The sequence below is a fragment of the Scyliorhinus torazame genome, chromosome 8 (assembly GCF_047496885.1).
Source record: "Scyliorhinus torazame isolate Kashiwa2021f chromosome 8, sScyTor2.1, whole genome shotgun sequence".
Lineage (NCBI taxonomy): Eukaryota > Metazoa > Chordata > Chondrichthyes > Carcharhiniformes > Scyliorhinidae > Scyliorhinus > Scyliorhinus torazame.
This window is the reverse complement of record NC_092714.1, coordinates 94,297,325-94,441,503: the sequence shown is the minus strand read 5'-3', so window position 1 is coordinate 94,441,503 and position 144,179 is coordinate 94,297,325.

The window sequence follows — 144,179 nt, the reverse complement described above, 5'->3', positions numbered from 1 at the left end:
AGCATCCCCACCTCCAGCTCCACCGCAGTCTGATGTTCCTCCTGCTCAGCCAGCGCTTTCTCCACCTCCTGGATCGCCCGATCCTGGGCATCCAATCTATGCTCCAACCACTCAATCGACTCTTTTATCGCGTCCAGGCAGTCCCGTTTCTGCGTAGCAAAGCCTTCCTGAATGACTTGCATCAGCTGCTCCATAGACTGCTGGGTCGACAAGCCAGAGGTCCGAACATCCGCCATGCTGTCTTTTGCTGCAGTACAGCCCAAGCATTCTCTATCTTTTTGTTTCTGCCCTTACGAACAGTTCTCGTCCTTCTCTCAATGCACCAAAGTGGGAATTCAGTCAACAATTGCCACTAACATCCGTTTTACAATTCAAGTCCGGTATAAAAACGGGAGAAAGGTCCAAAAGTCCGACCAGAGCGGGAGCCACCAAATGTGCGACTTACTCCTTCATAGACGCCACCAGAAGTCCCCAGCAGTTGACAACTTGCCTGCACCACATTGTCAATCCTGATCTGTGTCTCTGTATGTTGGGGGTTATCCAATTTAGCCTCCAATATATCGGATGAAAGATGCCATTCAGGAGGTGGTGAGCTTGAGCAGTTCCAGAAGTTATTTCACTTATTTTGGCAGCTTTTTCAAAGAAGACAATAGCCCTGGGGAAATCAGCAGATGGATCAATGCAGCTGTTGGAGTTTTACAGACCTCTGGCATGATATGCTCGGCGAGGTTCTTAACAAGCTGATAAAACAAGGTTCTGCAACGCTCCTAATATTTCTGCAAAATTGAGACAATGCTGCAGATTTTCCTGGAGACATACACCATTTCAAAGACAAATCCACAATCGTAGGGACTTTTAAATGCTGCAAAAGACCCAGGAAATATAGTGCAGGCATTTTATGAGGTTACATGAGACAACGCATAACTTACAGGGAGCTTTACACAACTCTGCTGTTATCTTCACTGAAGAGGCATTTAAGGGACTTATCATCGCAATTACCCCCATTAAAACCAATGGTGATACAGTATCAGCTATAGTGGACACAATTGTGGGAACATAATTTTCCTGTCCTGTGCAGTGGCCTGCACAACAGGGTAGTGCTAATATGCTCAATCCCTTACACAGAAACTTAAACTCTCTTCCCCAGATGCCAACCAGCAGACTGTTCACAGCCTGCAGTTGAAGGACTGTAAATATATGACTTATTTGTGATACTACATTACTGGAATCTATACTAAGAGAACTGTGTGTGTATATTATCACAAAGTGTGTAAATCCAGATAAGAGAAAAAAAACCTGAAATTATGAAGGTTTTCTTGAAAATTGTGCTTTCCGCTGATTGTAGTATTCAGAGATGTATTTTCAAAGTGCAGGCCACTTACTGAAACAAACACACATCTGTTTTAATGTTTTGAGCTGGGAAAAGTTTCCTTTAACATTGTACTAACAAGGAAAAAAGACTGCCCAAGCAGGACATTGGAGCGTTGTACTTGTATCCAATGAGGTGTGTTTTGATTGCTAAATTCACTGACACCTGCAGCCAAAAGGGTTGTGTCTTTTGGGATGTGGTTGATGCATATCAATGGTCTTTCCCGGGCATGTGCAATCTGTTTTCCCGAGTACATTGAAGCATATGGGATTCGGACTATTTAGTGTGCTCAATGATTCCAAAGCTGTAATACGATTGTAAGTTGTTCTTCTTGTCTAATAATCTTCTGTACTTTACTTGGGTCCCTTAGAATATGAAATTATCAGAGATATATTGAAATTAGCCATTTTTTTCCAACTCCCTCTCCATCTTACCTTCCCATAAAATCAGACTGAGCTCCTTATTGCAGCTGTTGCAATCTGAGAGCAATGGGGCATTTAAAACATTTTTGCCAGCAACTTTGAAATTGACGTCAATGCAAATACATCATGGTTATCACTTCTGAATGCTACAAGCAGCTTCCTATTGTACACAAAGATGTTTTAAGTGGTGCTACCAGTGCCTAGTTTCCTGAGTGAATGTGAATTTTCACATTGCTTCCACTTAGAGAAGAGAACAATGGCACAGCTGACATGGCAGAGGAGAGATTCTTTTGGTTTAAAGAACCCTGTAGTGAAATGAGCGAAAGTATTGAATCTTCACAGAGGATGCTAGTCCTTAAGATATTGAAAACCGGAGAACATTGTTGTCACTTAATACAATGTAGAAAGTACCTGCTGAACAGCATTGTATCTGTTGGCATTGAGGGCGGGAGGGTGGGGAGGAGTTTTCACATTTTCTGAATGAGAAAAACAATTGAGTCTGTAAACACTTTGGAATATTAGGTACAAAAGTAGGCCATTCAGCCCCTCGAGCGTGTTCCATCATGTTGAGTAAATATTTGATTGGGCAGGCAATTCCACTTTCTATTCTGTACAAATCTGAAATCAGGAAATCAATTGTGAAGCGTATCCATGCACTATATTCATCCTCTTCCCCAATCACAAATATAAACCAACAGACTAACTAACCATTCAATGCAAAATAGGTGTATTCTTCTGCAAAGATAGTCACTTTCCCCTTCTGATTTGAGATCTTCACAATTCACACTTCACACTATTTATTGATGGAATACATTAACCATTTATTGGTTCACTGTATATCGTTTGTTTAGAATCCTTTTCTCCCTTCCCACTTTTGATTTAATTTGATTTATTGTCACATGTACTGAAGTACAGTGAAAAGTATTTGTCTACGGCCAAGAGAATGTACACAGTACGTACATAGTAGACAAAAAAGAATAATCAACAGAGCACATTGAAAAATGGTACATCGACAAACAGTGATTGGTTACAGTACGGAACAAAGAGCCAAACAAAGCAAATCCATGAGCAAGATCAGCATAGGGCGTCGTGAATAGTGTTCTTACAGGGAACAGATCAGTCCAAGGGAGAGTCGTTGAGTCTAGTAGCTGTGGGGAAGAAGCTGTTCCTATGTCTGGATGTGCATGTTTTCAGACTTCTGTACCCTCTGCCTGATGGAATGGTCTGGAAGAAGGCAAAGCCTGGGTGGGAAGGATCTCTGATAATGCTGTCTGCCTTCCTGAGGCAGTGAGAGGTGTGGACAGAATCAATGTGCGGGTGGCAAGCTTGTGTGATGCGTTGGGCTGAGTTCACCACACTCTGCAGTTTCTTGCGATCTTGGGCCGAGCAGTTGCCATACCAAGCTGTGATGCAGCCGGATAGGATGCTCTCTATGGCACATCTGTAGAGGTTTGTGAGAGTCGATGAAGACGTGCCGAATTTCTTTAGCTTCCATAGGAAGTAGAGATGTTGTTGGGTTTTCCTGACTGTTGCATCAACGTGAGTGGACCAGGACAAACTGTTGGTGATGCTGACCACCAGGAACTTAAAGCTGTCGCCCATCAGTACTTTGGAGCCATTGACACAGATGGAAGGGGGGTGGGGGGGGGGTGTGTGGGGGGGGGGGGGGGGGTCGTGCTATGCTTCCTGAAGTTGATGATCAGTTCTGACATTTAGAAAGAGGTTGTTTTCGGTGCACCATGCAACCAGGTAATATATCTCCCTTTTGCAGTCTGATTCGTCGTTGTTTGAGATACAACCCACCACAGTCATTTCATCTGCCAACTTATTACAAGTAGACTCTCTTACTAATCACAACATCAATTTTAAACTGAGACAGTGCTGATATTATAGGAACAACATTTTTACATTGGTACAGTCATATATGAGTTAGTTTTCGCTGCAATTTAGTAAATTGTCAAAAAACCTGGGAGCATTGACATTCTGATTATGAAGAATTGACAACAGCAATCATATAATTAGAGAATAAAAGCAGAAAAGATGCTTACCAGATCTTGGAGAAACCATGGAACGGTTGGCAGTCCAGGACATTGGCCCTTCTCCAAGCCAGGCAATATAATAGAAGAGGAGTTTTAAAAATATAGTTCATCCATAATATGTCCTAGTCTTGAGGAAGGGCCATGAATTGAAAGTGTGACTTATTTTTCGCAAATGCTGCCTGACCCGTTATGTAGTCCCAATCTTGTTTTTTTTTTAAACTTTCATACTTCGACCAGTTGCAATGTGCAATTTTTTATATAAATTTTTTAATATTATTAGGGATTCTGCTTTTGATTTAAACTAAAAAGCACTTGTAAAACAACATTAGCACAATAATAACCACCAGCATAAGCATCCCAGAAAAGAATAATTTTTGCTGATTAAAGATGTCTTTCCAAGTGAAGTTCTATGCTCCTTTGAGGGATGGTCGACTTCCTACATGTTTGAATGCTCATTTGGTGGGCTACCTACACAATTAATCTTGAACCAAAAACTCTTGATCTCAGTTTTGTAATGAGTAATAAACTTTGAGGTAGAGGTGCAACTAATTGCAAAGATATAATTGAAGATGGAGAATTTGATATTCCTATTTTCTGGTGATTTCATTGTGGTAGACCAACTCTTGCTAGCTGTTTGGTTGTGTTATCAGGCCTTCTTTACTGGGAGGATTGTGTATTGACTTTATGCCACTTAAATACACAGGCTAACCACAAATGGGAGAGTACCACAAAATTGATGCTACAGAATCTATCAATTGTTTTAATCTTTCAAAAAGAATCAATCACCTTAAGAGAAGTGAAAAACAGAAACTGATGTTGCATATTGAAACATATTTTGAAACTGATATGCTCTGTCGGGGGTATGATTGCCAGGAAGACTGCGCCATAATTCACCCCATTCAGTGGCACCATGATTCATCCTCTACTCTTGATTGGGCCAACAAGGTGACCAGCCCCGCCTGGGAGACTGTAGCCGCGACAGCAAGTGCCAGCTCACTCTATAGCAGGATGGGGCTACAGTGCTGAAAGAAGATGAATAACCTTCTTGGTGTAGACGGGGTAAATCTGCCTCCATTTATGTTTCCCAATGCACCCCATAACAGATCCTTCATAACTGTTGGTGATCTCCCTTCCAGTCACCTCATGGGGTCCCAATACGTGCCTTGTACACTCCTAACCCCCCTTCCCATTGTCCCCCCAGTAGCTCCTCTGCTCTTCACATCCCCATTCCCACTCACCTCCCACGTATGCCAGACTTCATCACTATCTGGCCTGGTCGGATTCCTGCCAACACATTTCCCATCTGCCTCATTGCAGGACAAACTCTAACACAACCGGCATGAGTGGTCACACCCGGCCAGAGTCATGCCCGAGCTGAAGACCCTAATACCCTTTGAGGAAAAAGCCCTGAACTGGCCGTTGAGGAGCAGGAACGCACCTGTGCAGAGGGCAACATGGTGGCAAGAGAGAAAGGTGAGAACCCTCTACCCATCCAACCATGTGCAAGCCTCACGTGAGTTAACTTTCTCTCATCAGTCTGTCCCTGTGATGCATTGATGCCATCTCACTTCCCTTGCAGGCCAATCAGTCGACCACGCTGGAACATCCTCGCATCCTCTGGAGACCACAGACCTGAGCATCTCAAGAGAAATATCTCGGCGATCAGCTTCGAAGTGGCATCACAGCTGTCACCCACACCCTCCACCAGCACAGGTACTCACACCTCGTTGGGATTACTGGTCAAAGATACTTTTTACAATGAAAGTGAAAAGAGTTACTTTACAATAAAGTCATAAAAACTTAATAACTGTTAGAGAGTATAAACATAGAGACCAGAGCAGGAACTACCAGAGCCAGAACCAGAACTCAGAGAGAGGCGGAGAAGCAGAGAAGGAACAAGCAGCTCAGAGTCAGATTACAGTCAGCTCGGCCATGGGAAAGGGAAAGGGCATAGCAGCCGAGCTAAAACAACTAATACATCTAAGGAAGACTAGAATTTAAAGAGGAGGCAGAGTCAGCTCAGAGTCAGCTCAGAGACAGCCAGCAGAGCCAGCTCTCACAGCTCGGTGCATGAAAAAGATAGGACACAGCAACCGAGCTCATCAGCGAATACATCTAAACAAGACCAGATTTTAAAAAGAAGATTGATTGTCAAGTTGGGCCTGAAGGTCCCTTCAACCAACCAGAAGGATCCAGAAGCAAGAACATTTTCCTTTCTGTAAAGACAGTAATTGCAGCTTTTAAAAGAAAAAATATAATAATAAAATAACTTAATTTAACCTGGAATAGTGGTTATTCCAAAGTCTACTTTACTTACTTAGCAATGCGGGACCCAGGAGCGATGCTACTAAGTGGTAAGTAGATTAAATCTTCGGTGAAGGTCTGGGTTATACCGGGGGACAACTTGAAAACATAGTTTGACCTGTATAGCACCCACTGAAGCCTGCATCGGAGTCGGGGAGTGAGAATTCCTCTTCACCATTTAGAATGTCGGCCCTTTTTGGTATAGGGGGACTTCTAAGAATAGTGGTGAGTTTTCAACAACAGGGGGCATAACTATAAGGTTCATGGTGGAAGATATAGGAGGGATTTCAGAGGTATGTTCTTTACTCAGAGAGGGGTTGGGGCATGGAACGCACTCCCAGCTGTGATAGTGGAGTTGGACACTTTAGGAACTTTCAAGCGGTTATTGGATAGGCATGTGAAGTGCACTAGAATGGTTGGGAGTAGGTTGATTTGATCTTAGTTTCAGACTAGTTCGGCATAACATCGTGGGCCAAAAGGCCTGCACTGTGCTGTACAGTTCTATGTTCTATGCCACACTGTCACCTGTGCAGCCCTTAAATGAGCCGCTGGCATTGAAGTTCAGAGTGGTAGTGACTTTAGGACAACAGGCAATGGGTGACTGCCCAGTCCATGTAATGTGATCAGGGGAATTACCATTGTAAGTTGAAACTTCCCAGGACATTCCCACAGAGTTCTTGTATTCGGAATTTTGAGGGGGTAATGTTCGTTCTCCAGAGTACTCCGGCCTCCAACCATCTGGAGCCTGGAAGAACTGGGCCATTAATATAGTGCACAGTTATGGTCAATCTAATTATTCAACAGATATTATTATTCTTAAGTAATGGAAGTGGAGGGTAGCACGAGTGCCCATGACACTCGCAACATCATCCAGTGTGGCAAGCAGATAAAAGATCTCATCTGCACCACCAGAGTAAGTCACCTTCAACTCCCTCCGAGATCTAACTCTCACCATGGCATCGTGTACTCAAACATCCACTCTCTTCAGGGATCTCTCACACCATTAGCATGGAGCACATATCAATAATTTTTCGCTCATGGAGGCTTTCACATTACCCCCATTCTATCTATCATGTTGCTCACATTTCATTTTCGGGTCCTTCTGGGGAGGGCTCACCGGTTACAAGGAACATGCATCTTACCCAATCTCTGCTCCATCCCTTCTCAACACATAAATAAATAAATAATCACTTATTGTCACAAGTAGGCTTCAATGAAGTGACTGTGAAAAGCCCCTAGTCGCCACATTCCGGTGCCTGTTCGGGGAGGCCAGTACGGAAATTGAACCCGCGCTGCTTGTCTTGTTCTACATTACAAGCCAGCTGTTTAGCCCACTGCAAACCACACATGCCTTTCTTTCATCTTCACACAGGCCAAGCTGGCACATGAGGGAAAGACTGCCGACTACAGGAGGGATGGCCGACATCCTTGCTCTCACTGAGTTTAAGAAGGCTGCCGCCAAGCTGGCTGGGGGGGAACAGGGATTGCTCATGTTGGGGAGGGGAGATTGGTTTGTTTCACCAACTGAGTACGGATCCCAGCACCATCACTTTACCATGTCCTGACAATCACAGTGAGTCACATGCAGGATTACATTGCTCATGTTCATTTACTGAAACTGTATTCAACAGTAGATTGAGGCCCACAAGGCAATTACGCACCAGTCTGCGCTCCGAGACCACATCTGAAGAGGAAGCTCCAGGAGAACCATCACTGTGCCCAACTGCACTCTCCACCAGGCCTAAACCTCAGTGGGGCACAGATCTTGATTCTACTCGGGCTCACTTTCTGGACAACACCTCACTGACATGTCCTGTAGGAGTTGGAGGCAGGGACAACCTGGCTTTCCGGCACTCCGAGGGCTGCTGGAGAATAGCCATCCACTCAGTCCGAGTCAGATGATAGCCTCAGAATATGCAACAATCGGTGGCGGCTCATCAGGGAGAGATTCAGCAGTTACTCAGCAGACTAAAGCTAAGGATGGGGGCGTCTGTTTGCGTTATGTCTGATGTCATTGCTCTGACATGCAAGCGTCGAGGTCACCATGGGAAGGTTGGGGACAACCATGGAGATCTTGGTCTAGCAGGCCTTGCTGAATTTGCACTCGGCCCTGCACTCCATGGCCACACACCCTGGTGGCAATCATCAGGATGTAGGCGCCATGGGGATGCGATACCCTGACATCCCTCAAAGTGAACCATCTCCTGTAGGAGTCAGGCTGGGTCCCTTGTGGAGGATGAGTGTCAACTGGATAACCAGAGGATCTTCTCTCAGGACACTCATGGGTGTGCATAAACACACAGTCCCCTCTGCCTGTGGCCACGCTCACTCCAGCGGCTCAGACTGCTGAGATTGCATCTGCTCCTGAACAAGAGACCCTTATCAAGCCGGAGCTCTCCAAGCTTTGGCTCATCAGAGGACATCTGCCAAGTCCATCATAGATATCAAGATGTATCAGTCAGTAGGTTGCCTCCCCTCTGCTGCGGATGTTGAGGCTGCATCGAGGGAAAATTAAGAAATTTTTATGTCAATTTTGGGTCATGGGTGTGCTGTCACTTTAAAGAAATTGCATTTTTATGAATACATTTGATGGTTATGTAAATATTTTTGGTTGATGAAGGCATTGTGAATTTGTACATCTTATTTCGAAGTTTAGCCATCTCTCACTCAGTGATAATGTCCCACTGTGAGATTAACATTCATGTGATGTCTATCTCATTTGAACTAGCCTCTGTACCCTTGAGCTATGTCAGGGACATCTGTTTGAGTACTGCGCACAGCTTTGGTCCTCTTACTCGAAGAAGGATGTAAATGCATGAGAAGCCGTTCAGAGGATGTTTTATGAGATTGTTTCCAATGATGAAGGACTTGACTTGTGAATAAAGATTCAACAGTTTAGGCTGATACTCTCTGGAGTTCAGCAGAATGAGAGGAGATCTAATTGAACTATATAAGATGCTAAAGGGGATTGACAGGGTAGATGAAGAGCATATGTTTCCCCTTGATGGATATTCTCGAATGAGAGGCCATGGGCTGGATTCTCCGATTCTGAGACAAAGTGCTGACGGTGGCATGGGACGGTGGCCTTTTACGACCGAAAAAATGGTGCAAAATGGCCACCGATCCCTCGTCTGGTGGGGGGCTAGCAGGCAAGCAGCTTAGAGCACCTGGCTCCAGCTGCCGGTACGACCAGAGAATTGCCGCTCGCAGACCTGGCCTGACAAATAGTGCCCCCCTTTGGCCAGGCTCGCCACCCCCGGACCACCCCCCCACCAGTGCCCTGAGCTCTACCCTGCCCGTGGATCGGCTCTCCCCTGACTGTGGCAGCGCTGGACTCAATCCGCAGCCGTCACACTGTGTTCCCGACAAAAAATAGCAAGAGAGATCCACGCCGTCGGGAACTCGGCTCATCGGGGGCGGAGCATCAGGAGAGGGCCTCAGCTAATGTCCTGAGGCCGTCCACGTGGTGTGCGGCATACTCCTAGAGTATGCTGTTTTGGAGGGGGCGGAGCATTGCAAAAGCGGCGCCGCCCCCGATTTCGGTGCCCGTGTGCATTCTCTGGCCGATCGTCGAATGCAATTTCGGCGTCGGAGACCGGAGAATCCTGCCCATGGTTTTAGGCTAAAGGGTGGCGGATTTAAAACAGAAATGAGGTGGAATTACTTCACTCATAAGCTCGTGAATCTGGAATTCTCTACCCCAGAGTGCAGTGGATGCCAGAACACTAAAAAATGTAAGGACGAGATAGATAGATTTTTAATTAGTAGCGGGTTAAAGGGTCATGGGGAATGGGCAGGAAGGTGGAGATGAGCCTGAGTTGAGATCGGCCATGATCATATTGAATGGCAGAGCAGGCCTGAGGGGCTACACGCCTACTCCTGCTCCTCGATCTTATGTTCTTATTTGAAGTGTGGGATGTAAGTGTTTTGAGCCCTTCTTCTTCAAGGACCACCATTGAGTGAAGTCAGTTCATCATCATTGATATTCTAGCAGCATATGTGTCTCCTCAGTGTTGGCGGCAGGAAACAAGACATGCACAGGAGGAGGATGTCCCTAGCCATGCACGCATCGCAATGGCAGCAGGGTTTTTATCATTAGCTGGCGGTGAAAGCATTTAGATCTTCTCTCGTATTACTATTGTTCCTCAGTGGGCTCTCAGTTCTCAGAGTGAGCAACAGTCACAGGGCACTGCAGACCAAAAGCAGAGATCATGGCCTGGCAATTCATGAGGCCAGAATATGCAAGTGTGAATGGAAAACTCATTCTCGGTGTGGGTGGTTGGACATCCCTTCAGAAGAAAGGGAATGACATTGAGGGCTAGGAACTTAACCTTACTCTTCCTGGAACATGTCAGTAATGAAAGCATCACCGTCACGACTCCCAAGCCTTGCTTCCTCCATGATGTTTTCATACTCATGTTGACCCTCAGTAGCCTCCTGAAATTCCTTGGTTTTCGGAACTTTATCCTCCGATGAATCCTCATCCTCCTCCAGTTCACTCTCCGACAAGGGACAACTCTTTGCATAGCCAGATGGTGAAGAATTACAGAATTTACAGTGCAGAAGGAGGCCATTCGGCCCATCGAGTCTGCACCGGCTCTTTGAAAGAGCACCCCACCCAAGCCCACACTCCACCCCGTCCCCATAACCCAGTAACCCCACCCAACACTAAGGGCAATTTTGGACACTAAGGGCAATTTTAGCATGGCCAATCCACCTAACGTGCACATCTTTGGACTGTGGGAGGAAACCGGAGCACCCGGAGGAAACCCACGCACACACGGGGAGAACGTGCAGACTCCGCACAGACAGTGACCCAGTGGGGAATCGAACCTGGGACCCTGGAGCTGTGAAGCAATTGTGCTAACCACTATGCTACTGTGCTACCAGTGAAACACACTGTGATGATGCATGAAAAAACAGTTGAGTAGTCCCAGCATCTAAAACACATCTTCAGAAGCTCTATGGTCTGCTCTATAAGGGAGTGTGTGGAGCTGTGACCAGCATTGTTGCTCTTTTGTGCCACGTTGGACACCTTTCTTTGCTGTATCTCCTGCCGTGGAACCTCCAAAACACTTTGTCAGTTGAGGTAAGGGATTCTGCAGAAATCTCCTTCCATCGATGTCCGGATTTGAATGTGTTAGGCAATTAAGAACTGCAATGTTTATTTACACATAAATACAATATTGTAGCTTACAGTCTTGTGTCTGCGAGTCGGCTTCTGGGATCGAACTGAGACAGAAACCCACTCTGGTCCCTGATTGGATAAGTAGGCTATGTGACCCTCTCGCCAGATTGCCCCAGAATGGGGACAAACACCACGTCATGTTTTTTAATGTCTTGATCAAATTATCCCACAGTTAAATGATGAACAGAAAAACTTGAAGAGCTGCTGCTTAATTAGATGCCTCTCCACTCAAGAAAAAGACAATGCTTTCCATGGTCATTCAAAGGACAGAGAGTGCCTATTACTAGTCTTTCATAGAATTTACAGTGCAGAAGGAGGCCTTTGGCCCATCGAGTCTGCACCGGCTCTTGGAAAGAGCACCCTACCGAGGCCCACACCTCCACCCTATCCCCATAACCCAGTAACCCAGTAACCACACCCAACACTAAGGGCAATTTTGGACATGAAGGGTAATTTAGCATGACCAATCCACCTAACCTGCACATCTTTGGACTGTGGGAGGAAACCGGAGCATCCGGAGGAAACCCACGCACACACGGGGAGGACGTGCAGACTCCGCACAGACAGTGACCCAAGCCAGGAATCGAACCTGGGACCTTGGAGCTGTGAAGCAATTGTGCTATCCACTATGCTACCGTGCTCTTCCTTGCTTTCATACAGCCAGATTATAAAATTCATCCTAAAACATACAAGATGTAGAGGGACAGGCTGAAAGGGCAAATTGGTCTTTCCCGATCCAACATTGACCCTCTGACGTCTATTTCAGATAACATCTGTCTAACACAAAGTTGCAGTATTCATGAGTCTACAAGACAGAGTATTATGTGGCCTACGCAGGGTTTGAAGTGAGTATTTATGTTTATTCATCTGGTACGTTTATGTTGGTTGAATCCTTGTTGTAAATTTGTTTTTGCACAGGCCATGTGTGAAAAGAATTCTAAATAACAATGATTGTTTGAAATTGTAATAAAAAACCTAGTTAAGCATGCAGTTCAAGACCAAACTATGTTAAATGGACCAAGTGTGCATACAAACCCTCTTATATTACAGGAAGTGGTGACTAATCAACAAGCTTTGCAATTTTTCCTCTGCTTTTTTTAAACATATTCCACAGTAACGTTTCTGGCATGTTGCACTCACTTCCTGTCTGACTTCACTTTTAATCATGTTCCCACCCAAAAATGAAATTTGAAGCTGCTCATGTTGTATTTGCACTGCAGTGTAATGCCAAGGGAGTGCTATACTGTCAGCAGTACTGTCTTTCAGATAAGGGGCGAGATTCTACGACCCCCCCGCTGGGTCGGAGAATCGCCGGGGGCAGGCGTGAATCCCGCCCCCGCCAGTTGCCGAAGTCTCCGGCACCGAATATTCGGCGGGGGCGGGAATCGCGCCGCGCCGGTTGGCGGGCCCCCCCCCGCGATTCTCCGGCCCGGATGGGCCGAAGTCCCGCTGCTAAAATGCCTGTCCCGCCGGCGTAGATGAAACCACCTACCTTACCGTTGGGACAAGGCGGCGCGGGCGGGCTCCGGGATCCTGGGGGGGGGCGCGGGACGATCTGGCCCCGGGGGGGTGCCCCCACGGTGGCCTGGCCTGCGATCGGAGCCCACTGATCCACGGGCGGGCCTGTGCCGTGGGGGCACTCTTTTCCTTCCGCCTTCGCCATGGTCTCCACCATGGCGGAGGCGGAAGAGACTCCCTCCACTGCGCATGCGCGGGAATGCCGTCAGCGGCCGCTAATGCTCCCGCGCATGCGCCGCCCAGAGATGTCATTTCCGCGTCAGCTGGCGGGGCACCAAAGGCCTTTTCCGCCAGCTGGCGGGGCGGAAATTCGTCTGGCGCGGGCCTAGCCCCTTAAGGTTGGGGCTCGGCCCCCCAAGATGCGGAGCATTCCGCACCTTGGGGGCGGCGTGATGCCCGACTGATTTGCGCCGTTTTGGGTGCCAGTCGGCGGACATCGCGCCGATACCGGAGAATTTTGCCCAAGATGTCAAACCAAGGCTCCGTCAACCCTTGTGGGTAGACAGAAGAGATCTCATGGCACTATTTCATAGACGAGCAGGGAAATGCTCCCAGTGTCCTGGTCAATATTTTTCCTTCAACATTAAATTATGGTCATTATCCTCTTGTTGTTTGTGAACTCTTGCTGTGCTCAAATTGGCTGCCGTGATTCCTACCTTACAAGAGTGACTCCATTTCTTATGTATTTAACTGGCACCAAGCACTTTGGAACATCCTGAGGTTGTGACAGTCTAAATAAATGTCTTTCTTTCTTGTGTAACAAAAACAACAATGTGAAAAACACATTGCAAATCATTTATAATTTTTTGTAGCATAAAATGTGAAAGGGATGCAAGTAACTGAAATCTTTAGACAATAGTTCATTGGATTTCCTGAATAGATCTAAAATAGATCTAAAATTTCACAACCATCTATTTTTCATATTTACATTCCACAGTAACTATTATTGAGAAGTACCTTCATCAGCATTTACTGAATTAAAGTCTTAGGTTTTCAACATGAAAGGTACAAACGACAATGCTATTTAGTCCGTGGAAAGTTTATATACTGTTCACTCTCTGAGACAGAGAAAACTGGAAAACAAAGATAGTGTTGAATTATGCATGAGGTATTGACTTGTGTGTAGTTTTACTAAAGCAAGTCTCCTCATAGATCAAACTACCACTTAGAGGACTGGCTGCATTTGCTTGACAATGGAAGTGCTCATTAGAGGTGCAGTAACTATTGACTTCTGTAACTGATAATAGCAACAAATACTCAGCTATTGGTTAATTAAATTATTTTGTTTTATGGTTCTACGCATCATTCTGCACTTTTTACTGCTCTTTAGAACTGTTTAAGGCACTAGCATAACAAACATTCAGCGGTGCTAAAAATTGACATAGAAAGTAAATGATTTCATGCCAGATCATACTCAGCAAAAAATGTAGGCAAACAGAAACATTAAAGCTTGAGCACTGGGTGATGGAAATTATCTTTTCACTTGAAGAGAATTCGAGATAATCGAGGGGGCAATTCTCCGGGGCCGTAAACCCTAGCCGGGATTGCCGCTGGCCCATTGAATCAGGCGTGAGGCCAAAAATGGTATTCACGTCGGGCATCAAACCAGTTGTGAGTCTCCTGGCCCACTCCCCCTGGTGGGATCAGGTTCTCAACCAGAAACAGATCAGAACCTGATCAGAACTCATCAGCATCCACTTCAATATCATTAGCGAGAGTGAAATGAAATGCTACAGCCTCCCAGGATGCTCCCGCATCCCCCCACCCTGGACGTCCCATAGGCGCAGATCATTACTGGTCCTTAAATGCGTGGACCAGCCACCAGGGTTATCGAGGGTGAGCAAGGGGGTGAGTACTCTCTCTAACCTTACCTCCAGGGTGCTGAGGGCGGTCCTTGATGGGAGGTGGGGTCAGGGCAGCTTGGGCTGGGTTCAAGGGTGCTTATGCCGGTGGCCTTTCCTGGGATGGGGGCCGTGTGGCAAGTCTCTCTTCTGTAGCTTTGGAAACTTTTGAACACTCTTCCAGCATATCAATTGATCTATCAGATGAAGGTAAAAATCTTTCCTCTATAGCCTTCAAACATTTGATGTCTCTCCCTGCATGTCAATATCAATGATCTGTCAGATGTAGATAAAAGTCTTCCCTCTGTAGCCTGCACACCTTTGATGTTAGGTTCAAAGATCTGTCAGATGAAGGTAAGTGTCTTCCATCTGTACCTTTGAAAAACCTTGATGCCTCTCCCAGCCTGATAAGTTCAAATATCTGTCAGATGAAAGTAATAGACCACCCTTTTATATGTTGGAAACCTTTGAAGTTTTTTTCCCCAAATTCCACTTTCACATTTTCTAGTCTCTGGGTTTGCTGAGAATTCCAGGCTATATCAAAGGAGAGTTGCCATTGCCAGAGTGCCTGAGGACAATGCACTGTCGGGGTGCCACAGGCAGTAGCAGATTAGGACTACCAGGAGTGGGACCTGAAGGGGGAAACTAAGGGGGGGGGTGAAGGGGGAGGGGCATGAAGAGGCACCCTGAAGGTGGGTGGCCTTTGATGAAGTCATAGCGGGGTGTTGTTCATTTGGGGAAGGCTGGTCAGCGATTGGGGTGGGCCTTGCCAGCAATTTGGATGGGGGGGGGGGGAACTTTACCAGTGACTGCAGGGTGGGGGGGGGGGAGGGGTGCCTTGCCAGGATTGTGAAGCTATAGTGGGGTGTTGTTCATTTTGGGGAGCCTTGCCAGCGATTGGTATGAACCTTGCCAGCAATTTGGAAGGGGGCATTGCCAACAATTTTTTTTTGGGGGGACGGGACTTTGCCAGTGACTGGGGGGCAGTGGGGAGGGGTGCTGTAGTGTTTTTCTGAGATTGGGGCGTCTTTCAAAAAAATGCCCAAATTCTTGCTGACATCTTTGGGTCGCATGGTGCAAAATACCCTGGCTCCAAAAAAATATCCAAGTGTGGGTGGAGTGCGATCTGGATCGTGCTGATCCACCTGGCAGGAATTGCACCTTGTTTCCCACCAGAGACCGCACTTAGAAATCATTTGGGAGAATTACACCCTTAGTTTGATAGGCTGAAGGGTTTCCTCCTTTGCTGATTTTGAAGGCATTCTGTAAAATGGATCTACACTTATGTTGTATTTTTAAAAAAATATTTTTATTGGCATTTCCCATATTTCTAAACAGTTGTATATAAACACATCACATTTTTCTCACCCGCACTAATTTCCTTTATTGTACAGAGAGGTTTAGTTTGTCCTTCGTTTAACTGAACCTACATGCATTTTGTTGCTCTCTGGATCGGCCTACGGTTCCTCCCCCTTCCCCGTTGTCTCCTATTCCCCCCCCCCCCCCCCGGCTTCGGCTTTTGTTTTATTTTACGGACAGAATGGAAAAAAAAGGGGGGCTCATCTCTTTTGATTTCCCCACCTTCCTTCCGCCTCCCCCTGGGTTGCGCAGCCTTTTGGTCTTATGTTGTATTTTATATGCACTGAAACTCGCAAAAGTTCAAAGTTAAACAGGTAACTGACAGTGATCAAATGGCTTCATTATATCCCCCACACTATCCGAGGAACTTGTGCTGAGGGTGCACAGTTGTCTCAGCGATTTGACAGGGCAAGAGTTGAGAGCATTTAACACCACAAGGTGATCCATTAGTGAATTCCGGCATTAGTTCAGGAATCAATCTACCATTTATACCATTGCCCCTATGGGAAAATCAGTTCCAGCTTACAACAATTCAACTTACACCGTGGTTTTCAGGAACAAATTGTATTGTAAGTCTGAGGGCTGCCTATATAGTCATTACTTCTCTTGTTCCTGCTATGGCATACCTAGAGGGGGTGATTCTCCCAAATGGAGCACAAGTGTTCGCGCCGTCATGAACGCCGCTCCAGCCTCCCTTCCCAGCGCCAAATGGGCACCACGCCAACCTGCGCATGTGCAGTTGGGCTGCGCCAACCTGCGCATGCGCGGGGGACTTCTTTAGTGCGCTGGCCCCGACTCAACATGGCGTCGGTGTTCAGGGGCCGGCGCGCAGGGAAGTAGGCCCGGGGGGGGGGGGGGAGAGGCCGGCCCGCCAATGGGTGGGCCTCGATCGCGGGCCAGACCCCATCGGAGGCCACCCCCGGTGAAGGAGGCCCCCTCCCCCTCCCACAGGCCGCCCCCGACCGTTCGCGCAGAGTTCCCGCCGGCAGCGACCAGGGGTGAACGGTGCCGGCGGGACTCTGTCGTATCCGCGCGGCCACTCGGCCCATCCGGGCTGGAGAATTGGCGGCCCCCCCCCTATTCCAGTGGCCCGCGGCCGGCGCCGCGCCAAACACGCCGGCGCAAATGGCGTCGATTCTCCGCACCTCGGAGAATCGCGCACCGGTGTCGGGGCGCCGTGGCACGGTTGCGCCGATTCTCCGGCCAGGCGCGGGGCTCGGGGAATCGCCCCCATAGTTCTTGTATCTCGCTACATCAAGTATCAAGATTCATCACATTAGGGGGAAAATTCAGTCTGCATGTATCTGTTTTCTGGGTGCAAAATCAAGTTTTGTGGAGAAAATCTTGGATCATTATCCCCAGCGCAGCAACCAAGACCCAATATCTCACTGACATTTTACCTAGGCTGCTTAAATTGCAAAAGTTTATTGGCTTGTTCGTCCAGACCTATTAGGGTCAGGGCTGGAAAGGCGAGGATTGGCAATTTGCTGGGAAGAGCATCAGAACAGGAGCTATAGGATACAGACAGTGGCGGGAAACTTGGCAGAGCTGCCGCCCGCCAAGAGAATTAAGCTGCTTATGTGGTCAATTTTTAAAAATAAATTTAGAGTACTGTAGCCATCTCAGATGGCCACCTGCAAAGGACCATGGGAATTATGGCCAACCATGACTCAGACGCACTCAGAGCTTGTGTGTGTATTTGCAATCCAGAAAGCTAGACACGATCGAATCCCCCACTCGTTTGCATTCTAATGGCCCATTTCCCCAGAACAGATCCAGACTAACCGGCGCCATTCCCTTTGACCAAACAGCCAAGGTCAATGACTGCTCAGGACACGCCCAGCCATCAAGGCACCCGCCCCTTTATTGGCCAAAATCGAAGGCAGTGATCGAAGCCTGTCGAATTATTGGGTCCAAGTTAAGGACCGCCACAAAGAGCGCGAAATCCAGAGGGATAAAAAGAGACACAGCCATGTGCTCGGTCTCTCTTGGCCCCGGCCTATGCCAACCCAAGTGCAGCATAATGACCAGAAGACAAGTTCAAGACCAATGATCGCCACCAGACGGATGAGCCCAGCAGAAACAAAGCCACTTCTCCTACCCAGCCACGCAAGATCCGAACAAAGGCCTTGTTCATCTGCATAGAGCTGGTTGCCCTGAAGTTAAGTATAGGTTATTGTAGTTGTTAGGTGTAGTTTAACTTGTAGTGATTTATGTTACATGTCGAAGTAATCCTTTTGTGTAAATAAACTATCTTTGAACTTGAACTGACTAACTGGTTGTTTGGTCTATGATCGATATCCGGTAAAGCCTTGTGGTGGTATCATTTGATACCTGGCGACTCTGAAAATATTATCATTAATAACTGCCATATCTAGTTAATTTGGCAACATTATTGGCGACTCCAGTGAGATAGTATTTCACTCATTAAAAAGAGTAAAGAGCAACAGTACCCAATTCATTTTTTTCCAACTAAGGGGCAATTTAGTACGGCCAATCCACCTAGCATGCACATCTTTGGGTTGTGAGTCAAAACCCATGCTAACACGGGGAGAATGTGCAAACTCCACATGGACAGTGACCCAGAGCCAGGATCGAACCTGGGACCTCCGTGCCTTGAGACAGCAGTGCTAACCACTGCGCCACCGTGCTACCTCTTAAGGGGTCAATTAACAGAAATTTTCCAGCTGCCCTCCACCCAGGCATTTGCCTGTGTTGGGAGGACCCACTGTCATTTGGGATATTACCAGGTAATTCCTGGTGGTTATCCAATGGGTTTTGGGGAGTGTCTTCCTCATGTACAGTCCGTGCCTCATGATGTGCCCTCCCAAATAGCCACCCCCATGCATGAGACTCCACAAGGTACACCACGACACCCCCCCCCCCCCCCCCCCCCCCCCAATCTCCTGATCAGATTGCTGGGGCTTGCTGTCAGGCCCAACCTTCCCCACATAATTCTATCAGCTCTGCTGGCACTAAGCTCTCCCAGGGGCTGCAGATTCAGCACTGGCCATCGCTGGTGGTGGCACTGCTGAGGCTGTTGAACTCCTGGTTCCTCTGATAGGGCTGCAGTTCTTGGAGGCAGGCCATGAAGCTCAATTAATTGGCCACTGATGGAAAAAACCTGACTTCAGTGACAGGAATTTGATGGTCTCCATAGAATTTCACTCCTTCCTTCAGTCGACTTTTCAGGCCAATGCTCTTTGAAAGGTCGCAGACTTGAAACTATGGCCGAGATTTTACCTTTGAGAGACAGATAGTGATTGGGGGGAAAGTGGGGAGGAGGTGAGGATGGTTGGGAAAATTGCAGGAGATGAGAATATCATCAGGCCTGTTAGAGTGCCGAATGGGAACTCCTTTGGCAATTTCTGAACAAGTAATTAAAAGCCAGTTGAGATAATGGAGGAGACATTTGAAAGTGATTCTACATGTGTCTTATAATTTTGTGAGCAGCACACGATGACACAGAATGGTTGGGACCCCAGCAACATTTAAAGGTTAGCAACATGACAGCAGTTGTTGGTGTTGCTGTGCCAGCAGTTGTACACTTGGGCATTTTCTTTTAATTGAAAGGAGGGAGTAGGGCCACCACTTGTTTTAGTTGGAGGTCTGTTTGAGCAGGTAGTCCCGCTGGCAGGGGAATCATTGAAGAGGGGCCTAGCACTGTTGCTTCACAGCGCAGGGACCCGGGTTTGATTCCTGCCTTGGGTCACTGTCTGTGCGGAATCTGCCCGTTCTCCCCGTGTCTGCTTGGGTTTCCTCCGGGTGATCCGGTTTCCTCGCATAAGTCCCGAAAGACGTGCTTGTTAGGTGAATTGGACATTCTGAATTGTCCCTCAGTGTACTGGAACAGGCGCCGTAGTGTGGCAACTATGGGATTTTCACTGTAACTTCATTGCAGTGTTAATGATGCCCATCTGTGACATTAATAAAGATTATTATTACTAAAAGGGCAGTGGGCTGGATAACAGGCTCAGAGACCGCTGTTCTGTATCTGCAGTGGCCTGCAGGTATAGGCAATGGATGAGCTATCTCCAGATGTCAGAATGACAGTGTTGTCGAAGTTTGTAACTATTACGAGATCTGCGTCCATGATTGGGGAGGAGATGAGCTCGATTGCATTGGTGGGCATCTGATGGCAGTGGCTGCCATGGTCACTGTGGCCGTATCTCAGCTTCAACTGGAGCTATATGTAGCATCTCCCAATCAGCTGCAGATGTCTTCTTCAGGAAGGCTAACCAATACATCAAATTCAGGACTGATGCAAAAAGTTAGGCCGAGAGAACCAGAGGGTTTCTTGAGCTCAGTGACAAAATGATTATGTGCAGTTCTGTGCACATCCCTAGCTTCCATTAACTGGTTTGTTGGGTGTGGCTTTTTATGGGAGTCAACAATATCTTGATGGAGGAGGGAAATTATAACACGCATGGCCTGGATGGAATCTTCCACTGTCTGAGTTAGGACATGGATACCCTCTGGAAATAGAAACGCAGGAGAATAATATTAGTGGCCACACTAGAGTAAACACAACACCTAATCACTGTGTATGATTGCTGCAGTGTCCCCTCAAAGAGGTCAGAGGTTTGCCATTTACCCTGGCAGAACAGAGGAGGTAGTTGATGTGCTTGTGGCTTCACAGCCAGGTTCTCCAGGTAACCCCATGGCTACTGGTCTTCACTGCCACATTCCACCAAGCTTGCTTTGTTAGGCGAGGCGGTCTCCTCCCTCCCTCCCTCCCTGGGTAAGAGGGCCGCCAGTCTCACCTTAGTAGCCTGAAGGAGAACATGCAGGGAGTTGTTATTGTATATTTGAGGTTGTTGTGTTGGTGCGTGGTCACTTTAAGAGTCTAGTCACGTGTATGGTTTGTGATGTCATCAGCTGCTTTGCTTCAGTCTACTTCAAGCCTTTGTAGTATTAACAGCTATTCAATAAACCTGCGTTGTTATTTGCATTCCACCCTACGTGCTTCAACTTTGAGTTCTTAAGTCCTGAGAGCTCTGAACATAATAGGATAAAAAGAATGTTGATGACGAGGAACGGATTTTAAAAAAATATTTAAGAAGGAAAAAAAATCAAAGCTTTCGACACTGAAGCAGAATTGACAGCAGGTCAGCTGATTGCTCCTGGTATCTGACTGATAAGTTTGCAGGGCTGAATTTAAAAAGAGGCCCATACCTAAAATTAAAACCAGCACCCCGAGGAGTGCAGGCTGTAGAGATCGCCACATGAGCAGTTAGATTAAAACACGGAGATAGACTGAGACAGAGAGATTTCTTGCATGGCATTAAATCCAAGACAATCTGCTACAATAGGCTTATACAGGTTGAGTATCCAAAATTCTGAAAACCACAAAATTCAGAAATCCGCACTTTTCTCAAGCACGGGCGTGATGTGACAAGTGATAAATCCCACAAGGTTCCCGGGCGATGCACAAGTCCCAAAGCGCCACACATGCGCAGGTCACATTGTGCCACACATGCCAGGTCCCATTGTGCCACACATGTGCAGGTCCCAATGTGCCGCACATGTGCAGGTCCCAATGTGCCGCACATGCACAAGTCCCAAAGTGCCACACATGCGCAGGTCCCATTGTGCCACACATGCACAGGTCCCATTGTGCCGCACATGCACAGATCCCATTGTGCCACACATGCACAGGTCCCATTGTGCCACACATGCACAGGTCCCATTGTGCCACACATGTGCAGGTCCCATTGTGCCACACATGCGCAGGTCCCATTGTGCCACACATGCACAGGTCCCATTGTGCCACACATGCGCATGTCCCATTGTGCCACACATGCACAGGTCCCATTGTGTCACACATGCACAGGTCCCAAAGCGCCACACATGCGCAGGTCCCAAAGCGCCACACATGCGCAGGTCCCATGAACAGGCCATTTTGCCTGCTTGAAAATTATATTCGGCAATCTGAAATATTCTGAAATCTGATACACATTTGGCCCCAAGCATTTCGGGGTAAGTCATGGTCAACCTGTATTACAACATAAACTAGATCACCCTTGTTTGTGTGTTAAGACACCCTGGGCGAGTGTGCTGTCAAATCCAACCCCACAGACCATGGAGTCCCAACAGAAGTGAATTAACCAATAATTCTTGTGTTCCGACGATCTTTAACCCTTGACTGCTCCAATGACTTTCAGCCATCAGGGGCTGAATTCTCCAATAATGGGGCTATCTCCCCACGCCAACGTCAAAATGCAGGCATTTCATTCTGGACTTTCCTTAAGAAGTTCTGGCTGTGGATACAGGGCCCTGCACTTCCAGTTGGGAGTCCGTGCCTGCGGCGGCCACCCCGTGGGACATGTCGGACTCACCGCGGAGCAGCACAAGTAGCGTAGGTCCCCCCGAGATCGCGCATGCCCGCGGATCAATGCCGCCCGATCGCTGCCCCGGCCGTCCATGAGGCCCCCCCACCTCCGATGAAGGATCCCCCTCATAGGATCTTTGTTGCTTAGGAATAGATCCAATCAAGAGAGTTTCAGGTTGACGCAGTTCCGTCTTTCTACCACCATAAGATGCTGTACACAGCAATTCCGCTCCTCAGCAGCCACAGCACCTGTGTTCCCATTTTTAAAATCACAAGTGAACTCGCCTGTTTCCTGACTTTTAAAACAGTAAGTGACTCTTGCCATCGATAATTCCTCCTGGCGGAGGTGGAGCATCGCGGGAGCCCCATAGAATACTAGGACGGTCACTTTAATGGCATGTTTACTGCATGTACGGTGTAGAACGCATTCATGCCGCTGTCGAGGCACTGGAGCATGGCATTCCATTTTGCACTCCAAGTATTGTGTTTCAAAGTATTTCACAGAATGCCAAACAGTTTGAGATGTATTTAAAATACATGATAAGGCCCTGTATAAATCCTTTCCTTTCTGATTTCATATTCTTCCACCTTGTCCGACATTATGGGCTTTAGTCTTTTAACTAGGTTTCTCAGTGAAGAAGAAACACTGTTCATTGAAATAGATGTATTGAATATGACTTTATTTTAAATGGAAGATTTAGCATAGCCATTACTTTGAGGATGTCTGCATGGCAGTGAAACATGAAGATATCAAATCAATATGCATATTCACTTTGTATTATATTGCTGGGACAATTTTAGGTATATGTCTTCATTTTGCCTTTGTAATCGCAATTACCCTTATCTTATAAGTTTGCAGTGTAACAAATTGGTGCACTATTGAACTATGAGTGTGTCTTACTTATTTGATAATTTAAAACAAATTTATCTTTATTAGTTTCATATAAATCTGAATATTTTAGCATAATTAGGACTTTCATTTCCACCTAGGCCGGATTTAATTTCCTTTCTACAAATCAATAATGGTTTGAAAAATTGTTGTGTGAATTTACATTTGTTTCTAATTAAGTTTTCCGCACACGTTTCATTGTCCAATTTGTAGCAGGTATCTTAAATTGCCATGAATTAATGAACAACAATCAGTAAGAATGAATACTGTAATTAACTGTTTATATGAACAATGCAAATGTGAGCAAATGCATTGGAATTTGGTAGGATAATGCCAGCAGCAAATCATGGCCCAAACCATTGGTATTTTAACTCAGAGCCACGCTTTGCACACTCACAAGTGTATCATTGTTTTATTTTCAATTCTGTAAGTAATATCCTGATGAGTCTGATTTGCTCTGGATGATATGAACTGCTGCAATGTCCTTGAAAAGGATGTTGCGGTTGTGTCATAAGGTTTAGGCTGACAATGGAAAAGGGCAAAGAACAATCCAGAGTAAAATTAATTAATTAATTAACTGGGGGAATAGACAACTTCAATGGGGTAAAATGAGTCTAGGCCGAATAAATTGGAAGGAGGAAGGAGCAGTGCTCCGAAAGCTAGTGTTTGAAACAAACCTGTTGGACTTTAACCTGGTGTTGTAAGACTTCTTACTGTTCTCACCCCAGTCCAACGACGGCATCTCCACATCATGAATAAATTGGAGTCAAAGGTTGACAGAAAAAACAGTAGCTGTACAATGCGCTACCTTCAAAGCAGAGATAGTTTGGGCAGAGTCAAGGTATATTGCCACAAAAGTGAAAGGTAGAGCAAACAAAACCAGAGCTCCCTGGATGACAATTATGACAGATATCAGGAAGAAAATAGAATCAAGCTGAATATAAAAGGTGTAGATGGGAGGTGAAAAAGCAAACAAAAGAAGCAAAGAGGAAGTTTGAAAATAGACTTGCAATCAATATAAAAGGCAATCCCAAAGTCATCTTCAGGCATAAATATCTGTAAAAGGAGAAATAGGGCTAATTAGGGATAAAAAGGGAGATTGACCCATGGAGATGGAGAGCATTGCTGAGGTATTAATTAAATACTTTTCATCTGTCTTTCCCAAGGAAGAAGGTGCTACTCAGGCCAGGAAAGAGGAGATAATTAAGAAACTGGAAGGGTTTACAATTGATATTGGATAGGAGATATTGGATAGGCTGTCTGCACTTATTGATAAGGCATCAGGAGTGAATGAAATGCATGCAAGGATACTGAGGAAAGTGTTGGGCAGCACGGTGGCACAGTTGTTAGCACTGCTATCCCATGGCACCGAGATCCCAGGTTCGATCCTGACCCTGGGTCACTGTCTGTGCGGAGTTTGCACATTCTCCCCGTGTTTGCGTGGGTTTCTCCCCCACAACCCAAAGATGTGCAGGGTAGGTGGATTGGCCACATTAAATTGCCCCTTAATTGGAAAAAATTAATTGGGTACTCTAAATTTATTTTTAAAAAGGATACTGAGGAAAGTGAGTGGAACTTACACAACCACTGGCCATAATTGTTCTGTCTTCCTTTGACTCAGAAGTGGTGTCAGAGGCCTCGAGAATTGCAAATGTCACACCCTTGTTCAGAAAATGGTGTAATAATAAGCCCAGCACTAAGCCCAGCATTTTAGCTTTGGTGGTGGGGAAATTTCTAGAAACAATAATTCTGGACAGAATTAATAGTCGCATGGACAAATGCGGGTTAACAAAGGAAAGCCAGCATGGATATTGCAGGGGAAAATTGTGTTTAACTAGCTTGCTGGAGTTCCTTGAAGAGTTCACAGAGATACTGATGGAGGGAATGCTTTTAATGTGGTGAACATTAGACTTCCAAAAACTGTATGATACTGTTGCAATACAAGACTTGTGAGCAAAGATAGAGCTCATGGCATAAAAGGGACAGTAGGAACATAGGTATGAAATTGGCTGAGTGGTAGAAAACAAAGCGTATTGGTTTTGTGGACATTTTCTGGTTTGAAAAAAGGTTGGCAGTGGAGTTCCCCAGGTGTCAGTATTGCAACCCTTGCTTTTCCTGATATGTCCATAGAAGAACCCCTCCAGTGCAAAAGGAGGTCATTAAGTCCATCGCGCCTGTGCCAACTATCCAAAAGAGCACTCTACCTGGGCCCATACGCCGCCCTATCCCCGTAATCCCACACATTGATCATGGCCAATCCACATTACTTGCACATCTTTGAATACTAAGGGGCAACTTGCATGGCCAATCCGCCTAACCTGCATATCTTTGGACTGTAGGAGGAAACCAGAGAACTTGGAGGAAACCCACGCAGACAAGGGAGGACATGCAAACCCCAGGCAGACAGTCACCCAAGATCAATCAAACTCGGGTCCCTGGCACTGTGAGGCTGCAGTGCTAACCATTGTACCACCGCTGTCCCTAAATATATCAATGATCTAGACCTTGGTGCACAGGGCACAATTTCAGAGTTTGGAAATTATACAAAACTTGGCGTGGAATGCCCTGCCTGCAACAGTAGTGGACTCGCCAACACTAAGGGCATTCAAATGGTCATTGGATAGACATATGGACGATAAGGGAATAGTGTAGAAGGGCTTTAGAGTGGTTTCACAGGTCGGCGCAACATCGAGGGCCGAAGGGCCTGTACTGCGCTGTAATGTTCTATGTTCATTGTGAACTTTGAGGGGGACAGTGTAGAACCTCAAAATGACATTGACAAGTTGATGGAATGGCCAGACACTTGGCAGATGAAGATCAATGTGGAGAAATGTGAAGTGATTCATTTTAGGAAGAACATGGAAAGACAAAATAAGATAAAGGTACAATTCTAAAGGGGATGCAGGCGTAGAGGTAGGGGGTGTATATGTGTATATATCATTGAAGGTGGCAGGATGGGATGAGAGAGCAGTTAATAAAGTATACAGTATCAGAGGCTTTGTTCATTGGGGTTTATACAGTAACAGACCAAGGAGCTTATGTTGAACTTGTCTAAGACACTGCTCCGTAACTTCTATGGCAATCAGAGTCTGATCCACACTGCTTCTACTTAGCCATCTGGAAATGAAGCCACTCTTTTCTTGTCCGGCCTTCTGCCTCAGGCTAGGCAAGAACAGTATAGTGTAGTGGCTTTCTGAGGCTTTATATTAAGGGCAGGAAGGTCGGAGATAAAGAAGCCACGCTCACCTTTTTATAGCAGGTGGTCAGTGAGAGGGGGTGGGGGAATGGAGAGGTCGAGGAGATGGGGTTTTGATGGTAAGAAGGAGCTTCGATGGTCAGTGTGGAAGCACAGGTGACTGGGGTGGTGGTCGGGAGGTCAATGGCGGGGGAGGGTTCCCAGTGGTCAGTGGGCGGGAGTGGAATCAGGTGCTCAATGCATGAATGGGACCAAATTGTAACTGGGGGAGTTGAGAGGTCAGGGGGTTGATCAGAGCAGGGTGGGGTGGGGGGGGGGGGGGAGTGCAGAGTGGGTGGTCAATGTAGGAGGGGGTGGGTAGTCACTGGAATGGGAGAGGCTCAGGGGAGGGGTTAAGGTTGTTGAGGAAGGGTCAGTGGGGAAGGTTGGATGGTCAGGGTGGTGGGCAATGGGGGTGGGTAATCAGGGTAGTGGTCAGTGGGGGTGGTCAGGTTGAAGAGACGGCAGTCGGGCCATCCTGTGGGGATGCTGGGGGGGTGTAGTTTGGGGGTCCAATGGGGGGTAGGGGAGGGTATTGTTACGATAGACGTTCGGAATGGTTGTAATTCTTCTAACTTTGGAATTGTTCCCAATGCGGGACAATGGTCTAACAGAAGTTTAAAATTCATAGGCAATTGAAAAGAGAATTAAACTGCTTTCTGAAAAAAAAAAGGGTGTGTAGGGTCATGAATGGAAGACAGAAGACTAAATGAGTTGGTTATTCAGAGAGCTAGTGTGGACACGATGGCCTGAATGGGCCTCTCCTGCACTGTGACAATTCTGCGATTCTGTGGTTTAATTTTGACTGCTTACTGTAATCTTTACTGTTACTCTATTGTTTGAAGTGTAATATTCACCTGCTTAGTAACTAGAAAAACATATTTAATTGTGAACTTTGCACAGCAAAAATTATTTTTTTTCCCATCCAAATATTTATAATTATAAATGGTAAAAATGTCTTGCCTGTTGGGCATTAAAATTATTTCACTCTGTATGGGAAAGGAGAAGACTACAAATCCAAAACAGTCAGGTAAAACACCATATAATTTGGCCCTGTGCTTTGAGTTAACTTTTAGTACTTGGAGTTAAATTTCCAAAACTCTTAAAAAGGAACAGTGTGAAAAATCAGTTTATTTCAAGTGTTTAACTAAATTAGTATTTATATACCGTCTACGTTAAACACCAGACATTGTGTTCATGATCCAGAGACTTTACGCAAATAAGCCAGACTTTTGGCTCACACTCGAGAATGGTACACCCATGGTATTAGATTATAAGAAGAGACATGGGGTGTTGCATAGAATAATGGAATAGGACTGTTTTAAAAACCAGCAACAGATAACAGCACCATTGAACAACTATTTTACATATAATGGTGTGCCACGGTGACACAGTGGTTAGCATTGTTGCCTCACAGTGCCAGGGCTCAATTCCGACCTTGGGTGACTGTGTGGAGTTTGCACATTCTCCCGTGTCTGCGTGGGTTTACTCTGGGTGCTCCGGTTTCCTCCCACAGTCCAAAGATGTGCAGGTTAGGTAGATTGGCTATGCTAAATGGCCCCTGAGTGTCCAGGGATGTGCATGTCGGGTTTGTGCAGACTCAATGAGCCAAATGACACTATAAGGATGCAATGATTCTATGATAATATTTAATATTTCACAGTAAGAGACACAAATTACACACCAGGAATAAAAAATAACCAAGGGGCTAATAAGAATAAGGGGCTGGATTCTCCGCCGGCGGGATGCTCTGTTTTGCCTGCGGCCCGTGGGTTTCCCGATGGCGTGGAGCTGTCCCACAATGGGAAACCGCCATTGACCAGCTGGCGTAATGGCGCATCCCGCCGGCGGAGTGAACCTGAAATGTGGTGAGGTGGAGAATACAGTCCGAGAAATTTAAAGCAATTGGCATCAACAGAGAAAAAGTATTAGAGAATTTTAAGTGACCAAAAACCGACAAATTCCCAAGGCATACATCCTAGGATTCATCCCATCTAGCCTCCAGAACGCAAAGCCCTCCATGCCCTTCCTGGGCTTCCCTATCCCTCTGGATATAGCCCTGTCCTACCACCCTCCGCGGATTCATCCACTTTTCAAGTATGGGCCTCCTAACAGTCCCAGCAACACCTGCTACAGGGTTCTGACATTTCTGGGACTGCTAGAATTGTTGTCTAATCATATCGGCATCTCTAAATAATAATAATAATCTTTATTATTGACACAAGTAGGATTACATTTGTCATGATATTCAAACACACACATCATGATGGACACACTAACAGGCAAATCAGAGTACACAACACCACAACCAATCACAGACAAGAACACCAACCAGATAAAAAGCACGAGCACGACACCTGGTGGTCAGTAGGTCTGGGGAGAAGGGAACAAGAAAGAGCTGTTAAAACATCACAAGCAGGGAACCCCCACCATTAACACTGCAATGACGTTTACTGTGAAAATCCCCTCGTCGTCACACTCCGGCGCCTATTTGGGTATACTGAGGGAGAATTCAGAACGTCCAATTCACCTAACAAGCACGTCTTTCGGGACTTTGTGGGAGGAAACCGGAGGAAACGGAGGAAACCCGCGCAGACACAGGGAGAATGTGCAGACTCCGCACAGACAGTGATCCAAGCCGGCAATCGAACCCGGGACCCTGGCGCTGTAAAGCAACAGTGCTAACCATTGTGCTACCGTGCTGCCCGTTTTGAGGTCAAAACCTCCTCCCATTGAGGGGAGGAAGTGCCACTCTTTGCTTTTCCAACCCATCAGCAATGCGTTGCAGGTGCTTTGGCTGCCAGCTAACTCTTGCAATGGTGGGATGGTGGGGTGGGAAGAGGGGGGGGAGTGTGGCAGTCGCCATCCCCCCCACCATGTGAAATCCAGCCCCATGTCTAGGGAGCGACATTCTTGCCTTGGGGGAGTAGTGTGAAGATTCGCCAGATTGGTTTCTTATTTGAAAGGTTAGGCCGATGATGAGAGTCTGTTTAATTTGGACCGATATTCTCTGGAGTTTTGAAAATTGAGAGGTGATCTCATTGAAATTTATAAGATTCGTAAGCGGCTTCACAAGGTAGACACTGGAAAGTTAGTTTCCTCTGGTTAGGGAATATTGAACATAGGTAGATATAGCCCTGGATAAATAAAAGAGTCAATCACTTAGGACTGCGATGAGGAGAAATACACTACTCAATGAGTTGTGGATCTTTTTAATGAACTACAGCAGGGATATGTAGATGCTTAACAATTGAGTACATTCAAGACTTGAGACAATAGTCTCTCAGGGAGTCAAAGGATTTTGAGATCAGGCAGGAAATTGGAATTGAGATAGAATTAAGGAACAAACCGTAAAACAGGAAAATGAGAAGAATGGTCTGAACTTTTCTTGTATACTTTAAAATGGGTCACCAGTAAAATGCTGTGGAAATAAGAATACTGGGCCGAACTGTTTTTGCCTTCTGGGATTAAGATCAGCCATGGTCATATTGAATGGTGGCCTGGGCTTGGGTGGTCTAAATATCTACTCCTGCCCTTGATTCTTCTGCTGATATTTTCTTAAAAGAGAATTGAATAAATATTTGCCGGGAAGAATTGCAGGGACGTTGGGAAGGAAGAGGATTGTGGGTTTACTGAGTTAGTACAGGCACAATGTGCTGAATAGCCTTATCTGTGCAGTATAATTACACAATTGTGTGATTTACCATCCAATAGGAAGGTAAGTAAAGGCACCGTTAGGTGTTTCAAATCGTATAAATAATCTAAAATCAATATATTAAAGAAAGCCAAGAGAGTTGTACTGGGAAACAGAATATTAAATACTGAAAATTACATCTTAAACGGATATTGGAAGTAACTATTTTGCTGAAAAGGCGATAAATGTTTAGAACAATGAGTCAGATGGGATAATAAAGACAAATATTTCAAAATGCAGGTGGATGCTACAATCGGAGCAGTAAAGTAGTAAAACGATGAGCTTTGATGGTTGAATGGCCTTTTGTCACCCTTTATTTTTCTTCCGTTCCACTGAGTGCACATCCACAATTGGAGCAGTGGATGATAAGAAAAATCTATTTCAAAACAGATGGAGAAATGCTGAAGCAGGATTTGGCTCTCCTTCAAAGACTAATGTGACACATTTACTTCCCCATCCCAGCACGCCTTCTAAAATCAAACAAATTGTTGAAGGTGTTACCAAAATGTTGGAAGAGAATAAAAGGAGATAAGCACATTTTACAGCAAAGGTCAGGACAACTACTAGAGTTAAAGGAAGGTGATGCTCTAAGGATGTGACCATAAACCTAAGGTGACAACAACTGCTACATTTCAGGAAATACATTCCCTGATCTCAGAATTAGAAACATGAAGAACATGAAGGAGGCAATCCCTTACTGAAAAAGTAAACTATTTATGATCTGCAAGATATATTAAGGTGGATCTAAATTCAAAAATGTGAATTTTGCATTATTGGAATTTAACTAAGAAAATGTCAATATTAAGAGTAAATACTCATTGGAATCAGAATTTGGAGCACAGAAGGAATTGCATTTCCCAAGTCCTTTTAGTTATATTCTGAACCACAGGGCCTGAAGTATAATAAAGCAATGAGCTAAGTAAACATTATTGAAGTCAAATCACTATATTTAGATCGACACATATAGGGCGGGATGTTCAAGCCCTTCCCGCTGCAGGATCTTCCTGTCCTGCTGAAGATCACCACCCCGCAGCGGGTCCCACTCAGCGGGACAGGTGACCCACACACAACGCCGTGGACATTGGTGGGACCGGAAGATCCTGCCGCTGGACGACGGCAAGCCTCTGCCACCAGAAAGTATGCTGTGGTGGGGGGAGGGGAGTATACAATTCTGTCCCTCGTTTAATTCACATAAGCAAAGGTCCAGATTTTGGGATCACCTGTGGAGCAATGTCTCGCAAGGGAAACTGCCCACAAAGATTTAATAATCTCTATGGTATGGATTTCCCTCTTCTTGACAGTCATTGAACAATAATAATCATTTAAATAACGTGTATTTTTTTTATCGTGGAGAACTTTGACATTCCATCGACAAAAAATTAGTTTTCAGCATCGGAGCTATTTTTCAGATGTAGTTATGAACTTTGTATGTCATTAAAACCCCATTCATGCCTTATTCAACAAGGTGTAACTTTTTCCAGGCTTTTTTTTACAGGACGACTAATAGCTTCAATAAAGTAAGATTTCATCAATTCAGTGATTTTTAATTGATTACTACAGCTGTGCACCCTATCGAAAAACATTGCAGCACTGACTGCAACTTCTGAATTTAATGTTTAATGGTGCATGTATGGATTGCACAAGTTGCTGTCAGTTTCAGAAGAGCTAACCCTGCCAGTTTTACCATCATTATTACTGCAAAATTTGGGTCATTTTAAAATATGATTTACAAAATGTATATACTTGCTGTCATCTCCAGGGTTTATGATTTAATGTTCCATAAAGAGAGTTTTGAATGGTAGGAATTCAGGCACTCTTATCCCCTTGTCAGAATATCCAAAATACCTTTCTATTGCACCAAGGGCACTAACTCGTAAAAATTGCCTTGGATGGACTATTTTAAGCAACGTTTGTAATGTTGGAGAAAAATTATTTTAGGCAGGATGTCAACTTTTCAAATCTTACTATGTTATATTGAAAGGGATCTCTAACAACAAATGTATAATCAGTAGCAGATAGACATGCACTTGAGGAAAATTATGCAGTGTTGTAGCTGTTACATGAGCCAGCTGGATGCCTTGTTAGATAGAGAACAAATGGAACCACCTCTGAACAATACCATGCTGAACATGTGTAACTGTAAGATGCAGTCATAAATAAGAGGATACTGAGTGCTGTACCAAATTTACTTTGAATAAGCAACAGCAGTACATGTAACATCATTATCAATGTTCATGTCCGACATAGTCATCAGGAGAGATATACACGGAGAAATTCCCTTTTAACAGGCATCTAAGAATAACACACTGGAGACACAAATATACATCATGCTTTAAACTTTCTTCTCGTCAAAATACTCTTGAAAAATACATGTTTACACCTAGTTAAACAGTTCATTCATAATCTACAACACATATTCGTGAGAAAGAGTGTCATCATAAGTTAATTTTTAAGTGCTTCCTGCAGCACTTAAGAATTTATTTTAAGTTTAGAGGTAAAAGATTTGAATCAAGCAAAAAAACTGCAAAGTAGAATCTAGAGAGTAGTAACAATACTAGCCAATTTTCCACAATTAGTTTTATCCTATAAATTAGTTTGACGTCCAGGAAGGTGGTATCTGGATGTTATGAGGGGAATTCAGGTGACAGAATACCAGAGTATAAACTTCTGATTTTGAATTTCTAACAATGGTGCGGTGGTGAAGGCTAGACAAATTAGTCCCCATCACTCCTTTGCTGAAGGAGTGTTGATTTTTCATTCTCTTCTCTATTGGACTTGGCTGGAGTTACCATTTTAATTGGGAGAGCAGGAAGATTGATTTCTGAAATTCTTGATATTTTAAAAATTCTAATCAGCACTTTATAACTCTTCTAATGTTGGTTCATACACCAGTAGTATCAGAGATTGGAGGTAATGGCTCGGTACCACTTGTAGATGATTAAATTATGTAAATCATCCATTACTGCCAGAAGAGGAAAATAACTGCAGTTTATAATGACTGTAGTTAATTTGCTCTGGTGATAAATTCTGTTGTCCACACACAGGAAATTTATGTCACTGAATTTGTAAAATCTTATGTATGGATTTTAATTTTGGAATAGGATATGTTCTATACTTTCTATAGAATTATTACTTATTTAATGCAATTGAGTTAATCTCCATAATTTTAATTACACTAATCAATCTTTTTGCATTGAACATGGGGATTGAAGACTAAGGGCAACTTTTAAGTCAACTGGCGTAAGAACGTGAGGAGATACTTGAGCTAAGATAGAAGAGAGGAGAATAGAAATATTTGGAAGAAGGAGGGAGGTGGGGGACAGAAAGAGGAGGGGAGGAGGGTGAGGTTGAGGCAATGGAAAGGACAAGTAAGACAGTGAGGAGAGGGAATGAGACTAGGGAAAGGATGAGCAAGAAATTAGAGGAGAAGCAAGTAAAGAGTGGGAAGAAGGAGAGAAAAGGAAGATAAATTAGACAATTAGGTGCTGCAAAGGAAATAACAACTGGGAGGAGTGGATACGGGAAAATAGGGAAAGATAAAGGGCGCAATTCAGAGGAAAAATTGAAAGTCCGCTTTTGGTTGCATTTGGCAGGGTGTTTCTCGGCGGCTGCACCGTCAAGATTGACCCCACTATTCAACGGCACTTTGTTGTTTCTTTGGGCCTCGGGGAATTTCTCCCTGTCAAGGCCACAGTTAATCGATTTACCTGCACTGAGCTCGCCAGTGGAACTGGCTGCTTGCAGATTGGGGTACCATTTTGAACAGCTGCCCTGATCGCTACACCTTTTAGGCTCCCCCCTCTTTCAGGAAGCCGCTTCACCCCCCCCCCCAACCTTTTATTGTCTCCTTGAACGCTCCCTCACTCTCCCTCTCATGGGCAAGGCCCCCAGATCTGACCCCTGGCAATGTCAACTTGCCCTTGGGCACCATGGCACTGCTATGCTAGCACTGCAAAGGTCCCAGGCTGGCATTGCCAAGGTGCCCGCATGTCAGGGGGAGTGTCAGGGTGCTACTCTGCCCTGTCCCCGACTACCCATGGGGGCTCTAATAACCTGCAAGATCCAGCAACGTGCCTCCACGCCCGGCACACATTTGGTGGAAACCAGTGCTAAAGAGCGCCCAGTTAAGGTCTCACTGGCACGGCCATTAACTCCCAGGCGCTGGATTCATGCAGCTTCCTGGTATTCAAATGAGCCTAATGGTTCAGTTAGATCACATTATGTGTGTGATCCAGATCACGCGGGGTGGAGCAAGTTAGGTGACTTGCGTTAAGCCCGGTGCCTCGCACAAAGCCAGTTTTAGGGCTTTCGCAGGATTCACCCATTGCATGCGGCTCCACACCAGGTACAACTCATGGCTGAATTGCACCAAAAGAAACAAAATGAAGGTCAATATTTGTCTCGGTGGTAGAGGTGAAGAGTTGCAAATGTTGCCACAGTTGGAATCTGAGGCAGGTCGGGAGATATCAACAGGGAATAGTTGACATGATTTTTATTGAAGTAGGATGGAGAATCCAGATAGTAATTCTTCTGGCTAGGTTGGGGGTTCATTTGGAAAGGTTTGTCCTGTTATTTGGCCTCTCACAGTTTGCTCCTTCAGCCTTTGCGTACATCACCTTTTGCATTTTCAGCTTTGGTGATGATCAGATGAAATATTTGTTTCCCCTCTCACCCTTCTCTTCATTGAACAGTTGTCCAATTTTACAACAAAGAACCAATTAGGAGATGCAGATTAAACATTTGACTATAGATGAGGAGGGAGAATTTGCATAACACAGAAATTATAATAGTGTTATGACACCCTCGGCAGGTGGGCGATCAATTCCAGCCCCACAGACCCCAGAGCCTCAACATAAGTGAATTAACCAGAAATTTGTGTATTATCCTGAGATTTTTAACCCTTGACTGCTCCAATGAGTTACAGGCACCAAATTTGTAAGTAAAATATTAACAGAACTGTTTATTTATAACAAGAGTAAAAGATGAACATATAATGATAAGAATGGAACAATGGTTTGCTCATCTAGTTATTACCCAAACCCTGTCCCACCATCCACCCAGACACACACAAGACATACACATAATGAGGTGAACAAAATGTTTCAAAATAACAGGGATTAAAAGGGCATGAGTTTGTCTTTTGCTGCTGTAGCCTATGGTCTTCCAAGGTCATGAAGTGCTGAAATCATCGGTTGGTTTGGATCTGTTAATAGTTGTCTTCAATTAGAGCATGCAAGCTGTAGAATTCTTTCTGGGCAGTCACTTTCAGTTGAATGACCACCACCAGACAGGCTATCTGACTCACTGAGACAATATTAAAATCTTTCACCTGAGGATTTCAATAAAGGTTTTAAACAGCCCATTCTTCCTGCAGTGGCGCTGGACTTGAACCTGCCATAGGCTGAACTGACTGCAGAGAGAAGGTCTGTAAACACAGGTCATCAGTTGAGGAAAATCAGTTTCAGCTCTCCCTCCTTTTAATCAGAAGTTAATCTTTCACAGACCTGGCTGCATATAAAGAGTGTTTTAAACCTGTCCCTTCAGACAGAGACCCATGAGATCAGAGAGATCAGGGCTTGTACTTTCCTCTTCTTGATCAAACCAAAAACCGACTTGGAGAAACAGAGAATGCCTACCAGCTCAGCTGAGGAGAAAGCAGAGCCTCCAACTGAGGTCTTTGCGAGAGACCCAACCCCCTCAGGGAGAAATAACTTAAAGCCTTCTTCAGCTCTACCCCAAAAAAAACCCTGAAACCTGAGAGCCAGCCTGCTTTTTTTCGTGAGACTTTGGAAGGGTTCCACCAATCGCTATCGACAACAGGGCTTTGTCCCGGAATTCTAGGAGAGCTGATTGGTTGCTGGCCAAGCCTGTCAAAATGGGTCATCGCTGATATCAGAGCACATCCTGCAGCTGTTATTTTTAATTATAGGTGCAGGTCCCAGCAATGCCCAGGTGCAGGAATTATAACAGTCAAAAGAACAGGAATTAAAAGGGAGACAAGAGTCCAATGAGGATTCATAAGAGGGTTCCTTACAATAGGTTGTTCCGTCATGAGACCAGGAGATCAGAACATTGTCTTTTTGTAAGCCTTTTCAGCCATTACTGACAATGACATCTGTCATCTCCTTTCTTAACTGAATTAGTCATTAATTTTATGTGAAACTTAGCCTGGGTGTTGTCAACAGTGCTGTTTGTGATATCTTAACAGGAAATGTGCGGCACTTATTCTCTCTTTTTTCCCATTTCCCACACAATTTCAATTTAAATTCTAAGTGCCGGCAGTATACATGGAAAACTTGCCCAATTCAGCCGTGGGGATAGTTTTTCATTGGTGTAACCCTCTGTCAGCTGATAATACAGTAGGTATGGATAGACAATAAACCAGTCTCCTGGTCAAATAGGGAGACTCTGCATTATGGCCCAAATACATTGACATTGACAAAGTCTTATTGAGAGCACAAATGTGGCATGGGTGTTTTTCAAAGTAAAATTTTGTTTGTTAATTTGTATTACATTGGTTTCATTTTATTCATGTGGCATCATTGTTATTTGTTGAGACTGGATTAGTCAGATCTAAATGTACTGGCATGCCTCATAGTTGGCACAAATTGATGGTTACATGGGTGTTAGACACATTTCCTTTATTGTGGAAGAAACAATGTTGTGCTTTTTTTTGTTCATTCATTATTGAAAGTTCATGTTAGTGTTCAATGTTGTACATGTCACTCTGTGGGACATGGCTAAACTTGCGACTTCAGCTCACCCTCCATCCTATGCATTGTAAAGGGCATTGCCTGAGAGCACTCTCAGCAGGGATAATTGCAAATTTGTAGGCGAATTACTGTAATAAATCTGCCAGCCAGCACCTGATGGATCCACATTTGGACAGTAGTGACACTGCACTTTAGGCCCTCCATTTCCTTACCTTAATTGACTTTCCCCGCCACATTCAGGACACCAGGCACTTTCCACATTGATGGCGAAGATGGGCAACATTGTGCTGTGAGCATGATGGTAAAATAGACCAACTGTCTCTCTGCAGAATGACTTTCATGGGAACGGGAGGACACCATCTTGTTACTGGACATTTCACAGATAACACTTGTTTTAGGAAATCGAGAACAATACTCTCTCAAGGTCGAATGCTGCCTGGAAGCTACAGGATTGATTAAGTTAAACCTTATAAAAAACAGTAGCTTTGAGATTTCAACAGCAAAACCGCCGGGATCAACATTCGTAAGGCAAGACCTGTACCTGTGAGGGCGAAAGATAAAGGTGGCAAGTATAGGGAACCCTGGATAACGAGAGACATTGTGAACGTTGTCAAAAAGAAAAAGTAAGCATTCGTAAGGTCTAAAAGGCTTAGTACAGATGAAGCCCTTGAAGAATATAAAAAAATAGGAAGGAACCTAAGGTAGGAAATAGGAAGGCTAAAAGGGGTTATGAAATGTTGTTGGCAAACAGGATTAAGGAAAATCCTAAGGCGTTTTATACATCTGTAAAGAGCAAGAGGGTAGCCAGAGAAAGGGTTGGTCCATTCAAGGATATTGTAGGGAATCTAGGTATGGAACCAGAAGAAATGGAGGAGATACTAAATGAATACTTTGCCTCAGTATTCACCAAAGAGAAGGGCTTGGTGGATGAGGAGTATAGGGTAGAGTGTGTAGATATTCTGAGTCATATTGATATTAATAAAGAGGAGGTGTTGGGCATCTTAAAAAACACTAAAGTAGGTAAGTCCCCAAGGCCTGATGGGATCTACCCCAGAATACTGAGGGAGGCAAGGGAGGAAATTGCTGGGGCCTTGACAGTGATTTTTGTATCCTCATTGGCTAGAGGTGAAGTTCCAGAGGGCTGGAGAGTAGCCAATGTTGTTCCATTGTTTAAGAAGGGCAGCAGGGATAATCCAGGGAATTATAGATCGGTGAACCTTCCATCAGTTGTACGGAAATTATTGGAAAAGATTCTTACTGGCAGGATTTACTCACATTTAGAACCAAATGGACTTATTCGTGATGGACAGCATGGTTTTGTGAAGGGGAGGTCATGCCTCACTAATTTGATCGAGTTTTTTGAAGAAGTAACAAAGATGATAGATGAGAGAACGGCAGTAGATGTTGTATACATGGACCTCAGTAAAGCCTTTGACAAGGTACCTCATGGGAGACTGGTACAAAAGGAGAAGTCACATGGGATCAGAGGAGAGCTGGCCAGTTGGATACAGAACTGGCTTGGGCACAGAAGACAGAGGATAGCAGTAGAAGGATGCTTTTCTGAATGAAAGGCTGTGATTAACGGCATTCACAAGGATCAGGTCTGGGACTTTGTTGTTTGTAGTGTATGTAAATGATTTGGAAGAAAATGTAGCTGGTCTGATTAGTAAGTTTGCAGACGACACAAAAATTAACAAGATAATCTTTATTGTCACAAGTAGGCTTTCATTAACACTGCAATGAAGTTCCTCTGAAAAGCCCCTGGACGCCACATTCCAGCGCCTGTTTGGGTACACAGAGGGAGAATTCAGAATGTCCAAATTACCTAACGGCACGTCTTTCGGGACTTGTGGGTAGAAACCGGAGTAACCGGAGGAAACCCATGCAGACACGGGGAGAACGTGCAGACTCCACACAGACAGTCACCCAAGCCAGGAATCGAGCCTGGGTCCCTGGAGCGGCAAAGCAACAATGCTGCCCACATTGGTGGAGTTGCGGATAATGAAGAGGATTGTCAGAGGATACAGCAATATACAGGATACAGGATATAAACTGGTTGGAATCTTGGTTGGAGAAATGGCAAATTGAGTTTAATCCAGACAAGTGTGCGGTAATGCACTTTGGAAGGTCCAATGCATGTAGAAATTACACAGTAAATCGTAGAACCCTTGTGAGTATTAACAGGCAGAGGGATCTGGGCGTGCATGTCCACTGATCACTGAAAGTGGCAACATATGTGGATAAGGTAGTCAAGAAGGTATGGGGCATGCTGGCCTTCATCGGTCGGGGTATTGAGTATAAAAGTTGGCAAGTCATGTTGCAGCTGTTCAGGACCTTGGTTAGGCCTCATTTGGAATATTGTGTACAATTCTGGTCACCACACTCCCAGAAGGATGGGGATGCATTGGAGAGGGTGCAGAAGCGGTTTACTAGGATGTTGCCTGGTTTGGAGGGCATTAGCTATGAGGAGAGGTTAGATAAATGCGGTCTGTTCTCACTGGAACAACCGAGGTTGAGAGGTGACCTGATAGAGGTCTACAAGATTATGAGTGGCATGGACAGAGTGGATAGTCAGATGCTCTTTCCTCGGGTAAGAGAGTCAAGTACTCGGGGACATAGGTTTAAAGTGCATGGGGAAAAGTTTAGAACGGATATGCAAGGCAAATTTTTTACACAGAGTGGTAAATATATGGAACGCGTTACCTGGGGAGGTGGTGGCAGCAGGTACGATAGCAATATTTAAGGGGCATTTAGACAAATATATGAATCAGGTGGGAATGGAAGGGTAAGGACTCCGTAAGTGCATACGGTTTTAGTTTAGGCAGGTACCATGGTCTTGGAGGGCCTGATCCTGTGCTGTATTGTTCTTTGTTCTTTAAAAACTCACAACATACACCCTCCAGAGTGAGTCGCGCCAAGTTATCTCCTTTGGGGTAGTATATTTTTGTTCCATTTGTGAGTCTTGAAACATACGTAACTGTTTAAAATAAAGACATAAGTGAGTTGAATAAAAACTGTATAAATCAAACTTGCAGTGAGTCTCAATATGTGTCTGTGTCGTCAGTTGATGCCAGCAGAGGGCATCAACAACATCCATGCCTCTCACCCCATCTTCTGTCCTCCTGTGAATCTCTCTTCCACTCCTCCATGCCCCCTAGCCCACTTTGCAACCTCCTTCACTACTAACTCACCCTTGTCAGTCCCAAGCCTCCATATCAGTTGCCATTCTCTCCTCCTTTACGCCATAGTGTTAAAAAAGGGAAATGGCTGACCTTACACACAATTGCACAAAGCCAGCCAACTTTAAACAATTGTGAGCAGGGTGCCACAACACTCTTGTGCGCCACTGACTTTATCCCGAGGGTAGAACTGCATTAAAAACCCTTTCATGCTAATGGATATTCATGGCATGCAAATATATAACAAGCATGGACCAATCACAGGCCGGTGTGATGTTTGTCTTGCCACAAACAAACCGCGATCTCTGCATCTCAACCCACCATTGGGAAATGAAAAATTTGCATTCCACCTAATTACATTACCCCACAAGTCATGTTTCCCACTCTTACAGGCCCCATACAATCCTGTGTCATGTGTTCTCCAGCTTTCCCAGCAGGGTTTTAATATCTCCTCCCTTTTTGTTTTCATTTTGCTTTTATATCTTTGTTTTGCTTGAGTGTTATAATGTTACATCACCATATGCTTTGCTTGAAGTTTCTGCTCAAGATGTAATATATATATAATACTGTGACCATGCATTGTTTGAATAGAGACAGTGAAGGTACTGGATATAATGTGTCATGACCGTGGATAGTTTTATGGATTTGACGTAGAGTCTTGCCCAGCATAAGCACGTGTCAAGAGTTGCGAAATGAAAGTCAGCAAACCCTTCAGGATTTTGTTCAATGCATGAAATTCTTGCCAGGCTCATTGACTTTTGCGTGCAAATTCCATTGGAAATAGCTCTACATCAAGAATGTTAATTTGAAAAATTGTCCCATTATCCCTGTGAAAAATATCTCTAGCATATTCACTGAGCGGATAACTGATAGTGACAAGGATGGGAGAGTTCATTTGAGATATTTAACATGCGATGTAGCTGCTCACGTTTCTGTTCAGTACACTTGGAATGGATTGTCGAATGACAGAATAGTTTTTGGTGAGTATTTTTACAGACCAAGAACATAATTTGAACCAATGTTACATTTCATATTTGTATGTAAATGCGTTATGAATGTGGTACTAAGCCAAAAAGCCCCAAAAATATCAGGCTTGATTTCTGATCCATAGTGAGTTAACTCAACTCAACTACGGCAACACTTCGGACACTACAATTAGTCAATTGCAAGGGATAGTGAGGGTGAAAATCAGCGAAGGATCCTTATCCTAATCACTAAGTCATTAGATCCTGCTGGAAAGTATCTTTATTTGTGTCCACATTATTTGAATTTGGGGTGAGCTTTAATCGCAGACTGTGTTGAATAACCTGCCGATACTATCTATTTAAGTTGTAATATGAAGAATGACCAGAAGAGGCACCAGTGTTCTGCTGGTAAGAGTGGAACCCAAAAAGATTTGCACTTCAAATTTTCAGTTATCTGTTCAATAACTTGTAATAATGTTTGGAACTTGCAGCGGGACGTGGCGGGTCCAGTGGTCGTGATCCACGTAGGTGTCAACAGCATAGCTAGAACTAGGAAAGATGGTCTGCAGAGGGAGTACGAACAGCTAGAGGTTAAATTAAAAAGTAGATTCTCAAAAGGTAATAATCTCTGGATTACTACCTGAGCCACAAACAAACTGGCGCAGGTTAACTCAGATGAGAGAGTTAAACATGTGGCTCAAAGATTGATGTGGGAGAAATGGTTCAGTTCATGGGGAGCCTTAAACTAAAGAGTGAGGGTGAGTGATCAAATTTGGGAAGATCTGGGGAGATGTGATAAATTAAATAGAGAACACAAGACAAGAGAGCAGGTAGGAATAAGGGAAGTGATGATCAGAACAATGCAAGAAGGGAGGTGCACAAAGTTAAGAGCGCAGCAGAAAAGGCTGATAGGTTACAAAATTGGGAAAAGGGCAGAATTAAAGGTGCTGGGGACGATTTTGAGCCAAGACTCCACTCGTGAGAAACTCGGCGTGGGCTCAACATTGAGAAGAATCGAAAAATGCACTTCTCTCTTGGCATTATTGGGTTTTGGAATTTTAAATCCCCCTCTCCGATGGAGTAGTGCAAATCACACCTCGTGAGCCCAGGAACCTGGGGTGAAATTCTCCTCATTGAGGGGCTAGCCCATTGAGGGGCTAGGCCGGCGCCGGAGGGATTTCCACCCCGCCAGCTGGCGGAAACGGCTTTTGTTGCCCCGCCAGCTGGCGCGGAAATGACATCCCCGTGCGGCGCATGCGCGGGAGCGTCAGCAGCCGCTGACAGTTTCCCGTGCATGCACAGTGGGGAGAGTCTCTTCCAACTCCGCCATGGTGGAGGCCGTGGCGGAGGCGGAAGGGAAAGAGTGCCCCCACGGCACAGGCCTGCCCACGGATCGGTGGGCCCCGATCGCGGGCCAGGCCACCGTGGGGGCACCCCCGGGGTCAGATTGCCCCGCGCCCCCCCCAGGACCCCGGAGCCCGCCCACGCCGCCTTGTCCCGCTGGTAAATAGCTACTTTAATTTACGCCGGCGGGACAGGCAATTTCTCGGCGGGACTTCGGCCCATCTGGGCCGGAGAATCGAGCGGGGTGGCCTGCCAACCGGCGCAGCCCGATTCCCGCCCCCGCCGAATATCCGGTACCGGAGACTTCGGCAACCGGCGTGGGCGGGATTCACGGCAGCCAACGGCCATTCTCCGACCCGCTGGGGGGTCGGAGAATGACGCCCCTGATTTTAATACATTGGTATGTCATTAGCAAGCAATCGCTCCAGACCTTCCCGCCTCATGGAATATTCACCAGCATATTGGCATCATTGGCAATAGGTTTGGCCAGGAGTGAGGCAGTCGAGGGGATACATCCGCGAACATCAAGGTAAGTAGAGGGGCATGCCTGGGCAGTGCCCTGGCACTGACCCAGCACAGGTTTGCAATGCCAGGTTGGGGCCAATGAAGAATGTCAGTGGGGGGTCGGGAGATCTCAGTGATCTGGACTGCAGGCCGTTAGTCTGCAGTGCTGGTCGGGGCATCTTTAAAGATGGCACCCTGATTTGTTTGAAGCCACTTCTTGACTCTAAGCGGCCCTGCCACACCAGAGTGATGGTGTAAACCACGCCCACTGACTTTTTTTGGCAAAGAAGCTAAAAATTCAATGAGAATTCCTCCGGTGGTTTGCACCATTTTTCTCACTGGAACGGACACTTTGCCATTTTTTGGTATGATTCCACCCTCTGTATCAATCCATGTAGCATTCATAAAAAACAGATAGATTGACAGCACAAATAAAAATAAATATATATGATCTGATGGCCAATGCTGATTCATGCCTGCAGGATAACTGTGACTGCAACTTGAATATTTAAGGGAATATGAAATTTAGGAAGGACAGGAAGTTAGGAAAAGATGAAGGGCTCGCTTTATGAATTAACTTTGATTAACTGCCTACCCCCTTCAGCCGAAAAACCTACTCCTGCCCCTAATATTTTTGTGTGTATGTTTGTACGGTGATCTGTCACAATAAATCAAGGCCAGAAAAGCTGGAAATCCAAGCCTTGGTATCTTTTGTGACAGGATTGGAAAAAAACCTCAAAAATAAAATGGGTGTTATATTAATAACGTTGATCGAGATGTTAAGTTTCCAACACAAAACTTACCCAGTGGATTATTATCATTAAATTGCAATTTATGTTGTGAATCAATCACAAGTGTAAATATTGCTATTTAAGCACAAGAGCACAAATTAATTTATTAATTACAGGGTAGACCAGACTAATTAACGATAATTTTACACTTATTCTTTCCACATTAGGCATGAATGGCATTTAAGGTTCACGCAAAGTCAGACTTCACTCCATTCTCTGCCACAGAAATGTTTATTCACAAAACTTGCTGTTTATATTCTGTTAACTTTTGGTACTCTGTTTCATATAACCATCACAATTCATTTATAACACTTGTTAAACAATTTCAGAGGAAATTTATTCCTGACATCTTCACAAACCAGATATAGGGTGCGATTTTCCGGCCTTGATGCGCTCTTGTCCAAGCATTACGAAGCCAGTGAATAGCGGGAGCGGTCAAAAATGAGACCTGCACCGGGCACCAAGCAGTTTGCGATGCAACCGGCCCACACCTGGAGGCGAAATCGGGATCTCGCCGTAGTATGGCGAGAAACCAATTATCACCACTTAAGCCCCATTTCCAGACATTAAATAAGAGCGACCCCATATCCAATGGCCTCACGTCATTCAGCAACTTCCCCAACAAGTGCTCACACTGGCGCCAATTAGTACCCCTTTTTAAAAACGTGAACTTGGCGGAAGGGCTTCTGTGGGGAGCGAATGAGGCCAGTAGCCAACTTTTCTCACAGACAATGAGACAGGTGGCGCTGGGCTTGTCACTCCAGTGCTCGGCGGAGAAAGCAGTGGGGGGGGGGGGGACAAAGCTGGGGGTGGATGAACCCCATGAGTAGGTGGGGGGGGGGGGGATGTGCAGGGGGGGCAGGGCAACCTGGGAGCATCCGCTCGCGGCACCACCATGCCAAACCCAAACAGGGTTTGTAACGGCGTGTAACCGTTCCGGGGGCAGCCCTTGCCCCTGTTCACCTGTCCCACCGATCAACCATACCCCCACCGACTGCAGAGGCCTCTTAGTATGCAAGGCTGAAGGCTATTGCTGATAGGGAATTGGCAGTCGTGGTTAAGTAAGCACTTTGCAGATGCCAAGTGAATTCCCGTGGGTAGGTGTGCCATGTAACATGTGGGAGTCACTGCCTAGCATCCCAATCACACCCTGATGCCTGGACACTGTGCTAGAACGCTGTGGGAGGCAATACCAAACATGCAACATCCGACACCCAGGGGATGGGACACAACTCCGAGGACATGTCCATGGCCGGAAGGTGGGTGAGCACCACAGAAAGGGGGGGAATGCCTGAAAAGATGGGCAAAGGGTCCAGAGGTCGGTCCGCATTGCGGAAGAAAGTGACAGAGGCATCATAATGGTTGTACAAAAAGGAATTTAATGTGCTGTGCAATATCCCACTCCCGGTGGTGTCACCCACCTCCCCCCCAAACCCTCACATCCTCACCCCCTACCTACTGCCAAATCCCGCCCCACACCCCCGGTGCCCTCACTGATCCTCAACATGACTGGCCCTTCTAGCTCTCCTGCTACGTCTTGGTGTTTCCCCAGGACGCACACCTGAGGCAGAGGCTGCCAGCTGCCTACCTTGTTCCGTGGCCTTCGATGCCCCGGCATCCTCTGGGGGCCAGAGGGCGCAGGCTCACTTATCGGCAGCATAGGCAAAGCCGTGTCACTCTGTCCCATGTGCTGATATCCATACGCGGCCTCATCAGAGGGGTGGAACTTGGGCGAGCTGGTGGCCACCGTCGCCACTCCATGGGACCGGACCGGGATGACACTCAGTGCCCCTTCCTCCCAATCGGTGCCCTTAGTGCTCAGGGGTCCACCATATGACAGAGCAGCAGTTGGTTTGAGCCCTGGCTGCCCCTGCTTAATCTGGCTCTGCCAGACCCGGCGGTTCCCCATGGTCTGCACCACAGTGTCTACGCCCTCGTGGGTGCTCCTCAGTGACTGGGACACATCCGCCAGTGACCGGGCCATGCTCTGCAGTGTCTCAGCCATGTCCACCTGCGACTGGGACAAGCGCTGCAGTGCTACGGCCATGCCCATCTGAGAGGGCGACATGTCCCACAGAACTTCATCAAGGTCGGCCTGGTACTGGGTGACATCACCCAGCGAGGCGATCATTCTACCGAGGCCCTCAGCTATGGCCGTCACCGACTGCACGATGCCTTGGACACCTTCACTTATGGTGCCAACATCATGCACCAAGATCTCCACTGCAGTTGCCATCCTAGCAGTGTTGGCCTTGGTGCCACTCATTGCCGCTGCCATCTCCTGCACCCGTAGCCTCTGGGACTCCTCCAAGTGGCTATGGATCTGCTGGAGCGACGCTGACATCTCCCTCTGAACATCCCGGCCGCTCCCTATCATCTCCATCAGCTCTGGATAACCCACTTCCAGAGGCAAAGCATCAGGCTGGGACCCAGTTGGGTTCTGGGATAAAGCAGCCCTCTGACTGCTGGCTCACTTGGGGGTTCTTTCCTCCTCCTGATGTACATCATCAGCAGTGTGGTGCTCACCAGATTGTGCCCCAGAAGCCTGTCAACTATTATTTCCCACCGAGGTATATATATCTACGCTGGTGGGGGGTGGGGATGACAGCTGTGCCGCAACCTCAGTGGCATCCTCGGAACTCTCCTCCGAGGTGTCCTTCTCGGAGTCAGGAGAGGGGGCCTTCCGCGATGGGCCGGCTCCGTCGGCTGGAGGACGTGTGGTAGAATGGACATGTGGTCAGTGGGTGGGATGGGTCAGCCAGTAAGGCCCATGTTTGACAGGTCCTCTGGGTGGAGCCCGGTGGTTCCTCACCTCTGCGGCATCCGCCAGCCTCCGCGTGGGTGGCCGATTTGTCCTCAGCCATCCTGGTCGCCTCCAGGGCCTGCTCCTCGAAGGTGGTGCTGATTCTTATGTCCAGCATCCCACCGCCAGACTGGGCCCTCTCCCACCGATTGTGGGAGATCTTTTCCTGCGGGGTCACAGAGAGGGCATCGTTAGCCACATGTGTGGTTCACAATGGTGGGAGAGGGGGTGTGAAGGCTGGGTTGGGGGTGTGTGGGGTGAGGGGGGAAGGGAGGGCTGGGGGTTACATGGGGAGTTGGGGGGTGGATGTTCCCTTGGGCGGGAATTGGTGTCTACTCACGCATGCTGACTGGTGCAGGTCGTTGACCTTCGTCCTGCACTGCTGGCCAGTCCTCTTGGTCATACTACGCGCGCTTACGGCCAACTCATCCCAGGCAGCACTGGCTGTCCTGTGCCTCACCCTCCAGGACCCTCGGGGGAGCAGGACATCCCTCCTGGCCTCCACCACATATAGGAGCCTCCCCAGGTCAGCGTCCCCGAATCTTGGGGCTGGTCTCCTGGGTGCCATTGTTGCGAGCTGGTTGGTGTTAGCTGAGCAAGTGCAACTTAAGTGCTGCTCGATCTTGTTAGCGGGGGCAGGGGGGGGGGGGGGCTGGCGAGCGCGGTGCCAGTCAATCAGCTGGCGAGCCATTATTTGTGTCGACAAGCTTGTGAGGTCTCGTTAAGTGGACCAATTAACATTGAATTGTGTTGCCAGCCTCGCTGGGCTAAGCGCCAGGAAGCTCGTGGCACATTCCCACTCGGTACCACACTTCGAATTTTTTCCGGAGAATTGCACCGATAATTATTGAAGTAATATTATGCAGTATGCTTCAAACAACTCCAAATGTTGTACAGATTACATTCCATCCAAATATCTCGGTATACTTCACAACATTCACTGGCTACTGATATAGCACAGTGGAAATGTAGGTCTACAACGCAAAGCACTAACTCATGCTTCATAATATCCAGAAAACAAATGTGCAGAATTCAGGAAAAAAATGTGTTTTACACATGTTAAGCAGATCACATAAGGACACAAGACATGAGATTGTGCAGGACTATTATATAAATGAAGATTCATCTATACATTTATTGTATTTTCAGTCAGACCATTTGTAAGTTAACAGTTTTACATTAGTGACTGCACAGTTCCCATTTCTGTTTTTGTATAACATGACTTCAAATCTATTTTCTCAACTACAAAGTATTACATCTTTGTGCACCTCTCAATATCGACCAAACCAGTGCAAAAGATTGCAGCAGTTTGAATGTTTATGGCCAGTGTAACTTGAGTTTCTACAATATATTGTGTTAGTTTAAAAAACAAGAAGATGAGGCTTTTTGCCACCACTCCACCAGATCAAATTAATCAAAATGACACATTTCTACCAGTGGAGCCAATTTATTGGTCTTGGTGTGGGGTTTTGAACACAAGCAACAACATCAGGCATATTTTAAAAGCTTTCCCACATGCTTTAAATAACATTACAAATAAATGGTATAGTTTTAAAAAAGTCCTTTTCAGTTATTTTGTTAACTTGAAGCCAAACTGAGTCATCTCAGCCCAGCTGACCTCTGTATAAGAGAGAGGCATATGCGCACTCTCAGTAAGCTTTACGCACGTGAAGTGGGAGACAGCCTGAGTGAGCCAGCCAGATTGCAATTTGGTAATTTGGAGCAGTGTGGTAATTCAGTGCAGAGTGGAAAGAGGTGCTTTTTCTCTTTTTGTTTTGTTTTCCTTCTTCATGCTTTGTAGCTGTTAATCTGCAGGGAGAGATTCAGAGAGCATCCTGGAAAGGTAAGTGATATAAAGACCTACCTCGGGTATCTGCAGCGATAAGTGAAGGCAAGAGTTTAATAAATGTTCTTTAAAATTTAATTAGTGATAGAAATGTCGGTCAGTGGGGTTACGTGCTGCACTTGTGAAGTGTGGGAGATCCATGATGCTTCCAGCGTCTCGGCTAGCTCCATCTGCAGGAGGTGCACCCAATTGCAGCTCCTCACAGACCGCATGGATAGGTTGGAGCAGCAGCTGGATGCACTGTGAAGCATGAAAATGGCGGAGAGTGTCATAGACAGGAGTTTTAGTGATGTGGTGACACCCAAGGTGCAGGCGGATAGGTGGGTAACTGTTAGAAGGGGCAGGCAGTCAGTGCATGAATCCCCTGTGGTTGTCCCTCTCTCTCACAGGTATGCCATTTTGGATACTGTTGGAGGGGATGGCCTATCAGGGATGCCAGCAGCAGCAGCCAGAATAGCAGCATCATGGCTGGCTCTGTTGTTAAGCAGGGGGGAACAAAGAGCACGAGAGCAATAGTTATAGGGGACTCGATGGTTAGGGGTACAGATAGGTGCTTCTGTGGATGTGAAAGAGACTCCAGGATGGTATGTTGCCTCCCTGTGCCAGGGTCCAGGATGTCTCTGAACGGGCAGAAAGCATTCTGAAGGGAGAGGGTGAACAACCAGACATCGTGATACATATTGGTACTAACGACAGAGGCAGGAAGAGTGACGAGGTCCTGCAGCGGCGGTTTAGTGATTTAGGTGGAAAGTTAAAAAGCAGGACCTCTCGGGTTGTAATCTTAGGATTACTCCTTGGGCCATGTGGCAGTGAGGCTAGAAATAGGAAGATAGTATAGCTCTACACGTGGCTCAACAGCTGGTGTCGGAGGGAGGGTTTCAGATAAATGGACCATTGGGATCTCTTCCGGGGCTGGTGGAACCTATACAAGAAGGGCCGGTTGCATTTAAACTGGAGGGGCATAAATATTCTGGCCGGGAGGTTTGCTGGTGGCACACGGGAGGATTTAAACTAGTTTGGTGGGGGGGTCGGTGGGTGGGGTGGGGGGGGGAGGGGAGCGAAAACAAAGGTGAATTAACTGAAGGGGAACTAGAGAGTAGGGCCACTAACAATCTGAGGAAGAGCAGGTAGGGTGTGGTTGCTGATCAAAGAGAGTCTCAAAGAGAAGGCTACGGCATGCTTGTCTTCATCGACTGGGGCATTGCGTTTAGAAATCGGCAAGTTATGTTGCAGCTTTATAAAAACTTAGTTAGGCCGCAGTTGAAATACAGCCTTCAATTCTGATTGCCACACCATCAGAAGAATGTGGAGGCTTTGGAGATGGTGCAGAAGAGATTTACCAGGATAGGCCTAGTATGGAGGGCATTAGCTATCAGGAGAGTGTGGTGAATGTATTATACTAATAATCCACCATTGTATCAGTACCATGCTTTGCTTTGTAGTTGCATCTATGCTATGCTGTTGCCCTTCTGGGCTTCCCCTATGGGCCATTGTATGGCATCATCCATAGGGGAACATGTTGGGACATGTATGGGCTCCGCCCATGGCTCCTCCCCTTGAGGGGGGGGTATAAAGAGCAGTCGACCTGTAAGCGGCGCACAGTATTGTGTCAGTCGCAGGCAGACACTGTTCTAAGTTGATTAAAGCCACGGTTGACTTTTACTCTTGTCTCGAGTGAATTGATGGCCGCATCAGAGAGGTTGGAGAAATTTGTTTTTTTCTCACTGGAACGATGGAGGTTGAGGGGCGAACTGATAGAAGTCTACAAGATTTTGAGGGGTATGGACAGAGTGGATAGTCAGAAGCTTTTTCCCAGGGTGGCAGAGTCAATTACTAGAGGGCATAGGTTTAGGGTGCAAGGGGCAAGATTTAAAGGAAATGTTCAAGACAAGCTTTTTACAGAGATGGGAGCCTGGAACCCGCTGCGGGGGGAGGTAGTGGAAGCAAATACGGTAGTGACTTTTAAGAGACGTCTTGACAAATACATGAACAGGATGGGAATAATGGGATATGGTCCCCAGAAAGGTAGGAGGTTTTAGTTCAGACAGGCAGCATGGTCGGCGCAGGCTTGCAGGGCCTGTAATTTTCTTTGTTCTTTGTTCAGGTACTCACAAATAGGGAGCTAGACACTGATTAAAAATGTTTCTTTTTTGTGATAAACCGTTTCCCAGATGTACTCACAGTGCACCAAGTTACCATTCTTAAATCTAACAAAGATTTGCTTTAAAGTGGTTTTAAAGCAAAGCAATTTTTAAAAACTGCTGACTACCGGTTCATGGCAGTTTCAGGTGACATGCAAAAGTGTTTCAAATGGAATCTTAGAGACGAAAAATCTTCTCAAAATGAGAACAATCTTGTGTACAATTTGTGCCTAGTGCGATAACCCTCACGAGGATCATGAGGAATTACTCATCGATCTCCCTGTGGAGCTCGTGGAGTATGAGTTCCCATGGTAACGGGCAGAGGCCTGTCCAACTCGGAGTCATTAATGAGCCTTTTAAATATTGGTCCGGGACCGAGAGTTCCTTTTAGTCCTAGTCTGGGACATAGTATTGTATGCCACGGGTGAGGCTTTACTTTTGGGTCAAAATAAATTTGGTTTAACCTTTATCTTCATGTCTCCTGGATTATTACACCCAGGTTGTCCTTCGTGGTCAAAGTGGATACTCTGCCCCTGAATATATTATTTAATATCTGGACTCAGTTATGCCCGTAAATAGTGGCCCGAATACTCCCCAGCATCGAACTTTGTTTGTAAAGGACTACAAGGCTGGTTCAGCACAGAAACAGGCCATTCAGCCCATCTAGGCTATGTCCCATTCACACCTCTTTCCATCTTTTATCATTCAAGTTCATCATTACAACCCTCTATTCCATTCTCCCTCAAATGCTTGTCCAGCATGATCTCCTATAACTTATTGTAATCCTCCTCAGTATTGACTATTCCTGCCAAATTTGGTGTTATTCACTAATTTAGAAAATTGTATTTTTGATTTCAAAGTTCAAAGGACGAATGAGAGCGAGTCTCTTAAATATGTGAGCAAAATGATCTCAGGCCTCAACTTCCGAGCTCCAGAGCATGTATCTGGGGGATACCCCAAAGATAGGCTGGGGAATCCTGCTCCCGAGGTAAGGATTACATGGCAATTGCCGGGGAAGTACAAAAGTCCGATGGTCAATTCCCTGCATTGGGAACCATCCGAAAATGCAATTTAAATTGCATCCTCAGATGGTTCTGACTGGGTTAAGTCAATAGTTACCCAGAAAAGTTTGGAAGAGTTAAAAGTTAAAACTTCTTCTAGCCTCTGGGTAACTATTCTACAGAACCAGAGAAACTCCCCCCAAGAGACCCCTGCTACCCCCCTCCCCCGAAACCGCCAAGGGGTTTCCTACCCATCCCCCCAATATGAACATAGAAACATAAAGGCATACAAATTAGGAGCCATTCGGCCCCTTAAACCAGCTCCGCTGCTCAATAAGATTATGGATGATCTGAATGTAACATGGTGACTCGTGACAATACTCGGGAGACTGGCAATATAACGGAACAAGGGTTCATTGGGAACAAGTAAAGGTAAACTAGACACAGACACAGAGTCACTAAAGAGGCCATCTGTTCCAGGGTCCACTCTGCCCCAGTCCCCGCTCCCGCACGATAGGCCCTGTGCCGGTTATGTGAACCGTGAGGGCTCGCTCCTTCAAAGGGCTCACGCTACCACATAATAATAAAAATAATAATCAGAACAATCTTACCCCTTAGTCCCTCAATAACTTATGAAGAGTTATGTACAGGACCTAAATACAATACAAAGGTTGAGAAACACAACGGGAGAGAGTCCATAACAATACACCATAATGTTGATCTGTCGTGGGATTTTCTGTGACTCGTAGGCTGCCTTAGATCCCCCAAACTGGTTCCTCCAACTCTGAGATAGCAACATGGCTATCTGTGGAAGATTGTCTCTGAGATTGTCCCTGAGATTCAACCACAGGGATTCAGCATGGCAGCAAAGTGGTTAGCCCTGCTGCCTCCCAGCACCAGGGACCCGGCTTCTATTCCGGCCCTGGCTAACTCTATATGTGGAGTTTGCAGGTTCTCCCCATGTCTGTATAGGTTTCCTCTGGGTGCTCCGGTTTCCTTCCACAGTCCAAAGATGTACAGGTTTGGTGGATCAGCCACGATCAATGTGCAAGGCTACGGGGATAGGGCAGGGGAGTGAGCCTCGTTAGAGGGCTCTTTCAGAGGGTCGGTACTGACTCAGTGGGTTTCTGCACTGTAGGAATTGGCTATTGCCAATCTTTCCTCTTTTTCCTGCATCTTCAATTGTTTCATTTGTAACTGAATTCTAATGATCCAGGCTATGTCTCTGGCAAATTTAGATGCTGAGCTATTGCTTGTATTATCTCTATCTTCTTCTCCCCTTCAAATAAAGTTAATGGCAGCTTGTCCACCAAACCAAAAAAGTTTTGTTTTAGTCACCCTTTGTAAATCAGCCCGAGTGGTCTCTTCCACATTCAGGAAACTTTTTGCAGCTGAAAGAGCCATCGCAGTCACACCCTATTTAAACTTCAAAACTTGAAAGAAAGCAAGAATTCCACACATGCCTTCAAGGGCAATAATTCTAAGCTAAACAGAGAATCATTCTTTTAAATCCCGTTAAATAGCTCCAGTTTTATTATCATCCCAGACCAGACCTCAACAGTGGTTGGGATACTGGACAGAAACTCTAATATTATTTTAGTTTGCAAGACTGTGAGGAAAGGATACTTTGCTCCAAGAGTGATTTCATGCAAAAAAGTGACACGGTATATTAAAATTGTTGCGTATTCTTCTTTTACTCTTTTACTCTGTCCTTTCTTTGGCTCTGTTCCAATTATGGCAATCAGTGAGTGATGCTTAGAGTCGCCAGGTATCAAATGATACCACCACAAGGTTCAACTGGCTATCGATCAAAGAGCCAAACACCAGTTAGTTAGTTCAAGGTCAAGGGTACTTTATTTACACACGATTAGTCTTGCAACATAAACACTACTAGTTAACTACACCTATCGACTAAGACAACCTGTACTTAACTTCAGGCACCCAGCTTAGGTCAGAGAAACAGTGGCCGCTGTTCGATTCTGGATCTATCGGGTTCAAAGGAGTAACTGCTGCTCAGCTAAGCTCATCCGTCTGGTAGCGAGCGTTGAACTTGGACTTGCTTCTGGTGTTGGTGCAATTGGAGATGGCCGTGACCGGGGTACCAGGCCCAAGAGAGGACGAACATGTGGCGAACTCTTCTTCTTATACTTGGGGGTTTTCGAGCTCTTTTGGGCGGTCCTTCAGTTTGGGCCCCACTAATTGAGTGATTCCTGATCACTCTGTTCGATTCCTAACCAATAAGTGGGCGGGGATCTGGATGGCTGGGAGTGTCCCAAGCGGTCACTGACCCCGTTGTTTATGCTTCCATTGAACAAGGAGTGGCAACGAAATGTCTGGGACTGTACCGGTCGCTCGACTACCAGTCCTTTGTTTCGGTGAAGATGGGCCATCAAATGCTAATCGGCCCATCAAAATGCTAATTGGTCGGAGTTTCGATACCGTCTGGACTTCTTGCTTGCAAATATGCATTTGAGGCTCTGAGGCTGCCTGAATCTTGGCTTGTCCATTTTACCCGTTAGGCTTTGCTAGTTTCTTAACTAGCTGTAAGTGGCCATCCCAGATGGCGACATTCCATCCTCTTGATCCTCAACGCGAAGCGTGAAGGATCACAATACTGGGTCTTCTTTGTTCTCTGAAATGCCGGGTACCCTCAACCAAGGACAGGTTCTACCCTACTCTGTCCTATGGGTCAAAACATTTACCTAAATTTCCCTAATACAACACATATCTAAAAATTCCTAAGGGGCCATTTAACATTCAATAAAAAAGGGGAACCTCTAACTGTCTCTAACTAGACTACACTCATACTGATATTTATCAATCAAAAAACTTATCTTACATTCCAAAAATCCAATAGCAGTGTCACATTTCTTCTTATCACTAACATTCATACACAGAAAAATAAGCTTTATTAACGAAACAACAACTGCGGAATTAATTAAAGAGAAAGGTTCAGAAAGAGTGTGGGGTTTTCTGGAGTACGAGGAAAGGGGCTCTAAAAGTGTACACTGGAGGGTTCTCCTCCTCCACTTCTGCAATCTAATTGTCTGGATGACACTGCACAATATGGCTATCACTAGTAAGGCTTCCCTGTGTAGGACAGGGAATACCACTTAACAAGATTCTCACACCATGTGGCGGTATTGGTGGCTGGGGCTATGTGTTGTGTAGTGTCTGGGCTGGGGGTGTTGTGTTGGGTAGTCATGTTCAGGGCTTGTGTGGTGAGGGAGGTGGAGGTAGGTAACGTGCGCAACTCTAATGTTCCAGCGACGATCATGACGTAGATCATCAGGGTCGTCTTCATCTTGTTCAGGCTTTCCTTCGTCGTTGAGTATCTTCATATCTTTCTAGGGGAACAAGCATAGTGTCTGTTATAATCTTGTTGTTTAATATCTCGTTTGTCTGTCTGTTTCTCATTAACGTCAATTTCCCATTAGAATCGTCACCATATGTGACTCCCTCATTTTCTTTTTAAAACAACCATTTCCGGAGACAAGACATCCGGAAAAAAAATTCTGTCACAGTGCAAGCGCTCTCGCAGCCTGTGTTTGATGGGCTGAGTTGGCGGACAATTTCTCCATCCTCTGCGAACTCGTTGTTCCAACCAAGTGATTCTGACATGTAAATAGTACGTAGGGAATAGCAACCGAAGGGTTGCCGGAAAGGGCAAAAGTTGTGGCGAAGTGCATTCTTTAAACCACAGGAAAGAAAAAGAACAGCAAAAGAGTTTCGAAAACAATTCTCCAAATGGGGTGGTGCGTATGATCCGCGGCAGGGCAAGAATGGGTGGAATCCCCGGGTAGGGCGGTGATCAGTGCCGTTGCTCCACTACTGGACATTGGCTGACTAAATGTATAGGGGGTCCTCAGGCAGGGCAGGGATCAGTGCCGTTACTCCACTGCCTGAGTGACATTCCAAGAGCGGGAAGAATTTGTAAATATATGGGCTCCAACAAACTTGTTTCTTTAACTGCCATGTGGCATCAGAAGAGTAGTTATGACTGTATCAAGAAAGTGTCCGTGAGGCCGACACACAAAATCGTACAAGAGAGAACGTACAACATGTAAAACAAACTAAACATAAAGCGGGCAGATCCCATCAGAGTCACCAATAACTGTTGCGTTTTCTTCTTTTACTCTTTTACTCTCTCCTTTCTGTGGCTCTGTTCCAATTATGGTAATCAGTGAGTTTGCCCTTCTTTCTATGTTATCTATATTCTGATGCTTAGAGTCACCAGGTATCAAATGATACCACCACAAGGTTCAACCGGCTAGCGATCAAAGAGCCAAACACCAGTTAGTTAGTTCAAGGTCAAGGGTACTTTATTTGCACACAATTAGTCATGCAACATAAACACTACTAGTTAACTACACCTATCGACTAAGACACCTGTACTTAACTTCGGGCACCCGGCTTATGTCAGAGAAATAGTGGCCGCTGTTCGATTCTGGATCTATCAGATTCGAAGGAGTAACTACTGTTCAGCTAGGCTCATCAGTCTGGTAGCGAGCGTTGAACTTGGACTTGCTTCTGGTGTTGCTGCAATTGGAGATGGCCATGACCAGGGTACCAGGTCCAAGAGAGGACGAACATGTGGCGAACCCTTCTTCTTATACTTGGGGGTTTTCGCGCTCTTTTGGGCGGTCCTTCAGTTTGGGCCCCACTAATTGGGTGATCCCTGATCACTCTGTTCGATTCCTAACCAATAAGTGGGCGGGGATCTGGATGTCTGGGAGTGTCCCAAGCGGTCACTGACCCCGTTGTTTACGCTTCCCTTGGACAGGAAGTGGCGCTGAAATGTCTGGGACTGTACCGGTCGCTCGAGTACCAGTTCTTTGTTTTGGTGAAGATGGGCCATCAAATGCTAATCGGCCCCATTAAGATGCTAATTGGTCGGTGTTTCGATACCGTCTGGACTTCTTGCTTACGAATATGCATTTCAGGCTCTGAGCCTGCTTGAATCTTGGCTTGTCCATTTTACCCACTAGGCTTTGCGAGTTTCTCTGTCCCTAGTTGTAAGTGGCCATCCCAGATGGCTACACTAACTTCATTATTAGCACTGTATTAAAATATCTTTAATATTACACAAGAAAACTACCCTTTAAACAATGCTAATCAATACAGTGACACAACAACACTTAACTGCTATCTTTTATATATAATTAAACAAATTCATCTGAGGGACGACATGGTGTTGCAATGGTTAGCATTGCTGCCTCACGGCGCCGAGGACCCAGGTTCGCCCCGGCCCCGGGTCACCGTCCGTGTGGAGTTTTCACATTCTCCCTGTGACTGCGTCGGTCTCACCCCCACAACCCAAAAAGATTTGTAGGTTAAGAGAATTGGCCACGCTAAATTCCCTCTTAATTGGAAAAAACAAATTGGGTACTCTAAGTTTATATTAGGGGCAGTACGGTAACATAGTGGTTAGCACAGTAGCTTCACAGCTCCATGGTCCCAGGTTCGATTCCTGGCTGGGACACTGTCTGTGCGGAGTCTGCATATTCTCCCCCGGTCTGTGTGGGTTTCCTCCGGGTGCTCCGATTTCCTCCCACAGTCCAAAGATGTGCGGGTTCGGTGGATTGGCCATGCTAAATTGCCCTTAGTGTCCAGAAAGGTTAAGTGGGGGTTACTGGGTTACAGGGATAGGGTAGATATGTGGGCTTGAGTAGGGTGCTCTTTGTCAGGGCCGGTGCAGACTCGATAGGCCGAATGGCCTCCTTCTGCACTGTAAATGTTATGATTCTATGATAAACAAACACATCTGAGGTCAACATCCACTTTTAAATACAGTTAGCAGACTCAGGCACACGTGCTTAAGAGATGTTCCTTGAGACTGTTGAAAGAGATATACGTGAATCATGTCAGAACAATGTAGGATCTGTAACTGAAGTCTTCAGAAACTGCCTTCATGGTTTGACTTCCAGCAACCAGCTGAACAATCTCTGCTTTTCTGCTAAAAGACTTGATACTCTAACTCCTCCCGTGAGTTACATCATCTTACCAAGCTGAAACACAATGGTTGGATTCTCCGTCCCGCCAGACGCGTTTTCTGGTGCGGCATGCCCCGCCGGAAGAGGGACCCTCCATCCCGGCAGCCGGCCAATGGGGTTTCCCATTGTCACTGCCTCAGGCCATCGGGAAATCCGTGGGCGTGAGTGCGCTGCCGGCGAAGCGGAGGATCCCACCTACAGAGAATCCCACTGAATGAAAAAATAAAATGAAAATCGCTTATTGTCACAAGTTGGCTTCAATGAAGTTACTGTGAAAAGCCCCTCCAACCATCTGCTCCCCAGGGAACCCTGTTACTCCAAACAAAAATTGATTATCGCAAGCTTTTCCGATGCTTTAATTGCACCCCTAACTCCCAAAAACGCCTAGCTGCCTTGCAAACCAGGATTTGTAAAAACACTACTGCAGCAGCCGTACAAACATTAACCCAAGCTTCCTACCCTTACTGCACCAAATATATATAATACGATATCTTTGAAATTCCTACATTCGTCACAATCTTCAATTATGTTTTGAATGTCTGCGCAGCTCTCTCTGCTAACTTTTTTCAGGCAGAGTTATAGAGGGCTGTTCTAGTATGGTGGATGCCATTTGTTCAGACAAAGTGCTGAAATTCTTCTCACGTGATTGCAGCCATAATTATTTTGGGGAGGCCAGGGGTAGCACAAATCCACCGCAGGGCCTCTACTGTGGCCACCAAGGTTGTGTGACGAATGTAAGAAATTTGTATATATGTTGTATTATATGCATCGGTCAAAGTAATGTCTGGGTTAGGACATCTATATATCTGCTGCAGTAATATTTTTCAAAATCCTCGTTTAAAAGACAGACTTTATGGCTGTATATGGTGCAATTAGGATGTCATAAAGGTGAGCTCATCATTCTTTCAAGTCATGCTTATATATATATATACATGGTAGCGCAGTGGTTAGCACTATTGCTTCACCGCTCCAAGGACCCGGGTTCAATTCCCGGCTTGGGTCACTGTCTGTGCGGAGTCTGCACATCCTCCCCATGTCTACGTGGGTTTCCTCCGGGTGCTCCAGTTTTCTCCCACACATCCCAAAAGACGCGCTTATGAGGTGAATTGGACACTCTGAATTCTCCCTCAGTATACCCGAACAGGCGTCGGAGTCTGGCGACCAGGGGATTTTCACAGTAACTTCACTGCAGTGTTAATGGATGCCTACTTGTGACACTAATAAATATTATTATTATTACAAAGAGAGGCCTAATGGTTTTTTGTTATGATTTCAGGCGAATAGATAATTAGAGACATGCGTTTAGCCATAATATGATGGCCAGACCCCAGTTAGTGGGATAGAGATTATGCAATTAATATGAGGAGTTAGGTCTGCAGGAGGCAGTTTTGTTTAAGTTAGTTTCTGGAATCTGTGAGCTGAACAACAGCTTTTGCAGAAGTCTGTCATATTCAACATTAACCTGCAACAACAAGGAGCTGCGTTCTCTGAATTTGGGGCTATGTTCTCATGCCAGCGTGGGAATGGTGGCATTTTGCGCCAGGAAAAATGGTGCAAAATGGCCACCGATTTTCCGTTTTCCTGGGGGCTAGCATGCTGGCAGCATGGAGCTTCCGGCTCTAGCTGCCGATGTGCCCCGGAGAATTTCCAGGTCCATGACCACGCATGCGTGCAGCAGAGACCTTCAGCGGCCGCAGCATGCTACATGGCGGATGCCACTCGCGGATCCAGCCTGCAAATTAATCCCCCCCTTCGGCTGGCCGGGTGTGCCCCGGACTGTCCCCCACAGTGCCCCAAGCCCTTAACCAAGTCCCCCCCCCGTACCCGTGGATCGGCCCTCTCCTGACTGTAGTGGATCTGGACAGAGTCCACAGCTGCCACGCCGAGTTCCCAATGGGTAAGACCACACGTGTCCCACGCCATTGGGAACTCGGCTGGTCGGGGACGGAGCATCGGGGGGTGGGCCTATGGCAATGTCCTGAAGCCACCGATACGTGGCGCGGTATACTCAGAGAGTACGCCGTTTGGAGGGGGCGGAGCATCACCAAAGCAGATTTGGTCGGAATCGGATATTCTCCGGCCGATCGCCGAACGTGATTTCAGTGCAGGCGACCGGAGAATCCCTCCCATCGTTCTCTCTCTGTCCAAGCAGTCTTTTAGAAGAACTCTTTATCCAGAGGCCAGCAAGTAATTCTGTGTTTGCTAACTTTATAAGTGTTTTCTGATGTGTGATTGGAGATAGAGAAGGTATCTGTTAGAAGTTAAAGAGTTCCCTTTTATTGTTAAGCATTGTAATTGTAAGCTACATTTCTGTGATGTTAAGGTAGTTTAATACTGTATTAATCATAAAATTTCTTTTAATATACCATGTCCCTTCTGCAGCAAAGTATTCTTTCCTAACAGTTACAGAAATTCTAAAGAAGTGATTGGGCTTCCTATCCGAGCAAATGTTGGGGTCTGGTCTGGGACTGTAATGGTTGTCAACCCCATCTCTTGGATATCTAACCACGTTAAGTGGGTGTCAACCAAGATGAGGAACATTCTGCTCAATAAAGGGCCTGGGAAGTCCACTTGTACCCTCAACTATGGACGACCAGGCCATTCCCATGGGTGGAGGATTGCTGTGGGTGGAAATGTCTGTTGTCCCTGGCAGGGATCATACTGATTTACCATACGTTCACTATCCTTATCTAAGATGGGCCACCAAACGCAGCTTTGAGCTAGCACATCTAAGCAGACTAGCAATGTCTATAAATTGGTGGATGAAGTTCAAGACCACTCAGGAGACAACATACCCAAGCTACCACAAGAGCTGAAGCTAGGTTTCTTGTAGGTGCAGGGTGATCAACAACATTTTTGGGCATATCCAAAATTTAAAATTTAAATGGAAGAGGACATGGGCGCAGCTTTTTCATTAATACCTGAGATAATTTAAAATCAAAAGCTAAAGCATTTGCCTTTAAAATCATCAAATGTGATCCGAAGGATGTACACTGAAGATGTTGTACCATTAAAACACCAAAGTTGCCTCTTCATGTTGTCCGTGAAGGTTTTCCTGCTTTATTTGGTCGAGTATGGGTGACAAAAAGTAAACTCAACTGGAAGTAAATCAACTAGCATATTCAAAGAGCAACTTGCAACAATGTCTGGTGAACTATTAAGAAGGTGTTCGAAGATTCAGTAGGCTCAGTGACTGGAGTTGAGGAACACGTAAAAATCAAGCCAAAAAGTGCACCAAAATGCCTCAAATCTGGAACTTACGCCATTAGGCCAAAAGTTGAAAAACTTGAAAGAGTAGTCCAAACAGAAGTCATTGAACCAGTTACTACAAGTGATTGGGCAACACCAATAGTTCCTGTATTGAAAAATAATGATGGCTCAGTGAGCATATGTAGAGATTTGAAAAAGTGATGAACCCAGTTTAAAAAAAAATTCATTCATGGGATGTGTCATTGCTGGCTGGGCTGCATTTATTTCCCATCCCTGAGGCTATGTAAGAGTCAACCCAGATTGGAGTGGATCACCAATATGGAGATTGGAGTTACATGTAGGCCAGATCAGGTAAGGATGACAGACTTCCTTCCCTAAATGACATTAATGAACCAGGTGATTTTTTGCAACAATCGTTTCATGTTAACCTTTCGACTTTAAATTCCAGATTTTTAAAAAATTGAATTCAAATCTCACCATCTGCCATTGTGGGATTTGAACCCTGGTCTCCAGAATGACTCTGGATCTCTGGATTACTAGTCCAGCGACAATACCACTACACCACTGCCTCCCCCTAGTGTTGTGTGTGGATAATTATCCACTGCCGTTGATTGATGACTTGTTTGCTGGACTTTCTGAAGGGCAGAAATTCAGTAAAATTGATCTTTCACAGGCATATTTACAGATGAATGAGGCTGCAGAATTACAACCGTTACCATTGTGACGCACAAAGGTCTGTTTTGTTACAGAAGACTTCTTTTTTAGAACATAAGAACTAGAAGCAGGAGTAGGACATCTGGCCCCTCGAGCCTGCTCCACCATTCAATGAGATCATGGCTGATCTTTTGTGGACTCAGCTCCACTTTCCGGCCCGAACACCATGACCCTTAATCCCTTTATTCTTCAAAAAACTATCTATCTTTATCTTAAACACATTTAATGAAGGGGCCTCTACTGCTTCACTGGGCAAGGAATTCCATAGATTCACAACCCTTTGGGTGAAGAAGTTCCTCCTAAACTCAGTCCTAAATCTACTTCCCCTTATTTTGAGGCTATGCCCCCTAGTTCTGCTTTCACCCGCCAGTGGAAACAACCTGCCCGCATCTATCCTATCTATTTCCTTCATAATTTTATATGTTTCTATAAGATTCCCCCTCATCCTTCTAAATTCCAACGAGTACAGTCCCAGTCTACTCAACCTCTCCTCGTAATCCAACCCCTTCAGCTCTGGGATTAACCTAGTGAATCTCCTCTGCACACCCTCCAGTGCCAGTACGTCCTTTCTCAAGTAAGGAGACCAAAACTGAAAACAATACTCCAGGTGTGGCCTCACTAACACCTTATACAATTGCAGCATAACCTCCCTAGTCTTAAACTCCATCCCTCTAGCAATGAAGGACAAAATTCAATTTGCCTTCTTAATCACCTGTTGCACCTGTAAACCAACTTTTTGCGACTCATGCACTAGCACACCCAGGTCTCTCTGCACAGCAGCATGTTTTAATATTTTATCATTTAAATAATAATCCCTTTTGCTGTTATTCCTACCAAAATGGATAACCTCACATTTGTCAACATTGTATTCCATCTGCCAGACCCTAGCCCATTCACCTGGCTTATCCAAATCCCTCTGCAGACTTCCAGTATCCTCTGCACTTTTTGCTTTACCACATATCTTAGTGTCATCTGCAAACTTGGACACATTGCCCCTGGTCTCCATCTCCAAATCATCTATGTAAATTGTGAACAGTTGTGGGCCCAACACTGATCCCTGAGGGACACCACTAGCTACTGATTGCCAACCAGAGAAACACCCATTAATCCCCACTCTTTGCTTTCTATTAATTAACCAATCCTCTATCCATGCTACTACTTTCCTCCTAATGCCATGCATCTTTATCTTATGCAGCAACCTTTTGTGTGGCATCTTGTCAAAGGCTTTCTGGAAATCCAGATATACCACGTCCATTGGCTCCCCGTTATCTACCGCACTAGTAATGTCCTCAAACAATTCCACTAAATTAGTTAGGCACGACCTGCCCTTTATGAACCCATGCTGCGTCTGCCCAATGGGACAATTTCCATCCAGATGCCTCGCTATTTCTTCCTTGATGATAGATTCCAGCATCTTCCCTACTACCGCTGTTAAGCTCACTGGCCTAAAATTACCCGCTTTCTGCCTACCTCCTTTTTTAAACAGTGGTGTCACATTTGCTCATTTTTAATCCTCCGGGACCACCTCAGAGTCTAGTGAATTTTGGTAAATTATCACCAGTGCATTTGCAATTTTCCTAGCCATCTCTTTTAGCACTCTGGGATGCATTCTATCAGGGCCAGGAGACTTGTCTACCTTTAGCCCCATTAGCTTGCCCATCACTACCTCCTTGGTGATAACAATCCTCTCCTCTCAAGGTCCTCACCTGTCATAGCCTCATTTTCATCAGTCACTGGCATGTTATTTGTGTCTTCCACTGTGAAGACCGACCCGAAAAACCTGTTCAGTTCCTCAGCCATTTCCTCATCTCCCATTATTAAATCTCCCTTCTCATCCTCTAAAGGACCAATATTTACCTTAGCCATTCTTTTTTGTTTTATGAATAACATGTGCTCCTGCACTTTTTCAGAGATCCTTGGATCAATTTCTAAATGGATTGAATGGGGTGCAATGTTATTTAGATCACATATTCATCACCGGTTCAAATGAAGATGAACATTTGAAAAATTTGGAAGCGACCCTGAGTATAGGCAGAGCCACAGCCTGTGAGTTAAGAAGGAAAAATGTGACTTTTGCAAGTCATCCACAAATTACCTTGGCCATATTATCCAAAAAAGGCTTACACAAGGAGCTGAAGAAGATTGCAGCAATCTTAGAAGCACCACATCCTCAAAATGTAACAAAATTAAGGTCATTTTTCGGCTTGATCAATTATTATGGTAACTTTGTGCCAAATTTAGCAACACGCTTAGCAATTTACTATGTGCAAAAAAGGCATGGCACTGGTCAGAAGAATGCGAAAATGCATACAATTAGGTTAAAGCTGCCTTACAGAAGACAGAGCTGTTGGTTCATTATAATCCCAAACTGAAGTTGCAACTTGCTTGCCCTGCGCCACCCTATGGGATTGAGGCAGTTATCTTGCAAATAATGCCTTCAGGAGGACAACGACTGATAGTATTTGCTTCACAAACTATTACTAGCGCAGAAACAAATTACGCTCAGCTAAAAAACGAAGCAATGAGCATCATTTTCAGGGTAAAAAGGCTTCACCATTACCTTTATGGACTTCAATTTACTCTTTTGATTGATCATCGACCCCTGACGACAATGTTTGGACCGTATAAAGGTATTACTTCTTTGGCAGCTAGTAGGTTACAAAGATGGTCTTTGATATTGTACACAACTATGCGATATCCAATATTGCAAGTCAGAGCAGCATGCAAATGCTGATGTTTTGTTCAGATTGCCATTACAAGGGGTGAATCTGAAGAACATTTTGTCAACATTCTATATTGCTCGCTCTGATAATGTACCTGTGACTTCTTCGCAAGCTCAAAGATACATAAGAGTCGATCAAGTGATGGGCTTCATCAGAAAGTAATGCTGTCAAATGTTCATGGAAAAATACAGACCTCAAGCTTTATATCATACGACGACTTGAGTTGACAGTGAGGAATGGAATTCTATTTTAAGGAATCCGTGTGATTATTGTTCCTTGCTTGTGTAGTGAAGTCCTTGACCAACTACATGAGGGAGATCCTTGTGTATTGAGGATGAAGGAATTTTTGGTGGCCAGCTAAAAAGAAAGTAGGACAATGTCAATCCTAAGCAAAACTAAGGAAGATTCCACCATTACAACTATTATATCCATGGGAATAGCCGATACAGCTATGGCATAGAATACACTTAGATTATGCTGGTCCCGTGGAGGGTCACATGTTCTTATTGTTATGGGCGAGGCGTTTTCAGAACCCCAAAATGTATCATGGGGTTCAACCAACCCCTCCCTTTAATGAATTTGTTGCTTTTCCTAGCACACGGCTTGTTCCCTTGGTGTGATATTTCAATTATGGACACGTGGGTTTTTAAACACAAATCACTGTTTATTCCATGAACTCAACTTAACATCTTAAATAAACATTGGATCTCTTAACACCCCTTACTTCAAAGATAACTCAGAAAATATTGCAACAGTAAATAACTCCTTAAAATGTTCCTTCAAACTTCCAAGAAACTTAACACCTTTAAACAAAATCACATCACGTTAAAGGCTTCACTATTATAAGTTTAAATCACCCAAATGATCCAGGGATGGTCTTTTATGGCAGACATCACAGCTCACTGAAACGCAGACACACACCCAGCTCCTTTCCTCCAAACTGCAAAACTAAACTGCAAAATGGCTGACCTGACCTCAGCTCCACCCACTTGCTGACATGACTGTTTTCAGTACATTGGTACATTGCTTAAACATCCATGTCTTAAAGGTACCCTCACATGACATCTCCCCCCAAGAAAAATAAATAAACCATCAACTTCAAGATGGTTTCATTTTTCACTTTTGCACCATCCACTAAGAAATGTACACAGTAAATATACCTTTTCGTTTTTAAAAAAAACAACACCTGCAAATGGTTTATAATAACAATATAGTCCATTTTTCTTTGTTCTTTTCCTCCAACCAAAATCCTTCTCAATTGACAGTCTCTTTGAACAAAGTCTCTGCACGATCCATCCATTCCTCTACTCCTCGGCATTTCTCTTCAGAATCAGATAATTTAGTTCAATCTGACCACAGAGTCCCTTGCAATTCTCCAATACAGGAACATTGTTGATCACAGCTTTCAGGCAGTCAAATGCCTGTTGAAAGTCCGCTGTCCATTGAATTTTTTAATGTTACTTCAGCAATTCCATCAGTGGAGTAATCACGCCACAAAACTTTTGCACAGCTGTTTGATCCAATCCACTCATGCTCAGAAATCGTCTTATTTCCCTTTGTCTTGAGGATAATGGAAACTCCGCAAGGAAAGTGATTCGGGCTTCTCCAAATTCACTTTCGGCTAAGTTTATCACCAAACCCGCCTCCTGAAGTCGATCGAAAAACTCCATACGATGTTTTAAATGCTCTTTCCATGTCTGGAAGTTGGAAATAAAAGCAGTTTGTCCCACTTTCTCAATGCAATCCTTCAATGGTGGGACAGGTTAAGAGTCCGTTCTTGTAACTGTATTCACCTTTCGATAGTCCACACACAACAGTTGGGTACCGTCTGGTTTAGGTACCATCACTATGGGTGAGCTCCATTGGCTGCAACCCACTTCAATTATGCCATTCTTCAGTATGCTCTCACTCTCTCTGTTAACCTGTGCCAATTTTAAAGGATTAAGTCTATATGGATAGCATTTCCCACATCTACATCATTTATAGCCATTTTAGTACTTCCCAATTTATCTCTACAAACTTTCCCATGTGATATCAATAACTCTTTCAGGTCAGTTTGTTTTTCCTCTGGAAGGTAACTTAACAATTCATCCCAATTTTTAAGAACATCCTCATTTTCCAATTTAATTTGAGGTATGTCAAATTCACAGTCATCTGGATTTGGTTCATCACTTTGAGTTAGAATCATTAAAACCTTATTTTTCTCTCCTTCCCTTTCAAAGTACCTTTTAAGCATATTCACATGACACACTCGGTGAGTCTTCCTTCTATCTGGTGTTTTTACCACATAATTCACCTCACTTAATTTCCTTTCAATCTGAAACGGTCCACAAAACCTAGCTTTTAAAGGCTCACCTACCACTGGTAAGAACACTAAAACTTTATCCCCACTGCAAAACTACGAAATTTGGATTTCTTGTCCGCTCCCCATTTCATCACATTTTGTGCAACTTTCAAATGTTGTCTTGCCAATTCTCCTGCTCTATTTAATCATTCCCAAAAATTTGACACGTAATCCAATAGTGTAATTTCCAATTTCTCACCCACCAATTTTTACTTCATCAATTTAAGTGGTCCTCTTACCTCATGACCAAAAATTGATTCAAAAGGACTAAATTTGGTAGACTCATTAGGTGCATCCCTAATTGAAAACAATACAAATGAATTCCTTTATCCCAATCCTCAGGATAATCTTGACAATACGTCCTCAACATTGACTTTAATGTCTAATGCCACCTTTCTAATGCTCCATGTGATTCTGGATGGTACGCAGTTGATTTAAATTCTTTTATTCCTAAGCAATCCAAAACTTCTTTGAATAACTTTGAAGTAAAATTTGATCCTTGATCCGATTGAATTTCTGTGGGTAGTCTATATCTAGTAAATAACCCCTCCACAATCCTTTTAGCTGTAATATTACGTACTGGAATGGCCTCTGGAAACCTAGTAGACACATCCATTATAGTCAAAAGATATTGATTCCCACTTTTTGTTTTGGGAAGCGGTCCTACACAATCGATTAGGACCCTTGTAAAAGGTTCCTCAAATGCTGGAATGGGTATTAAGGGCACTGGTTTTATCACCGCTTGAGGTTTCTCTATCACTTGACATGTGTGACATGATTGACAAATTTTAACTTTATCTTTATGGAGTCCAGGCGAATAAAAATGTTTCTGGATTTTAGCTTGAGTTTTCCTTGTTCCCAAATGACCTCACACTGGTACCTCATGTGCAACTCGCAACACCTCCTTTCTATACCCTATCGGCAATATTACTTGATGAACTTCTGACCACTTTTCATCCGCCTGCATCTGTACAGGTCTCCATTTTCTCATCAAGACATCATTTTTACGGGAATAACACTCTGGTATACTCCCAGATTCCTCTTCTGTATATGCTTTCTGATATATCCGTTTTATTTCTACATCTTTCTGTTGTAACTCTGTCACTTTTCCTGAACTGAAAATATCTGCCTCATCCTCTTTTTCAACCATCTGATCAAAAATCGTTTCTGATAATTACACTTCAACTTCATCTTCACTCTTTGATTTCTCCTCTTGTCTTAACCTGTGACTTTGCAACCTTGTTACTGCACATTCCAGAAAAATCCCAGGATATTCGTCCTTCAACACTTCAGTTGATTGATTTTCCACTGGCTTATCAACCACAGTAGGCATCACTCCCACCTGCGATCCAGCTATATCAATACCCAAGATAAACTGTATTCCTGGGCTAGATAGTTTATCTATTACTCCTACTACCATTTCACCACTCTTCACTGGACTTTCCAACCTTACCTTAAATAATGCAACGCTACTCCTCTCACCCTGAATTCCACATATCACCACATTTTCTGGCAACATTCTTCCCAAACTACATAATTCCTCACCTCTTACCATTAAATATTGACTAGCCCCTGTATCTCTTAAAATTGTGACTTTTTTATCTGCTCCTCCTGATACACATGAGTAAACTGTACCCACACAAGTAAATTATTTAAAGACATCTGGCACCTTCTTAACAATCACCTCTTGATCGGGCTGTACAATCATTTGCACCTTCTTCACTTCCCTTGGGCCTTCCTTTACCACTCTAACAAAGCCCACTGTCTTATCCTGTTTTACCATATCAGCCTTCCCAGTGCTTGTCTTCAACCACCAACACTGTGACTTTACACGGCCTTGTTTATTACAGTGAAAACATTTGAAACTTTTCATTTCTTTTCCACCCTCCTGGATTTATTTTTTAATCTGAGGTACACTCTCTTTATTGTCTCCGATCAGATCACCTTTACCTTTACTACTTGAGTATTTCTCATGTCCCCAGTTTCTATCCCTCACCAGCTGAAACTGATGTTGGAAAGCAATCTTTGATTTATGAACTAATTCATAATCATCTGCCATTTCTGCTGCTAATCTCACAGTTTTAACCCTCTGTTCTTCCACATGAGCTCTCACTACATCAGGAATTGAATTTTTAAATTCCTCCAAAAGTATAATTTCCCTGAGAACTTCATACGTTTGGTCTATTTTCAAAGCCCTTATCCACCTATCAAAATTACTCTGTTTGAGCCTTTCAAACTCCATGTATGTTTGACCAAATTCTTTCCTTAAATTTCTAAACCTTTGTCTGTAAGCTTCAGGCACTAGCTCATATGCACGTAAGATGGATTTCTTCACCTCATCATACGTTCCAGATACCTCCTCCGGTAGTGATACAAACACTTCACTAGCTCTACCTACCAGCTTTGTTTGAATCAGTAACACCCACATGTCCTGTGGCCATTTCATTTGTTTAGCTGCCTTCTCAAATGAAATGAAAAAGGCTTCAACTTCCTTCTCGTCAAACCTTGGCAATGCTTGGACATATTTAAATAGATCCTCACCACGTCTTCGACTATGATGCTCTGTCTCATTATCCTCATCCATCTCCTCCAACTGTACTTGTCCCTTTACGTCTGCCAATTTTAACTGATTGTCATATTTCATGGCCATTTTCTGAAGTTCAAATTCCCTCTCTTTATCTTTTTCCCTGATCTGTATCTCCCTTTTTTTTCTTTTTGTTCTGCTCGGGCTATTCTTTCTTTTCTCCTTTCTTCTCTCTCCTTTTCTTTTTTCTCCCTCTTTCTCTTTCTTTTTCCTCTCTCTCCCTTTCTTTTTCTTTTTCATCTCTCTCTCTTTCTCTTTCTTTTTCCTCTCTCTCACTCTCGTATGCAAGCCACTTTAATTCTTTCTCATGTTCCATTTGTTTAATTTGCAACTGAATTTTTGCCATTTCCAATGAGTCAAACTCTACCTCAGGCAACTTTAAATGCTTAACCACTGCCAATATTACCTCATCTTTTCGCATTTTGTCAGGTAATGTTAACGGCAATGTTCTTGCCAAATCTAACAGTCTGCTTTTCGTTTCTGTCCGTAAAGTACTACGTGTGACCTTCTCATAGATTATCATAGAATTTACAGTGCAGAAGGAGGCCATTCGACCCATCGAGTCTGCACCGGCTCTTGGAAAGAGCACCCTTCCGAAGGTCAACACCTCCACCCTATCCCCATAACCCAGTAACCCCACCCAACACTAAGGGCAATTTTGGACACTAAGGGCAATTTATCACGGCCAATCCACCTAACCTGCACATCTTTGGACTGTGGGAGGAAACCGGAGCACGCGGAGGAAACCCACGCACACACGGGGAGGATGTGCAGATTCCGCACAGACAGTGACCAAGCCGGAATCGAACCTGGGACCCTGGAGCTGTGAAGCAATTGTGCTATCCACAATGCTACCGTGCTGCCCAAGTTCTCCACCCCCAAAAACTTCTGAGCTTCTGAAAGAGCCATTGTTCACAACACTCTCCCCACTTAAGCTAAAATACCACATCGGAAAAGCAACAATCCTTTACTGTGTTTTTAAAAAAAATTTAATTTTTTAATTTTATAAAATAAATTGAGAGTATTCAATTCATTTTTCCAATTAAGGTGCAATTTAGCAGGGCCAATCCATCTAACCAGCACATCTTTGGGTTTTGGGGGTGAAACCCGCGCAGACACGGGGAGAATGTGCAAACTCCACACAACAGTGACCCAGAGCCGGGATCGAACCTGGGACCTCGGCGCCGTGAGGCAGCAATGCTAACCACTGCACCACCGTGCTGTCCTATCCTTTACTGTCTTTAAGTTCACAAAAGACAGTCCAATAGATAGACTTTTAACCCCCTCAAGCCCCCAATTGTTATGGGCAAGGCATTTTCAGGACCCCAAAACGTATCATGGAGTTCAACCAACTTCTCCCTTTAATGTCTTTGTTGCTTTTCCTAGCACACGCTTGTTCCCTAGGTGTGGGATTACAATTATGGACACATGGGTTTTTAAACACAAAACACTGTTTATTCCATGAACTCAACTTAACATCTGAAATAAACATTGAATCTCTTAACACCTCTTACTTCAAAGATAACTCAGAAAATATTGCAATGGTAAATAACTCCTTAAAATGTTCCTTCAAACTTCCAAGAAACTTAACACCTTTAAACAAAATCACATCAGGTTAAAGGCTTCACTATTATAAGTTTAAATCACCCAAATGATCCAGAGACGGTCTTTTATGGCAGACATCACAGCTCACTGCAAACACAGACACACACCCTGCTCTTTTCCTCCAAACTGCAAAACTAAACTGCAAAATGGCTGACCTGACCTCAGCTCCACCCACTCTCTGACATCACTGTTTTCTTAAAGGTATATTGCTTAAACATCCATGTCTTAAAGGTACTCTCACATGACATTAGTAATTGTGGATGCACATTCTAAATGGCCGGAAGTCGTGATCATGAAATCAACGATGATTGAGCAGACCAATGAGAAACTAGACAAAATATTCACAGGCTTTGGAATGCCGGAGCAGTACTCAGTTCACTTTGAAGAAGTTCGAGGACGAGGACAAGCGGTGGCCCGGACTGAAGCGACGGCCAGGACCGAAGCGGGGGCCGAACCTGCAGGGAGGAAGGAACGGAGGAGCGACCGACACCCCCCCCCCCCAGCAGGAGAGCGCAGGGTGTGACAAGCGGTGGCCCAGACCAAGCAGCGGGGACAGCAAGCGGGGATCGAAGCGGGGACTGACCGACCGAAACCCCACCCACCCCCGGCAGCGACCACCATGAGGCAGGAACAAAGAGGGACTCCGGACCAGAAGCCACTCTCCCTCTCTCTCGACCTGGGTGAGTGAGGGAAAGGGAAGGAAAAAAGAACTTTTGCAAAAACAAAACTCTGAAAAGAAAACTTTTAAACTTTTAAAAGTTAAAAAAAAAAAATATTTTTGCACTTTTCTTGTTCTCACCCAAAACAAGTTCACCTGAGAAGAATTTTATAAAAGAGGAAAAATAAAGCGGTAAAGGAGAGAAGGGAGGGGAGAAGAAAAAGGGAAGGGGGGGAGAAAATAAATAAATAAATAAATAAGAGGGGGAGAGGGGGGAAAAAAAGGGGGGGAAAAATTCCAGAAGGGAGCCAAAGCAGAGGGAGAAGGGGCACCAATGGAAGATGGGGCAATGGGCGAGCCAGTTCAGACGAGCCAATCAGCGAACCAAGCGACAGAACGGATGTATCGCCGCATCAAAAAGAGCTGAGCAGACAGGTGCAGTCTCCCCCGCGGCCAGGGGGGAGCTGGAACTGGAAGGCAGCCTTTGCCGATGCACTGAGGAAACATCAGCAGGTAAACAAGGCAGAGGCTAGGGCAGACATAGAGGCTGCAGTGCAGGCAGCAATGGCCAAGGCCCTGACGGAGGTGCAGCAGGCCCTGGGCAGAGCAGAGGAGAAATTGGACGCCCAAGGGAAGAAACTGGAAGCCCAAGAGGCGACCATCAAGGAGCTGGAGAAAGCAGCGACTGACATGAGCGACCGGATCACGGCCCTGGAGAGGGAGGTGGCGAGACTGAAATCATCAAGGAGCCTGAAGGGCAGAGTGGACGACCAGGAAAACCGCTCGAGGAGGCAAAATGTCAGGATAGTGGGCTTACCAGAGGGGATTGAGGGTAGAAACCCCACGGCATACGTGGCCGAGATGCTGGGCAACTTAGTGGGGAAGAAAATCTTTCCCAGCCGACCAGAAATGGACAGAGCACACCGGTCGCTGCGCCCGAAGCCCATAGCAGGGAAACACCAGAGAGCAGTTATAGCTAAACTGCACCGGTACCAAGATAGGGAAACAATCCTGCGCTGGGCCAGGAAAAACAGAACCTGCAAATGGGAAGGACACGCCATTAGAAATTGCGAGGACATTGGGGCAGACCTAGCCAGGAGACGGGCCGAGTTTAATAGAGTGTAAGCTGCTCTTCACAAGAGTGATGTGCGGTTTGGTATGCTGTACCCAGCGAAACTCTGGGTCACATACCAAGAAAGAGAATACTTCTTTGCAGCCCCTGCTGAAGCAAACAGGTTCGTCGAGGAACATGGGCTGGAAAACCACCAGCGAAGGTAGAAATGAGGGGCCCCTTGCAAGGGGCAACAACACGCCGACGGGGGGGAGGGGAGAGGTGAGGCAACGCCAGGCCTCCCCGCCCCCACCACGGTGTGCGCACCCTGAACAAAGAACAAACCACTGCCCGAGGGACCGCTTCGGATCAGAGGCCAGGCCCCAGCACGAGGGAATGAGAGTAGCGGAGAAGGGAGAGCAAGCAAGAGGAGTGCAGGGTAGGATAGGGGAAGAGCAGGCAGAAAACCATAGAGGCCGAGCAGGGGAGAAGCGAGACAGTGACTCCTGAGAGGGGGGCCACCATACTAGCAGGAAAGCTAGTGCCGGGGGCATGCAACAAAGCAGGGCCGCAGCGCGCCCCCAACAGGGGGGAAAGCGCCTGGCTGGAGGTGGGGGGGACCACTCAACAGAGACAGGAGAGCAAACTGGGACAGGAACAGGGGAAAGTGGGACATAGGAGGGGTACAAGGGAGAGGGAGGAAAGGGGAGAGACCGGGAGGGGGGGGGGACACAGGGAGGGAGAGACCGGGGAGGGGCGACACAGGGAAGGTGGGGCAAACAAGGCTGGAAAAGGAATAGGGCTACAAAGTGCCACAACCAAGGGCTTGAAACAAGGAATCGCTGCAAGCACCCACCCAGTACGGTCTCTGGGCGAAGGGAGACCCCAGAGTGCAGGGGATTACCCACATGGTGGATACACAGTGGGCGGCCATGTCGGGTGCCCCCGGGACAAAGGGAAACCCTGGAGCGCAGGGACCCGACTGCATGGAGAGAGCAGTGACAGAGGCCATCCTGGATGGTCCCCTAAAAAAGGGAAACCCCGGAGGGCAGGAGCACGTCCATCAGGTAAGTATGGTTAATCCCACAGGAGCAAGGGGTCAGAAGCCCCCCACCAGGATAGTCACCTGGAACATAAGGGGACTCAACGGCCCAGTGAAGAGATCCAGAGTCCTCACCCACCGAAGAAATATGAGGGCCGACATAGTCTTCCTCCAAGAGACACACCTGAGGACAGACTGCGGGTAAGAAAGGGCTGGGTGGGACAAACCTACCATTCCTGCTGTGGGACAAGGGCCAGGGGGGGTGGCGATATTGATCGGCAAGAGGACGATGTTTAGGGCGACAAAGACGGTTACTGATGCAGGGGGACGGTATGTCATGGTCAGCGGGGCCCTGGATGGGGCACCGGTAGTACTAGTTAACGTGTACGCACCCAACTAGAACGACACATGGCAGAAATCCCTGACATAGCGACGCATCGACTAATCATGGGGGGGGGGGGCGGGGGGGGGGGGGGGAGGGGGGGGGGGTTTGGACGTCGCCCTACTAGCGGACAAGGCCTTCAACGAAAGGTTATCATGGGCCATTGCAGAGTACACAGAGAACAACCAGAAAGGGAAGGTCTCACCCTCCACGTTCTGGGAAGCACTAAAGGCCATACGAAGAGGGGAAATCATTGCTTTCAAAGAGCGTAGAGATAGGGAGGAAAGGGTAGCTAGGCAGCAGCTGGTCGATTCCATACTGGAGGTAGACCGTAAACACTCTGAGGCCCCGACCGTAGAGCTGCTGGCGGAGAGGAAAGCGCTACAAAGGAACTTTGACCTGCTCTCCACCAGGAAAGCAGTGCACCAACTCTGCCAGGCACGTGGGACTCTATACGAACACGCAGACAAAGCCAGCCGCCTGTTGGCACACCAGCTGAGAAAGCAGGCAGCCACCAGAGAAATTGCACAAATCAGGGATACCAGAGGCACATTAGAAACAGAACCAGAAAAGATCAACAAAACCTTCAAGGCCTTCGACCTCAGAGCCCCCAATGGGGGAGTCCGGGGTGAAACGGTTCCTTGATGGACTGGACATTGCAGTCGTGGGGGAGGGCAGAAAACGGGGCTTGGAAGCACCACTAGCACTGGGAGAGATCATGGATAGCATTAGCTCCGTGCAGGCGGGGAAGGCGCCGGGACCCGACGGGTTCCCGGCGGACTTCTACAAAAAATTTGCGACAGCACTGGCCCCGCACCTGCGGGAGATGTTCACAGACTCGCTAGCTAGGGGCACACTGCTGCCCACGCTAGCACAGGCCTCAATCTCGCTGATACCTAAGAAAGACAAAGACCCAATGGAATGTGGGTCATACAGACCCATCTCACTGCTGAATGCAGACTCCAAAATACTGGCCAAAATCCTAGCTAAAAGGTTAGAAGACTGTGTACCTGAGGTGGTCGCAGAGGACCAGACGGGCTTTGTCAAAGGTAGACAGCTTACCTCGAACATCAGGTGCCTGCTGAACGTAATAATGACCCCCTCCGGGGAGAGAACACCAGAGGTGATCGTCTCTCTAGATGCAGAAAAGGCCTTCGACAGAGTTGAATGGAAATACCTCATAGGGGCACTGGAGCGGTTCAGGCTTGGAACAGAGTTCACCTCCTGGGTAAAGCTCCTATACAACGCTCCCATGGCGAGCATATCGACCAACAATACCAACTCCCGATACTTCCAGCTGCACAGGGGCACCAGACAAGGATGCCCACTGTCCCCGCTGCTGGTCGCTCTAGCGATCGAACCACTAGCAATTGCACTCAGAGCAGCAAAAAGCTGGAGGGGGATCCGAAGGGGAAGCAGAGAGCACAGAGTCTCACTCTATGCAGATGACCTGCTCCTCTACATCTCGGACCCACAAAGCAGCATGGACGGAATCATCACGCTCCTGAAAGAGTTTGGCGCCTTCTCGGGCTACAAACTCAACATGAGCAAAAGCGAGATCTTCCCGGTACACCCACAAGTAGGGGGGGCAGCACTAACGGGACTGCCGTTTAAACAAGCCCGACTCAAATTCCGCTACCTGGGGATCCAAATAGCCATGACTGGAAAGGGATCCACAAATGGAACCTCACCAGTCTGACAGAGGAAGTAAAAAAGGACCTGCAAAGATGGAACACACTCCTACTCTCCCTCGCGGGGAGAGTCCAGACGATCAAAATGAACGTGCTGCCCAGGTACCTCTCCCTATTCAGATCCATCCCGATCGACATCCCCAAGGCCTTTTTCAAAGCACTGGACAAACTAATCATGGCGTTTGTATGTGGGGGGGGGGGGAAGAATGCTAGGATCCCAAAGAAGGTCTTACAAAAAACTAAATCCAGGGGGGGGCTTGCCCTCCCAAACCGACAACTTTACCACTGGGCGACGACGGCTGAGCGAATAAGTGGATGGATCAAGGAGCCAGAAGCCAAATGGGTGCGCGCGGAAGAGGCTTCCTGCATGGGGACCTCCCTCCAGGCCCTCGACACGGTGGCGCTCTTATCCCCACCCAAAAAACACTCCAGCAGCCCGGTGGTAATAGCCACCCTCCAGTCCTGGAACCAACTACGGCAACAATTTAGCCTGACCAGAATGTCGGGTAAAGCTCTCATCTGCAACAACCATAGGTTCACGCCAGCGTTGACTGATGCCACCTTCAAAAGGTGGGGACAGGACAGAAGGACACTGACAGTCAGGGACCTATACACGGACGGCAGGATCGCAACACTGGGCGAACTGACAGAGAAATTCCAGCTAGCCAGGGGGAACGAGCTAAGGTACCTGCAACTAAAAATCTTCCTACGAAAGGAGACAGGGACATACCCACAACCACCACGACAGACACTACTGGAAGAGTTACTGGATGTAAGCATACAAGATAAAGGAAACTGTAGTGACATGTATGACCGACTGATAGAAAGGGACGACACTGTACTGGACGCAACAAGAATGAAGTGGGAGGAGGACCTGGGGATTGAAATAGGGTGGGGACTCTGGAGCGAAGCACTGCATCGGGTCAACTCCACCTCCACGCGCGCAAGGCTCAGCCTGACGCAACTAAAAGTGGTACATAGAGCCCACTTAACAAGAACCCGTATGAGTAGGTTCTTCCCGGAGGTGGAGGACAGATGTGAGCAGTGCCAAGGAGGCCCAGCCAACCACGCCCACATGTTCTGGTCCTGCCCCAGACTAGTGGAGTACTGGACAGCCTTCTTCGAGGCAATGTCCAAGGTGGTGGGGGTGAGGGTGGAGCCATGCCCGAAAGTGGCGGCCTTCGGGGTATCAGACCAGCCAGATCTATTCCTGGGAGGAGGGCGGACGGTCCTGCCTTTGCCTCCCTGGTCGCTCGCCGTAAAATCCTGTTCGGTTGGCGGTCAGCAGCACCACCCAAAGCTGCAGACTGGCTGTCCGACCTCTCGGAATCTCTCCAAATGGTGAAAATCAAATTCGCCATCCGAGGGGCAGACGACGGCTTCCACAGAATGTGGGAGCCATTCACCCAATTGTTCCGAGACCTGTTTGTGGCCAACAAACAAGCAGAAGAATAGCCAGGTAGCCAGGAACCAGGGGAAAGCAGCCAAAGCATGAGAGGGAGGGATAGACCGGGAGAGGGGACGACGACAACTAAATCTAAGAGGAAGGAAAGGCGAGCCATGGGGGGGGGGGGGGGGGGGGGGGGGAGAGGAGCGGGGAGAGGGGGGGGAGGGAATTGACTGGGAACAATAGAGGAGAGCCAGGGAGGGGGAGGGGGGAGGCAGGGAAACGTTAGCAAACTTAACGTCCACAGGAACAGAGAAAACGGGGAAGACGCGAGGGCCGCAGTAGCGGAAGTGCGCAGAAGCGGAACGAGACGACAACGGCAGTGAACTCCGTCTGGGAGAAGCAAGGGACGACAATACCATGAACAGATGCCTATTTATGTGTGTAAATAATTTTGCCAAGTGTACAGAGCTGCTGCTGTTGAGCGGGGGCATAATACCGTCCGATGGCTTCTCAGGGAAAATTAAAATGTCAGCAGCAGCAGCGACCCGTAGGGGAGTGGGGTTGAGTGCTCCATTGGGAGGGTGTGGGAAGACTGAGGCGCGTGGGGTCACGTCTAGTCAATTGCGATTGTATATTCTCTTTTTGCACTATGTTAATGTTCACTCTAATTTGCTGTGTTAGGATTATTACTATTTATTATGAAAAACTTTGCAAAACTTTAATAAAAAAATATTTTAAAAAAAGAAGAAGTTCGAGGACTACTTGAAGGGACATGTTAGGAAAATGTTAACGTTCCCCACTGCTAAAGTTAGAATTGGAGTTTTAATTGTTAAATGGACCACACTTATTGTTTGATAGACTGCACATCGGCCCAACCGCGCATGCGCGGGATCCAAGCTGCCGTGTCTTTTACGCGGCGCCGGGTCTCTGACGCCGTGCCAAGGCCGTGCCCCCGTAATTCGCGCGACACCCCTGCTAGCCCCACGGAGGGGGGAGAATAGGGGTCTGGGAACGGGCGGCGACACCTGAGTAAAACACTCCGGTTTTTACTCCGGCGTCGGCACTTAGACTCCCGTTGGGAGAATTCTGCCCTGTATTCTGAATTCCAACCTTGAAGAATGATTTTGCTTACTTTGGAAAACAAATGGCTGAATCCAAGAGTAGAAAGACAGGATGTGTCTACCCACCATTACTCTCTGAGCATCAACTCTATAGCCAATGAAAGAATGAAGTTACTATGTGGACATTATGTTCTTATCCAGGAAAAAACAAGGAATGGCCCTGGCACTGATGCTACTTTACAAAAGCATAATCAGACGCAAGGTATTCTCAGAATTGGAACCGGAGATTTGAATGCAGATGAAGGTTTGGATACATTATTAACCTTCATGGATAAGATTGATAAAAAGGATGACTTACTACATGCTCAGGATGCCTGGTCAGATTTTGGCAAATTTGGAAGTGGTAGGATATCTCCACAGAAGATTATAGAGTGGAATTTAGCAGACTGTATGCTAGACTGCAAAAATGCAGTCCAGAAATTCCTCAATCAATGCTGGCGGTCAAGTTATTAGACTGTGCTAAAGATACAAATATGGATAGGTTTCTGATTTTGATGGGAGTTAAATTTATAAAAGCACATACCCTGTTAGAACATATATTGGAGACTCTGAAAAAGTTCCTGGGCAACGATTCCTTTCCGGCAGTATTCATGACACAAATGGACCGATAGGCGATAAGACAGACTATGAAAGACACAGGGTGCGATTCTCCGCTCCCGCGCCGAAGTGGCCACGCCACGGTGAACGCCGTCGAGGTTCACGACAGCGCAAAACGGCCCCTATCCCGACCGATTCAGGGCCCGATAATGGGGTAGGAGCGGGGCCATGTCATTTACATGCGCCAGGCCTTGTCGCCGAGTAAAGGCGGCGCCGCATACATGACGCGGCTGGCGCTGCATAACTGACGCCAGCGCCAACCCGTGCATGCGTGGTTGCCGTCCTCTCCGAGTCCGCCCCGCAAGAAGATGTCAGATGGATCTTGCGGGGCTGCGGAAGAAAGGAGGTCCTCCTTCAGAGAGGACGGCCCGACGATCGGTGGGCACCGATCGCGGGCCAGACCCCATTTGAGCCCCCCCCGGTGCAGGATTCCCCTCCCCCCCCCGCAGGCCCCCCCCCCCCCCAGCATCCCCGCGCTGTTCCCGATGGCAGCAACCAGGTGTGGACGGCGCCGGGGGGGAACCCACCGTTTTGGTCTGGCCGCTCGGCCCATCCGGGCCTGAGAATAGCAGGGGTGCCGGAGAATCGCCATTTTGGGTGTCTCGGGCGATTCTCCGGCCTGCGCCGCGCGGAACTCGACGGCGCCGTTCTCGCCGCTTGGGAGAATCGTGGGAGGGCGTCGGACCGGCGTCGCGGGAAGATTCGGCGACCCAGGCGATTCTCCCAACCGGCGCGGGAGTGGAGAATCCCGCACACTGTGTTCATGCGATGGTGAGGTTGTCTAGACACAGGCCTCAAGCGTCAGTACAAAAGAACATTTATGACCAAAAATAGTGAGGACAGAAACACCTTCAACAATTTATGGCAGGAGAAATGAATTGGGAAATTTCATCTGAGAAATGAATCCCGGAAATGCTCAGGGTCTGGATAATCGGTATTTTCAGTGTGATTCAAAATTCCATTATGCAATCAACTGTCCGAAGACGTATAATAGTGTGTTTGAAACCAAACACAAGACACAAGACTCTGAAGAAGAAGAGGGAGTTATTGACCAAAGAGAAGGCATTGTCTTAGTAATGAGAAGTTTAAGTCCAGTGATGAATGTGCTGGTCGCAGTGTTCTTCAATTGTCCCATATTAGACAGCGGATGTACATCCACGGTATGTGAAGTAGACTGGTTGAAATGTTACCTGGACTCTTTCAGTGACAAAGATCGGAACAACTTTACGAAGTTCCATCAGTTTCAGATATGGGGATGATAATACCCTTAAATCACTGAAAAGTGTAGTGATTCCTTGCAATACCGTTTCTATTGAACTGACCATCAATGAAGAAAGCACATACGAAACTTGACATGGAAATTGACAGGGGCATTGTATTTGGAAAAACTGTGGACTTACACTTTCCACAGTCTGGACACTATTGTATTCCTTTAATGTAAACTAATTTCTCTTGTAAAGAAATTAAGGAAGTACTATTAGCATCAGAGAATCTAGAAAACAAAAAGTTGATTGTGGAATAATAAAATCTCTGCAGTGCAGAAGGAGGCCATTAGGCCTATCGAGTCTGCATTGACCCTCCGAAAGAGCTCCCTACCAAGGCCCAAACCCTTGTTCGAGCCCCGTAATTCCGTCGCCCTACCTGCTCATCCTGGGGCATTAAGGGGCAATTTAGAATGGCCAGTCCACCTAAACTGGACTGTGGGACGAAACTGGAGCACCTGGAGGAAACTCACGTAGACATGAAAATGAAAACCGCTTCTTGTCACAAGTAGGCTTCAAATGAAGTTACTGTGAAAAGCCCCTAGTTGCCACATTCCGGCGCCTGTTCAGGGAGGCTGGTACGGGAATTGAACCGTGCTGTTGGCCTGCCTTGGTCTGCTTTCAAAGCCAACGATTTAGCCCAGTGTGCTAAACCAGCCCCATGTACTAAAAAACTTCCTACGAAAGGAGACAAGGACGTACCCACAACCACCACGACAGACACTACTGGAAGAGTTACTGGACGCAAGCATACAAGATAAAGGAAACTGTAGTGACATGTATGACCGACTGATAGAAAGGGACGACACCGTACTGGACGCAAAAAGAATGAAGTGGGAGGAGGACCTGGGGATCGAAATAGGGTGGGGACTCTGGAGCGAAGCACTGCATCGGGTCAACTCCACCTCCACGTGCGCAAGGCTCAGCCTGACGCAACTACTGACGAAACCACATGGAGAGAATGTGCAAACTCCACACAGACAGTTACCCAAGGCTGAAATCAAACCCGGGTCCCTGGTGCTGTGAGGCAGCAGAGCTAACCACTGTGCCACCATTTTAAAGTTTCATCAGCACTTTGCCCATCTGTCTTCCCACAGAACTAAATGTTTCCTCTGGGATGCGTGTAGAGGCGATGAAGAATCCGCCAAACATAGAGAACAGAAAAGCGATACATGTGATATATGTAAGAAATATAGAAGAACACCATTGCGACTCTCAGTGAATAATCCCTTAGCGAGAGATTTTAATGAAATTGTAGCTATGGATCTTAAGCTGTAAGATAAAGAAAAGAACATTTTCATTTTACACTTTGTAGACTTGGCAGCTAGGTTTAGTCAATCGACAATTATATGTAGCATGAAAAAGAAAATAATTGTGGAATAGATAATGGAAAATGGATAGGGACCAGACTGGGGCCATTGACAAAGTTCTTCACTGATAATGGGAGGAATTTGCACATGATAGATTTCGGGATATGTGTGAGAACATGAACAAAATAGTTATGAATACAGCTACAGAAAGTCGAATTCTGGGAAACAGGGTGCGAAATTCTCCGGTATCGGCGCGATGTCCGCCGACCGGCGCCAAAGGCGGCGCAAATCAGTCTGGCATTGCGCCGCCCCAAAGGTGCGGAATCCTCCGCATCTTGGGGGGCCCAGCCCTAACCTTGAGGGGCTAGGCCCGCGCCGGACTGATTTCCTCCCCGCCAGCTGGCGGACAAGGCCTTTGGTGCCCCGCCAGTTGGCGCGGAAATGACATTGCAACCCCGCGCATGCGCTATGGAGGGAGTCTCTTCCGCCTCCGCCATGGTGGAGACCGTGACGAAGGCGGAAGGAAAAGAGTGCCCCCACGGCACAGGCCCGCCCGCGGATCGGTGGGCCCCCGCCGAATCTCCGGTGCCGGAGAATTCGGCAACCGGCGGGGGCGGGATTCACGCCAGCCCCCAGCGATTCTCCGACCCGGTGGCGGGTCGGAGAATCTCGCCCAGGGTGTGCGAGAGTAATTGTGCAGTGATAAATGAAATTCTTTGTAAAATTTTGGCAGCACATCCAGCACATCCAAGTTGTAAATTAACTTCGGCTTTACATTGGCCATCCATGCAAAGAATTTACTACGGATGGTTGGGGTGCTGTCCATATCAGTTAGTTTTTGAAAGAAGTCCCTAAATTCCTTCAGTCATCTCCAGCTTGGCAGGGTACTATGATAAGCTTTACCTTTTCTGAGCATTTGAATGCACTACATGTGGGCAGGAGAGCATTCCTTAAAGCAGAATTGAGAGAGCTTTGAGTTTAATCTCATAGATGGATGTGCACGGAAAAGGTGCTTCCTGATGGAACTTGTCAGGCCAAAGCCAGGCTGGTGGCACAAGCTTTGAAGAAAATTGGGTGATCAAAATGTAAGGATAAATTCACCTGTGGCAGGAAAGGTTATTTCGAAGATCTTCTTGGCTCTGATAGCTGCAGATGCTTGGGAATGCAAGCCAATAGATATTAAAGCTGCTTTCTTACAGGATCATCATCTTCAAAGAGAAATTCTTCTTCATACTCCGAGAGAGGCGGCTAACACAGAAAGGGTACTCTGGAAGTTAAATAAATGTGTGTACGGATTGAATAACGCTGCCAGAGTTTGGCATTTCTCTGTGAGGTTGGTTTTGTTTATGTTGGGCTGTCTTCAGTTGAAAGCAGACCCTGCAATGTTTTATTGGCACCTTGGAGACAAACCTTCGGGTATCGGCATCTTCATGATGCATGTAGATGATTTTTTGTGGGGTGGTAGTAGCAACATACTGTAATTAACGGACTTAGAATGGAGTTCAGGATTGGAAGTCATGCTTCTGGTGCATTCAAATACATTGGATTCGAAATTGGGCAAAGTTGATGGACTTCTGTTCACAGCATATGAGAGCAGGTTGCACAAAAGGTGGTTCCCTTTCGTCCTGTTTTTATCGGGTGATTTTGGGTTCTAATCCAGTAGTTAGGTTTGGAGAATGGCGAAAAAGGCCACGGGAAAGAAACCCCAGTTGTTCGCCCGACAAAGGAATCTGCGGGAGAAAAGATGGTGGAGGTGACCACGTCCATCACCTTAGAGACGTTGGAGGGGATGATGGCGCAGGAGTTGGAGAAGTTTGGCAGGCAGATGGAAGGTCAATTTGAGCAACGAGGGAAGGAAATTAAAGAGTCGTTCAAAGTCACCGCTGAGGAGGTGTTGGGCCGAAATGGGAACAGCTGGACAAGACGATCAATGCTGTGAAGGAGCAAAGGGAGACACTAAAGGGCGTGGAGGTGGCCTAATTGAGGCATGAGGATCAGCTTGCTTCGTTGGAAGCTGCGATACTGCTCATGGCAGACAGGAATAAGGGCCTGAAGGCCAAAGTTAAAGATCTGGAGAACAGGTCGAGGTGCATGAATCTCAAGAGTGGTGGGCTTGCCAGAAGGAGTGGAGTGCCTGAGACCAATCAGGAATTTTTCCGAAAGGTTCTCTCGATTGAATTAAGTGTTCTCCACTCCGGAGTGGGACATGGCGCATCGGGCTCTGCAACACAAGCCATGGATGGTGATTGTTCAATTTCACAGTTACCAAAGGAAGAAGCGGGTGCTGGAGCGTGCCAAGAAGAATCAGCACATTGATAGGGATGGGCACATGTCGCGCATCTACCATCACATCGGTACCAAACTGACAAAGCGGCAGGCAAACTTCAATACGGCAAAGGCAGTACTGTACAACAAGGGTGTGCATGATGTGGAGATGCCGGCGTTGGACTGGGGTGAGCACAGTAAGAAGTGTTCAGTTCGGGGTGGTGTATCCAGCAAGGCTGAGACTCACGCTGGACTCAAAGCATCACTACTTTGACACACCAGAGCAGGCTGAGGCCTTCATCAAGAACAAGGACTGGGACTGGTTTGAGAACAGCTGGTAGGATTTTTTGTCTGTGAAAGTTTACAATATTGTTTGTTCTGACTTTGCTCTTCTTTTTCTTGTTGGTTGGTAGGGGGATTTTTTCTGGAGGTTAGGGTCATGGGGGATGGTAAAGCGGGGGGATTGATATTGTAAAGGGGGAAAGAGGAGCATGGTAAGGATGCTGGGATTTGAATAAAGGAGTAGTGAGGATGGGAGTGGGGGATGGCGTAGTTTCCCTTTGTTTTGGTCATTTTGGGGGGACCGTGGGGGGGTCACCTTGTCAGCACTAAGAGGTCGGCTAGTGAATGGGAGTGATGTGGGGGGAGGAGCTGCGATTTGTTGGGCCAGTTTGACGAGGCTCGATGAGTCTAAAATGTTTGTTTGGGAGAGGAAGGGTGTTATGATGTCAACATTTATCTTTAGTTGTCTTCCATTTACTGCGAGGATCATCCAATTGGGCCTGTTCTGCTCATGTTCACCATGTTTAATCTGAACATTTCAGGTTCTTCATCTGAATTCCTCTGCACTTTGATCACTGGAGCGACTTTTCTTTGATTCGGCATACTCTGCCTGGTGTGGCAACGTGCCTGAATATGGCCCTTATTATTGCACTAAAAACAAATAAACTTTCTACAGCGGTACGCTTCTTGGGGGTGGCCAACCCCACATCGATAGCAATCACCCTGACATCTGGGCTGTCGACCCATTTTCTTTCCTGACCATTGACTATGATCCTGTTCCTGGGATCATGGCCGAACTTCCTCTGTGCTTATTGACCTGGTTACACACCTTGAAACCATACCACCCCACAGCTAGTTCATCTCACCCTCTTGCATGTTTGAAGCTTTGACGCACCCCCTCCCACCCCACCCCCCTCTTGGCATACTCCATTGCCTGAACACTTTCGATCACTCTGTCTAGAGTAATCTCCATCTCAGCCAGAAACCTGTTTTGCACAATCATGTTGTTCATATCGCATACTAAACTCTCATGCAGTATGTCACCGAGCACTGTGCTGAACTCACAATGCCCAGCTATTTGGCGAAGTCTGGTAACGTAGGCAGAGATCGCCTGTCCTAGACCCCTGACAGTCAAATTCAACATGTATTGCAGTAGTATGATTGAGGGTCTGGGGTTGAAATGCTCCCTGACCAGCGTCACCAACTGGTCAAATGACTTGGTGACCAGAGTCCCCGGGAATGTTAAATACCTTAGGAAGTTCTAGATTGGGGGTCCACCAACTGTTAATAGGATAACCTTCTATTTATCTTCCCCCATTATTTCATTTGATGTAAAGAAGTAACAGAGTCACTCAATATACTGGCTCCAGTCTTTGGCTCCTTGGTCAAACGGACCAAGTTTCCCAATCACAGGCATTTTTCACTTACTGTTTTATGATGTCTTTGACATTTTGTTTCACTATCCCACGCGATAGGCCAGAGCCAGTCATGTGGACTGTGAGGGCTCTCTCCTTAAATGCACCGCACTACCACTGTAACGCTAACCTCACATTCCAGCTTACTCCCAATAACTTTTCACCCCTTTGTTAATCAAGAATCTATCGAGCTCTGCCTTAAATATATTCAAAGACTCTTCCTCCATTGCCTTTTGCTCAATGCAGATTTCACCCACCATGAGTCAAAATCCAGGCGAGATAGACCTCAAGTCCACTTTCAAGGCATATCTCTATTAGCCTTGATTCCCTTACTGATTAAAAATCTGTCTATCTCAGCCTCAAACACATATAACAAACCAGACTCTACGGCCGGGGTTCTCCAATCCTGCAGCCAAGTTCTGACGCCGGCGTGAAAAGTGGCGTGAGCCACTCCGGCGTCAACGGGCCTCAACTGGCAGCTATCCACCCCTTCCTCGGGGGCTAGTACGGCGCCTGAGGGGTGTCCGCAGCTCCGGCGCCCGAAAGTCGTCGTGCCACGGCCGGCGCAAGTTCGCGCATGTGCATGGGTTCCCATCTCTGCGCCGGCCCCCGGGCAATATGGCACAGCCCTACAGGGGCCCGGTACGGAGGAACGTAGGACCCCACGGAACTAGACAGCCCCCACACTCAGAACTCCGAGGACCCACCGGGTGGGACGATACTTAACCTACGCCGGCGTGACTTGGCCGAACTCGGCGGGCACTCGGCCCGTCGAGGCCCGGAGAATCGCCAAGGGGGCCGCTTGCAACGACTCCCGACCGACGCAGCGCCGATCCCGCAGGCGGCCGAAAATCGGCGCCGGAGAATTGGCAAGCCGGCGTTGGGGCGGCATAGCATGATTCTCGTGCCCCCCCCCCCTCGGCAATTCTCCGAGGCGCTGTTATAACTGTCTGAATTGGGCCACTTCCTACTCTTTAATTATTCCCTCTGTTCCTACACTCTTTTGCAAGAGGAACATGCTCTCAGCGTCTACTCTGTCAAGCCCCCTCAGAATATATTTCTCAATCACGGTAGCATGGTGGTTAGCACAATTGCTTCACAGCTCCAGGGTCCCAGGTTCGATTCCGGCTTGGGTCACTGTCTGTGCGGAGTTTGCACGTTCTCCCCGTGTGTGCGTGGGTTTCCTCCGGGTTCTCCGGTTTCCTCCCACAGTCCAAAGATGTGCGGGTTAGGTGGATTGGCCATGCTAAATTGCCCATAGTGTCCAAAATTGCCCGTAGGGTGGGGTTACTGGGTTATGGGGATTAGGTGGGGTTACTGGGTTATGGGGATAGGGTGGAGGTTTGGACCTTCGGTAGGGTGCTCTTTCCAAGAGCCGGTGCAGACTCGATGGGCCGAATGGCCTCCTTCTGCACTGTAAATTCTATGTCTATGTCTAAATCAAGTCACCTCTCATTCTTCTAAGCTCCAATGAGTACAGGCTGAACCTACTCAACTTTTCCTCATCAAACACAATAGTATTTCATAATTCCTACTGACTCCGTAAATGGTAATAAACCATTTAGACTGAGATAAATGATTTTATGAGTAAAACTGTTGCTATTCCTTTGCTATCTACTGCTTCCTAAGATGTAGGGTGAATGTGATCCTGATATATTACTTTCTTATAGAACTATTGTTTTAGAATAAAAATTGTAATGAGTTACGTAGCTAATTAACACACTTGTTTTTTCCTTCTCTCAATAATTTACTGTCTGGCCCAATAATAATCGCATGGATGAATGAAAGTTTGCAAAAATCAGCTAACAAGCAACTTTATTGTAACTAGTCAACATTGTTTATCTATTGCTATCACAGAAGAGTGGTTAACTTTCAGTTATTTGACCTTTAACCAGACATTAAAAATGCTGTTTTTTTTTTAATCTTTTGATGGGATGTGGTTACTGGAAAGGCCAGTATTTGATGCACATCTAATTGCCCTTGAACTGAGTGACTTGCTTGGCTATCACAGAGGGCAGTTAAGAGTGAATCACATTGCTGTGAATCAGGAGTCACATGTAGGCCAGACCAGGTAAGGATGGCAGATTTCCTTCCCTATAAGGACATTAGTGAACCAGGTGGGTTTTTGCAACAATTGATGATAGTTATCACTGAGGCTAACTTTATATTTTAGATTTATTAATTACATTTAAATTCGACCATCTAGTGGGATTTGAACTGTAGCCAGCTGGGATGGCCACTTACAAAGAAACATGGACATTTGTAAAGACTCAAGGAAAATATGGCCAATACAAGAGTCAGGCAGGCTCAGAGCCTAAATGTATATTTGCAAGCAGAGAACCAGACAGTATCGAAACTCCCAGCCGATTTGCATTCTAATGACCCATTTCCCTAGGACAAAGGACTGGTACTCAGGTAATCGAGACAATTCTAGACACATCGTCGCCACTCCCTTTACTCAGGATGCATAAACAGCAAGGTCAATGACTGCTTAGGACAAGCCCAGCCATCAAGGCACCCGCCCCTTTATTGGCTCAGATCGAAGGCAGTGATCGAAGTCTGCAGAATTATTGGGTCCAAACCTAAGGACCGCCCAAAAGAGCGTGAAACCCTCAAGGATAAAGAGAGACACTGCCATGTGATCAATCTCTTTTGGGCCTGGCGCTCCGGCAACGTCTATCTCTAACTGTAGCACCATGACCAGAAGCAAGTCCAAGTTCAACGTTCGCTACCAGATGGATGAGCTTAGCTGAACAGCAGTTACTTCTCCAGACCCAGCAGATCCAGATTTGAACAAAGGCCACTGTTCCTCTGACCTAAGCCAGGTGCCTGAAGTTAAGTACAGGTTGTCATAGTGTTAGGTGTAATGTAACTCATAGTGTTCATGTTGCATGTATAAGTTAATCTTGTGTGTAAATAAAGTATGATTGAACTTGAACTAACTAACTGGTTGTTGGGTCTTTGATCGATATCCAGTTGAACCTTGTGGTGGTATCATTTGATACCTGCCGACTCTGAAAGCAATATAATATCAATATCTAGACAAAAGAAGGGCAACCTTATTGACTGCCATATTTATAGCAACATTATTGGCGACCCCGGACGGGACCCGACCCAGAAGTGATTTTGTCACTCCGAGAAAACCCACAAAACGTTTGAATTAGAAACCCCAATTGGAAAAGTGAAAGAAACCACAAGCGTAAGACCAGTATCGCTCAAACCTCCAAGATTCGGAAGTGTGTAGTAATTTGCATGCATACGAACAGGAATACAAGGTAAACTCATCAGATTTTGTTGGGTAAAACTTTCGGGAGTTGTGTGAACCGGAAAATAGCTTAAGCCATACCCGCTGTTTGCATCACCGCTTTATTCCCCCCGTCCCAAATTCATGGTAGAGATACAGAGATTACGGTCGAGATACAGAGATTATAGAAATGGCAATGAAGGCAATGGAACGCCTTATGCACCCACAGGAACCCGAGGTCGCAGCAACCAATAGAGCTGAGCAGTGTCCCATATGGGAAGAGGAAATTAAGAAGTATCTAAAGGGGAAAGGATGGCCCCTATGGTCTGAGTTTTGTGCAAATGAAGAGACAGGTCCTGGTAGTATAGAACAAACTTGGTGGGATAACCTGACCGAGATCCATAAAAAGAATTTAGGTAAAGTTCGTAAGCCGATGGCAATCGTGTCCTGTTTGGCACAATTGCGAGGCACAGAGGAGGTCGTGTGGACGCTCCGCAGACAGCTTGTAGAGAAAGAGAAGAGTAATGAGGGAAACGTTAGTGAGTGCAAAAAAGTAAATGAGCAACTCTGAGAGCAGCTAGCAGCGAAGGACAAGGAGATGGCTGATGTCAAACGGGCACACCAATCTTGTCTAGCTCACCTAAGCAGCTTTCAGACACAATATGATAAGGCCTACCAAGACACGCAACGCGCAGTTTTGGTAAGGGAAGAAATGGAACACCAAGTAGAGCAATTAAAGAAGCAATGCGCGGACTTAAAGGCGCTAGAGCAGCACGAGCCCCCGCCACGCTCACAGTAGGAGACTACGAACACAGGATTAGCTCAGTGGGAGATGACTGGTTTGATCCACAAACCATTACCACGGACAAAACAATTAGGGAAGTCTTGAAGAAACACAAAGCATCTTTTGCCCAGCACAAGCACGATTGCGGTAAAATTCCAGGAATGGTCACCGTTAAAGGTCCCAATCCTAAACCCCAGAAACAATAAGGTTTTCCACAGCAAGCCGAGGGAGAAATAGCTAAGGTAAGTCAAAATTTATTGGATCAAGGTGTAATTTGGCCCGTAGCCTCAACAAACAATGCCCCGATTTGGCTCGTAAGAAAACCAGATGGTTCATGGAGACTGACCATCGACTACAGGAAACTCAATAAAGTAACTCCATTAGCAGTCCCCACCGTTGCCACGAGTCCCGAGACAATGTTAAAGCAGGGACTTCAGTCAAAATATTTTACGGTTCTGGACATTAGCAATGGCTTTTGGTCCATTCCATTGGATAAAAATTGCCAGTATAAATTTACGTTCATCTTCAAGGGACAGCAATACATGAGGATATGCCTTCCACAAGGTTTCCCCAACTGGATTATTGAAATTTTCTCGACCTGAATGCCTCATTCAGTATGTGGACGACTTGCTCCTCCAGACTGACACATAGGAAGAGCACATTTTGCTTCTTTCCGAACTATTAGGTCTCCTAAAAGAAATTGGATGTAAAGTCAACCCCAGAAAAGCCCAAATTTTCCAAGAAAAGGTCTTATTTAGGAACAGTTGTAACGCATGGTAAACATGAGATAAAGCAAAAATGTATTGATTCAATTGTTAAATTGCCCTTGCTCCATAATGTTACAGCACTCCGGTCATTTTTAGGACTGGTTGGTTACTGCAGGAACCATATAGACGGTTTCACCACAAAGGCAGCCCCACTTTCCGAACTCCTTAAGAAACAGGCCCGATGGAAAAGGCTTCCACAGCACATGAATGCCATTGCTGCACTTAAACGCGCCCTAGGTACAGCTCCCACTTTGCAGGTACAAGACCCACACTCCTCAGACCCAATAGAGGTAGCGACCACTGACAGAACCCTTTCAGCCGTACTTCTCCAGGAAAGGCACAATCATTTAGGATCCGTAGCCTATGCCTCACGGGTTTTAGATCTGGTAAAGCAAGGATTTTCAGCCTGCGCAGTTTTTTGGGCTGTTCAGTACTTCGCGTACATAACAGGACTCAACCCCATGACCATTTTGACCGAGCACACCCCAACACAGCTACTGTTAGACGGTAGGCTGAAGGACGGTACCGTTAGCCAAATTAGAGCAGCGTGCTGGACCCTACTCCTACAAGGATGCGACATAACAGTGAAAAGGACAAAGACACACACGTTTTTGGAAGATAATTTACAGTATGCAGGAACCCCACATGAGTGTGAAATCATTGCAGCCAGGCACAACACAGATTTATTCCTAAATCGTTACCGACAAAAGCAGGCATCAGACCACAGAGAACCCAGCCCACAGATAAATCTCTAAAAATTTATGTAGATGGCTCCTCCACCATTGATAATGGGAAAAGGGTTACAGGATATATGTAGAAGACATGCAGGGAAGCGCATTAGAGGAAATATCTTTAAAGTTACCAGGACACTTAGGTTCGCAGGCAGCCAAGTTAGCAGCCATCACATTCATTGTGTAGCATCCAAATTCGTTCCCGACCCCCACAGATATATATTCGGACAGTCTATATGTCTGCAATAATTTGACGGAATTCCTGTCCCTATGGGAATCTAGAGGATTTATATCCGCCGTCAGTAATCCTCTACTCTCAGCACCATTACTAAAGCACATTCTCGCAGAAGCTAAAGAACGCAAATATGGCATCATAAAGGTTAGAAGCCATCATTGTTCCTCCCCACCAGGTAATGTAAAAGCTGACGCCCTAGCAAAAGATGGATCACGACATGGTCACTTTTGGCAACCACCCCGAGAGTGCCCCAGTACACGCAGTCCAGGTCTCACAGACCACTATTTAAGATTTAGCACAGGCGCAAAAAGCAGACGACACGCTGAAGGAAATTTTAAAAGATGATTACCCAGCACCCTATGACAAATTCAAAGATGCTTTAACGATTCAGGATGGAATTATATTAAAGAATGGTATTTATGTGGTCTCCACCCAGGACAGGAACCAGATTATCTGTCAATTTCATGACAGACTCGGACATCAAGGGATAGAAACCACCCTTGCCCACCTAATCCTCTCTGCTGGTGGCCCGATTTAAAAACAGATGTCACCCATTACTTTGAAAACTGTTTAATTTGCGCTCAGAACAACCCAGACAGATATGCAAAGAAAGGTCAGCTAAGACACACCCGCCCTGTTAATGGCCCATGGACGAACGTACAATTAGATTACATTGGTCCACTTCCCCCCTGCAGAAATGGATTTAAATATGTGTTGGTCGCGATCGATACCTTCACAAAATGGGTGGAAGCATTTCCTTCCAGGACGAACACGGCTAAAGCGACAGCAAAAATTCTGACTCAACAAATATTTACAAGATGGGGACACCCCCGTAGTATTGAATCGGACCAAGGTTCGCATTTTACAGGAAGAGTGATGAAAAATGTTCTAACAATTTTCGGCATTAAACAAAAGTTTCATATTGCCTATCACCCACAATCCAGCGGCATTGTGGAATGCATGAACCTAACCCTAAAAACAACGATTAGGAAAATGGTGCAACAGCACAACACGACATGGGACACAATTCTTCCATTTGCACTGATGTTTATTAGAAACATGGTGTTGAGTTCAACAAGCTACACCCCCCACACCCTCATGACGGGATGACCCATGAAGGGCACCGAGTACTTATTTGGACTTGATTTGGCCAGCCCCACAGTCACCGCCCTTACCCATGAAAAAGCAGTCCAACAATAATGGAAAATATTAAAGCAGCACAGCTCGCTGCAGCTGTTCGACTAGGCACTAGGAAAAAGCAGAGTAAGGCCTGCTTTGATAAAACAGTACACCTGGTAGATTATACAGTCGGACAGCAGGAGATGGTCTCTCTATACAATCCGAGTTCATTCCTCTCCCCCAAATTTGCAGAACCCTACTCGATTTCTGATAAAGTAAGCCCCTCAGTATATAAAATTACGTATCCAAACGGAAAATCAAGATGGTTTCATATAAACCAACTTAAGGTTTATGGAACTCAGTGCAGCCACTCACACCACATTTCACTGGCAATAGCAGACAACTACGACCCGCCCACTGGCAACCTAATCCAACCCTCCCCAACCAGGACAGCACGTCCACAGACACGACTTTGACTCCGCCCCCAGGGACGAGTTTCCACCTCGGACTTGATTCGGCCGCTAGCGATAGCACAACGGACTTACTTGAGATCCCCGACCAATGGCAAAACAGGCCAGGCCCCAGTCACTACAGCCCCATTTCGGAATGGAACCCTGAGGTGTCCAGATGATGAGAGAAAGGAACCGATTGAGATTTATGGTGTCCTATTCTCTGATGTAGCCCGCCCACTTTTCTTTCTTTAAATTGTTATTTTGAAATGTTGAATGTTTGTCTTTTGTATGACTATTTGTGTCGACCTCTCACTAACTTTTTTGATACAGTTTCTTCTTTCGGTCTCATGCTAAATTTCTTGATGCAGTCATAACTACTCTTTTGACGCCAAAATGGTAGTTAAAGGAACATGTTTGTCGGAAGTCCATAGATATTCAAATTCTTTCCGTTCTTGTAAGGTCACCCAGGCAGTGGATTCACGCACTAATCCCCGCCCTGCCTGAGGACCCCCTATGTATTTGGTCAGCCAAGCTCGGGTAGTGGCGCAACAGCACTGATCACCGTCCTACCCAGGGATTCCATGCATTCGTGCCCTGCCGCGGCTCATACGCACCTCATGTCCCATTGATTTGGAAAGTGCTTTTCAAAACTCTTTTAACGTTCTTTTAGGTGTGGTTTAAAGAACGCACTTTGCCACAGTTTTTTTCCTTGCTTTCAGACGACCCTTCGGTCGCTACCCCTAACTGCTATTTACATATTCAACACACTTGGTTGAAACAAAATCTGCTGCTATGGAAAACGACCTCAACACTAGATGGAGAAATTGTCCGCCCACTCAACGCATCGATCACAGGCTGCGAGATTGGTCGCACTGTGACAGAATTTTTAAAAAATCTCGGATGTCTTATCTCCAAAATGGTTGGTTTAAAAAAAAATTGAGGGAGTCACACATGATGACAATTCTAATGGGAAATTGATATTAAGGAGAAACGGACAGACAAACGAGATATTAAACAAAGGTAATAATAAATATTATGCTTGCACCCCCAGGAATATACGAGGATACAAAGAACAAACGGCAAGAAGAAGACAGAACTGATGACCTCCATCATGATCATCTTTGGATCACTACAGTTGTGCGCGTCGACGGCCTCTGTAACCCAACCATATTGGCCCCAAACACAACCATACCACACGGACACCACACCTCACATGGAAATAAACATTGATACCCCCACATGGTGCGATAACATCATAAAATGGTATTCCCTCTCATACACGGTAGAAGCCCTATTAGTTATTGCAATACTATGCAGTGTCGTTCAGACACTAGGACTTCGGAAATGGCGGAGAGCCTCCCGTTCCCCAATATATACACTCAGAGCCCCTTTTCTCGGACTTCAACAGACCCCATACTCTTTTTGAACCCTTCTTCTGACTAATAAATTCCACGGTTTTCAATACAAGTTGCATTTTCTGTAAAGGTGATAAGTTTAAGTAGAAATGTGATGCTGCTATTGTGTAAATTTTTGTACTGTAATATAAGTTATTTTGGTTATTAGCGAGCAGCATTAGGTAAGGACAATTACAGGTTCCCCTTTTGTGTAAAGAAGTCAAATGAATGATTGAATGTTATAGTGCTCCCTTAGATTTTTATAGATGTGTGATGTATTAAAACTTAGGTAAATGTTGCAATCCATAGGACAGAGTAGTATAGAACCTGTCCTTGATTAAGGGTACTCGGCACACCAAAGAACAGTTGAAGATTTAGTAGTGTGATCCACCATGCTTTGCGTTTAGGATCAAGAGGACGGACTGTAGCCATCTGGGATGGCCACTTACAAAGAAACATGGACAATTGCAAAGACTCAAGGGAAATATGGCCAATAGAAGATTCAGGCAGGCTCAGAGCCTAAATGTATATTTGTAAGCAGAGAACCAGACAGTATCGAAACCCCCAGCTTATTTGTATTCTAATGGCCCATTTCCTGAAGACAAAGGACTGGTACTCAGGTAACCGATACAATTCCAGACACATCGGCGCCACTCCCTTTACTCAGGAAGCATAAACAGCAAGGTCAATGACCGCTTAGGACACGCCCAGCCATCAAAGCACCCGCCCATTTATTGGCTCAGATCGAAGGCAGTGATCGAAGTCTGCCGAATTATTGGGTCCAAACCTAAGGACCGCCCAAAAGAGTGTGAAACCCTCAAGGATAAAGAGAGACACTGCCATGTGATCAATCTCTTTTGGGCCTGGCACTCCGGCAACGTCTACCTCCAACTGTAGCACCATGACCAGAAGCAAGTCCTAGTTGAATGCTCGCTACCAGATGGATGAGCCTAGCTGAGCAGCAGTTAGTTCTCCAGACCCAGCAGATCCAGATTCGAACAAAGGCCACTGTTCCTCTGACCTAAGCCTGAAGTTAAGTATAGGTTGTCATAGTGTTAGGTGTAATTTAGCTCGTAGCGTTTATGTTGCATGTGTAAGTTAATCTTGTGTGTAAATAAAGTATTATTGAACTTGAACTAACTAACTGGTTGTTGGGTCTTTGATCAATATCCGGTTGAACCTTGTGGTGGTATCATTTGATACCTGGCAACTCTGAAAGCAATATAATATCAAAATCTAGACAAAAGAAGGGCAACCTTATTGACTGCCATATTTATAGCGAGTAAATATAGCAACAGAACCCATATCCCCAGAGCACTAGCCTCTGGGATTACTAGTTCTGTGACATCACCACAACATCATCATCATCCCCCTAAGGGTGCAGTAATCTGCTTCAAGTTGCAATTAAATCTCCTGAGACACTGCTGTCAATGGGAAAGTCCATTGTAAAAATGTTGGCGTTTGTTTGCAATGCCTCAAGGATAAAAATTGGCCTTCAGCTTCTGAAGACGTTTCAGTGCAATTTCATTCGGTGTGAGTTTTCCTTATTTGATCTTTAACTTTAACAGGCATAAAATTAGTTATTTCAATCTGTTCCAATCTTTTCAATTGATTCATTTTTGAATGACAGTCAAGATCAAGGAAAACTCCCAATGTTCAAAATCAGCCTCTTTTCACTTTCTCTCCAGATTCCACCACTTTTAACAAATATCTCCTTTCTCGACGGATTCATCGAGTGGAGGATTTTTTTTTTCTTTAAAGGAACATTTTCCATCTGTTTACAAGTGTAATTCCACTGAGGCATAGGGAATTAGTCTTGGCATGCTCCAAGCACACTGAGACTTGAAGTGCTGCAGGCTCCTCATCAAAAAACAGCAATGTTGTCAACTTGTGCATGTTCACAAGCCTCAAGCTGAGAGTTGTTTCAAGCTACAGGATACCTTCAGGCCGCTGTATTTTTTTTTTACAAAGCATCTGTTGTAAACATTTTGAAAACAGTCACAGAAATAGGAAATATGGATTTTATTAATTTCTTGAGAGTAAGAGATTCATTAAATTAGTCAGCCAAGAAAATCAATGGCTGGACCTTTACACTCATCCCCATCACTGGATGCAGGATGGGTAGGTGGGGTGTACAATTGGGTGGATGGCATTGGGTACATGCCCATTGCCTTCTTACTTCCACTTGTCTTTTACCAGTGGCTTGGGAGGTGGTGATAGGCTTGCCAGTCCTTAGGCCATTTGAGATCCTTAAACTCTTGGATGTGGGACAGCCTGCCTCAGAAGGTCAGAAGCCATGACTTCAGGTATCTAATTGTCTGAATAAAATAAAATTCAGTCATGGCTTCCAGCGCTGGCAGAGGCAGACTCACCACTGACTTTCTGGCTGGCGGGCATCGCTACCACCTTCATGTGAAATACTGGCCATTTGTTGCATTACTGTTTGCAAGTTACGGTAGCACAGTGGTTAGCACTGTTGCTTCACAGAGCCAGGGACACAGTTTCGATTCCTGGCTTGGGTAACTGTCTGTGTCGAATCTGCACGTTCTGCCCTTGTCTGCGTGGGTTTCCTCTGGGAGCTCCAGTTTCCTTCCACAACTCCTGAAAGACGTGCTTGTTAGGTGAATTGGACATTCTGAATTCTCCCTCTGTGAAACCGAACAGGAACCGGAGTATGGCGATTAGGGGATTGTCACAGTAACTACATTGCAGTATTAATGTAAGCCTACTTGTGACACTAATAAAGATTATTAGTATCATTAGAGCGTGCATATTATAAAAATGCAGTTGAGCATCAAGGCAATTTGCACACTATTGAGATGTTTCATCGATTATTTGATTATTATACATCAGGAAAAGCAAAATAGGGAAAAAAACTGCAAGAGAAGCAGTGAGCGTAACCTCTGTAACTGTTACAATGTATTCTACTTCTGACACCAATAAAGATTATTATTATCAAAGGACGAATATTTGACATTTAAATTTTCAACAGTCTCAATTTTGAACAAAGCACGAAAAATTTGTAATGTGAAGCAAATGTAGAATTAGTTTTCAGTTGCAATATTAATCCTCATCCCGGAAAGAGCTGACAAACTTCCCTGTTACGTTTGATTTTTGTGAGATATGTGTGTTTGTGAAACCTACTTTTGTCTTGTCATTTATGTCTGTAAATAGTGCAAATGGGCAAAAATAACAGGAACAAAACTGGCAACCCCCTGCTGGAGGGCTTCCCATTCTGATTTTAGGGTGGAACTCAATCAATGCAGCCAATGTTTCCAGCAGAAACAGGTGTCATTGAATCTCTCAGAACCTCCCCCACCCCCTATCTCCCCTTGTCATTTCAGTGTCAATCAGCTCTACTTCGCTGAGCTACACACAAGCCATGGGTAGCATAGGTTGCCATCGCTGTGATATTTAAGAAGAGCTTTAGGTACAGTCAGGAAAAGCTGACTTTTGAATTTTTGACTTCAGTCTTATGAGTTTTTAGCTGTAATAGGTTGAATTAGTTCACCTACTTGCTGCTGTGTCTGCTCTTTGAATTTCCCTGTGTCAAAAAGTGCTGCCCCTAATCACCTTGTGTGAATGTGATTGGGTAGACAGACTGGGCAAGCTGCCTGCCCCACCCACCAAAATCATCCTCCGTGTGCATAATAGACTAGAAAGTTTGCAGAAGTTAAAAATAGAAAATGTCAGGGAGAGTTAATGAGTTGCGTAGCAGTCTTTAACATAATTCCTTTGAATTTCTGAGGTGAATCATCAACTTCTCAGATTTTGCAGACATCAGAGGCAAATATGCTCCTAAAATATATGTTCCTAAGTATGCTATAGGAAATCTACATTGTTAAAGGTTTTCGGAAACAAACTTTAGAAATAGCTGGATGACATTCCAACAGTGTGTGTTGATCACTCTCAGAAAGAAAGACTTGAAATTCAGAAAATGGATATGTAATTACCTACTCAACTGATAACCTTTGGAGCAGTGAGCTGGATGGGTGCATGTATCACTAGAGAGTGGCTCATGTATATTTAAAGCCGATTTCTGCATCAGGCAGAATAATGATTAAACACATCAAACTTCGAATCTATTTTGCATGAGGAATTATTGGACCACACCATTTCTCTCTCCTTCAGTTCAATTTCTCTCTTCTCCATCACTATGATTGAATTCACCTCCTTCACTTCCGTCTTTCTTACTCTCCTGCCTCTTTTGTGGCTTTCTCCTTTTGACAGCTTTTGTTCCTACCTTCTGTGGTGAATGTATAATTACTGATAATTCACCAGTGCACTGTGTTATGTTATTAACCCTGTAGGCTCTACCTATGGGCCATTGTGTGGCTTCACCCACAGGGGATATGTTGGGGCATGTGCGGGCTCCGCCCATGGCTCCGCCCCCTTTACAGGAAGTATAAGAGCTGCTGACCTGCGGGGCCGCCTTCAGTGTTGTACCGGTCACAGGCAGGCTCAGTTCTGAGCTGATTAAAACCACGGTTTACTTCTCCACGTGTCTTCGAGTGAATTGATGGTCGCATCAATTTAATTAGCTTAAAATACTACGATGGAATCAGCCCTCAAACCTGACAGACTGGAACTCGATCCACAGGCCGCGGAGGTGAAATAAATGTTTTCACATTGGCTTCGATGCTTCAAGGCCGATCTCGCCGCGTCGTCTACGCCAATTTTCACTGACGAACAGAAGCTGAGCCTCTTCCACGCATGGGTGAGCCATCGCATTTCTGTCCAGCTCGACAAAGCCACTTCCTATACAGAGGCCCTCGCACTACTCAAACTCCTCTATGTGCGGCCTGTGAACGAGGGATATGCGCGACACGTCTTCACCACTCGCCGCCAGCGCCTCGGGGAGTCACTACATGATTACCTACGCAACCTCAAAGCCCTCACGCGCAACTGTAACTACCAGGCCGTTACAGCCACTCAGAACATGGAGCTCGCCGTCCGAGACATTTACATGGCGGGGGTCCGATCGAACTATGCGAGGCAGCGCCTTCTCGAAAAAGGGGCCCAGGACCTGGAAGACACAATAAAACTGGCTACCTCTCTGGAGGCCGCTCTTCAGAGCCTTACTGCGTTCCCGGCCGATCACGCGATCCCCTCGTGGGCCCCCGACCCGAGACTACCCCAGGCCTGTGCCGCGCGGCCACCCGCCGATCATGGGGGGCTACCTTGCTACTTTTGCGGCCAGTCCCAACACCCCCGACTGCACTGCCCGGCCCGCAACGCGAACTGCAGCAGCTGTGGGCGAAAAGGACACTTCGCCAAGGTCTGCCTGGCCAGGTCTAAGAACTCGAACTCACAGACCCGATCCACAGACTCACAGGCCTGCAGACCCTGCAAGGTGGCAGCGTGTCTGCCGATTCCGCCTCCGCATTACATGTGCGACTCATGAGGGCCGCCATCTTGGCCGTCCTCCCCCACACGGCTGGCCACGTGCGATCCATGGGGGCCGCCATCTTGGACGCCATCTTCCTCACCGCCCGCCATGCTCGACCAACGGGGGCCGCCATCTTGGCCGCCATCTGCTACGCCGCTCGACGCGTACGACCTACACGGACAGCCATCGCAGGGCCGCCCCAGCACCTCCGATCACGCCGCCAGCTACCCACAACTCAGCGCAATCACCCTGGACCTAAGCACCTCCGGAACGGGGTCGCGACCTAAGCACCACCGGAGCTCCATGATGGCCATCTGGGTTAACGGGTACGAGACACCTTGCCTTTTCGACTTCGGGAGCACAGAGAGCTTCCTTCACCCGGACATGGTAAGACGCTGCTCGCTCCCAATATTCCCGATGCAACAAACCATATCCCTCGCCTCTGGGTCGCACTCGGTGCAAATCCAAGGGTGCACTACTGCAACCCTAGCGATACAGGGCGCTGAGTATGCTCATTTTCAAGTATATGTGCTCCCAGACCTCTGCGCTCCTCTCCTTTTGGGACTCGGCTTCCAGTGCAACCTCAGGAGCCTAACTCTAAAGTTCGGGGTCCCCTGCCCCTGCTCACCATATGCAGCCTCGCGACCCTAAAAATCGAACCCCCCCCCCTCTTCGCAAACCTCACCGCCGATTGTAATCCAATAGCCACCAGAAGCAGGCAGTATAGTATGCAGGACAGGATGTTCATTAGGTCCGAGGTCCAGTGTCTCTTGCGGGAGGGGGTCATAGAGGCCAGCAATAGCCCCTGGAGAGCTCAGGTGGTGGTCGTCAAGACCGGGGAAAAGTTCCGGATGGTGGTTGATTACAGCCAGACCATTAACCGGTTTACGCAACTCGATGCGTACCCCTTCCCCGGATTGCACACTACCGCGTGTTCTCCATGGTGGATCTGAAGTCTGCATACCACCAGCTCCCAATCCGCCCGGAGGACCATCACTACATGGCATTTGAGGCAGACAGCCGCCTTTTCCATTTCCTCCGGGTCCCCTTTGGCATCACGAACGGGGTTTCGGTGTTCCAACGAGCGATGGACCGAATGGTGGACCAGTACGGGCTGCGGGCCACGTTTCCGTACTTGGACAATATCGCCATCAGCGGCCATGATCAGCTGGACCACGACGCCAACCTCCACCGATTTCTCCAAACCGCTCAAAAACTCAACCTCACCTACAACAAGGAGAAATGCGTTTTCCACACAACCAGGCTAGCCATCCTCGGCTACGTCATGGAAAACGGTGTCCTAGGGCCCGACCCTGACTGTATGCGAACCCTCCTACAACTCCCTCACCCTCACTGTCTCAAGGCCCTGAAGAGATGCCTTGGATTTTTCTCCTATTACGCACAGTGGGTCCCTCAGTATGCGGACAAAGCCTGCCCACTATTTAAGGCCACCCTCTTTCCACTGGCAGCTGAGGAATCGCCAGGCCTTCAACTGCATCAAGGCGGACATCGGCAAAGCTGCAATGCGCGCGGTGGACGAGTCCACCAGGTGGAGAGCGACGCCTCAGAGGTCGCTCTCGCCGCCACCCTCAACCAAGCAGGCAGACCGGTAGCGTTTTTTTCACGCCCCCTCACCACCTCCGAAATTCGACACTCCTCGGTCGAAAAAGAAGCCCAAGCCATCGTGGAAGCCGTGCGGCACTGGAGGCACTACCTCGCTGGTAGGAGGTTTACCCTCATCACCGACCAACGATCGGTTGCCTTCAAGTTTGACAATGCGCAACGGGGCAAGATCAAGAATGATAAGATCTTGAGGTGGAGAATCAAACTCTCCACCTATAACTACGATAGAGTATATCGTCCTGGGAAGCTCAACGAGCCCCCAGATGCCCTGTCCTGCGGCACATGCGCGCAAGATGACTGACTGCGGGCTATCCACGATGACCTCTGCCACCCGGGGGTCACCCCGCTCGCCCATTACATCAAGGCCCGCAACCTGCCCTACTCCACCGAGGAGATCAGAGCTATAACCAGAGACTGCCAAATCTGTGCGGAGTGTAAACCTCAATTCTATCGACCGGATAAGGCCCACCTGGTAAAGGCACCCCGGCCCTTTGAACGCCTCAGTATTGATTTCAAAGGGCCCCTCCCCTCCAATAACCGCAACACGAACTTCCTTAACATCATAGATGAGTTCTCCCGCTTCCCGTTTTCCATCCCCTGCCCTGATATGACAACCCCACTGTCATTAAAGCCCTGCATAGCGTCTTCACCCTGTTTGGTTTCCCCAGTTATGTCCACAGCGACACGGGCTCGTCATTCATAAGCGACGAACTGCGTCAGTACCTGCTCAGTAAGAGCATTGCCTCGATCAGGACTACCAGTTATAACCCCAGGGGAAATGGGCAGATGGAGAGGGAGAACGCGACGGTCTGAAAGACCGTCCTACTGACCCTGCGGTCCAGGAATCTCCCAGTTTCTCACTGGCAGGAGGTCCTCCCCGATGCGCTCCACTCTATTAGGTCCTTCCTTTGCACGGCCACAAACCAGACTCCTCATGACCATTTGTTTGTTTTCCCTAGGGGAGCTACCTCAGGTGCCTCGCTTCCGCCCTGGCTGATGACACCGGGTCCAGTTCTCCTCCGAAAAAATGTTCGGAGCCATAAGACCGACCCCCTGGTAGACAGGGTCCAGCTCCTGCACTCCAACCCACACTATGTGTATGTCGAACACCCCAATGGCCAGCAAGATACCGTCTCCCTCCGGGACCTGGCGCATGCAGGCTCCAACACCACTCCCACTACTGCATCCCCCACACTATGTCCCATCCAACCTCCCATGTTCAGCGCCCCCACCCCTATATGGTTCCCGCGCTCCCTCCCACCCGCCGCACCGGTCCACAGGAATGAAGCTCCGGAAGAGCCGTTCCCGGAGTCCACGCCTGTGCCTGCTCCGGACCCACTTCCACAGCCACCCGAAGCGGCTGCAACACCAGTGCTTCGGCGGTCGCAACGTACGATCCGGGCACTGGACCGACTGAATCTATGAGCCCATCACCCCCGTCGGACTTCATTTTTAAAGAGGGGGTGAATGTGGTCAATGTATAATTACTGATAATTCACCAGTGCACTGTGTTATGTTATTAACCCTGTGGGTTCTACCTATGGGCCATTGTGTGGCTTCACCCACAGGGGATATGTTGGGGCATGTACGGGCTCCGCCCATGGCTCCACCCCTTTACAGGAAGTATAAGAGCTGCTGACCTGCTTGGCTGCCTTCAGTATTGTACCGGTCACAGGCAGGCTCAGTTCTGAGCTGATTAAAACCACGGTTTACTTCTCCACGTGTCTTCGAGTGAATTGATGGTCGCATCACCTTCATTCTCCTATTCTTGTTTTACAATTTCCTTAATAACATATGCCACCACACGTCCCTCTTTTTATTTTTGCTTACTTTCTTCTGGTTTTTATCTCTTCTCACTGATGTTATATAACCGGAAGAAGGATTTAGTTGACAGATAGTGTTTTTTGAAAATGAAGCTAGAAAAAAGTGAAATTTGCTGGGTTGTACTCAATCACATTGACTCATTCATTTCAGTCAGGCTGGGAGAAGATTTGGGAAAAACAAATGGTGAAAAAAGGAGCAGTGCAACCGGGAGTGAGAAGTGTTTGTAAGTTTGTCAGCTCCGTCTGAGACAGATGGGTCTGCATCTTTCATCCCCAGTAGCAGGTTAGCTGTATCTGCCAGCAGAACCTAGTTGGAAACATGAGTTGGAAACATTGGCATTAAGATTTCAGAAAGTTGGGAACAGCAACATTGGGACCCAGACAGGTAATCAGCTAAGCATGTGGAGTCAGGCATGTAAACCACACGAACTGTGTGTGTGATGTTTTCATTTACTAGTGTCGCTATTACTGCAGGAATGGTTATTACCACTGTGGATCAGTGTTGGGGACCTTGCTGTGTGTTTAATATATTAATGATTTATACTTAATTGTGGGAGGTATGATTGGACAATTTGCAGATGACACAATGTAGGTGATAGTTGATAGGATAGCTGTTGGGTAGAATTCTCCCAAGCAGCCCGTGGCAGGTTTAGTGTCAGGTGGGAATGGTGAATCTGGCAGAAGTTAAATTTTCCGAAACTCACTGATGAAAAATTATGTTGCAATTCTCCCAACGGCAGGTTAGTGGCAGCTAGGTCTTTGCACTGGCTGGTGGCACAAACACAATTTGCATTTATTTGCATCTCAAGGATGCTCATTAAAACAATGGCAGGGGAAGCTGGACTCTGGAAAGGCTGCATGAAAAGGTCACAAACAAGGGGGTCAAAGAGATGCTACATCATTTACTGGAAGGGAATGAACAAAGACCCCAGATGTGGAGGGTAGAGGTCCAATTTGGGCATGGGTGCCTCGCAGGTAATGGGAGGAGGGTGAGGCTGCTCTCCTTTTCACTCTGAGTTGCTCACATCCTGCATGGTCTGGTGAAGACAGATGGGCTGGAGAGAGTGATTTAAGTATGCTGGACTGGTATTTTAATATGGGTGCCGGCATCTTTGAACCCGTCAGCTCATCGCGTACAATGAACCAGCTCCCGGCCGGCCAGGAGAGTCGGAGGGGAACTTGCCTGCGCATAAATAGTGAGATATGAGCACTGAATCTGGTGCGTGAATGCACCATCCTGGCCAACGGGACAGGCGCCACTGGAGCTGCCTGTCACCGCACTTAGACTCAAAATGGGATAATTCCATCTGATGTCTCCAGATTTATATCAATGGCTTTTTTGAGTGGACGAAAGAGTTGAAAATTAAATTTAATCTGGAAAAGTGTGATTTTATGCTCTTGAGGAGGGCAAACAAAGGAAGAGGATACTCAATAAACAAGAGAATATTGAGAAGGGAGGAGGAAATGAGAGACAGTGGCGTACATGTTCACAGCTTCCTGAGGGTGTCAGGACAGGTGAACAAGGTGGTGAAGCAAGCAGATCGAATACTTTCCTTTATTGGGCGAGATATTGAATACAAAAGTAAGGATGTAATGAGGGAACTGTATGAAACACTGGTTAGACCACAGCCAGAGTTTTGTGGACTGTTCTGGTCACCATTTTACAGGAAGAACATAATGGCTCTGGAGAGGGTGTGGGGAAAATTTACAAGAATGTTGCCAGGACTTGGAAAATGCAGCTATGAAGAAAGATTGGATAGGCTAGAGTTGTTTTTTGTATAACAGAGGAGGCTGAGGGGTGACCTAATTGGCTTGTGCAAAGTTATGAGGGGCCTAGAAATGGTAGACAGGAAGGATATGTTTCCCCTAGCTGAGAAGGAGGTACAGATTTAAGGTGATTGCAGAAGGATTAGAGGGGACACGAGGAAAACCATTTTCACTCAGAGGATGGGGGACTTCTGGAATCCACTGCCTGAATTGATAGTTGAGGCTGAATCGCTCAAGTTATTTAAAAGGTACCTGAATCTGCACCTGAGTTGCTGTAACCTGCAAGGCCACGGTCCAAGTGGTGGAAAGTGGGATTGAACGGAGCTGCTCGTTATTTTTTTAGCTGGCGCAGACATAATAGGCTGAATGGCCTCTTTCTGCGCCATCACTTTTCCTTGGTTGTAAATTGGTGGCAACACACCAGGCACAAACTCGGTGCCTTCCTGCACCATTTTGCCAATCTTCCCAGCTGCCAGTCAATCGCCAAAGGGTCTGGAAAACCCCAGCCAGAGCATCAGCCGAGATTTTTGGGCTTAAGTCACTGAGTCGGGGCTGGCTTTACAACCTTCGGACTCAGTGGTAAAGTGCTACGATCTGAACCATGGCTGGCACAAGTGAGCAAAGTAATTAAATGTGAATGGTACGATAATCCAATCCTGGCTGAGATTATTGCAGAGGTAAGTAGAGCTCTTTCTCTCAAAGGCATATCTGCAATCCAGCGTCACCAAAAAAAGCTCAATGAGAAGCGTGAGATTAAAATGTCCAAAGTGATACAAAAGGACAACATCTAATCTGTCTTTAGCAGCAAACCTCACACAGGAGAAAACGCAGTTTATGCCTGAGCCACACCGCCCAACAAGGAATAGTCAAAACCAATGTCCTCACAGAACCAGGTTGTGGTTTCCAGTCATAAAACAAAACGAAGGGGGAGGAAGCTTCTGAAACCTTTCTCAGCTCAGAATGGAGCAGAATGAAATCATTAATACTGGAGGCATGTTCTTTAATTCAATATGATTTAACCAATGTGTCACCTGCAGTTTTGGTTACTGTACAGGCGTTTGACTATATTCCCAACTGCTTCGCTGCCTCTCTTTTGTCCAGAATAGTGCAATTTCTCTTTTATTTGGCTGCGGAGATATTGAATTCTGCAATTTTGTTGCATCAATGGATTCTTTGCACCATTTCAGTGAAATATTATTTTCCACACCATTTTGTTTTGTAATGGAAAATGTGAAATGTTACAGTATGTTATCTCGTTAACAATTCTTGGGTGTTATTCCTTTCTCCTTAAAATCTGTGGATATCACCCCACTCCTCAAAAAATCTACCCTTAACCACACTATTCATAGGAACTACTGCCCATCTCCAACCTTCTTGTTCCTTTCCAAAATTCGTAAAATGTGCTGTCGCCTCCTAAATCAATGCCTAACTATCCCAGAGTGCTATGGCTGTATCACTAAAATCAGCTTTCTGCTCATGAAATAGCTCTTTTCAATGTCACAAATATCATCCTATGTGACTGAATCAAGTGTAAACTATCCCTCCTCATCCTTCTCAAACAGTATGTAACTGACACCTGCCTTGTTATTCACCCAGGGGTAACACGGACTGCAACTGGATGCAGTTGTACTTGAAAGTATACTGCAAACTGTGATGTTGGTTCAATACGCTTTATTGAACTTGTTAAGCAGTGCACACAGTTCGCTGTGGGTTTGACACTCTACTAATCTAAGTGTGCTTGTTATAACTAACTAGACCAGACTAGCTCTCAGTCACATGTAGAAGGTGCTAACTGATATATACACCCTGACTGTCACTACAGTTGTCACCAGTGGAAAGAGGCAGAATGCTGATGCCTCGTGTGTTTTATAGTGAAAAACCCTCCTCTAGTGTTCTGTCTGGTGATTGGTTGTGTTCTGTCCTGTGTGTTGATTGGCTGTACTGGGTGTCTGTCACTGCCTGTCTGTATCTCATTATGTACATGAGTGCATATCATGACAACACCATCCTCTTCCAATGCCTCTCTGTTGTAAACCAGGTGGGCTGAGACTCCTCAAACCTGGTTCCATTTCTATCTGACTAATCGTAGCCAGGGAATTACTTGCAATGATTTCTTTACCTGTTCTTGCGCCATTGCTGCTGGTGTTCCTCAACGATCTACCCTTGATCCCCTCCTATTTCTCACCTATGTGCTACTCCTCGGCATCCTCAACTGAAAGCTCAACATCACATCCAAATTAGGAGCAGGAGTAGGCCACCTGGCCCCTCGAGCCTCTTTGCCATTTAAAAAGGCCGTGGCTGATCTGCTTGTAACCTCCACCCTACATCCTGCCTACCGTTACCCTTTCACTCCTTGTTAATCAAGAATCTATCGAGCTCTACCTTAAAAACATTGGTTTATATGTATACTGAAAATCAGCTCTACATCGCTGCCACCTCTCTCGACTCCTTCATTATTGGTAAATTATCAGACTACTTATCAAGCATTCAGTACGGGATGCATAGCAGTTTTCCCCAATTAAATGTTATGGAAACTGAAGCCATTGTTTTTGGTCCCTGGTCCAAACTCTTTTCTCCAGCTACTGACTGGAAATATTATGAGGTTAAACCAGTCTGTTTGCAATCTTGACATCATATTTGATCCTGAGATGAGCTTTTGACCTCATATTCATGCTAATAATAAGACTGCCTGTTTCAAGCTCCGTAGCATTGTCCAATTCTGTCACTGCCTCAGCTCAGCTCGTGAATCCTTCACTTATGTCTTTATTGTTTCCAGACTTGACTATGGCAGTGCATTCCTGGCTGGTCTCCCATATTCTACTTTTCAAAATCAGGGGTCATCTAGAGCTCTGCTGCCAGCCTCTTAACTTGTGCCAAGTCCCATTCATCAGTCACCTGTTTGTTCACTGACCTTCATTGGTCCTTGGCCAAACAAAATGTCTTGATTTCAAAATATTCATGCTTGTTTTCAAATCTCCCTATACCCTCACTCATCTCTATCTCTGTAATTTCTTCCAGCCCCACAACCCTCCGTGATATCTGCACTTATTTAATTTAGGCCTCTAAAGCATCCATGGTTTTAATTGCCTCACCATACCTTCAATTGTGCAGGACGTAAGCTCTGGAATTCCCTGCTCACATGTCTCTGTCCCTCTGCCTCACTTTTCTCCATTAAGATGCTCCTCAAAACCTGCCTCACTAACCAAGCCTTTAATCATCGGGCCTAATATCTCCTATGTAGCTCAGCATGATATTCTGTCTTATAACTCTCCCATGAAGCAGCTTGGGATGTTTTGTTTGGTTATAAATGCTGTACAAACATAAGTAGTTAAGTTTGTTGTGTTAATTTTGATTTTGATGTTACCAGTGTGTAGAAACCTGAGAGTATTGCAGCCATTATTGTGAGCATGAATGACGACTGTGTAATATCTACTGCAGCATCAATGCATTTCTATCTTCTGACATGACAAAGTTGAAAAGACTGCAAATAAAACTTACCCTGTGTTACAGGTGGTATTTTAAAACAAGAAAATCAAGTCAAGATTTACTTAATTTTTAACATGGTGTTTTCGTCAGAATGCTAGGAATAATGCAACTGAAAACATTTAAAGCTTAGTGATTTCAAATCACAGTGCCCTTTTAATGATGCGATCAGTCTTAATTACCACCAATCAGCCTTTCTGGCACTTAAATATGGCCTTTATAATTGTGAAATCACATTCTTTCAGATTTGGGCGGGATTCTCCGACACCCCGCCGCGCGGTCGGAGAATCCCCGGGGGGGCGGCGCGAATCCCGCCCCACCGCTCCGACGCTGGCTGCCATATTCTCCGGCGCAGGTTTTTGGGCGTGGCAGCAGCCCTTCCCCAGCAATTCTACGGCCCCGATGGGCCGAGTGGCCGTCAGTTTCTGGCCAGTCCCGCCGGCGTGGATTGGACATGGTCCCACACGGCGGGACCTGGCCGGTAGGCCGGCTGGTGCGGTCCTCGGGGGGGGCGCGGGGGGATCAGGCCCCGGGGGGGTCCCCCCACGGTGGCCTGGCCCGCCATCGGGGCCCTCCAATCTGCGGGCGGGCCTGTGCCGTGCCGGCCCCTGCAGGGCTCCGCCATGGCCGGTGCGGAGAAGACACCACCCTGCGCATGCGGCAGAATACGCCGGCCTGCGTATGCGCTAAACCACGCCAGCTGTTCTGCGCATGCGCTAACCCGCGCAGACCCTTTGGCGCAGGCTGGCTCGGCACCAACCCCTCCACCGCCGGCCTAGCCCCCGGAAGTACGGAGAATTCCACAACTTCCGTTTGGCCCGACGCCAGAGTGGTTCGCGCCGTAGGTGTTGGAGATTTAAAAAATGTAGGGTGGGATTCTCCATCGGCGGGATCCTCTGCTTCGCCGGAAGTGCACTCAAGCCCGCGAATTTCCCGACGGCGTGGGTGTGGCCACAATGGGAAATCTCATTGGCCGGCTGCCGGGATGGAGGATCCTGCTGCCGGTGGGGGCATGCCGTGCCAGCAAACGGGTTTGGTGGGATTGAGAATCCCGCCTGTAACTTTAATTTCCAACATTTCTTCATTAACTGCTTTATCCCTCTCGATCTAATCCTTCATGTCTTCTCTGTTTCTCACATACTAATTTGACATTGAATACACTCACTTTAATTGTGAGTCTCCTCTTTTAATCTTTGTGTTGTTTATTTCATAAGCCATGGGCGGGATTCTTTCAGCCAATGCCGGGCCGGAGAATTGCTGGGCCGGGCGCGAATCCCGCGCGATGCTGCTCCAACGCTGGTCTGCCGATTCTCCGGAGAGCGGAGAATCGGCACCATTGGCGCGACGCAGTCAGCGCGGCCCCGGTCGGGGGCCGCTCTACGCTGCCTCCCCTGGCAATTCTCCGCCCGGGATGGGCCGAGTGGCCGCAAGAAAAATCCGAGTCCTGCCGGCGCCGTCCATGTGTGGTCTTACCCGGCTGGACCTCAGCGTGCATCCTTCCGGGGGCGGGGGGGGGGTGGATCCGATCCCGGGGGGGTCCTCCGCTGTGGCCTGGCCCGTGATCGGGGCCTACCGATCGGCAGGCCGGCCTCTCGGGCTGGGGGCCTCTTTTGCTCTGCGCCGGCCCTTGTAGCCCTATGCCATGTTGCATCGGGGTCGGCGCGGAGAAGGAAGCCACCGCGCATGTGGAATTTGCGTTGGTCGCAGCGTGCATCCGCAGACCCACGGCGCCCATTTGAAGCCGGTATCAGTAGCTGTAGCGGCTTGGGTCGCTTCAGTGCCGTGGCGTTTACGACGGCGCTTACGACGGCGTCAATACGTAGCCTCAGAATCAGAGAATCCCGCCCCTTATATCTGATCCTCAGTTTCCACAACTTGCTGCTTTAAAGAATAAAAATTGAACACGCAAGGAGATGGCCTAACTAATGACTGATGTTGTTAGATGCCTTGCTGCAACAAAACGTGGTCCATTTAATGTTACATTTGCCAATTTTAGCTCCCAAGGTGATCAGCTCATGACAATAATTTGAGACTGTGAATTTTCTAACAAGAATTTATTGTTACAGAAATCTTAGGCCATTTGGATGCCAAGGTGAATCCTATTGAGCTCGGCATAGCCTTGGCCCGGGAGCACCTCTACTGTAGCTCCACTGCCTTTATGATGTGCTGTCAGGTTCACAGTCATCTTTCATCTGTCATTGAATGACTTGACTGTCTCAAGAGTATTAACAAAAATACGTCCTTTCACGCCTCACAGAATAGTACGGCCTGGTCTAGTTCAGATTCATCTACTCAGAGCTTCTAAATTCTGTTGTTTCTGTCCAATCGCAGGTAAACAGAAAAAAACACTTGCAGAATTCGTTCCCCTTGAAGGCAAAGTGAAAGGTTTTAATAGTTAGAAATGGCCAGTGAAAAAATTGGCATTTTTCTATTTTGTTAACTGCACTATTACATTTTATTTATTTGTAGGGATTTTTGATTCCTTCCAATACTCAATGTGACTGAATTTGAATGCTGAAAGGATGTTTCACCTTGCGGGAGAGACTTGCGGGAGGACACAGTTTAACAATAAAGGGTAGGATTCTCTGTTTCCGAGACTAAGTGTTGGCGTCAACGCAGAATCCGTGGACATTTACGACAGAAAAACCGGCGCCACACCTGGACCGGTTCCAGTACTGTTGAGGGGCTAATACCGGTGCCACGTGGAACACAATCGATTCCAATGAAAAACGGTGCGGGATTTGGCAGGTCTGTGATTGACACTCGGGAGGCTGACAAGCTGCAGCCGCACATACAGATTATAATCCCCACACACACAGATCCCAACCAACAAGATGGCGCTGGTTGCACTGGAGCGTGCCCACACAGCTGTTGGGTCGGCTGGGGTCAGAGGGCACCCAGGGGAGTTCCTAAGGGGACACCTATACGACCCGTGGGCACTATGTTCAAAGTGGGTTGTTAGCGGTGTGCGCAGCTGCATGGCCGCCTTGCCAGCTGCGGCAATGGTGTTCCGTGCCCATCCACAACCCACTAGCTGGCCACCTCCCCTCTACTCCCCGAGCCTGGCAGAAGCCCCCTGGACAGCGGCACAACTGTCACCAAACTATGGCGATGTTGGACACCTTCCGTACACCCACTCACTCCCTCAGCAGCCGCCACGCCAGTTTCACAACTTTTAAAAGCAGAAGTGAACAACGCCGTCGGGAACTCGGCCCATCGGAGGCTCCAGAGAATACCGGGTCGGGCCCGCCGATGATATGTAAACGGTGTCCACTGTAAGTGCATTCCGAAACGCATTGACGCCGCTGTCGAGGTGCTGGAGCATTGCAATTTGGTGTCAATCGCCTGGCGTCAGCGAACGGAGAACCCCGCCCAAGGGGTCTCCCAGTTGAGACAGAGATGGGAGACATTTTTCTCTCAGAGGTTCATGAGACTTTGGAACTCTATTCTCCAGCAAATAATGGAGGTAGGGTCATTGAATATTTTGATGGTATAGGTTGATAGATTCCTAACTAACAAGGGTCTCACTGTTTATCGGGGGTAAGTGGAATGTGGAGTTGGGACCACAATCAGACCAGCCACGATCTTATTGAATGACAGAGCATGCTTGAGAGGCCAAATGGCCTTACCTGCTCCGAGTTTGGATGTTTGTACATATGACTCCAAGATGGTATTTTGTGAAGTTTTACAGAGTGGTCAGCAGTTATATATGTCCCAGCAGTGTTTACAGCACAGAATGAGAATAATTTCACCAGTTCCATGCTGTTTTATTTCAATAAAGGTCCTTCTTGGGATGTGATCATTGCAGGCAAGTCCAAGATTTATTGACAATCCCCAGACGTCCTTGATAAAGTGGTGATAAGCCACCTTCTTCAACTGCTGCAACCCATGTGGTGCAGGTTGTGTTTATGCCTACTGGCTAAAAATCTTCCACTGCCCCTGGGATTTTGAAATATTTTTCAGCCCAACTCTGCCTGGGTTTTTTCATTTCATTTTTCCTTCGCACTACCCGTCCCGGGTTTCCTCTATCTTGTTTCTTTCCACGATCAGCCCTTGTGGCAGTTCTGATGCTGTACTGCCTTAAGTTCTAAATATTTTTATGCCACTGTTGAGGGTGAGTACAGGTTGATTGGCACAGGTCAACTGGGGTCTTTGAAGAGGGGCGCGATGGCCAATAGGACACTGAGTACCTTGCAGAAAAAGAAAGAAGAGATGGCCTATTCCGTAAGCAAACAAAAAATTAAGGGCATCATTTTATGACCCCCTCCTACTGCCGGTATTTTCCTGTCATGCCGAAGTCAAAGGACTTTTGAATGGCTCGCCACATTTTCCAGCCTCACCCAGCTGCAAAGTTTCATGATATCCACATCAGCATATCATGGTGCAATCACACACACACTGATGGACAGGTAGCTGGACCAACCAACACACACACAACATCGCAGCCAATCACCAGTGAGAGCACATGCACTATAAAACAGGGAACACCACAGTTCCCGCTTATTCTACCAGGAGATAGCTCAGAGCACAGAGCTCACAGTGCGCCACTCAGACATACACCATGTGCTGAGTGCCTCACCAAGATAGAGAAAGGGCTTTGTCCACAGGTTAGCTGGTGAAGCACGAACCTCAGCCAGCAGTTATTAGTTGTTATTGTTTAAGACAATAAAACAGAGTTGTACCATCTACAACCGTGTTGGATCATTTGTGTATCGGAACACCCAACACGACAGGATACCAGTAGTGGAAGCTAGCCAGCGACTGTGAGACCTACCTGCACCCTTTCAGTCATCCGCCATCTGCGCTCTACGCAGGACCGCACCACGCATGCGCGGTGGCCCAATGTACGCATGATGTCACGACGTGCTGCAACTGTGGCTCCGCCGACTCAAAGCGGCAATGTCCGGCCAAAGCGCGACAATGCCTCCGCATTGGCAGGATGGGCCACTACGCTGCCTGCTGTCGAGCAGCTCAACCTGCCAACTTTCAACAATTCTGCCAGCCCCGCAGGGACGTGCGGGCCATTCAGCCCCCATACACCGAGTCATATCCTGACAACATGCAGACCAGTGATGCTGAAGACAGGGTACCCTTCCGCGTTGCGGTAATAAACAAGAACCGGATGTCCCCAAGTCGGAACCACCAGCCGCTGCCAGTGCACAGCATTGATCCGGGTGATGAGTGGTGTGCTACCCTAACGGTCAACCGATCACCGATCACATTTCGCTTGGACACTGGTGCCTCCGCCAATCTCCTTGCATGGTCCGCCTTCCAGACGTTGAAGGTTAAACCACCGATCCTGCCATGCCACTGTCAGCTGGTTGACTACAACGGAAACGTCATCCCGGACACGGGGTCCTGCCAGCTCGAGGTTACACACAACTCACATAAAGCCACATTGTCTTTTGAAATAGATGGACACTCGAAGGACTCTCTGTTAGGCGCACAGGCGTGCAAGATCCTCCACCTCATTCAGCGGGTACACACTCTGTCTCCAGAAGGCACGTCCGATTTCCCGGATGCAAACTTTAGGGCGCAGCTCCACTCACTCCTCGCGCACAACCAGGAGGTTTTCGAGGGCATGGGCACACTGTCCGACACGTACAGAATACGGCTCAAACTGGACGCCACCCCGGTCATTCACGCACCTCGTCGAGTCCCAGCACCACTCAAGGACCGCCTCAAGCAGCAGCTGCAGGACCTGCAGGACCAAGGAGTGCTTTCCCGGGTCACGGAGCCAACGCCATGGTTCAGCTCCATGGTGTGCGTCAAGAAGCCCTCCAGCGAGCTCCGGACCTGCATTGACCCAAAAGATCTGAACAACAACATTATGAGGGAACACTACCCCATACCCAAACGAGAAGAAATCACGAGCAAAATGGCTCGGGCAAAAATATTCACCAGGCTTGATGCCTCAAAGGGCTTTTGGCAGATTCAACTGGATCAGTCCAGCAGGAAGCTGTGCACCTTCAACACTCCCTTTGGCAGGTACTGCTACAATAGGGTACCATTTGGCATCATCTCGGCCTCCGAGGTGTTCCATCTGGAACAGACGATGGAGGGCATCGAAGGGGTACGAGTCTGTGTAGACGACGTTATCATCTGGTCCACCACACCACAGGAGCACATCAGTCGTCTCCAGCGTGTCCTTGCACGGATACGGGATCAGGGCCTGCGCCTTAACCGAGTCAAGTGCTCTTTTGGCTAGACTGAGCTAAAGTTTTTGGGGGACCACATCTCCCGGTCAGGGGTGCGGCCGGATGCCGACAAAGTGGCAGCCATCGCAACCTTGCAGCAGCCGGCAGACAAGAAGGCAGTGCTGTGCTTTCTCGGGATGGTCAACTTCCTGGGGAAGTTTATTCCTAACCTTGCCTCGCACACAACGGCTCTTCACCACCTGGTCAAAAAGACAATGGAATTCCAGTGGCTGCCCGCACACCAGAGTGAATGGGAGGAGCTCAAGGTCAAGCTCACCACCGCCCCGGTACTGGCGTTTTTCGATACCACTCGGGATACAAAGATCTCAACTGACGCCAGCCAGTCCGGCATTGGGGCGGTACTCCTGCAACGGGACGACACCGCATCATGGGCCCCGGTCGCCGATGCCTCGTGGGCCATGACCCCCGCAGAACAGCACTATGCGCAGATTGAAAAGGAGTGCCTAGGCTTGTTGACCGGCATCGACAAATTTGACGATTATGTGTATGGTCTTCCGCAGTTCACTGTGGAGACCGACCATCACCCCCTGGTCGGCATCATTCAGAAGGACCTCAACGATATGACACCTCGCTTCCAGCGCATTCTGCTCAAGCTCCAGAGGTACGACTTCCAACTTGTCTACACCCCGGGGGAGGATCTCATCATCGCAGATGCTCTGTCCAGGGCGGTGAACACACTGCCTGAACCGGAGGGGTTCGTTTGTCAGGTCGATGCACAAGTAGCCTTCACATCGGCCAATCTGCCGACCACTGACGCACGTCTGGCCCACAATCGCTGTGAGACTGTGGCTGACCCCCTTCTACAGCGTGTAATGCGCCACATGACAGAAGGGTGGCTCAAGGGGCAGTGCCCACAATTCTACAATGTCCGGGACGACTTGGCCATCATTGTTGGTGTCCTCTTGAAGCTGGACCAGATTGTGATCCCACACAGCATGCACCGGCTTGTCCTCGAACAACTGCACAAAGGCCACCTCGGAGTTGAAAAGTGCAGGCGGAGGGCCCGAGAGGCTGTTTACTGGCCGGGCATCAGCGATGACATCGGCAACATGGTGCTCAACTGCCCCACCTGCCAAAGGTTTCAGCCGGCGCAACCCCCTGAGACACTTCAGCCGCATGAGTTGGTAACGTCCCCCTGGGCGAAGGCGGGCGTTGACCTCTTTCACGCACTCGGCAGGGGCTACATCATTCTGATTGACTATTTTTCAAATTATCCGGAGGTCATACGCCTGCACAACATGACATCATCAGCTGTCATCCGGGCATGCAAAGAAACCTTCGCTCGCCATGGAATTCCGCTCACCGTCATGTCTGACAACGGGCCTTGCTTTGCGAGCCAAGAATGGTCTTCCTTTGCCACTTCATACAACTTCACGCACGTGACGTCCAGTCCCTTGCATCCCCAGTCGAATGGCAAGAAGGAAAAGGGCGTCCACATCGTGAAGCGGCTCCTCTGCAAGGCTGCTGATGCCGGATCTGACGTCTGTTTAGCTCTGCTGGCCTATCGCTCGGCCCCACTGTCCGCGGACCTCTCGCCAGCCCAGCTGTTTTATTGGTCGCACCCTCAGGACCACTGTGCCGTCCATTCATGTTCCTGAACCTGACCATGCTCCAGTACTGAGAAGGATGCAATAACAGCGTGCTCAGCAGAAGGTGGCACATGACGCTCGGGCAACTGATCTTCCTGCCCTGGCGCCTGGAGACAACGTCCGTATACACCTCCCGGAGGGTGGCTGGTCGGCAGCCGCCAAGGTTCTCCGCTGCGTGGCTCCCCGCTCGTTCCTGGTTCGCATGCCTAATGGCTCCATTCGCTGACGTAATCGGCGGGCCCTTCATCTGGTTCCGCACTCGCTACGAGATCATGCGCCGGTGCCACGCTCTCCTGGTGTCCCTGATGTCGATTTCATTGAGCTTCCTGCCACTCTGCCTATTCCTCTCTCGCCCGTGGCCAGGCCCATTCCTCAGCCGGTGGATCCTGACCCACCCTTGAGGCGGTCAACCCGAATTCGTTGCCCACCTGATAGACTTGACTTATGAGCTTGTTAGCACATTGGACTCACTGAATTGTTTTACAGTACTGTTAACGTGTTTCTTTCTTGTTGTTCCAGAAGTTCTCTTTCGTCGTTGCTGATTGCACTTGTTTTGTTATTGGTACAACCTCTGTTGCACCTGACACCTTCCTCTGCATATAGTTTAGCCTTATGTACATGTTGTAAATATTGCACACACATACTCAGATGCACTCAGTACACATTTATATTTATTAGCATGTAGGCACATATCCTTGTGAAAAGGGGGATGTCATGATATCCACATCAGCATATCATGATGCAATCACACACACACTGATGGACAGGTAGTTGGACCAACCAACACACACACAACATCGCAGTGTAGCCACCTGAGTTGGCCACTTCCCGACTTAAAATGGAGAACAGCATTATGATTGAATGTTTGAGTGAGTATAGTTTATTAAGGACAGTTAGAGTTACCGTTTTTTCTTATTTTGTAATGCATGTCCCTGTTTTGACATAGCGCCACTTAGAATTGTCAGTTAAAATTTTCTTGCATAGTTAGGGTCAGCGTAGAGGCCATAGCAGAGTGCTCGCTGGGTCAGGGAATGAAGACAATGCAGTTATGTGATCCTTAACGCTTCGCGTTAGGATCACAAGGAGGGGGTGTAGCCACCTGAGTTGGCCACTTCCCAACTTAAAATGGAGAACAGCAAAGGCTGAAGGGAAATTCAGCCAACGCAGGCAAGAACTAGAGGGTGTAAGTTTACTGTGTATTAGACTCTGCAAAAACCCAGACAGCATCGATACAAGCAGCCATCTGCATAGTAATGTAGCAGCCATCTACATAGTAATGAGTGATCCCTGGGAACAATCGAAACATTGAGGTAAACAAGGCCACGCCAGACTCCTTGGCGCCAGCAGGGGCCAACACAAAAGAAGTTAACGGACACTTAAAGACCGCCCAACGATCAGGGAACAGCTCCAGTATTGGAGAAATCGAACTAAGCGATTGGAACGAAGTCCAATCACTTGAAACCAGGTACGGGGTCTGCCCAGAAAGGCGGGAAGCCCCTGGGGACTATAACGTAAAGCCCCCAAGTTCAAATCATCCTTCTTGACAGGCTCACTCAGCAACGCGAATCAACCCTTGACAGTGACCTGTCCAGCTACCTCCAAAGAACGTAAGTTTCAAGTCAACGCTCGCTACGAGATAGGCGCTCCTAGCTACCAGTCTAGACCAGCTTTTGAATCCTGCAGTTTCAGAACCCGAACGAAAGGCCATTTGTTCCCCTGACCTGGTGGGCCAGTCCAAAGCTAAGTATTGGCCTGTTAGTGATGAAGTAGCTTAGAAAGTAGAGTTTATGCATGAGTAGCGATTTACTGTGTATAATAAATGTGCTTTGATTTGAATCTTACTAATTGGTGTGTTGAGTTATTGATCATTACTTGAACTTGAACCTCGTGGCGGTATCATAAAGATACCTGGCGACTCTAGAGCAAAGGTTATAAAACAGAGCCAATTGAACCAAGCAAAAGTTAGCAACATATTACTGGCGGCATCCTGACGGGACCCTATCTAGAAGTGGCTGAACCACTCCGGGAGAACCCAAAAATTTGAATTAGAAATCCAATTGGGAACAGAAAAACCGCAAGTGTTCAAGCAGTTCTGATCAATCCTCATAATTCGGAAGTGTGTTAAATGCATGCGTAACTAACAGGGCGATTAGGTAATACTGATAGATTTTTTGTTGCGACAAAACTGTCGGGAGTTTGTATTTCGGAAAATAGTGAAAGCCGTACCCGTAATTACAGCACTGCCTTAGTACCCCTCGTTCCAAATTTAAGAAAGCATTCAGAGAGGAAAGATGGCAATGCAGGCAATGGAACGTCTCATAAACGCCGAGGAATTCGTGGTCGCAGCGACCAGCAGCAGTAGAGTAGGAGTGTCCCATTTGGGAAGAGGAAATCAGAAAGTACCTCAAAGGGAAAGGATGGCCCCTTTGGAGCGAATTCTGTGAAAATAAGGAAACAGATCCCAGGAGTACAGGACATACTTGGTGGGAGAACCTGAGCGAGATTCACAAGAAGAGCTTAGGAAAAGCTCACAAGCCGATGGCAATCGTGTCCTGGTTGGCACAATTGAGAGGCACAGAGGAGGTCGTTAGGACGCTCCTGAAAGAGATAGAAGGCATACATCGAATGAGCAAGGTCGATGTCAGTGAGGTAGAGAAAGAGAACGTAGAGTTAAGGAGGAGGTTATCAGGAAAGGACGGAGAGGTGGATAATGCCAAGAGGGCTCACCAGTCTTGTCTGGCGCTCTTAAGCAGCTTCCAATCCCAGTACGAAAAGGCCTATCAGGACACGTGACGTGCAGTCCTGCTACGAGAGGAAACCGAGAAGCAGGTAGAGGCATTGCAGAGGCAGTGTAGTGACCTGAAGGCAGCGTTAAGAGCACACCATGCTGCCACCACGGAGCAAAGACAAAGCCCATTAGACCACGCAAAGTGCCGGAAACAGATTGCAGAACTGCAAACTCTGCTTTCAGTTCAAAAAGGATTCCAGGAAACCTTTGGATCACAACTAGATGAGGAAGATGGCCCTGATTGGGAAGGATTGAGTGAGACAGCGCAGACATATGTTCAGGGAACATGTGCGCAGGGAAAACCCCAGAAGAGAAAAGCACCCCAACCCCCCACAGAGCAGATAGTTCAGGCTCCAATGAACCCAGTCACCACCCACCGCACAGCCACATTGGACGACACGGAATTTCTGTACACCACCCCCTTAACAGTGACCCAATTACAGGACACGTGCGATAAAATCAAACCGTTCCTCCCCACCTCAGACCACCACCGCTTCTTTGCCAGAGTAAAACAGCAGGCTACCATGTACGGCCTGGATGAGCGAGAGCAAGTAAAGCTCACAGTTTTGAGTTTAGACCCTTCGGTCGTAGCAGCCCTTCCCGACCCACAGAATGTAGGAGGAGGCACCCTTGCAGAAATGCATACCGCGATCCTGGACGCGATCGGGTATAACAGGGGTGACCCCGTAGATGGCCTCAATAAGTGCAGGCAAAAGAAAGCCGAGCACCCCACAGCGTTTGCTGGACGCTTGTGGATCCATTTCGCAGCAGTTTTTGGAAACTTAGACTGCGCCCATTTGTCCCCAGACAACATGGCCAAATGGACCCGCCCCCTTATCTCCCATGCCACAGAAACAGGGCAAATAGCTTGCGCAAATTATGATCCCTCAGAGGAGGCTCATAATGAGAAATGGGTTGTAAAAAGATTGTCCCGCCCCTGGGAGCAATCTGTTCAAAACAAACCACGAATAAAAATCCCGAAGAATAGCAGGCAGAAGCAGACATACACGCAGTTAAGGCACACCAGAACTCCGCATGGGTAAATGAAGGCAAGAACAGCCCCCCACAAAAGTCACAGGAGTGTTACAACTGTGGACAGTTGGGACACTTTGCAAGAGAATGCAATGCCCCACAAAAGCAACAGAGAGCCCAGCAGACAGGCACTCTAAATAAGAACAGGACAAAGCCAATAATACATAGTGTGAGCACCCGTTCAGATCAGACGGACCTGAACGGAACGGACTGACGGTGTTCGGGCTCCCCCAGTTGGGTCTGCGACACCCTTTGGGATAGGTCCGGCCGACCAGTTGTTGCAGCAAAGATACGGGGACAGCCCATCGAGTTTCTCTGGGACACAGGAGGGTCCCGCACCACAATAAATTCTTCCACCATGTTTCAAAAGGACACGTGGCCCACTACAGCCACCATCACCCTCAGCGGCTTTACAGGCCACTCACAACAAGGACACATCACAGCCCCTGTACCCATTCAAATCGGCAACATCACCACCAAGCACCCCATAGTTTTAGTTGATCTACCCCACACAGCAGAACACATTTTAGGCATAGATTTTATGAATTCCCACAACATATCCTTTGATCCAGTCAACCAATATGTCTGGAAAATGGCAAAATCTGCAAGAGCCCCCGCAACGCTCACAATAGGGGAATACGCAAACAAGATGAGCACAGTAGGCGAATTCTGGTTTGACCCGACCACGATTAGCAGGTTAGGGCAGTTTTACAAAAGAACAGGACAGCATTCACGACCCACAAACACGACTGTGGCCGGATGACTGGTTCAGTAGAAATCACGGGAGCTGACCCTAGACCCCAAAAGCAATACGGATTTCCCCAAGAGGCAGAGGGAGAAATCGCAAATGTAATTGACAGCTTATTAGAGCAGGGCGTACTCAGATCAGTAGCCTCCACTAATAATGCCCCAATTTGGCCAGTGAGAAAGCTCGATGGATCATGGTGACTGACCATCGATTGCCGGGAACTCAATAAAATCACCCCCGCAGCAGCCCGCACAGTAGCCACAAGTCCCGAGACCATGCTCAAACACGGACTCAACTCACAATACTTTCCGGTTTTGGACGTCAGTAATGGATTCTGGTCCATTCCATTGGCAAAAGCGTGCCAATACAAATTTGCCTTCACCTTTAAAAATCAGCAGTACACGTGGACATGCCTTCCACAAGGATTCCACAACTCCCCCTCCATTTTCCACCGACAGCTGGCAAATGGTTTGTCAAAATTCTCTCGCCCCGAATATATGGACGACCTATTACTGCAGGCAGACACAAAGGAAGAGCACATCAAGCTTCTGTCCGAACTCCTGGAACTCCGACAAGCAATTGGATGGACAGTCAACCCCAAAAAGGCCCAGATTTTGGAAAACAAGGTGATATATTTGGTTACAATTATTACGCACAGTAAACGCGAGATCGAGCATCAAAGGATTGACTCGATTGCCAAATTGCCCCTTCCCCAGAACGTTTCAGCACTCCGGTCGTTTTTAGGACCAGTTTCGCCAGCAAGGCAGCACCCCTCTCAGACCTCCTAAAGAAAGGAGCCCCCTGGGAATGGCTTCCGCAGCATCCGGATGCTGTGGACTCTTTAAAACAGGCACTCATAGCAGCCCCTGCACTACAAGTTCCAGACCCACTTTCCCCTTACGCTATAGAGGTAGCAAGGACAGACCACACCCTTTCGGCCGTGCTCCTACAGGAACGGCATGAACAGTTAAGGCCCGGGGCTTACGCCTCCAGAGTTTTAGATGCTGTGGAGCAGGGATTTTCAGCCTGTTAAAGGCACCTGCTCGCAGTTTTTTGGGCAGTACAGTATTTTTCTTACATAACCGGACTAAACCCCATCACAATCCTCACAGAACACACCCCCAACCAACTTTTACTGGACGGACGACTCAAGAACGGTACAGTTAGTCAGATTAGAGCAGCCAGATGGACCCTTCTTTTGCAGGGACGGGACATCACTGTTAAAAGGACCAAGACCCACACTTCCTTAGCAGATAACCTACAGTACCCAGGCACCCCCCATGAATGTGAAATCACCTCACCACAGAACAACACACGCCCCTTAATTGCAAAAACACTCCCCAGAAAGATAGGTAGTCCAACCCAGAGCCCCAAGCACACAGACAGGTGCGAACCCATTAGGATATATGTGGATGGATCTTCCACAATATTAGAAGGGAAGCGCATAACAGGATGCGGCATTTACGTCGAGGACGCACTCTAGAAGAAATAGCAATAAAACTTCCAGGACACTTAGGCGCGCAGGCAGCAGAACTTGCGGCCATCGCACACATAGTGGAACACCCAGATTCCTTCACCAGCCCAGCAGACAAATATTCGGACAGCCTCTATTTCTGCAACAGCCTTAACGAATTCCCTGTGGAAAGCAAGAGGATTTGTTTCCGCAGACGGAAAACGCCTTCCCTCAGCCCCATTACTCCGCCACATTGTAGAAAAAGCACAGAACAGGACCTTTGGAATCATCAAAGTTCGTAGTCACCATCGTTCCTCCCCCCCTGGAAATGTAAAGGCCGACGCATTGGCAAAAGCAGGTTCCAGGCATGGATATTTTTGGACACCCCCCGAAAGCGCACCAGTGAATGCAGTTCAGGTCTCGCAGACTATTATCGAGGATTTAGTGCAGGCCCAGAAGCAAGATAGCAATCTCAGGGAGATTTTGAAAGGAAAATTTACGGCACCCTATGATAGGTTTAGAAATGCACTGACCACACATGATGGTGTGGTGTTAAAAGACACCCTTTATGTGGTTCCTGAACAGGACAGGAATCAACTGATTTGTTTATTCCATGACAGTCATGGACATCAGGGAATTGATCCCACTACAGCCCACCTCAGGCAGCTCCGTTGGTGGCCGAGTTTGAAAGAAGATGTAACTCACTACGTTGAGAATTGCCTTATCTGTGCCCAGAACAATCTGGACAGATATACCAAAAAGGCTCAGCTTAGTCACACCCGACCCGTTAATGGCTTCTGGACTAACCTCCAGATTGATTTTATAGGACCATTGCCCCCTTGCAGGAATGGTTGTAAGTATGTACTCGTGGTGATAGACATGTTTACAAAATGGGTAGAGGCATTCCCATCCAGAACTAACACGGCAAAGACCACAGCCAAGATCCTAACCCACTACATCTTTACGAGATGGGGACTCCCCCGTAGCATTGAATCCGACCAAGGTTCCCATTTTACGGGACGTGTCACGAAGAACGTCCTCGCGATATTTGGCATTACCCAAAAATTCCACATCGCATACCACCCCCAGTCAAGTGGTATCGTGGAGCGCATGAATTGGACCCTAAAATCCACCCTCAGAAAAATGGTCCAGCAAATCAACACCACTTGGGATTCAGTCCTCCCTTTTGCACTGATGTTTTTGCGAAATACGGTTTCAATATCTACAGGTTACACTCCACACACCCTCATGACCGGACGCCCCATACAGAATTTTTATTGGGATTAGATTTGACCAGCCCCGAGGTGACGTCCCTCATACTCGACAAAGCAGTAGAACAATTAGTGGAGAATGTTAAAATGGCTCAGCTAGCAGCCGCAGTGAAATTGGGCACAAGAAAGAAACAGAGCTTGGCCTGTTTCGATAAGACAGTGCACGCGACTGAGTTCAGTGTAGGACAGCAAGTCATGCTCTCCGTATACAACCCCAGCACATTCCTGTCACCTAAATATTCGGGTCCATACTCCATTGGAAACAAAGTAAGCCCTTCCGTCTACAAAATAAAGTATCCCAACGGAAAGACTGCGTGGTTCCATATCAATCAGCTTAAGGCATATGGACCACAGTCGAACCACACACACCACGTCATGCTCGACGCAGCAGACCACGCCCCGCCCACAGCCAACGTAACCCTACCCTCCCCCAACACGTCCAGCCCAGCCACGGACACAACCTCGACTCCACCCCCGAAATATACACTCCGCCCCAGAACACTCACAGACTGCAGCAGTAGCGACAGTGACTGTGACTCGGACAATAGCCACAGCACGCCTCCCGACTATCCCCATGCAACAGGACCCACACCCAGCAAACCTGACCACGATTCGAGTGATCCCTTCATGATCACTTTCCTAAACGAACCCCACCACCGACCACCGACCTACAATGACGACCCCGATTCCGTCCCCACAGAACTAGACACCACCTTTTGGCACCGATATAACTCATACAGACTCGTCCGGAATGACGAGAGGGATCCCAGATCACACCATGCAGCCCTATCCGCCCTGATACATTCGAGAGTTTGGCATCTAGGAGAAGATGACGACTTTGAGTCTGACTCCCAAAGCGATAACCCCTTTGCGACCCTGTTCGCAACTGATAACTGAGGTGTCTAGATGATGTTTTAAAAAGGAACCGCTTGGGAGAAAACGGTGTCCTTTCTGATCGAACCTGCAGCATGTTTAATGTTGTCACAAGGACTTTAAACTAGTAAGTTGGGGGGAAGGGAAGGGTAAAGCTATGGACAGTATAATGGTTGATGGAGAGCAAGGCAGCAGGTTACGTGACAGGTTATTATGTAGAGATATGGGTTCAAAGACAAGGAAAATTAGGAGAAAGGGTAAGAGGAAAAATAATTTGCGAAAAGTTACTGATCAAGGTGTTAGGATTCATAACAAAGACATAAAAAACAGCATAAGTGTACTTTACCTGAATGCTCGTAGTATACGGAATAAGGTGAATGAGTTGATGGCGCAAATCATCGTGAATGACTATGATTTAGTGGCCATTACTGAAACATGGTTAAAAGATGGTCACGACTGGGAGTTAAATATCCAAGGGTATCAGACGATGCAAAAGGATAGAATGGACGGTAAGGGCGGTGGTGTAGCTTTGTTGTTTAAGGATGGCATCCGGGCAATAGTAAGGGATGATATTGGTGCTATGGAGGACAAGGTTGAATCAATTTGGGTGGAAATCAGGAATAGTAAGGCGAAAAGGTCACTGATAGGAGTAGTCTATAGGCCACCAAATAGTAACAGGATGGTAGGGCAGGCAATAAGCAAAGAAATAACGGATGCATGTAGAAATGGTACAGCGGTTATCATGGGAGATTTTAATCTGCATGTCGATTGGTTTAACCAGGTTGGTAAAGGCAGCCTTGAGGAGGAGTTTATAGAATGTGTCCCGGATAATTTCCTGGAACAGTATGTAATGGAACCTACAAGGAAACAAGCGGTCCGAGATCTGGTCCTGTGTAATGAGGCAGGATTGATTAATGATCTCATAGTTCGGGATCCTCTTGGAAGAAGCAACCACAATATGGTGGAATTTAAAATACAGATGGAGGGTGAGAAGGTAAAATCAAACACTTGGTGCTTAAACAAAGGCGATTACAATGGGATGAGAGAAGAACTAGCTAAGGTAGACTGGGAGCAAAGACTTCACAGTGAAGCAGTTGAGGAACAGTGGAGAACCTTCCGAGCGAACTTTCACAGTGTTCAGAAAAGGTTCATACCGACAAAAAAGAAAGACGGTAGAAAGGGGAAAAATCGACCGAGGATATCTAAGGAGGTGAGGGAGAGTATCAAATTGAAGGAAAAAACATACAAAGTGGCAAACATTAGTGGGAGACTAGAGGAATGGGAAGTCTTTAGGGGACAACAGAAAGCTACTAAAAAAGCTAAAGAAGAGTAAGGTAGACTATGAAAGTAAACTTGCTCTGAACATAAAAGCAGATAGTAAAAGCTTCTACAAATATATAAGACAAAAAAGAGTGGCTAAGGTAAATATTGGTCCTTTGAAAGCTGAGAAGGGAGATTTAATAATAGGAGACAGGGAAATGGCTGAGGAGCTGAACAGGTTTTTGGGGTCAGTCTTCACAGTGGAAGACACAAATAACATGCCAGTGACTGATGGAAATAAAGATATGATAGGTGAGGACCTTGAGATGATTGTAATCACTAAGGAGGCAGTATTGGGCAAGCTAATGGGGCTAAAGGTAGACAAGTCTCCTGGCCCTGATGGGATGCACCCCAGAGTGTTAAAAGAGATGGCTAGGGAAATTGTAAACGCACTAGTGATAATTTATCAAAATTCACTAGACTCTGGGGTGGTCCCAGAGGATTGGAAAGTAGCAAACGTGATACCACTGTTTAAAAAAGGAGGTCGGCAGAAAGCGGGTAATTATAGGCCGGTAAGCCTAACTTCGGTTGTAGGGAAAATGCTGGAATCTATCATTAAGGAGGAAATAGCGGGGCACCTGGAGGGAAATTGTCCCATTGGGCAGACGCAGCATGGGTTCATAAAGGGTAGGTCGTGTCTGACTAATTTCATAGAATTTTTTGAGGACGTTACCAGTGCAGTAGATAACGGGGAGCCAATGGATGTGGTATATCTGGATTTCCAGAAAGCTTTTGACAAGGTGCCACACAAAAGGTTGCTGCATAAACTAAAGATGCATGGCATTGAGGTTACGTAAAGTGGTAGCATGGGTAGAGGATTGGTTAACTAACAGAAAGCAGAGAGTGGGGATAAATGGGTGTTTCTCTGGTTGGCAACCTGTAACTAGTGGGGTCCCTCAAGGATCAGTGTTGGGCCCGCAGTTGTTCACAATTTACATAGATGATTTGGAGTTGGGGACCAAGTGCAATGTGTCAAAGTTTGCAGACGACACTAAGATGAGTGGTAAAGAGAAAGTGCAGAGGATACCAGAAGTCTGCAGAAGGATTTGGATAGGTTAGGTGAATGGGCTAGGGTCTGGCAGATGGAATTCAATGTTGCCAAGTGTGAGGCTATCCATTTTGGGAGGAATAACAGCAGAATGGATTATTATTTAAACGGTAAGATGTTAAAACATGCTGCTGTGCAGAGGGACCTGGGTGTGCTGGTGCACGAGTCGCAAAAAGATGGTGTGCAGGTGCAACAGGTGATTAAGAAGGCTAATCGAGTTTTGTCTTTCATTGCTAGAGGGCTGGAGTTCAAGACTAGGGCGGTTATGCTGCTATTGTATAAGGTGTTGGTGAGGCCACATCTGGAGTATTGTGTTCAGTTTTGGTCTCCTTACCTGAGAAAGGACATATTGGCACTGGAGGGAGTGCAGAGGAGATTCACTAGGTTGATCCCAGAGTTGAGGGGATTAGATTATGATGAGAGGTTGAGTAGACTGGGACTGTACTCATTGGAGTTTAGAAGGATGCGGGGGGATCTTATTGAAACATATAAAATTATGAAGGGAATAGATAGGATAGATGTGGGCAGGTTGTTTCCACTGGTCGGGGAAAGCAGAACTAGGGGGCATAGCCTCAAAATAAGGGGAAGTAGATTTAGGACCGAATTTAGGAGGAACTTCTTCACCCAAAGGGTTGTGAATCTCTGGAATTCCTTGCCCAGTGAAGCAGTTGAGGCTCCTTCTTTAAACGTTTTTAAGAAAAAGATAGATACCTTTCTAAAGAATAAAGGGATTCGGGGATATGGTGTATGGGCCGGAGAGTGGAGTTGAGTCCACAAAGATCAGCCATGATCTCATTGAATGGCGGAGCAGGCTCGAGGGGGCCAGATGGCCTACTCCTGTTCCTAGTTCTTATGTTCTTATGTTCTTATGTTGTTTGTTAGTGTTATTGGTAAATGTTGTTTGTGAAATCGGAAATTTTTTCCACGGCCCCATGCCTTATTTTTCAGCCGAAACCTCTGAGAACTACATCAGCAGAAACCACTGAGAGCTTGCCAGACCCCCATTCGTAACTGCCCTTCTGGTTCGAAGGAAGAACCAATCCGGCAACCCCCCACGATGACTACATTTCTTGCCCGTTCTTGTCGGTTGCTCAGGCAGCGGAGAAACGGCATTGGGACCCGCCCTGCCTGGGAACCCCCCTCTGGTCAGCTCCGCTCGGGTAGAGCACACACGACATTGGTCGCAGTCCTACCCGGGGATTCCATCCAAATCTTACCCGTCGCGGCCCATACGCAATTTTCGTTCAAAAAGTTTTGTTTTGTTTCAGGTGACCCTTAGGTTGCCATCCCTATGCTATTTACATCCTCAAACATTTGGATGGTAAATCACATAGCCTGCGAGACGGCTCGCACTGGTTCAGTATTTGTTAAGTGTGTCTTGTCCGGAATATTCGGTTTAAAAAATAAATAAATTTTGACTCCCATGAGGGAGTCACACATGGTGACAAATTGTAAAGGGAGAATTGGCACTGAGGGACAGACATACTAACAGACGAGATATTAAACCAAGGTAGTGACAGACACTATGCTTGATCGCACAGAACTCCAGAAGCTCCAGGAGCAGAAGAAAAGAGACGAAGCGAAGAGAAGAGAAAGAAAAAGAACCATGAGGACATCCTCCGTGTTGCTCATCACCCTAATGAACATTTGGTTGCGCTCGAACGCGAACCCCCTGACCCCCAACCCCCTCAGCCGTTAATGATTCACTTCCCCATAGTACCCAGAGCCCAGTTACAAGCGACACCACACCATCTGTGTGTGACAGGTTTATAACCTGGTACTCCCTGTCCTACTTGATAGAATCCCTACTCGTATTGGCGATACTCTGCTGCATCGTGCAGACTATTCGTCTGAGGAAATGGAGAAGGAGAGCCTACCACGCTTGCACCCCGGTATATAGGATAAGATCCCCTATTTTCGGTTATGACCAGACCCCTGACCCCCCCGATCTATAATAAAGAACATTCGTTTGCGTTCCTTTTTTTGTGAATAAAGAAATGTGTTTCATGAGCGATTGTACAATCCTGAGCTTGACTGCCAAGACAGGAAAAATGTGAATAATGCTGCCATGATTTTGTGTGTATTGTCTCAGAAGTTATTATGATTGAATGTTTGAGTGAGTATAGTTTATTAAGGACAGTTAGAGGTACCGTTTTTTCTTATTTTGTAATGCATGTCCCAGTTTTGTTATAGCGCCACTTAGAATTGTCAGTTAAAATTTTCTTGCATAGTTAGGGTCAGCGTAGAGGCCATAGCAGAGTGCTCGCTGGGTCAGGGAATGAAGACAATGCAGCTATGTGATCCTTAACGCTTCACGTTAGGATCACAAGGAGGGGGTGTAGCCACCTGAGTTGGCCACTTCCCGACTTAAAATGGAGAACAGCAAAGGCTGAAGGGAAATTCAGCCAACACAGGCAAGAACTAGCAGGTGTAAGTTTACTGTGTATTAGACTCTGCATAAACCCAGACAGCATCGATACAAGCAGCCATCTGCATAGTAATGTAGCAGCCATCTACATAGTAATGAGCGATCCCCAGGAACAATCAAAACATTTGAGGTAAACAAAGCTAAGCCAGACTCCTCGGCGCCAGCAGGAGCCAACACAAAAGAGGTTAACGGACACTTAAAGACTGCCCAACGATCAGGGAACAGCTCCAGTATTGGAGAAATCGAACCAAGCGATTGGAACAAAGTCCAATTTCTTGAAACCAGGTACGGGGTCCGCCCCGAAAGGCGGGAAGCCCTTGGGGACTATAAAGTAAAGCCCCCAAGTTCAAATCGTCCTTCTTGACAGGGTCACTCAGCAACGTGAACCAACCCTTGACAGTGACCTGTCCAGCTGCCTCCAAAGAACGTAAGTATCAAGTCAACGCTCGCTACGAGATAGGCGCTCCTAGCTACCAGTCTAGACCAGCTTTTGAATCCTGCAGTTTCAGAACCTGAACGAAAGGCCATTTGTTCCCCTGACCTGGTGGGCAAGTCCGAAGCTAAGTATAGGCCTGTTAGTGATAGAAGTAGCTTAGAAAGTAGAGTTTATGCATGAGTAGCGATTTACTGTGTATAATAAATGTGCTTTGATTTGAATCTTACTAATTGGTGTGTTGAGTTATTGATCATTACTTGAACTTGAACCTCGTGGCGGTATCATAACGATACCTGGCGACTCTAGAGCAAAGGTTGTAAAACAAAGCCAATTGAACCAACCAAAAGTTAGCAACAGCAGCCAATCACCAGTGAGAGCACACGCACTATAAAACAGCGAACACCACAGTTCCAGCTCATTCTACCAGGAGATAGCTCAGAGCACAAAGCTCACAGCGTGCCACTCAGACATACACCATGTGCTGAATGCCTCACCAAGATAGTGAAAGGGCTGGGTCCACAGGTTAGCTGGTGAAGCACGAACCTCAGCCAGCAGTTATTAATTGTTATTGTTTAAGACAATAAAACAGAGTTGTACCATCTACAACCGAGTTGGATCATTTGTGTATCGGAACACCCAACACGACACAAAGGGCCTGTGAAATCTCACCCACAGGCCATATTTTCAGATATGGGGAGGTTGGGGTCTGAGATTCCAATTCCCATTTGGGGCAGGAAGACCTCAAACTTTGCACTATGTCCTCTTTTATGTGGGCCTGATCTGCCGGTGTTAAGACTACGCAATGGGGGTTGGTTGTATGGATTAGTGTCTCATGGTACAACCAGCCTGCTCTTACAAAGACTGTGAGCTTTCTTAAGGGGGAGTTGCAGTCAGTGGAAGGGAATTGCTGCTATTCGTTCTAGCACTGCTTGATAGTTGGAATTTAGCGAGGTTACAGGAGGAAGGAAGTTTTGTTTCCATAGGGGACCAGGAGAGTCTTAAGGTGAACCCTCAAGAGAAGACTGGAAACAGGTGTCCACGGAAATCAATATCTGGAGTCTGGCCTAGTGGAACTGCATTGCATTAAGGATAGAATGCATAACTATTTTGTATAGCTTGACAGATTCTGGAGTACAGTGTGTCAAACACCACTGTGCAGGCTATTTATTTATACTCATTTGATTGATACAGAATGATGATTGCACACAAAACATAACTGATGCAGAATTTAATGCCTTTCTTATATGCAGGAATTAAAAATTAAATACTTTCATACCAATTATTCTTTCAGTCTAGTTTGGTTCATAAAAAGCCATGAAAGCAAATGGCATTATCTTAAATATTACCATCTGGGTGGTTTAATTTTCTTTCGCCGTGTGTGGAGCGACATACAATATTAGCACATTTGTACTTAGAGGTTTGGTCAACATTTACCTTGACATATATTTATCCTTCAATTGTGACTAATAAAAGACTTTCTGATGGTAATCACATTGCTGTTTGTCAGATCTTACTGTGAATGGCTGCCACATTTCCGAATTGACATCATAGCCTGCTCTTCAAAGGAAAGCCATTCATTTTGAGATGTCCTGAAGTCACAAAAGACTGCATAAGTGCAAGTCTTTCTTTCATTCTTTAACCACTTTTTCACAATCCTGAAACTTCCTACTTAACAGCACTGTGGCTTTGATGTTGCATTAACTGAAACTCTTTGATGAAACTTTGGGCCCAGACCTTCGCTCACCAGTTGGGTGCGCAGAGTTGGGAGAATGCCCAGCTCTGTGAAACCGACCTTTAAAAATAGCTGCTTTAACAGCAGATTTTCGGGTTGGGGAGGTGGAGGCTAGAATAAAAGTCTGGGTTGGTAACCCAGTTAGAGGTGAGGAGGCTGTCAGGTGTGGAGGCAGGCTGGATGGAAGGCCTGCCTTGGGTCTGCAGCCAAAAATAAAAATGAAAGTTTTAAACATAATCCATCCCTCACATCATCTCAGAATCCCAAACACTCCCCATGCCTCATCCATGCCAACCCCTGCCACCTCATCCCCTATACCCACCCCATGGCTTCCCATGCCCTCCATGCGAACCTATGCCCCTGTACCTATCCCTATGGATCGTCATATCCTCCATGCCAACCTAAGTCCCTCCACACAAACCACTGGCCTTTTATTGCCCCTTGCCAAAATAGTGCAATTCATACCAACTTATGCCCCTACTTGCCATCTTTTGCCCTTCTATCTACCATGCTAATTCACCTAGTATCCATCATAGGAACATCTCAAGACCCAAGCAGGGATCAATAAAATAAAGTTCTGGAGACTAAAGTTCTAAGAGTCTATTGCAGAGATCATTATTTATTGAAAAAACACTCATTTATTCCTTTAACTACACAAAACCTTAGAACAACAAAAATGTAATTCAAGTACACAATCCAATCTAAGAAGCATTGACATTCATGTCCCCATATCAAAGAGTCTATAACTACTTGTACCTGTCAATCAACTGTGAAATGGCAGGCACCTTGTTGTGATAACTGAATATTGTGAAATCAAGGCAAACAGCATAAACCCAGTAACAGAATCCCTCAGATTTATGTCAACAGACAGACAGAAATAGAAAGCAATCTTTTTTGTAACACTCCAGACATGTTTTCAAAGATTTAAATGGCTGGAATTTTAAATGCCTTGACAGTTCCCTTTAACAGTGCTTTGGACAGTTTTGACAAGTCTGTTGGCAGTTCCAGTGATCTTGACAGTAATTAATATATATGCACCTTTTATGTACATTTATTTCTACTTTTAACATTTCAAAAGGACACCTTACCTACCCTGAAGATGTCTTGAGACCAGATCCAAAAGTGTACCCTATCTCCCTGGCTACTCCTGCAAGTTCAGACTTTCTCTCGCCAGATCTCATCTGCACCAGTTGGTTTCACACTCCTGGCCTACCAAAGTACCGCTTCATTGGTGGTAGCTGGTGATTTAAATCCTCCACAAATTGTGCATGTGGAAAATATGCTCCTCTCTAATTTCTCCTCCGTGATAATGGGAATTGCACGATTGTCGTGCTAAAGGCGAGGCCTTGTTTGCTGTGCTAATATCAAGACATGCTTAAAGCAATAACTCTGGTGTGAATATGTTCCTTTAATCTGTTTGTAAATTATTACAGTGCTTTTAATGACTCTGATTAGCAGTATTGTTAGTGCCAAGAACTGAAGTGATAAAGATGTCGAGCTACAGATTTGCATTAGGGAATAAAATTATGTTGCAGAGCCTCCAATGAAATCCATAGGATTGGATCTGCTGGTAACTTTAACAGGTTAAGCAAATTAAACATAAATATTTATGGTAACTATACCTCATCAATTCGTGAAAGAAATATCCAGCTTGCATCTCAAAGTGTCACGCTACTTGATTAACGGTACATAAACATTGCATTTATTCAAAATAATTTAATCTACTTATCTGCACAGTTTTGTGTTGGATAATAATTTTAATCTGAAAATTACAATGTGTAATATTATCATGCAACATTTAAACTTCCATTCTCTATTTTTCAAAAAATATGTTTTAAAATGTCCCTTTCACTTAAAGTACAACAGAGGACATGGTTTTCCCACCTTGTTGTGCCAGGCGCCGATCATGTTGAAATATTTGGGTGAATGGTGGGAGAGGCCCAAATCAAGATTCCCGCCGAGCATGAACATTTTGCAATTCATCCGGACTGCTCGCGATGTGAAGAACCAGATCTCGTCCAAAAATGGCGAGAAGGTTATTAAGACTAATTTGCATCCATTAGTGAGTTTGAAGTAGAATGCAGTGGCCTTCCGGAAGTCACCCGAGCCCCCAACGAGAAGTAACACAGGCTTTGTTTAGTACTCCTCCCCAAAAAGGAGGACCTGGCACAATGGCTATCAGGGGAAGTGAGGAGGTGAGTATCCCTTTCCATTTGCCGCCATGCAGCTCAAGGGAACCGGAGCTGTTGCCCCAGTGCTTGGGGGCTCTGAGGGTGTGTGGGGAGGGCGGGGGAGGGTGGAGGAGGTGTTTGGGGGGGGGGGTTGGGATTGTTTGAGGGGCTGAAGCATTCCAGAGTGGGGCTGTCCCCTGGGAGATGGGGAGGGGCTTTGTGTCTGTGAGGTCTTCAAGTCATCTTTAAATATTGTGGAGACCCTTAACAGGGGCAACCAAGCTGCAGCCTGTCTGTCCTACTGAACTCTCCTGGACAGAGCCATGCTGCAGCTTCTCTCATGAAAGCCAATTTCACTCCCTTTGAGAGCAGTCACAGCTGAAGGCTATCTGAAAGGAGAGATTACCCTTGTTAGTTGTGGTAGCACTTCATGCCCATGAACTCTCGAGTGCCCCCTCGAAGGAACATGTGCCCTGTCTGAGAGAATGATTAGTGGACTGGATGTTCTGCAACCTTTGATGCCTGAACAGTGTGCCTGAAATCCAGGAGCATCAGCACCGTAGAGGCAGGTGCCAACACTCAGAACTAAAGAGCGGGGCTTCACCCCGAGGACCCTCTCACAGCCAAATGTGCCTGGCTGAGTGGGGGACAGTTGAACATGGCCTCCCTAATGTTGCTGGCAGAGGTTTGGAGTCTAGGGGTTCTTGATCTGGCCAGGAGTGAATGTGCAGAGCGAAGGTTGCCAGCACAACTGGCTTGCTGGATGGCATTCTGAGAGAAGACGGGACAGTCATGGTGAGGGTGGGAGAGGCTTAGGAAATATAGGTCTTGGAATGGAAGACCAACTGATTGTAGCGCTTTCTTTTTCTTAAATTCTTTTCAAAAAAAATAATGATTGTCGATCCCTCAGAGGCTACCTTTTTTGTGCTTGAAGTGGGCAGACACCGAAGAAGACAGCAAGACCAATGCAGGCTGGAGGCGAGGCCACATGTGCAGGGGACTGTCCGCCGCACACACTCAAGACCCGGCTGCCCATTAGGCTGAGGAGGGGGCCAGAAGGGAGTTCAGCAACGTGCCAAGGTGTCCGGGAGTCATTGATCCTTCAATGAACTGACGGCCAGCATATTTCGCAGAGGATTGCGGCTCAACATTGAGACAGTGCATGACCTTCACGTGGATAAGGAGGACACCCACTCCTGGGGGCCATGAAAGTCACTGCAGCCCATCATTTCTAAGGCACTGGGTCATTTCAGGACTCGAGAAGGGACCTGTGTGGAATTTCGCAGCCATCACCCCAGAAGTGCATCTGGGAGGTGGCAGATGCTCTGATTGACTAGGCATAAAACTACATCAACTTCGATCTTCACCAGATCCACCATGATGCCCGGCCAGCAGGATACCCCACCATCTCTGGGGTGCCTCAGGTCCAGGGGGCCATCGATGGCATGCATGGGGCATCTGGGAGTGCTGGATATTAATAGGGAAAGGGTTCCATTCCCTGAATGTTCAGCTCATAGATTTCATAAAATTTACAGTGCAGAAGGAGGCCATTCAGCCCATCGAGTCTGCACCGGCTCTTTGAAAGAGCACCCTACCCAAGCCCACATCTGCACCCTATCCCCATAACCCAGTAACCCCACACAACACTGAGGGCAATTTTGAACACTAAGGGCAATTTAGCATGGCCAATCTACCTAACCTGCACATCTTTGGACACGTGGGAGGAAACCGGAGCACCCGGAGGAAACCCACGCACACACGGGGAGAACGTGCAGACTCCGCACAGTCAGTGAACCAAGCCGGGAATCGAACCTGGGACCCTGGAGCTGTGAAGCAATTGTGCTAACCACCATGCTACTGTGCTGCCCTAATGTGTGACTAATGCCTCAGGATCATACAGGTGTGTGGCAGCAATCCTGGGATTGTGCACAACAGATACATCCTGGGGCACTCGGAGATCCCCGGTGTCTTTGAGGAACACCCCATGATGGTGGATTGACTTGTTGGGGGACAGGGATACTTGCTGAGGTCATGGGTAATGATGCCAGTGTGGAGGCCTGAGACCAAGGCAGACACGGTACTATAAGGCCCATGACAGCTGCTACCCATGCTGTCATTGAGCAGTTCATCGGCTGCTCAAAATGCAGTTCCGCTGCCTGGACCGTTCTGCCGCGACTCTACAGTATACCCCCCAAAGGGTCTCCCGCATTGTGGTGGTCTCATGTGCCTCCCACAATTTGGCACAGCAGCGGGCGACATCCTGGACAAGGAGGAGGAGGCGAAACATGTGCCCCCCGCCTCAGGAGGAGGAGGACCAACAGGGCCTGGAAGATGAGCCCGAGGAGGAGCCGTAGGTCGGAGGACAAGCGTCAGACGGCAAAGGTCCGACATGCAGGAAGGACCAGGGAGGCCCTCGTCTCGAGATGCTCATGAAACGAGGTTGTGTCTGTCAGCTCCACAACCCAGATCCTTCCCACCCGCCTCCCCCTCACAGCGCCCCTTCCCCAACCTCCGTTTCCCCCTTCAAGGGTCTGTGTAACATCACTCCTGGGTGATGGGTCTGTGTTGGCACAGCCAGCGGGTCATTATACAAGTCTAGGAGCGTGATGACCACTCACTGTGAGGAAAGCTGTGGTGCTCCTCAGGATCTGCTGAAGTCAGACTCCTGTCTATCTCCTGACAGCATGCTCAGACCCATTCTCATGATGGGGGTCAGCATTGCGGGCTTTTGGTCTTCGACCACTGTACCGAGGGAGGGAGGTGGAACAGGGGGTAGGGGTGCGGGCCGGCCTGCTGTGAAATGATAAATGTTTCACATTTATCAGGTGTGAGATGTTTTGATGTTGAACATTTTAATGTGACAGATTTCCGTTCCCCCTAGCTACGGACAGTGACCTCACCATTGCCCACTCGGTACTCCTCGCTCTTCTTGATCATCTGACCTCTGGTGCTACGTCTAGGTGCACATCCAAGGTGAAGGCAGTCTGCTGCCTTACGCGCCTCTGGTCTTTGATGCCCTTGATGGTTGTCCTCTGGAGGACCTGGAGCCAGAGTGCCCCAGCTGACTTACTGGTCTCAAAGGCATTGCTGTGCCAACCTCTTCCACCCGCTGCCCTTGAGGTGCAACGGTGTCAGGATGGGGGGGGGGATCAGAAGCATTGGAGACCTCCTTAGCCTCCTTGGTGGAATACCCTTCCTCCTCCCCGAGGGTGCCCTTTGGGCTCTTTGTGACTCCATCGGACAGAGGGGCAGCCTGGAGGCTCCTCATTGTCTGCACAATGGCGTCAATGCTCTCAGTGATGATCCTCAGTGACTGGCCCAATCTCTGGATTGCTTCAGCAAAATCCATCTGTGTCTGGGACATGCCCCCTCAGTAACTAGAACATGATGTTGAGGCCCTCAGCCGTGGTCATCACAGATTGCACCGTGCCTTGGACAACACCACTTAAGGTGCGGATGTCGTGTTCCAAGTTTTCCATGTCGGTCGCCCCCCAAGCAGTGTTGGCCAGGGTGCCATAGATTGCCAGTGCCAGCTCCTGTGCTTGAAGACTTTGCAATTCCTCCAATCAAAGAACAAAGAAGAAAGAAAAATACAGCACAGGACATGCCCTTCGGCCCTCCAAGCCTGTGCCGACCATGCTGCCCGTCTAAACTAAAATCTTCCACACTTCGGGGGTCCGTATCTCTATTCTATTCATGTATTTGTCAAGATGCCCCTTAAACGTCACTATCGTCCCTGCTTCCACTACCTCCTCCAGCAGCGAGTTCCAGGCACCCACTACCCTCTGTGTAAAAAACTTGCCTTGCACATCTCCTCTAAACCTTGCCCCTCACACCTTAAACCTATGCCCCCTAGTAACTGACCCCTCTACCCTGGGAAAAAGTCTCTGACTATCCACTCTGTCTATGTCACTCATAAGTTTGTAGACCTCTATCAGGTCGCCCCTCAACCTTCTTCGTTCCAGTGAGAACAAACCAAGTTTATTCAACCTCTCCTCATAGCTAATGCCCTCCATACCAGGCAACATCCTAGTAAATCTCTTCTGCACGCTCACTAAAGCCTCCACATCCTTCTGGTAGTGTGGCGATCAGAATTGAATACGATACTCCAAGTGTGGCCTAACTAAGGTTCTATACAGCTGCAACATGACTTGCCCCGGCCAATGAAGGCAAGCATGCCGTATGCCTTCTTGACTACCTTCTCCACCTGTGTTGCCCCTTTCAGTGACCTGTGGACCTGTACACCAAGATCTCTCTGACTGTCAATACCCTTGAGGGCGACCAGAGAATCGGCACCAATCGCCCCCGCGCGGTCGCCGCGGCACCGGTCGGGGGTCATTGAAGGTGACCCCTGCGGCGATTCTCCGCGCTCGATGGACAAAGTGCCCGTCGAGTCCCGCCGGTGTGGTTTACATATGGTCCCACCCGGCGGGACCTTGGCGTTCTGGCTGCAGGGGCCGTCCTGATTGGGGGGTGGGGGGGATCCGACTCAAGGTGGAGCCTCCACGGTGGCAAGGCCCACCATCGGGGGCTACCGATCGGCGGGCGCGCTCATTCTGGAGGGTGGCCTATGTTCTTCCACGCCCGGCCCCTGCAGGGCTCCGCATGTTGCCCGGGGGCCGGCGCGGAGACGGCAACCATGCGCATGCGCCGGCATGGAGACTGTCGTGGCGTGAATGCGCGGGGCTGCACCGGCCATGTAGGGCCTAACGGCGCATCGCACTTTGCCGGCATCACTCGGGCCAGTTTTGATGCCGGCGTTAACACTTGGCCGCGATATCGGTGAATCCTGGCCCAGATGTAGGGAGGGTGCGAGGTGTCAGCCAATGTGGCTGAATAAGTGTGGCTGGTGGGACTGATGCCAGGTGAGAGGTGGTGACTTACCCTTGCAGCTCACAGCAGGTCGTTCATCTTTTTCCTATATAGGACAGCGGTCCTCCTAGTCATGCTGTCTGTGCTCACTTCCGTTACCACTGCCTCCCAGGTGGCATTGGTGACCCTGTTGCTGGTTCTCCGACCACCTCGGGGGCACAGGGTATGCTGCCTCACTGTTATAACCTGCTTGCTTACCATTGGCTGGGGACTAATGACAATCCCACAATCCTGTGGGAGTATGAGCTTCCCCAATGAGGGAGGGCAGAGAAATCCCTGTACAAATAAAGCTGGCTAGTTTGGAACCAGCAGGAAGGAGTGAGCAGCAAGCGAAATTGCTGCTGCTGTTGTATATATATGTTATTGTAAATAAATGTTATTTCTTTGTATCCTTAAAACTCGTGCTGGATTCTTCGTGGCCCTCAGAAAACTGGCGAATAGGGTTAAAGTGAATAGCTGTCTACACTGCTGAAGCCCCCTCCCTGGATTTTTGTTGGATACAGGTTAGAAGTTGTTTTCTATTACACCATGCCTCTGTACGGACGTTTGGATGTTTTTGATGCTGCGCTGGAAAGCTGGAACCAGTACGCACAACGGATGCATTACTATTTCCGGGCAAACAATATCACCGAAAACGAGTGCCAGGTGGTCATATTGCTCACCGTCTGCGGCGCGCATACGTTTGGGGTGATTAGGAGCCTTACGTACCCAGCTGCACCGGACACCAAAACGTTTGATGAACTTGTGAATTTAGTGGGGCAGCATTTTAACCCAAACCCGTCCACGATAGTCCAACGTTACCGGTTTAATACCGCTGAGAGGACCCCAGGAGAATCCCTTGCCGACTTTCTATCCAGGCTGCGCAGGATTGCGGAGTACTGTGACTATGGTGAGACCTTGTCAGAAATGTTACGCGACCATTTGGTTTGCAGTATTAACAATGCGGCCACCCAGAGGAAGTTGTTAGCTGAGCCAACATTGACTTTTCAACAGGCCATTCAAATAGTATTGTCCCGAGATAGTGCAGAACGAGGAGTGCAGGAGCTACAGGGAATGGAAGTGCATGTCTTGGGGCGAAACCCCTTCCGTCCGAAAACGTCCCCCCGCAGTCCCGCGGCACCTTGGGCGAGGCGACGTCCGGATCGACGCCAGTCGCCGTCGTGCATTCCTCCACGAAGGGAGCCTTCTCCAGAACTAATGGATGAGGAGCCATGTCCGTGTCAGACTTGTAGGCGCCAACCCCGTCGCGGACGCCGGTCGTTCCGACCGAAACTGGGACCTTCCATGTGGATGAACCTGCGGCGACTACTCCTGAGGACGTGGCGACGGAGGACGACTGCCTGCAGCTGCATTGTGTGGCAGCTCACCGTGTGGCCGCCATTAAGGTGACAGTACGGGTTAATGGTCACCCGCTTGAGATGGAGTTGGACACTGGCGCAGCGGTCTCCGTGATCGCCCAGAGGACATTCGACCGCATCAAGCAGGGTATACAGACCCTTACATTAACCGACTCACAGGTCAGGTTGGCCACCTACACGGGGGAACTATTGGACATTGCAGGAACTACGATTACCCCTGTTGTTTATGAATGCCAGGAGGGGCGTTTCCCACTTATCGTGGTGCGCGGCCATGGGCCCAGCCTGTTGGGTCGGGACTGGTTACGCCATTTGCTTTTGCAGTGGCAGCACATCCTCCAAACAGTTTCTGGAGGGTTGACTGAGGTGCTAGGATGATACCCAGATGTATTCCAGCCCAGTTTGGGGAAAATAAAAGGGGCTGTAGCCCATATCCAAGTCGAACCAGGAGTCACGCCGCGCTATTTCTGGGCGCGCCCGGTGCCTTATGTCTTGCTCGAGAAGGTAGAAGGGGAGCTCACTCGTTTGGAAACTTTGGGTATTATCAGGCCCGTCCGTTTTGCTGACTGGGCAGCACCAATTGTACATGTAATAAAGCCAGATGCCACAGTTCGCTTGTGCGGCGAGTATAAGCTTACAGTGAATACGGCTTCCTGACTTGATCGATATCCAATGCCTTGCATAGAGGATCTCTACACAAAGCTTGCAGGTGGACTCTCGTTCACAAAATTAGATAAGAGTCACGCCTACCTACAGTTGGAGCTGGACCCTTCCTCCCGACCATATGTAACGATTAATACACACCGGGGCCTGTATGAATATACACGGTTCCCCTTTGGAGTATCCTCTGCCTGCGCTACTTTTCAACTCGTATAGAGGGCATTTTGAGAGGTTTACCACGTGTCGCTGTCTACTTAGATGATGTTTTGATCACAGGGACGTCGGAGCAGGAACATTTGGAAAATCTGGAGGCTGTCCTTAGACGCTTTCGGAGGCTGGAGACCATTTACGTCGCACAAAGTGCGTCTTTCAGGCGAAGGAAGTAGTCTACCTGGGTTATCGGGTGGACCGCGAAGGTTTGCACCCCGTCGCAGAGAAGGTGAGTGCGATTCGACAGGCACTTCGCATTTTCTTTCTTTTCTCGGCCTCGTAAACTATTACGGGAAGTTCCTCCCCAATCTGGCAACTACGCTGGCCCAGTTGCATCTTCTGCTAAAGAAAAATCACACCTTGGTTTGGGGTCAGCCGCAAGAACCGCCTTCCGCGGGTAAAATGATAATTGTCGTCGTCTGGGTTACTAACCCACTATGATCCTGGAAAGCCTTTGCTCATCACGTGTGATGCATCCCCGTATGGTATTGGGGCCGTCCTGTCCCACAAGATGGAGAATGGGGCCAAGCGGCTGATAGCTTTCGCCTCCCGCACATTGACTGCAGCGGAAAAAAAGTACGCGCAGATCGAGAAGGAGGGCCTGGCAGTGGTCTTTGCGGTGAAACGTTTCCACCAGTACATGTATGGCCGCCACTTCACTATCGTGACTGATCATAAGCCTCTGCTGGGACTTTTCAGAGAGGATAAGCCAATACCGCCCATTGCTTCCGCACGGATCCAGCTGGGCTTTGTTGCTCGCTGCATACGAGTATTCTCTGGAGCACAAACCAGGAACGCAGATAGCGAATGCCGCGCACTGAGCCGATTGCCTTTATCAACTGGCTCCATGTCGACTCCCATGATCGGTGAGGTGGTTGCAACCCTATATTTTATGGACACCTTGCCTGTCACGACATCACAGATCCGTGAGTGGACACAGACGGAGCCAGTCCTGTCAAAGGTTCGGCGCATAGTCCTGTATGGTGGGCAGCATAGACAGCTCCCAGGCGAGTTGCGGGCATTTGCCTCCAAGCTGTCAGGATTCAGTGTGGAAGATGGCATCCTCTTGTGGGGGACGTGTGTGATTGTCCCGGAAAAATGACAGGAGCTGATACTAAGAGACTTGCACAAGGGGCATCCAGGTGTGACCAAAATGAAAATGTTGGCCCGGAGTTATGTCTAGTGGCCAGGCCTCAACACCGACATTGAGAAGGTGGCCCAAAACTGCACCATTTGCCAGGGGCATCAGAAGCTTCTGCCGGCCGTGCCCCGACATCACTGGGAATGGCCAGGGCGGCCTTGGGTGCGCTTGCATGTGGATTTCCCAGGCCCTTTTCAAGGATCCATGTTCCTTCTATTAATCGACGCCCAGTCTAAATGGCTAGAGGTGCATAAGATGCTAGGCACAACGTCCTGCGCAACAATTGAGAAGATGCGTCTGTCTTTTAGTACGCATGGCCTCTCGAGGTGCTGGTCACAGATAACAGCACTCCATTCACAAGTGAGGAGTTTGTGAGGTTCATGAAGCTGAACGGCATACGCCATATCCGCACTGCCCCTTACCACCCGGCTTCAAATGGGTTGGCGGAGCGCGCAGTGCAGACATACAAACGAGGCCTAAAGAAGCAGTCTTCCGGGTCAATGGACACGAGACTGGCTCGCTTTTTGTTTTCGTATAGGACCACCTCTCATGCAGTGACTGGGGTAGCTCCCGCAGAACTCCTCATGGGCCGAAGACTTCGCACCTGCCTTAGCATGGTTTTAACGGACATTGGCGCAAAAGTACGCCGCACACAAGAATGGCAGGGACATGGTTTTTCTCGGCACCGGCCGATTCGGCAGTTTGCGCCCGGTGACCCAGTGTTCATTTAGAATTTTTGCTGGTGGTGCCCAGTGGGTCCCTGGCGTAATCTTTCGCCAAATGGGCCCTATATCTTACCAAGTGCAAGCCAATGTTCATCTCCAGCGCAAACATGTAGACCACGTTCGGTCCAGAAGACTATCCCTTCCAAAGATTCCCCTCCCCTGGAGCTCATTTCTACAGCCACAGAGACCAGAGACAGTGGAAAGTAGTCCTCACAATCTTCCTCTGGTGCCTCACTCAAAGCCTGCGCAGGTCGTTACAGAACCGCGTGGAGATAGAGACGCCGAGATGATGGAGGCAGCAGACTCTGACTCCGAGATGTTGTCACAGGACGCATCGGAGGGGGAATCCTCAGGCCCACAGGCTGTGGATGTACAACCGTTACGCCATTCATCACGGAAGCGCCGGTTTCCATCTCGTTACATGCCGCCCGATCCAGTGCCTCATGCAAATGGTGTCCGACCTGCGGCAAAACGAGTCCGACGCCCTCCTTCGCCAGGGTCTTCGGTGGATTCCTTGGACTTTCGGGGGAGGGATGTTATAACCTGCCTGCTTACCATTGGCTGGGGACTAATGACAATCCCACAATCCTGTGGGAGTATGAGCTTCCCCAATGAGGGGGGCGGAGAAATCATTAGCAGACTCGCTGTATAAATAAAGCTGGCCAGTTTGGAACCAGCAGGAAGGAGTGAGCAGCAAGCGAAGTTGCTGCTACTGTTGTATATATATGTTATTGTAAATAAATGTTATTTCTTTGTATCCTTAAAACTTGTGCTGGATTCTTCGTGGCCCTCACAAAACTCACATACACTCCGTTGAGAAGCCTGGCCAAGTCAGCAACCCCAAAGCGGGGCATTGGTGTCTCCGCTGATTGGGAGTGGGTGCTGAGGGAGTGTTTAAAAGTAGCTCTGCCTTGTTACCAGCGAGCAGCTGAGGCGTGAGTAGGGTGAATCAGATGGTGAGGGAGTCAGGCATGGTGAGATTCACGTCGGGGCTTGTTTTTGCACTAAGGATGTATTAATACAGGTTGTGATATTGCCTTTTCAGCCGGCGCGAAACACACCACCCAACTAACCCAAAATAAACTTAGTCATTTTTGGATAAATCGCACCCAGAGCGCTCTTAAAGGGGGAGCTAGGGGAGGTCAACTCCTGTTAAACACCTCCGTTCTAGGAAGTGCTCATGTGATGGCACAGAAAGATGAACTGAAACAGAAACCCATCGAGGTTTCGGGTGGCAGTTTTTACACCATTCACAATCGCTCACAAAACAGAAGAGAGACTGTTGCTGAGACACAGGGACAAAGGCTGCTGCTGTAGAAAAGCAGCAAGAACTGTTTGAACAAAGAACAAAGAAAATTACAGCACAGGAACAGGCCCTTCGGCCCTCCCAGCCTGCGCCCATCCCGATCCTTTATCTAAACCTGTCTTCTATTTTCCAAGGATCTACTTCCCTCTGTTCCCCGCCCGTTGATATATCTGTCTAGATGCATCTTTAATGATGCTATCGTGCCCGCCTCTACCACCTCCGCTGGCAAAGCATTCCAGGCACCCACCACCCTCTGCGTAAAAAACTTTCCACGCACATCTCCCTTAAACTTTCCCCCTCTCCCTTGAAACCGTGACCCCTTGTAATTGACACCCCCACTCTTGGAAAAAGCTTGTTGCTATCCACCCTGTCCATACCTCTCATAATTTTGTAGACCTCAATCAGGTGGCCCTCAACCTCCGTCTTTCGAACAAAAACAATCCTAATCTACTCAACCTTTCTTCATAGCTAGCACCCTCCATACCAGGCAACATCCTGGTGAACCTCCTCTGCACCCTCTCTAAAGCATCCACATCCTTCTGGTAATGTGGCGACCAGAACTGCACGCAGTATTCCAAATGTGGCCTAACCAAAGTCCTATACAACTGTAACATGACCTGCCGACTCTTCAACTCAATACTCCGTCCGATGAAGGCAAGCATGCTGTATGCCTTCTTGACCACTCTATCGACCTGTGTTGCCATCTTCAGGGTACAATGGACCTGAACTCCCAGATCTCTCTGTCTATCAATTTTCCCCAGGACTCTTCCATTGACCGTATAGTCCGCTCTTGAATTAGATCTTCCAAAATGCATCACCTCGCATTTGCCTGGATTGAACTCCATCTGCCATTTCTCTGCCCAACTCTCCAATCTAT